This window comes from Trachypithecus francoisi, unplaced genomic scaffold (assembly GCF_009764315.1).
Source record: "Trachypithecus francoisi isolate TF-2019V2 unplaced genomic scaffold, Tfra_2.0 Contig01554, whole genome shotgun sequence".
In the NCBI taxonomy this organism is placed as follows: domain Eukaryota; kingdom Metazoa; phylum Chordata; class Mammalia; order Primates; family Cercopithecidae; genus Trachypithecus; species Trachypithecus francoisi.
Genome location: NW_022681439.1, coordinates 34,710 through 178,888, shown reverse-complemented (window position 1 = coordinate 178,888; position 144,179 = coordinate 34,710). Strand labels below are relative to the sequence as shown.

The 144,179-nt window shown below is 42.9% G+C and overlaps 1 protein-coding gene and 1 long non-coding RNA gene across 7 annotated transcripts; one reads left to right on the top strand and one right to left on the bottom strand.

Moving 5' to 3' along the window:
• Positions 1–24,730: 24,730 nt before the first annotated feature.
• On the top strand, positions 24,731–97,300 carry TRMT9B (tRNA methyltransferase 9B (putative)). 6 transcript variants are annotated; one of them, XM_033176723.1, is made up of 6 exons: positions 24,731–24,868; positions 25,243–25,537; positions 63,915–64,080; positions 81,248–81,402; positions 86,263–86,436; positions 94,294–97,300. In XM_033176723.1, the coding sequence occupies exons 3-6, from the start codon at positions 64,022–64,024 to the stop codon at positions 95,328–95,330; spliced, it is 1,425 nt and encodes a 474-aa protein (XP_033032614.1). In that variant the 5' UTR covers positions 24,731–24,868; positions 25,243–25,537; positions 63,915–64,021; the 3' UTR covers positions 95,331–97,300. The 6 variants fall into 6 exon arrangements, with proteins under 6 accessions (XP_033032614.1, XP_033032621.1, XP_033032618.1 ...); XM_033176730.1 differs by having other exon boundaries at positions 63,915–64,111; XM_033176727.1 differs by lacking the exon at positions 24,731–24,868 and having other exon boundaries at positions 25,013–25,537.
• Positions 74,462–75,485, bottom strand: LOC117062861. Its single transcript, XR_004428608.1, has 2 exons — positions 75,327–75,485; positions 74,462–74,548 (listed from the first exon to the last, which is right to left on the bottom strand). It is a non-coding gene; the product is annotated as an uncharacterized LOC117062861 (long non-coding RNA).
• Positions 97,301–144,179: the final 46,879 nt, after the last annotated feature.

The window sequence follows — 144,179 nt, the reverse complement described above, 5'->3', positions numbered from 1 at the left end:
GAATCCGCCAGGAATACTATGTCATTTGCTCATTAAAAAATTGCATCACAATAACAAGAAGGCTATGACCCGATGAATGCATACAAGTCCCAAGCACGGCATAGTAATACAGTTTTATTTGTTTCTTTTTACAGATTTAAAAAGGAAGGAAGGAAGGAAGGGAAGGAGGGAGGGAGGGAGGGAGGGAGGGAAGGAGGGAGGGAGGGAGGGAGGGAAGGGAAGGAGGGAGGGAGGGAGGGAGGGAAGGGAAGGAGGGAGGGAGGGAGGGAGGGAAGGGAAGGAGGGAAGGGAAGGAGGGAGGGAGGGAGGGAAGGAAGGAGGGAGGGAGGGAGGGAGGGAGGGAAGGGAAGGAGGGAGGGAGGGAGGGAGGGAAGGGAAGGAGGGAGGGAGGGAGGGAAGGGAAGGAGGGAGGGAGGGAGGGAGGGAAGGGAAGGAGGGAGGGAGGGAAGGGAAGGAGGGAGGGAGGGAGGAAGGAAGGAAGGAAGGAGGGAGGGAGGGAGGGAAGGAAGGAGGGAGGGAGGGAGGGAAGGAAAGGAAGGAAGGAGGGAGGAGGGAGGGAGGGAGGGAAGGGAAGGAGGGAGGAGGGAGGGAGGGAGGGAGGGAGGGAAGGAGGGAGGGAGGAGGGAGGGAGGGAAGGAAAGGAAGGAAGGAAGGAGGGAGGGAGGGAGGGAAGGGAAGGGAAGGAAGGAAAGGAAGGGAAGGAAAGGAAAGAAGGGAAGGAAGGGGAAAAGAAACCCAGCTCAATTAAGAGGACTTCTTAGCTATCATTACTATTGATCCAGATAATTAAAGTTATGCCTGGCCTAATCCGACTTTTTAATGACAGTGGATTGCAATGTAATATCCTAGATGTTTGTGTCTCTTCAGTATTCTGATTCTATGGCTCCTACATGGCTATATCCTGGGGGCCTGTTTATGAATGCGGAGTTTAGTTTACAGGCTGTAGAACATGTTGACTGGGTTGAGAATTTCCTTACTGAGAAAATACAATCAGACCATGGCCCTTGGTCCAAACCTCTGGACCCTGGACTCGGAGGAGCATGTTACACTTGGTATAAGGATGTTTAGGAGGTGGGACAGATAGCCCTAAACACAGGGCCATACTGATCATTTAGTGAGGCCACTTTGCTTTCCCATGAGAAGACAGAAAATTTTGGGGGAGGAGTAATTGGGGTATTCTTACACAAACAACTTCAATCTGCTTCCTGGGATGTTAAAACCTAAATGCAAGAATTGTATTCCAAAGTTACAAACAACTTCAGTGGACTCCAAATTTTGGGTCTCATTTTTAATTTCTCCTTTATGCTTAAATATTTGTTGAATTCTTTCTGCCACAGGTAAGGCACATGCATTATGGTGGCTAGGAAATTGAATAAGGCAGAAGGTCTATCTCGAAAGGGAGTGCAGAAGGCCTGGCACAGTGGTTCATGCCTGTAATCCCAGTACTTTGGGAGGCTGAGGTGGGTGGATGACCTGAGGTCAGAAGTTCAAGATCAGCCTGGCCAACATTGTGAAACCCCATCTCTACTAAAAATACAAAAATTAGCTGGGTATAGTGACATGTGCCTGTAATCCCAGCTACTTGGGGGGGCTGAGGCTGGAGAATTGCTTGAACCTGGGAGGCAGAGGTTGCAGTGAGCTGAGATTGTGCCACTGCATTCCAGCCTGGGTGACAGAGCAAGACTGTCCAAAAAAAAAAAAAAAAAAAAAAAAAACCAAGCAAGCAAGCGAGTGTGGAGGCAAATCTGAACTACAAGGAAGGGAGCAATATTTAGGGTAATTTGGTGGCTGGCAGAGATATGCAGAGTGATGGCTGAATATGATTTACCAAGGCAAAATTTCCAGATTGGAAATGTAATAGGTAGGTGCAGCTTTAAAATGAAAACTTAGCATGGGATTCTTAAGGGAGTGTTTTCCCAGATCTGGGTGCTGAATAGCAGATCCAGTAGTGAGGTTAATTTAAAAATCCATTCCAGTGTCTGAGTTACATGTACCTAGTCCTGCTAAGTACTGCCAATCATTTGAATCAATAGTTAACTTCCATCTCTGTCCTCAAATAAGTGTTTCAAATGTCATAAACTAAGAGCTGGATGATAAGGACTTCAAAAAAGGCTCTGACCGTCTGGCTGCACCCCTCCAATAAACAGCTTCCATTTCAATATCCTCACAGACAGATGAGATAAAGGCAATTTAATATGTCCTTGCTGGAAATCATTTGACACAAGAATCTCTCTGAAATTCCTGGAACCACAGACTAATAGACTTAAATATTTTACTGCTGTCAGGTTGGAAGGCTCTTGGAACATTGAGTTTAAGCAAGAAAATTAAGTTTAAGCTTTTTAATCTCTTAGCTATTCTGTGGAAACTAACTGATAAGGACAGTGATATAGGCATGAAAATATAACAAAGGAGACTTTTAGATCTTTTTGATTGTGCTTTGATACATCAGCACAGTCCCCTATGTTTGGCTCCCAAGGCAACCAATTGAAATAAATCACAACCCACTTGCTAGTCCTTGTCAACCAGCATGTACTGAACCCTAACACATGCCTGTCCATGTGCCCAGAGGGCAGGGAACACCAGCAGGAGTCAAACTTTGCTTCCTTGGGAATGATTTCCAATTGTGAATTAGCTGTTCTCCATGATCTTAAAACATAAAAAAGATAAAATCATAAATCGTAGTAAATGAGAACTGAAAGTCAGGAAGAGCAAGAACTGATTTCTGGCCAGGTGCAGTGGATCACACCTGTAATCCAAGCACTTTGGGAGGGTGAGGAGGATCGAGAATCACTTGAGGCCAGGAGTTCGAGCACAGCCTGGATAACATAGCGAGACCCCCATCTCTACAAAAAAAAAAAAAAAAAAAATAGCCAGGTGTAATGGCACTTGCCCGTAGTCCCAGCTACTGGGGAAGTTAAGGTGGGAGTTCAAAGTTGCAGTGAGCTAGGATCACACCACTGCACTCCAGCTTGAGTGACAGGGTAAGATCCTGTCTATATATTTTTTAAAGTACTGATTTTTATTAATCACATGCTAGGTGTCAGGCACTAAGCCAGGCAGATCACATTTGATATCTCACTGAATCCTCCAAATATCCATAAAGGTAAACAGTCGTACTAGCTTGTTGAATGATAAAAGAAAAATGTCTTTGTCTTTTAAAACCCCTCAAATGTTACCTAGAGAGCATAAATTCTGGTCCCCTGAGGGTCTGATGTTTGCAGATCTTGAGATGGGGTGGAAGCATATTATATATTAGAGATGCTAGAGCTGAACTGCCCTGCTTAAGAAAGGCTGAGAGAAACAGAAAGGATTGGAAGACTAGAGGAAAATCTTCAGGGGAAGAAGAGGCTGTGTGAGGAGTCACCCAGGGAGGAAGGAAGGAGGAAAACAGGGTGGCAACTGAGAAGAGACATTCGGAGGGGAAGTAAATATTTATGGAGTTTAAAAAATAATACCGGGCATGGTGGTCCATGCCTGTAATCCCAGAACTTTGGGAGGCCAAGGTGGGTAGATCACTTGAGGTCAGGTGTTCGAGACCAGCCTGGCCAACATGGCGAAACCCCGTCTTTACTGAAAATACAAAAATCAGCTGGGCCTGGTGGCCTGCACCTGTAGTCCCAGCTACTCAGAAAGCTGAGGTGGGAGAATTGCCCTTACTAAATCTCATGTGAGTGCTTCCGATTGGTGGAACCTACATTCGTCCCATCCAGAAGCCCAGCTACACAGGAATCCAAGGTATGTGGTTTTCGCTTTCTGGTCTCTGCAGGGCTGCGGAGCACTAGAGAAAGAGATTGGAATGGGTCCTGAGGGCCAGACCTCAGGACTCATTCATTGCACTCCCCTACTTAACCACACAACAGCCAGAGTCACCCTGTTACACACAGTCCTCGCTGGTCACCGCCCTGCTCACGGCCCTCCTCTAACAGCTTGCCATCTTGCTGAGAAAAAGATCCCAAGTACTTAGCAGACTTGATTGACAGCAGGATTCGCTTCTACTCTCTTTGCTCTTTTTTCAGTGGCCACCCTGGCCTTCTTTCATTTCCTGAAACCTGCTAGAACACACCTGCTTCTAGATCACTTGCTGTTCACTCTGCCCAGAAAGGTTTCTGCCCCAGTGCTCATGCTGCTTGCTGTCCTACGTCGCAGGTATGTCTGGCCAAAAGGCCTCCGCAGCCTTCACTGAACACCCTAACTAGCACCGCCTGCCCTCCTGCGCCCACACCTCTCCTTACTCACCCCACCACCTCCCTCACCTCTGACATTTGCTAGGTCCGCATTCTGCTTTATTTTTCCTTGTAGCTCTTGTACTACCTGGGATCATAGTTACAACGTTTACAACCCCTGCCACCTCATTAAAATGTAAGGGTTGCAACTTTGTTTAGTTATATCCAGGACCAAGAACAGGGCTCAGTCCATGGCAGGGGCTCGATATGTATTTTGCAGGAAAAAAAAAAATCAAATAAAGTAAAATAGTAAAATCAAAATTCAAGCTTTTCAGTGAAACTTAAAATTTTGGATAACTTGAATTTACCTTAGCGAGCTTGTCCACTTTCCACTGCTTGAAGACCTTTCCTGAATAAATGGATTATTCAGTCTGAGAGGTGACAACACGCTAGCACCCCTCACTCTGGGTGCCTCCTCAGCCTCTGCGTCCACTCTGGCGGCGCCTGAGGAGCCCTTCAGCCCGCCACAGCACTGTGGGAGCCCCCGTCTGGGCTAGCCGAGGCCGGAGCCTGCTCCCCCTGCTTGCGCGGAGATGTGGAAAGAGAAGCGCGGGCGGGAACCACGGCTGCGCGTGGCGCTCGCGGGCCAGCGCGAGTTCCGGGTGGGCGTGGGCTCGGCGGGCCCCGCCCTCGGAGCAGCCCGCCGGCGCCGCCGGCCCCAGTGAGGGCCTTAGCACCCAGGTCGGCAGCTGCAGAGGATGCCCCGGGTCCCCCAAGCAGTGCGGGCCGGCCGGCGCTGTGCTCGAATTCTCGCGGGGCCTCAGCTGCCTCCCCAAGGGACAGGGGCTCGGGACCTGCAGCCTGCCATGCCCGAGCCTCCCGCCCCCAACATGGGCTTCAGCGCAGTCCAAGCCTCCCTGAGGAGCGCCGCCCCTTGCTCCGCGGTCCCCGGTGCCATCGACCACCCAAGGGCTGAGGAGTGCGGGCGCACGGTGCGGAACTGGCAGGCAGCTCCGCCTGCAGCCCCCGTCTGGGATCCACTAGGTGAAGCCAGGTAGGCTCCTGGGTCTAATGGGGACTTGGAGAACTTTTATGTCTAGCTGGAGGATTGTAGATGCACCAATCAGCACTCTGTGTCTAGCTCAGGGTTTGTAAATGCACCAATTGGTGCTCTGTGTATCCAGCTAATCTAGTGGGGACTTGGAGAACTTTTCTGTCTAGCACTCTGCGTCTAGCTAAAGGATTGTAAACGCACCAATCAGCACTCTGTGCCTAGCTCAGGGATTGTAAACGCACCAATCAGCACCCTGTCAAAACAGACCAATCAGCTCTCTGTAAAATGGACCAATCAGCTCTCTGTAAAATGGACCAATTAGCAGGATGTGGGTGGGGCCAGATAAATGAATAAAAGCAGGCTGCCCAAGCCTGCCAGAGGCAACACACTCGGTCCAATTGGACACTGTGGAAGGTTTGTTCTTTTGCACTTTAGCTCTACCCCACCTTTGTGAGCGCTAACATGGTGAAGGTTTGCAGCTTCACTCCTGAAGTCAGCCAGACCACAAACCCACCAGGAAGGGTGAACAACTCCAGATGTGCTACCTTTAAGAGCTGTAACACTAACCATGAAAGTCTGCAGCTTCACTCCTGTCAGCGAGACCACGAACCCACTAGAAGGAAGAAGCTCCAGACACATCTGAAAATCTGAAGGAGCAAACTCTGGACATACCATCTTTAAGAGCTGAAACACTCACTGTGACAGTCCACGGCTTCATTCTTGAAGTCAGCGAGACCAAGAATCCACCAATTCCTGAGGGAAGTCCATCATGATGAGCCCCCGGGTATGAACTATGAAATGGAGAAATCAGTAATGAAGTAAATGTAATTTAGGCCCACTCTTCCTTATCCTCAATTCTGATCTCCAAAAAGCTCTATAAAGTTTAAACAAAAATTTTTTTCTGATAATTTACTCTCTTTTTTTCATGGAATCCTGTTTTTACTTGAAAGAACAAATAACAGAAAACTCTGGGTTATTGGGCTGACATTTTCCTTAAAAGGGAATGAAGTGGCTGGGTGCGATGGCTCATGCATGTAATCCCAGCACTTTGGGAGGCTGAGGCAGATGGATCATGAGGTCAGGAGATCGAAATCCTCGCTAACACGGTGAAACCCCACCTCTACTAAAAATATATTAAAAAAAAATTAGCGGGGAGTTGTGGCACTATCCTGTAGTCCCAGCTTCTCGGGAGGCTGAGGCAGGAGAATGTTGTGAACCTGGGAAGTGGAGCTTGCAGTGAGCAGAGATCAGGCCACTGTACTCCAGCCTGGGCGACAGAGCGAGACTCCTCTCAAAAAAAAAAATTAATAAATAAATGAAAATTAACCAAGGGAATGAGGTGAGCCTGTTGCTTCAAAGAAAACAACTGACTGTGTTTATTGCTAAGAAGAAAATTCAAGCTTTTAGCAGGGGGGGTAGCTCACATCTGTAATCCCAGCTGCTCTGTAAGCTGAGGCAGGAACATCACTTGAGGCGAGGAGTTCAAGACCACCCTGAGTGATGTAGTAAGATCCCATCTCTAATAATAAAAAATAATAACAAAAAGACAAAAATTTAGGCTTTTAGATGAAAATTAAAATTTTGGGTAATTTGGATTTATCATAATGAGCATGTCAGCTTTTCAGTGATTGAAGTCTTTTCTAATCAGATCAGTGGTAATATTAATGAGTGTGCTATCTTGATTTCATATGAGATGTGTTAATATTTGGAAGATGACCATAACTCAGTGAACCAATGTTTGCCAGATGATCAGTGAATCATGTTGCAAAATACATGAATAAAAGATCTAATTAAAAGTACAAGATAGATCAATGGCTTTTGAAGAATCCGTGTAAAAAAATTTCATTGACAAATTTTCAGATTGAACATTTTAGCTAACCTCTATGAAAATACTACTTATCAAGTTGCAGTGCAGTAGCAAAGGAAAATATCCACACTTATCTGAAATGGCTATTAAAACACTCTTTCCTTTTCCAATTCCATATCTGTGTAAGGCAGATTTTTTTCGTATACTTCAATCAAAACAACATATCACAGCAGATTGATTGCTGTACCAATATGGGGATCCACATCTCTTCTATCAAGCTGAACATTGAAGAGATTTGCAAAAATGTAAAATAATGCCATTCTTCTCCCTAATACTTTTGTTTTGGGAAATATAGTTATTTTCCTAATAAACATACAATACATTTTATCGTTATATTTAATTAGTTAATAAATATTTCTAAATTTTATCAGTTTTCATTTCTAACATAAGTATTAACTAATATATCCCACATAAACAAGAGCTCTGTAATGTCTTTATTAATTTTCAAGAATATAAAGGGGTCCTGACACCAAAAGGTTTGGAAACCACTGTTTTAAAGTATCTTACCAAATTAAACTCTACATTAATGTAAATGAAATCATAATGTTGATGGTACATTTTATGCAACTCAGCCAAATAATTCTGAAGTTTATTTGGGAAGGAATATGTTCATGACCAGCTGAAGAAATTCTGAAAAAGTAGATCAATGGAAAGAAACATCCCTACTCATAGTAAGCCATCATATAAAACTATAGCAGCGAAAACTGTGTGGAATCAGCTGCGTATGGTGGCTCACGCTTGTAATCCCAGCACTTTGGGAGGCTGAGGCGGGTGGATCACCTGAGGTCGGGAGTTCAGAGACCAACCTGACCAACATGGAGAAACCCCATCTCTACTAAAAATACAAAAAAAAAAAAAAAAAAAAAGATTATCTGGGCGTGGTGGTGCGTGCCTGTAATCCCAGCTACTCAGGAGACTGAGGGAGGAGAATCGCTCGGACCAGGGAGGTGGAGGTTGCAGTGAGCCGAGATCGTGCCATTGCCATCCAGCCTCGGCAACAAGAGCGCAAATTCGTCTCAAAATAAATAAATAAATAAATAACCTGTGTGGAATCAGTACAAAAGTAGGTAAACAGATCAATACAATAGATAAAAATGAAGAAATTGATCCTTCAAATATAATTATTAAGACTTATGAAAAGAGACATTTCAGGTAGGAAAAAGATTGTGCAATAAATGGCATTTAAACAGATTCGGGGCAAAAACAGAATGTCATATTTGTTTGGTCAAGGTTCTTAGTTTCAAACAACAAAATTCTTTCAAACTAGCTTAAGGTAAAAGGAACATATTAGAGGGTACGTGGAGTATGCAAACCTTGCAGCAAATTCATGAAGAAAAAGATTCCAGTCTTTATTTTAAGGAATGACCAGCAAAACCAAACCACAGAACTAAACAGCCCGAGGAACTGATGCATGTACTACAAAAGGGGAAGCTGCAGAAATCAGAAGTTTCTACCACAGCAGTGACTTCAGAACCACACCACTTCTCAGGAAGCTGCCAAAACAGGAATCCATCTGCCTGACGAGAAGCGGCCACCATAGTTGCTACTTCTGCCACGACCCAAGCCTGCACAGTGAATGCCGCGTGCCCTTTCTTTCTCTCAAAATAATTCAGTTCAAATCAAAGTCTCTTGTGAGAACCTCTGATTGGTAGAATGAGATTCGCATCCCCAAACCCTGGTTCTATGGAAGTCTGGAAGGTCAGAATGGTCATTGAGACGTACTGCTTTGATGACATGATCCTTATCTCTCACCATAGCAAAAATAAATAAAGAACAAAGCCATTACACAAAAATATAGGCAAGTGTTTTTATAATCAGGAAGAAGATTTCAAAAACAAAATACGAACCCCAGAAGCCACTGTATAGAAAAGATTAATAGGCTTGACTCCCTAAAAACTGAAAACTTTTGTATGACAAAAGATACGTAAACAAAATTTAAAAGTCTCATAGCTGGAAGAAAATTTTAGCAACATTTATAGCAAAAAAAGGAGGGCTTAGAATTAATAAAAAGACTCTTACAAATCAGTAAGAAAAAGATATCCAACTCTATGAAATCGGGGAGTGAAATGAGCAGGCAACGATATTAGGCTGTTCTTGCATTGCTAGAAATACCTGAGACTGGGTAATTAACAAAGAAAAGTCTTTAATTGGCTCACAGTTCTGCAGGCTTTACAGGAAGTATGGTGCTGACATCTGCTTGGCTTCTGGGGAGGCCTCAGGAAGCTTTTACTCATGGCGGAAGGAGAAGCAGGAGCAGGCATGTCACATGGCCAGAGCAGAAGTGAGAGAGAGAGAGTGGGATATGCCCGACACTTTAAACCAGATCTTGCATGAACTCAGTCATCACTAAGGTGATAAGCCATTCATGAGGGGCCCATCCCCATGATGCAGACATCTCCCACTAGTCCCCATCTCCAACACTGGGGATTACATGTCAACATGAGATTTGGAGGGGAACACATATCCAACATATTTCAGCAATATTTATATAAAAGCTACTTTTTATCCTATTTGTATAAGAATATGCTTGTTTTGCAATTGCACAGAAGTCTAGAGGAATAAAACACCCTTAACTGAGGCTACCTCTGGGAAGGAAAGGGCAAGTGAGGGGAGAAGGAGGTTGTCAAAAGGGCCCTTTCTTTTGTTCATCTTCCTTATTGTTTGAATTTTTACAAAAATATATTTGGATATTAACTGTATAGTTAAACTATAAAATCTTATTTTGCTGTCTTTATAATAGTTAGCAATAAACATAAAATTTTGCATTTCAGGATATGATTGGAGGCCATTTCAGTGCAATAACAACCACGGTGGGCTTTTTCAATGCTTAGATATATTTTCTGAAATCAGAAGATTGTGTTTATGCTTTGGATAATTACAAATTCTTGATAATTAATTCCATGCAACTTTTACCATTTTACTCATATGATACACATTTCTTGATTTTATAATTGGGAAATAAATATTTTATTTATTTCATTTTTGAGACCAGGTTTTACTCTGTCACCAGGCTGGAATGCAGTGGTGCAGTTATACCTCACAACAACCTCAAACTCCTGGGCTAAAGTGATCTTCCCACCTCAGCCTCCTGAGTAGTGGGACTACAAGTGCAGGCCACCACCCCAGCTAATTTTTAAATTTTTTTTGTAGAAGCAGGGTCTCCCTATGTTGCCCAGGCTGGATTCGAACTCTTGGCTCAAGTGAGCCTCTTTGCTCCCGCAGTGCTGGGATTACAGGCATGAGCCACCGTGCCTGGCCTAGTTTCTTTTCTATTTATAGTACTACTTACTGAGCCTTCAGCAACAGAGTAGGCGTCACCAATTGCCATCTCCCTCACTTCTCCCCAAATAATGATATTCAATTTTTCACCTTCATACAAGCATAAATTTGTGACTAATTATAGAAACCATAAGGGAAAAAGAATATATGGAGGGAGAAGTGTCTAAAAACCCTGTCTTTCCTGAAATAATTCAGCAGTATTGATTTAGAGCAGTTGAATCATTACCACCTCTTCTGTAAATATATCAGTCAAGACAGAAATAGCTTCTGAGAACTGAGCCTCTTCCTGCTCAAAAGTGCTGTGACTGTAGGGGAACCAAGAATCATTAAAGACTTGAAATTGCAACAAAAGGAATTTAGATTAAATTTAATGACAAATTTCCCCTCTGTGAAAGTTATTAAATACTTGAAGAATTATGAAACTCTGATGAACACTTATATTTTAAAAATGCACCTCTCTCAATCATCAGTAATAATACCTTAGCCATTCCACAAACATTTTTTGAGTATCTACTATGTTCCAAGTTCTGCGCTTGTCACTGGGAAGTAGAAAGATGAATGAGACATGATCCTATACACAGGGAATGTATCAAACCTGTGAGAGAAATGAAATGCACTAATTCATTCATTTGTTGGATAATTATTGTAAGTGCTAACCACTGGGCATTAGGGATACAATGGTGACCAGCACTCAACTATGGATGTGGAATATGGGAAGAAAATTCTGTGATGGGTTACAGTGGAGCAAGATTATTTTGTCTGTGATATGAAACAAAGCTTTATGTAAGGGGCATTTGAGCTCTGTCATATGTAGAGTTTTAATAGATAAAAATATGGAAAGAGGAAATGTCAGGCTGAGAGAACAGTATGAGGGAAAGGAAGAGAGATGTGATAGTAGAGGGTATGTTGGTATGTATCTGAGGCACATGTGAAACCCAATACCTGATAAACACAATAGGATGCTAGAGACTATCACAAACAACCCCCAAATCTCAATAGCTCACATCACAGTCAAATTTAGAATTCAGACTGTGATCTTCCACATGGAGATTCATGAATCTCTTGGATTTGTCTTCCTTACTAATTCTCCCTGTATTCAGCAGACAAAGAGAGACAGAGAATGAAAGAGCAAGAAAGAGAAATCATAACATAGAGGAGGCTGTACAGAGTAAGGACTAGAACTTGCCATGCATCATTTGCCCACATCCTATTGGCCAGAACTAAGTCACATGGATGTGGTCCCATTTAAACACGAAGGAGACTGGGCTATGTAGTCTCCTGAGTGCCCAAGAGGTAACTGATCCTAGTTTGTTGATCACTTAACATTATCTTTGCCACAGAGACAATATTATCTATAAAGACCAATTTATTTAAGAGGACTATTATTTAGTGTTTAAGTACTTTGTATTTAGTTACTGATACATGAAACATGAACACTATTATGTACATTGCAAACAAATTTTTTTAATTTTCTTTTTTTTAAGAGACAGGATCTTGATATGTTGCCCAGGCTGGAGTGCAATGGCTATTCACAGGCACAATCATAGCACAGTATAGCCTCAAACTCCTGACTTAAAGAGATCTTCCCACTTCAGCCGCCCAAGTAGCTGGATGGAAGCAAATATTGAATAACTATTTTACAAGATGCACTCAACTCTGAAAATGCAGTAAATGATATAATTACTGAAGGCGCTTACAATTTAAACAGGGATGAGGACACACAGAATGAGAGAATTACAGTACAATATGGCACATGGTAAATGACAATGTCCAAAACAACACTTTGTTTGGTTTTAATTTAGTATTCATATAACGCTATTCTGAAAAAAGAAGCAAAATATATTGTTATTTGGATTTCCTTACATAGTTTTCAGGTAGGGTTATAGTATTCTCCAAGCATAGACAAAATGTATTGGCCTTTAAAAAATCAGACAAGTGTAAATGAAAACTGAAGACCTTGATAAACAGACAGTATTATTTACTCTCTAAGGAAAGATGCAATTCACACAGCTGCGTGGCGATTTAGTCATTACACCTGAAAAAAGTTACTTGATCTTCTGACAAGTTAAAAAAAAGATTTTGACATTTCATTTGAATCATTTACATTTCTCACATAGAGAAAGTTTACCATAATCATTAAGAATATTGGCATTAGAGTTAGATGCAAATCATTGCAAGTCACAGCCCAGCTGTGTGTCGGCTTGGGGAAAGTTCCTTAACCTCCCTTAACCTCAGTTTCCCCCATTTGTGAAAAAATAGGGATAATAACAGTAATAATACTAATGCTTCCTCAGGATCTCCTAAGGATTACATGAGTTAAAGCACCATTGTACTTCGTCCACCACGGGGCATATGATAAATACTTTCTTAATGAAAGGTTATGAGGATGTTAAAAATCAATGTTTTTGTAGATTATTTAACAACACGATATGTTGCACAAAAAATGCAATTTAAAGTAAAAATGAATACAATGTAATCCCAACTTTAATTGATGGACACAGACAGAAAGGAAATGCACCAAAATATTAACAATGATGTTTTTAAGTGGTACAATTATGGATGTTTTTATATTCCTGCTCATACAGAAGTTTAGGGGTAAACATTTGTTTCTTTTATTTGCATCGTATTATTTCTAAAATCCTTTACATCTCTTAAACTGTGTATGCATACATAATTGCTTTATTAACATGATGTGATTCCATCTGTTATTTTCTCCTAAAGATAAGACCTCCCCGAGGAAACTCTTGACTTTGCTCTTGCCTTAGAATAATTGGCCAGCAACATTAAAAATTCATCTGCTGAGAAGCAAACAGGGTTTTTATGTGTTTGTTTGTTTCTAATTTTTTTTCTTTCTTAGTCAATAGTAAAAACTTAACATACCTTTTCAAATTCTCATTTTTTCCCCTTTTTTCTCTAACATTTCCTGGATCCTGAATGAATACATATTGGAGTAATTCCAAATAATTTCTAGCATAAAACTTTACTGACGTTTGAACGTGACAATTGGAGATACCAAACTCTAGAACCCCAAACCATTGCAGAGTTTCTTTAAAGCTGAAGCTAAGGTATAGAGAATACATACATTTATTTGGCTTTATACATTTAGGTATAAATTGCAATCTTGAGAAAAAGTGTTCATTTTTGTTTCCATGTAAGATAACTTTCTCTTTTGCATGAATATTTCTTTAAAAACTTTTTAATTGACAGATAAAATTGTCTGTATTTATCATGTACAACATGATGTTTTGAAGTATATATACATTGTAGAATGACCAAATCTAGCTAATTAACATATGTGTTATCTCACATAGTTATCATTTTTGTGGTGAGAGCACTTAACATTCACTTTCTTAGCAGTTTTCAAGAATACAAGATTTTCTTATTAACTATGGTCATCATATTTATAATAGATCTCTTGAAGGCATTCTTCCTATCTAACTGAAACTTTGTATCCTTTGACTTACATCCCCACCACCTATCTAACTGAAACTTTGTATCCTTTGACTTACATCCCCACCACTACACCATACCCTTGTAACTACCACACTACCCTCTAATTCTGAGATAGACTTTTAGATTTCCCTTGTAAGTGAGATCATTTGTTATTTGTCTTTCTATACCTGCTTTATTTCACTTAACACAATACCCTCCAGATTCATCCATGTTGTCACAAATGGCAGGATTTTCATCTTCTTTTTTTGAGACAAGGTCTCCATCTGTTTCCCAGGCTGGAGTGCAGCGGTATGATCACAGCTCACTGCAGCTTCGACCTCCTAGGCTCAAGCAATTCTCCTGCCTCAGCCTCCCAAGCAGCTGGAACTACAGAAACACACCACCCTGCCAGCCTAATGCTTGACATTTTTCTTAAATTGTGTGCTCCAGGTTATGCTGATCCAATTTATAACCAGATAGAATTGAGAGAAGTGAACTATGTTACTTTACAGTTGCCGTATGTGGCCTGAATAGTAAATGTAGAAAAGCTTTGCTGTGGGGAAAGAAAAGAGCCACTGTCCAAAATCGTGGAAGAATTCTCTCCTGCAATTAAAAAAAAAAAAGATGCACCATCAGAGAAATGCAAATCAAAACCACAATGAGATACCATCTCACACCAGTTACAATGGCGATCATTAAAAAGTCAGGAAACAGCAGGTGCTGGAGAGGATGTGGAGAAACAGGAAGATTTTAACACTCTTGGTGGAACTGTAAACTAGTTCAACCATTGTGGAAGACAGTGTGGCGATTCCTCAAGGATCTAGAACTAGAAATACCATTTGACCCAGACATCCCATTACTGGGTATATACCCAAAGGATTATAAATCATGCTGCTATAATGACACATGCACACGTATGTTTATTGCGGCACTATTTACAATAGCAAAGACTTGGAACCAACCCAGAAGTCCATCAGTGATAGACTGGATTAAGAAAATGTGGCACATATACACCATGGAATACTATGCAGCCACAAAAGGATGAGTTCGTGTCCTTTGTAGGGACATGGATGAAGCTGGAAACCATCATTCTGAGCAAACTATCGCGAGGACAGAAAACCAAACACCACATGTTCTCACTCATAGGTGGGAATTGAACACTGAGAACACTTGGACACAGAGTGGGGAACATCACACACTGGAGCCTCTCGTGGGATGGGGGGAGTGGGGAGGGATAGCATTAGGAAATATACCTAATGTAAATGACGAGTTAATGGATGCAGTACACCAACATGGCACATGTATACATGTGTAACAAACCTGCATGTTGGGCACATGTACCCTAGAACTTAAAGTATAATAAAATAATAAATAAATAAATAAATAAAAGATGGAGAAGCCAACGAAACTTCCCACCTGTCTGGCCCTGAGCAGTGACTTCAACCTCTGGGCTATTTCACTTGCAGTCTTCTCCTGCAAATGGCATTTTCTCCTGTTTTGTTGTTTTTTGTTTCATTATGGTAATTTATTTTTCTTTTAGACAAACTACAAGAAAAAAATACCTTCTCTGACCTTTAGTGGCTGTTTTGACTGCTCAGTTGGATTTTTAAAATGCTTCTAGTCATCTTCCTACTGATAATCGTTATTTGTGGCAACCTCATGGAAGAGGCTAAGGCACAAAATATAATTTTAAAGTGTTTACTTGACCCAAGATGAGGACAGCTGCCTGGAAGACTCAGACCCAAGTAACTTTGGATATGAGCTTCATTCAACCTTTCTTACAAGCAGGCTTTAAAAGGCAACAAGGCAGACAAGTTGTCAGAAATTCCCATTGGTTTATGTAAATGACAATGATTAGTAATTGGCTATATATTTTTAAACTATAGGATATTATGGTGTCCAGTGCACGGCATTGTTAGGTTAATTTACAGCTACTTGTGGTGACAGTCAGTCTAGAGCAAGCAGATTCTAGAGATGATGAGCTTAGTTCCAGGGGAGAAGTGGAGCATGACTGCTGCCTCATTCCTTTGCCTCTCTGGGCCTGATCATTTGCAGGAGGCTTGCATTCCTCATTAAGTTTCTTTTCTTTCTCATTTGCTTATTCTCTTTCCTTTTCTTCTTTCACACTAAATGGGAAGAAGAAAGTACAAATTCCAGTTCAACAGGTATGTGCAGTCTTATACCGAAACTAGGACCCCGTTTTCCTTGATTATCCATGCAAACATTCTTCATGGTCTCCAAGGCAGATTACCTGTTCTGGTCTCAGCTGGATCCCTCAGATAAATTGGATGAAACCAATCTTTGCATCTCTTTCTCACGTTACTTATACCTTGACTACTATTCCAAACATAATGAGCTTCATCACCAGTACAGAAGGTGATACCATCAGAGCAGGAAAGAGAAATTAGAGCTACAAAGGCTGTGTTGTGAAAATACTAGCCTCATTCTTTCTCCAAACACTGGAAAAGACTGTGTATTCTGTCATTTCCCAAAGTACATTGTCACATCGCATCAAAGAACCCCAGCCTAGGATAGGACATTGAGGTGTCTGGCACGACTTTCTGTCTGATGTATCGGCACCCTCTGCAAACATCACCAGTAAATGAGCTGGCCTATTCCTCTGCTCATTCAGAGACAAAGGGTTGTGCCTTTTGAAAAAGCTCTGCTTTTATGCAGTTGAAACTTTAGAAATCTCTTCCTCTAATTTAGTCTAAATGTTCCTCCTCATAACTTGCATTCACTGGTCCAAGTCTGCCCTCTGGAGCATCTCAGAATAAGTCTCCTTCCCCTTCCATCTCACAAGTTCTTCCTAAATTTTTCAGATGAATTAAACAGAAGCTTCTATCAACTATTAACTCCACATCCAGTCTTTTGAAATGTAGCTTGGAAAATGGGAGTTTTTCCTACTGAACGTTTAGATCATAAATGAATGCAATAAAGAAAGCACCAAATCTCTTCTTTATTTTACAACTGTACATTTTCACTCCAGAGCTAAACAAAAATGCTTTATCTTTTAAGAACTGTGGGAGATCTCAGTGATTATCTAACTCAACCCTCTCACTTTTTAGATAAGTGACTTAAGGCCCAGAGGTCTTGATTAAGATCAGAGTCACAGGACTCTGGTTATTTGAACCCTGAGAGCAATGCTGAAGTGGAGTAGTATTGTCTTGCTTGCTCTCAGAAGATAAGAGTTGTGGTTTGCCAATTGCAAATACTTTTTAAACAAAATTTTCTTATGGCACAGCTTTTTGAAACTATATTACAATGTGTTAATTTCTAGTGGCATACATTAGAATCTAATCTAAAGCAATAATTTATTTGAAAATATCTCAAAACTTGTATCCCCAAAAAGTTCAAAAAATATCTTCAGAGAAAAATAAAAACCAACCATCTCAAAATTCACCCTTTATTTTCCCCAGAAGCAAATCTCTAGGGATGATATGAGCACATGTGAGTGCACAAGTACACAAAATGCACAAGCACACGCGCACACACACACACACACACACAGAGACCCTATTTCTCCATTTTTCCTAGAGCTGACTTTCATACAAACCCAAGATTACCATTACTAATAGGTAGATCTAATCAAGACACTTAGCCAGGGAGCCAACATTTGCCTTCACCTAACAAACAGGATGTAAATACAATAGGCAAATTATTTTTGACATAGACATAAAATAGCTTTTTACAATGAGAATGATGAGGTCATTGTGACTCCTTCACTTGAAACAATTGGACTTTCTTGTACTGTTGCGCTTGAGATTGTAAAATAATAATAAAGAAAAAGAACAAGAGAGCACTATGTTGGTATTGCTCCTCACACACTTGATTGGTAAGAGCAGTGATGAAATAGCAATAAAATTTATGAGACAAGAGTTGTGGCTATAAATAGGAATCTGCTTTGCTCCCAAACTGCATAGAATCCCTTTCCCTTTAAAAAATATGTACTTTGGGAGGCCGAGGCAGGTGGATCACGAGGTCAGGAGATTGAGACCATCCTGGCTAACACAGTGAAACCCCGTCTCTACTAAAAATACAAAACATTAGCCGGGCGTGGTGGCAGGCGCCTGTAGTCCCAGTTACTTGGGAGGCTGAGGCAGGAGAATGGGCTGAACTCGGGAGGCGGAGCTTGCAGTGAGCAGAGATTGTGCCACTGCACTCCAGCCTGGGCGACAGAGCAAGACTCTGTCTCAAAAAATAAAAATACAAAATATATAGATGAAGCCAGGTGCAGTGGCTCACGCTTGTAATCCCAGCACTTTGCAGGGCTGAGGCAGGTGGATGACCTGAGGTCAGGAGTTTGAGACAGCCTGGCCAACATGGTGAAGCCCTGTATCTACTAAAAATACAAAAACATTAACCAGGCCTGGTGGCACTCGCCTGTAATTCCAGCTACTTGGGAGGCTGAGGCAGGAGAATTGCTTGAACCTGGGAGGTAGAGATTACAGTGAGCCGAGATTGTACCACTACACTCCAGCCTGGGGGACAGAGCGAGACTCTCAAAAAAAAAAAAGTATATATATATGAAAATAAAATTCCATCGCCCAGAGAAAATCATTAGTCACGTTTTTGTATAGTTGTCCAGTATTTTCCCCTACATATATGTAAATATACTATATAATGTTAAAATATTGGGGTGAAAATGCTTTTTATTTAACACTGCATTGTATCTCTGGGTCATTAAATTGTCTTCAGTATCATGGCTCTGCATTTCTTGACATGTAGTTGCTCCCTTATTTATATAACACACTCACTGTTGGTGAGATTTATTGTATTTTTTTGCAGTTTTTCTTTTCCTACCATGACAAATAAGCTCATCTTTTCCAGTCCTTGTTTGTTCAAAGCTGGAAACAACACACACACCCAAATCAGACCTGAGATTCTATGCACAAAAGTACTTCTTGAAACGAATTATGTAATAGTATTGTAAAAAAGAAACAAAATAGAGATAAAATAAGCCAAGTGATATGTGTCACTCAGTGTTCCAGCGAAAAGCTGACTCCAAAAATTACATGATCACAGTAGCAGAAAGATGAAAGAGTGACAGACAAAAGGTAAGAGCGGGAGGATGAAGAGGTAATACTCAAACAGCTTTGGAGATGGAGAGGAAGCTGGCAAATGACACAAAGGATAGCTGGAGGATGACCCAGTTTCCCATGAGGCAAAAGAAACAATGTTGTTTGACATCTTCAGCAAACATTCCAAACTGTAAGGAAGTGGGGTGATGGGTTTGTGTTAGTGATAACAGCAAAGTATTAAAGCGTGCATAAAAACTTTCACCATAAAGCAACAATTATTCTTGGTAATGCTACCAGGATGACAAGTTTCTACATGTTGTAATGCTGGCAAAGAAAATAGGGTGTGTTTAGAGATTAGATGCCCCATGGACTTGTGGTCATGGAAACAAAAGCAAAGAGCTAACATGGCTACGTGTTGAGGTTGGTATTTGAGGGCACATCCTGCGTGTGTTTTATTCAGTATTGTGTAGTACAGAAAAGGTCACACACTTATATGTCAGAAGTAGATGCATATGAGGCTTTTTTTTCTTTGTTTTATTCTTTTTTCATTTTTTGTGGGGTTTTTTGTTTGTTTTGATTTTTTTTCTTGATGCATATGTTCCTTCAACAGAAACTTATTCAGCACTTCCATGTGCAGGGCTCTGGACTAGACTTTGAGGATCTAAGGCTGAATCCTACACAGTCCTCCCTCTGGGAGAGTGATGAGACCTGCGAGCTCTCCTAGCAACTCTGTAGTCTTCCTTCAAGGTGTGTGTTGCAATTTGGGGTTGCACATTTTAGTTGTGATATTTATGATTATTTGATTAATGTTTATCATCCCACGAGACTATAAGTGCCATGAGGATAGATATCTTATCTGTTTTGCTCCCCCTTGCTTTTCTCACAGGCTGCTCAGTATAAAATAAATGTCCAGTGAATCTTTGTTGAATAAAATAATACTTTATACGAAGGTTAGAGATAAATGTTATAAGAGGGATCTAGATCAAGAACTGATAAATTTCTAGGACAGAAAGATTAATCTAGACAAAAGCTTTTTGTCTGGAATTATCTTTTATGGAAGAGATGGCCTCGAAAATCAGAAGAGCAGATTAAGCAATTATTGTAATCATCTAGGTGGGAAGTAATGGGACATAAACAACTGGAAGAGAAATAATAGGAAGGGAGCAGAGTTGATAAATAAAAGCAGTACAGATATAAAATTGTCAGACGGTGGTCACCAGTGGGCTATGAAGGACAAGAAGAGGCAGAGTCTAAGAATGTGCCAGGTGACTGGGAGGATGGAGATTGTAGAAGAAAGCAAAGGGCAGCTGCTTTAGGTGCACGGAGGGCAAAGGACCTCAGTTTTGTATGTGTTGATGTCACCCTGATGGAGATGTCAGGCAAGATGAGCATGGGAATCTGCAGGTTTATGAGAAGACCAATTCAGAGATACAGATTTTTGAGAAATCTACACAGAGTTTTCCTTGCAGTTAGAAAGGTGGATGAGGTTGTCCAGGGAGATCATATAGACAGAAAAGCAGAGGACCAAGGACAGGTACTTGAGAAATGATGAGACTTGGCAGGACTAGTTTTTAAAAAGTTCAGGAAGACAGAGAAGTGGCATTTCTCTTGTTGGTGCATAAAACCCTATGAGAGAAGAAACCATCCTATTCCCAATGCTGGGAAGTTCCCTATGTACCTTAAGAAGGTCTTCTGGGTTTCACAGATGTGAAGGATATCAGATAAAGGGTATCTTGGATAAAGGCAGCAGCTACACACTCTCTGGCAGCAAAATCGCTGGAGAACGGAAGGGTTTAGGTTTTAGGAGATGGCTACTGGGACTCCAGCCCGTGAACATCCCAAAATGACAAGGACAGCTCTTGGTTAGCACTCCTGTCTCTAAATTGTGCTGACTAATAAATAGCTGTGGGCTCTTTGATTCTCAGTCAAGTCTGACTGGGTCACTGCAGGGAATCCTTTAAAACCAATGAGGCCATAAAGCTTGAGCTTTGTCTATCCCTGTTGTTGGAATATTTTGTCTCCAGTGTCCTAAAGATCAGTCTGGGAGACAGGAACACGCCTCACAATTTCTTCCTGTAATCCGAAGCTAAGCCCGCCCGCTCTACCATTCAGCCTGGTGAGGGTTCCACTTCCTTATGCATCAAGATGTTATTCTGCTAAACTAGCTAACATCACTAAAAAAACGGGATGACTTGGAAAGGTGGAGAAAAGAGGGTAAAAATACAGTAATTTTTTGGTAAGTCTCCATCATGCCAATAATAGGTAAGCACCCCCAGTGGCTAAGAGCCTGTACCTTAGACCAGGTCCTTTAATAAAATAGACGGTCAAGGCTGAAATGAATGAAATGGTGACATGAGCACCATGCAGCACATTTTGAGGCTTATGGCAATACACGCATATTAATGCATATATGTGCATTGAGTTCTAAGTGTGAAGGACTGTGATAGCCATGAGGATAAGTAAAATAATGGTCAAAAGCTCTAGGAAAAGAACTTACGTGAATTCCTGACTTAGATGCCACACCTTAAGAGACTTCAGATGTGGAGTAGTTATTACATAAGCTGGAGAAATTTCCTGCTTTGCTAGGCAACGGCCTTGTAGTCCACAGGACATGCTAGACTGAACTGGTCACATTTGGAAAGTGTGCAGCCTCTGTGTACCTATGTGTAAGGAAGCACTGGGGCTGCCTTGCTCAGAAAGAGGCAGTGAGAAAGGCAGGCACTCAAAGAATCATGGTCAGCCATCTGCAGCCTCAAGAGGTGTGTGCCAGACCCAGGCAGTTGACATACAATGCAAGGAACATCTGTATATATAATATATATAAATATATTGCTATATATAAATATATGTGTGTATATGACATATAATACAATAATTTATATTATATAAATATATTAAAATATATAATACATATGAATATCTATTCATATTGCATATATATTTATATTGCATATGAATATATAATATATGAGTATATAAATTATATGCATGATATAATAATAAAATGTAATGATAAAGAAACTTAGTTAAGCAACATACAATGAAGTTCAGTGTAATGTCAGAAAAAAACAGAAGGCCTGGCACGGTGGCTCACTCCTGTAATCCCACCACTTTGGGAGGCCAAGGCAGGCGGATCACAAGGTCAGGAGATCAAGACCATCCTGGCTAACACGGTGAAACCCCGTCTCTACTAAAAATACAAAAAATTAGCCAGGTATGGTGGCGGGTGCCTGTAGTCCCAGCCATTTGGGAGGCTGAGGCAGGAGAATGGCGTGAATCCGGGAGGCAGAGCTTGCAGTGAGCCGAGATGGCACCACTGCACTCCAGCCTGGGCAACAAAGCAAGACTCCATTTCAAAAAACGAAACAAAACAAAACAAAAAACAAACAAAAAAAACCAGAAAACCATGTGTTCAGTGTTTCATAGTTGTCTAATTTATGTTGAGACTGTGGCCAACACACTTCATAATTCTTCCTCAGAGAAAACGTATTGTTTCTACAAAGACTCTACTTATTAATAACAATCTTATATGTGGCATCACTGGCCTATTTGTATTGTTTTCTTTTTCTTTTCTTTTTCTGTTTTTATATACAAAAATCTCCATTCTAAGAACCCAAGTTAGGAAATGCTATAGAATTGGATATGACTACCAAGAGTAAAAATCCACTGAAATTTTTTTTAAATGAAAAATGCTAAACCTCACAAATAATGAGAGAATAATACAATAAAGCCCCACGTGTGCACCCAGCATCAGCAACTGTCAATATTTTGACAGTCATTTTTTTATCTATTACTTCCCCCTTTTTGCTGAGATATGAAAGTGAAATTCTCAGGTACAAAAAGAACATAAATGGTTTAAAAGTCTAGCTATGTTTCTCGAGTGTACAAATTTTCTTTACAGTACATTTTTCTTTCCATTTCCACAACCGTTACCCAAATTCTACTGGTGGTCATTGAAATGCCTTTTATGATGGTCTCAACTAGAAAAAGCTCTTTGTTTTTCTACCTGCCTCCAAATAAGAAAGACATTGGTAACTCATGTCATAGTTCACGAGTCTCCAGGGATTCTACACATCTGCTTCAGCCAGTCTGTGAACTTTCAGAAAACATATGCAAGTATTTCACATTTGTTTATTATATAAGGGAGTTTCAAAGCTTCTATCAACATTTTCATAGGGTCCTATTACCCACAAAAGGTTAAGAATCTCTGCCTCTATTACATCTTGAAAGCATATCAAATATACTATCTCACTTCCACTCCGTAATTGTATTTATTTATTTATTTATTTTGAGATTGGGTCTCTGTCACCCAGGCTGAAATGCAGTGGTGCAAGCATAGCTCACTGCAACTTCAAACTTCTGGGCTCAAGCGATCCTCCTGCCTCAGCCTCCTGAATGGCTGGGATCGTGGGCATGCACCACCATGCCCAGTTAATGTTTTGTATTTCTTTCAGAAATGAAATTTCACTATGTTGCCCAGGCTGGTCTCAAACTCCTGGCCTCAAGCGATCCTCCCATCTCGGCCTCCCAAAGTGCTGGAATAACAGGCATGAGCCACCTCACCTAGTTCTTAGCCATTTTTTTATATTTAAATCAGGTACCGGCCACCACTTCCAGGATGCCTTCCCTGACGATGTCACCTACAACTGATTTCTCTCATGGTTTCTTGCAAAAGTTAAGCTGGGTTACTTTCCTGTTTATCACAGTCGCTCAATCACTGGACAAGTATTTATCAGGTCGCACTATTTGCCAGGCACTATCCTATACTTTAGGTATACTTTGTCTCCTGATGCACTGTTAGAAGAGGACAAGGAACATCACAGTATCCAACACATCTTCTGTGTCCAAGGACATATTGCAGTTGTAGCTCCAGTGAATGGAAGCAAAAGGATGAGCAGTTGCATTTCTGTAGCTGGCGTTCAGCTCAAGAATACCAGACTCGTGGTGATTTTTTTATTTTATTTTATTTTTTTCTTTCTTTCTTTTTGAATGTGAGGCCTTTACAGAAAAAGAAAATGTCAATCTGATTATCCAGGGCATGACGATAAAGAGAAGCCCAAACAAATGTTCCCCCACTGCACCCCACCCAATATACTGTGGCACTAGAAAACCATTCCAGAATCAGAAACTATATGCTGATCTCCACCAACCCTCTTAGTCACACCTGAAATAGACCAGTGTCTATGTGAGACCTGTTGTTGGGTACCCATAAATAACCTGGACTGGAAAAAACAGCTGGACATGAACTCTGCCCCCTAGGCAGGGGATCAGGAGCACGAACCTCTATACCAAGGGCGGCAGAGCGGTTACTAAACGTGCTCGTTTTTCGTCACTGGGAACGTGCATTTTTAAAGTGCATAGGTCCCTGATGATAAGGGAGTTGTTTAATAATAGGCGGTTGGAGATATTATCACGTTAGGGACTTGGAAGAAAGTAATTAACGCTATTGTAACAGAAGCAATTGGGGGAGGGAAGGTTTGTGTCCAGTTTTGGGCAAAAACTTGTAAGTTCCACCCGCCTTTTGATGGATGCTTTTTTGATGGGGCTCGTTTTGCAAAACTCAACAGATAAGGCACGCTGTGTACTGGAATGATTTGGAGCGCCTAAGCCGTGGCACCCTACTTAATCCCCCATCTCCAGTTATCCCAATGGACCGACCCCAAGGGGGCATTTCCGCTCAAGTCCGGGGCTGTAAAAATTAAGTGAGAAGAGCCTCGCTAAAGTCACACGTCGCCGTCGCCCCAGGTACTACGCTGATGCGCTTCGGGCCGACCAGGTGCGCCCGCCGGGGCGTCTTCTACGCAGGACGGGCCACGCCGAGAGACACCGGCAACAAGGGCAAGGCGGGAGGCCGGAAGGTCACCCCTGTCCCCGGCCGGGCGGGCGCGGCCCAGCCTCACTTCCCGGGCACGTTCGGGCGGGGCGATTGCAGGGAACGAGGCGGGGAGGCGACAGTCCCCGGCTCCGCCGCGCGCCAGCCCGCCTTCCCTGCCCGGAGGCGCCGCAGGCCTGGGTTCCCGGACAGCTGAGCCGGAGCACTGCCTCCGGAAAGGTGAAGGCAGCCCGGGGAGGCGGGGACGGCGACGGGAGCGGGGGCCGCGGGCGGTCTCCCCGCGGCTGTCGCGGGGCCAGCCCAAAGCCCCCGATCCCCGGGAGCTGCGCTTCCCGCGCGGGGCGCCGGAGTAGGGCGGGCCAAGCTGGCCTGCGGCTGCGGCTGCGGCGGGAGGAGGGACTAGCAAAGCACCCCCGAGCGGGCCCAGGTGCGGGAGGCCGGGGCTCGCTGCAACTTCTCTTTGGAAGCCCCTACACTAGCCCGGGCCTGCGCGCGCGCTCCCCCACGGCCACGCGCGCACCCTGCCGCCCGCTCCTCCGCGCGCCCTCCGTCTATTTTTTCCCTCTTCCTTTCATCCTCACACTCTAAAATAGGTCAAGGGGTGGAAGTTACACCTGGTGCAGCCCTCGGCTCTGATGCAAAAGCAGCTTTTGCCCCAGGCTGCGGGACAGCGCTGTGACTACTCCCATCGGGAGAGCTGCTGCCCGTCCCCACACCGTGCAGAAAGCGCCGGCGACTCGGGCGCTGACAATGGTCTGCAGAGGGGAGCGGAGAGAAGCCTCTGTTCCGCCCTAGATCCGCCGCCTCGGCGCCCGCCCGCAGGGAGGAGGGGGCGCGACAAGTCATCTAGCGCGTGCTCCGGAGCCCGCGCCTGGTCCGGCCGCCAGGGTGAGTTCCTGGTCGTCCCCTGCCTTTCGGTAGCCCAGGGTGGCCTGTTTACCTTGCAAACTTAGATATGATCAAAAGAGGCGAGACTGCCATGCCGTAAGGGATTGCGGGTTGTGCTTTGGGTGTGAGATCAGATAAATCAGAATTCAGAGAGAAAGAACATGTCTAGTGCCTTAAAGGTTAAAATGGATTCGTATTTTTTCATGGAGTGCACGTGTATCTTTCCCTGGGGAACTGATTTTTAATTAGTAAGAGGCAAAGAACTAAGATAACTTGAAGCCAGAAAGTTTTCAAAACTCACAATGAAAATACAGTTTAAGAAGGAATGCCAAAATAGAAAGGCAAGGATTTGTATGATATACTTGCTATGTGTGGGGTTTTTTTGTTTGTTTGTTTGACGAAGTCTCTCTCTGTCACCCAGGCTGGAGTGCAATGGCACGATCTCGGCTCACTGCAATCTCTGCCCCCCGGGTTCAAGCCATTCCCCTGCCTCAGCCTCCTAAGTAGCTGGGATTACAGGCACCCGCCACCACGCCTGGCTAATTTTTGTATTTTTAATAGAGACGGGGTTTCAACATGTTGGTCAGGCTGGTCTCGAACTCCTTACCTCGTGGTCCGCCCACATCGGCCTCCCAAAGTGCTGGGATGGGGCCCGGCTGGGTCTTTTTATATTACATGGGTTCTTTGTGATAAATGATGTGAGCCCACAATGCTCTATGTAGAAAGAAGATAAGGCTGTAAACGTCTACTTGGAGAGCTTTGTGTTAGGTGGAGGCATGAATTTAAATGTACATTGAAAATTTAGTGTGTAGAAAGAGCTAAAATATATCTACACTGTTTTAGGTTAAGATTTTGGTAATATTACAGCTAACCATTGGCATTTAACCCTGTTTCAGCAACTAAAAGTGCTATTATTCATGTGACATCAGCAAATGGAAGACTTTATCTTTCTATTTTTTATTATTTATTTGTTTGTTTGTTTGTTTGTGTTTGAGACGGAGCCTTACTCTGTCGCCCAGGCTGGGGTGCAGTGGTGCCATCTTGGCTCACTACAACCTCCATCTCCTGAGTTCAAGCGATTCTCCTGCCTCAGCCTCCCCAGTAGCTGGGATTACAGGTGCAAACCACCATGCCCAGCTAATTTTTTTGTTTGTTTGTTTGTATTTTTAGCACAGAGGGGGTTTCACCTTGTGAGCCAGGCTGGTCTCAAACTCCTGACCTCAAATGATCCACCCATCTCGGAAGCCTTTATCTTTTAGCTAATGAATGGTTAACTTGTTTGAAGTTTGGGGAAGGGAGAGTTGGAGCTTTCTCTGTCCTTGATGACTGCCTCAGAATACAGGGTAAAGAACTGTCCAGTATTATGAGTGGTGCCTTGGAGCTGCTCATAGCAAGATCACTTAGGAGAATGGAAGTGGCTCTCAGATGGTCATTGGTTATCTATAACTTATTTAAAGGAGACCTTGAGAAGTTGGGACATATCTTGTCACTGAGGAAATTATGCCAAAGAACTGCTGCTTTATTAACGCATTTGGTCAGATTTGAAAAGGGAGCTCTGTATACATTCTTTTTCTAACTCCAAAGAAATTTTTTTCTAGAAAGATTCAATTGCCGTAATGATGTCCTTTGGAAATGTGCCTTTTTGCGTGTATATCTTAATATGGATAAAGTTCCAAGGTAGTTCAAAGGTTTTAATAAAATTTTACCTACCAGAGGGATATGAAATTGGGAATACCCTGTGTGGATAGTTAACTCTGCCTTAAATTGGAAGGTCAATGGGAGAAGGGATCTTCCCAGTAAATCTTAAATCTCTGTGTATGTGTATCTTTGACAGCCATATCTTACTGGAGATTGCAAGGGTTGTAAAGAAGAGACCAGACCTTTTAGTATTTCTGACAGGTGGATATGTGGATGCTTAAATGCATTTCACTTGTAAAGAATTTATATGCTCTTTTAGAGAACTAGTCTCCACAATTTGAAACAGATTTATGAAGAAGACTCTATCATTGCTTTAAAGAAGACACAAGCAAGACATACTTGGCACTATACAGGCTCATAATGTTGAGAGCAAAATGCAATTAAATGCCTGTGTTTACTACATGTCAAAGTTCTCATTTGTATTTTTAAACAGGAATTGAGTGAAAGCCCTCACTGCAATTAAGCCCCTGGTATAATGCATTATTGAAATTAGGCTGTCAGCACTTGTCTGTGCAATCTTATGTTTTTACTTGTAGATAAATTAGGAATTCTTCTGAAAAGAATGGCGTGAAACCATTAAGATAACTGGGGAATTCATTTAAGGACAGACTGAAGAGTGATGCCAAAGGGCCAGTTAAATGTCCTTCAGCTTTTGCGATTCACTTCTCTTGATGCCATAAAGTACATTGCATAGACATCCTAGCTGAGACATCTTCAAAAGGAGTTAACATCATTGACTTTGGAGACTCACTTCTCATCCAGAGAAACTTCTAACCACTCAAAGAAAGCATTTTAAGAGTTTGAACTAGATCACCTGGATTGAAGCCCAGCTCCGAGCCATTTCCTTGTCTGTGAAATGGAGATAATGACACCTCCCCAGGTGGCTATGGAGCAAATGACTAGGTGTAAAGTGCTGAGTACACAGTTGGCACATTGTGAGCAGTCATAAAGAGGGGTTTATTACAAGAAGTAGGAATATGTTGACTAAATATCATCTCCTGGAGGCTGCAGAGAGGTTGCTGCCTGACTCTAGAACTGAATATATGGGTCACTGGGTCAGTCCCCCATCTGGGTATACTGAGTACACGCCTAGTATACTCGTATAGCATAGAGTATAGAATATGTTGTACTCTTAGTAACCAGTGTCCTTTGGGAGCCAGAGGCTGTCACACTTGCATCTCCTCCACCCTAGACAGGCCTTTGACTCAGCTAGGTTAAAGAAGTAACCTGTGGTTGTTTTTAGAGATGACATGAGGTGGTGGGGGGAGGAGGGCACTTGAGGGGTTTGGTGTATGGTCCTCTTCACACATATGCATGGTTTTCTTCTCTTTGCTTTTCCCTGTTCCCTTCTATCCTCCTTCTTTTCTCTCTAGGGGTCCCGACGATTATTTCCCAGCCTTTGTTAATATGTCTCGGCATCAAGCCTAGGCCCTAAAGGGTTGTTAGTCCGGATTTGGGTAGTCCTGGAAGGTGCAGCCTGTGAGCTTCTTGTTCTTAAAGGTGTAACTGCGAATGTCAAATAGGCACAACCTTTGCCACTTCCATGGTTCTTCTGGGGTGTGACGTCCCATCTTGCTGTATTGAATGTGCTCATTTCTACCTTCTCTTTCTTCTCCGTCAGGTTGCAGATAATGGAAACTGTCCTAACTATTTCAAGCAGGAAGGGGTTGAATATGAGAATTAGGTGCTCACAAGAAGGTTGGAATGAAGGTTGCAACTGAAAGTAGAGGAGGGGACCTGGCCTGAGCCTCATGTCTTGGCTCCTCATGTCTTGGCTCCCAGCAAGCTTGATTGGCCCCCAGGGTTGCTGCTGTCATTGCCACAGCCTGGGGGCTGGGAATCAGAACCACCACTAGAACTGCTAACATCAAGGGTGCACCTTTCGGGCTATGTTCCATTGATCAGAGAGGCTGCTGCAAAATGCCTCTCCACCCTAGGAAGCTAGTGACTGAACATTGCTACCAACAACAAAAACAAGAAAGCAAATGTTTTCCTTAGATGCTCTGTACCTTCCTTGTTACCCTGCTCATCTCCCTGGAAGAACACTGTGCCCAGAACCCTAGCTGCAAGGGACTCTGGGAAATGCAGCTTATAGTTTTCTAGCCTCAAAGATAGAGGGATGCACACTTGAAGGAGATAGGAGTGAATGTTGTGTGACAATCCATCATGCCTAACACATATCTAAAATATATTTCATCCGAGATTTGGCTAGAATATTTATTTTTAAAGCTGGTAGAGATTGACTTTGGAAAGGTAAGAGGATATGTTGTAAAAATTTTTTAAAGGAGCTAGTTGCTAACTAGTTACCTTTTCAAACAGATGGATGTTATCATTTTGCAGCTGAAATTGCTGGAAAAAGCATCAAGCAAATGAGTAACTAAAAATTACCAAGCGCCTGTCTCTGCATGTGGTACTAATTGAATGGAAATAATGTTCCTTAGGTTTGGTTTCATAATCAAGGTAAAATATTAGGAAAATTATTTTTTAAAAATTATTTTTCCTTCTCAAAGCCGCAGATAGTCTACTCATTTAATGAACAACAATACAAAGGAAGACAGTAATGTCCTAAGAGAGAAATAATAGCACCTGGCTTGCTAGTTCTTTCGTCAGATGAATTATCTGTGTTTTTCCCGAATCCTTCTCTCCCCTGTAACTTTCAGCATGCTCATTTTAAGGATTACAGAAATAGACATGACTTGTTTATTGGAGAATAACATAAGAGTATGCTTGAGTTCACTTTAATTACTTATTTCATACCCTGGTGCTTGTCAGATTCCTTTTTTTCCAAACTATTGAAGTAGATATGATTGGATCTCCTCTATTTTTAAGCAATAAATTACCAGTTCATTTGCACTCACAAATTACATTAGCACATCAAGGGATGGTCTTGATTATTGAACAAAATTGTGTTATATTTACCTCTGATATTTGGAGTTGGAAAATGAGAGAAGATATTCATCCAGGGGGTGGATAACAATAAGGTTATGATAGTATGGTACTTTTATTATAAGTGCAGAACAGTAGGTTACTCGAAGAGAAAGTGGTGTGTTCTCTCATGATGAGGTGGAAGATGGAAATAATTGAAACATGAACATATTTCTGACTTCAAGGAATATTTGTTGATATTTTTAACAACAACAAAGAGGTAGCCAAGAGAGACAAGAAATAGCAACTGTCTGGGACCATGTCTTTCTCTTCTCTGTTCCCTTTAACACAGAGCTAGTGAAGTAGGAGAGCTTGACCAATGTTAGAAGGTTTTAGTGTTTAGAGAAATAATGTGTCTATAAGAAATGAGGACTACTTTTGGTGCTCTAATCAGTGTTCAGAAAGTAGTCAGAAGCCTTTAAAATTTTATCAGAGCCTATAACATTCCATGGGACATCAAATTTATGATTAGAGTAATCCAAGAAAATACAGGTACGTTCTGAATGTTAAGACATTTGCATACAAAGATGGCAATTCAATGATTTATACAATTATTAAATAGATCTAGGGTGACCAGATGACTTAGTGTTCAAGCCAGGACACTTTTGAGAGTGAAGAGGGAATGATTAGTGATTACCCTGAATACAGAAGCATAAATGGAGACTGCCTCAGCAAACCTTGGGGTGACCAGGACTTAACAGTCACCCAAGATTAAGATGCTAGTATTATAGCTTGATTGCATTAACTGCAATACTGATTTTAAAAAATTGTAATAGAATATACATAGAATGAAATATACTATTTTAACTGTTTTTTGAGTGTACAGTTCAGTGACCATTATTTTTACATTGTTGTGCAACCATGGCCACCATCCATCTCCAGAATGTTTTTATCTTCTCAAAGTGAAACTCCATACCCATTAAACCATAATTCCCCATCCCTCCTCCCCACAGTACCTGGAAATCACTCTGTCTATGTATGTTTGATTATTCTAGGAACCTATATGACATGGCTTGGCTGGGCACCCACCCAAATCTCATCTTGAATTGTAGCTCCCACAATTCTCAACATGTCATGGGAGGGTCCTGGTGGAAGGTAACTGAATCATGGAGGCGGTGCTTTCCCTGCTGTTGTGATAGTAAGTCTCACGAGATCTGATGGTTTTATAAGGGGGAGTTTCCCTGCACCAGCTTGCAGCTCTCTTGCCTGCCGCCAATGTAAGACATGACTTTTACTTTCCGCCATGATAGTGAGGCCTCCCCAGCTATGTGGAACCGTGAGTCCATTAAACCTCTTTTTCTTTATAAATCACCCAGTCTCGGGTATGTCTTTATCAGCAGTGTGAAAACAGACTAATATACTATATAAGTGGAATCATATAGTATTTGTCCTTTTGTGATTAATTTATTCCACGTAGTACAATATTTTCAAGGTTCATCCATGTTATAGTATATATCAGAATCTCCTTCCTTTGTAAGGCTGAATAATATCTCATTGTCTGTTTATGCCACATTATGCTTATCCATTCAGCTGCAGTTCGGATACATGGCTTGCTTCCACCTTTTGCCTACTGCACATAATGCTGCTGTGAACATGAGTGTACAGATATCTCCTAGAGTCCCTGCTTTCAGTTCTTTTAGGTATATACCCAAGTATTGGTTTTTAAATGAAGAAATTAAAAATGGAAGGAAAAGAAAGCATTCTTTTCCTCTGTAAGATATTTCTGATTCTGTTCCTCCAGCATAGTACTGCATCACATTGGTGCCCAGCTATGCCTCTGTAGGATTCATCAGAAAAATCAGGTAATTCAAAGAAACTACCTGCTGAAAAAAGCACCCAAGATCTTAAATTTCATCTCCATACAAGAAAGGAAGCCAGTTTTTCTGTAACAGCTACCATGATGCATTAACCACAGGGGTATGTCTCTAAATGAACAGGGCTGGCATCTAGAATGTCAGAATCTGAACAAAGTGAGTGATGGCCTTCAGTAGCACAAAGAACCAGCATGAGATTGAACAAAAGAATTCTCCATGTTACCTATACACCATAGAATACTATGCAGCCATAAAAAGGATGAGTTCCTGTCCTTTGCAGGGACATGGATGAAGCTGGAAACCATCATTCTCAGCAAACTGTCACAAGGACAGAAAACTCAACAGCACATGTTCTCACTCATAGGTGGGAATTGAACAATGAGAACACTTGGACATAGGGTGGGGAACATCACACACTGGAGCTTGTCAGGGGTGGGAAGCTGGGAGAGGGATAGCATTAGGAGAAATATCTAATGTAAATGATGAGTTGATGGGTGCAGCAAACCAACATGGCACATGTATACCTGTGTAACAAACCTGCACGTTGGGCACATGTACCCTAGAACTTAAAGCATAATAATAATAAGAAGAATTCTCCATGTGATCAAGACCATCTTTGTAACACAGGGGACCATGAACTTCCTGGGTGAGAGGGTACAGACTAACAACTGCAGGTTGAGCATCCCTAACCTGAAAATCCAAAATCTGAAATGCGCCAATATCCACAAATGTTTGAGCACTAACATGATATGCCACAAGTGGAAAAATCCCACACCTGACTTTACTTGACAGATTGCTGTCAAAATGCAGTCCAAACTTTGTTTCATGCATATAATTATTTTAAAACATTATATAAAATTACCTTCAGCTATGTGTATATAAGTCACAAATGAATTTTGCTGGCTTATGTCTATGCAAATATGCCACAATTGGAAACATTTTTGGTCCCAAGGATTTTATCCTCTCCTCTCCTCTCCTGCCCCTTTTTCTCTTTTCCTTCGTTTTTGTTGTTGTTGTTTGTTTGTTTGACAGAGTCTTGCTCTGTAGCCCAGGCTGGAGTGCAGTGGCATCATTGTGGCTCACTGGAACTCAACCTCCTGGGCTCAAATGATCCTCCTGCCTCAGCCTCCCAAGTAGCCGGGACCACAGGTTCATGCCACTACACCTAAGCTAATTTTGTTTACTTTTTGTATACACTAGGTCTCACAAAAAGCCTACTTTACCCAGGCTGGTCTTGAACTCCTAGGCTCAAGTGATCCTCCCACCTCAGCTTCCCCAAGTGCTGGGATTACAAATGTGAGCCACCACGCCTGGCCTGGTCCCAAAGATTTCAGAAAAGGGATGCTTAATCTGTATCTGTTGATTTGGAAGCTGAGATGAAAGGAGACAGACTACAGCAGAATAGGGAGCTTCCAGGTACAGAGAAAAGTATTCCTCCTTTGGCTGTGGAACTAGATACCTAAATGCCAGTGTCAAGAACATTCGTGCAGCTGATCTCAATTTAGACAATCCCTTTATGGAAGTGAAGACATCAAAATGCAACCCTGCATTGGAAGTTTTAAGTAACACAATTTCCACTGGAGCTTTATAGTCCTGGAAAGTAATGTCCATGTGTCTGGGACAAATAAGGAGTTGCTGCATTTACTATATGGGAATTTCTCCCCCCGTTTAATTCTCTGAGCCAGTTTTGACGCTCTGAGGAGTCAACAGAGGAAATTTGCTCATTTAAAATGGCAGCCTTGAGGAAAACAGATACATTTCAGTCATTAGCAGTAACCAAGCTTAAGAAAATACATCTGCAGAAGTTACCTGACAGTCAGAAATGGTAGCTGAGAGCCAAACAGGTATTAAGGAGCTTTCAGAAAAATGGAGCCCACGGAGTATCTTACGGCAGCCCAGAATGGACAGTATTCCCAGGCCTGCTCTCCTTGGACAGTACCTGTATCGGTGAAGACTGAAAAATGAACAGGCAAGTCCATACAGAAACCTGCACACAAAGGTCTGTAACCACTTTGTTCCTAATTGCCAAAAACTGGAAGCAACCAAGATGTCCTTCAATAGGTGAATGGATAAACAAATTGTGATATATCCTTACAATGGAATATTATTTAGTGATTAAAAAGTAGTGATTTTTCAAGCCACAAAAAGACATGGTGGAACCCTAAATACATATTACTAAGTAAAAGAAGCCAGTCTGAACAAGGCTAAATGCTGTGTGATTCCAGCTAATTGACATATGGAAAGGCAAAACTCTAGAGACTGTAAAAAGATCAGTGGTTGCCCTGAGTCGAGTGGGAGGGGAAGAGAAGAATAGGTTAAACACAAGGGATTTGTAGGGCAGTAACACTAGGCCAGGCACAGTGGCTCACGCCTGTAATCCTAGTACTCTGGGAGGCTGAGGCGGGTGGATCATGAGGTCAAGAGATCGAGACCATCCTGGCCAACATATTGAAACCATGTCTCTACTAAAAATACAAACATTAGCTGGGCGTGGTAGTGTGTGCCTGTAGTCCCAGCTACTCGGGAGGCTGAGGGAGGAGAATTGCTTGAACCCAGGAAGCAGAGGTTGCAGTGAGCCGAGATTGCGCCACTACACTCCAGCCTGGTGAAAGAGTGAGACTCTGTCTCAAAACAAACAAACAAACAAAAAACTACTCTGTGTAATACGGTAATGGTGGATATGTGACGTTATGCATTTGGCAAAACCCAAAGAACTGTGTAATAGAGTGAATCCTAATATAGCCTATGAATGTTAGTTAATAATAAATATCAATAGTGGTTCATCAGTTGTAACCCAGGAACCACACCAATGCAAGATTTTAATTTAAAAAGATTCATAATTTTATTTTTTTAAAGTTAACAAATACATCACTTGATGCTAGCATAGGAGTTGTAGAAAACGTTAACTTTAGGGCTCCCAGTGATGGCAGGTCAAATAGTAGGCTACATAGCTCCAAGTCAAGAGAATTAACAAAACAGCAGCTCTGTTGCCCTAATCCCAGAGGAAACATCTAATCAGCTACACTGCACCTTCAGTGCAGACATTTCACCCAAGCTTTCAACAGGCAAGGAGAATATATTCAATCAGACTTCTCAGCAGACCACTTCCTTGCCTTCCAGTTTCATATTAGTTAAAGACTTGGGTCAGATACTACAGAATCCATTAACAGACACACCTGAAACCAGAGAGAATGCCAGCCCTGAAGCTGCAATGCCAACCATCCACAAGTTTCTCCAACCTTCTACCATTAATGTTTCGTCCTACAGACATGGACTGGATTCTCCATGCTAGCTTTCCTCTGCAAGAAGCTCTTGGGGCTATGCATTGAGTTGGCAGAAATGCAGACCTTGATATTCTTGCTTTGCTAGCAAACCATCATAACTATGGAAAAATGGGCTTGATAATATGTCATTCCCTTCAAAAAGCTATGTAGACACACCCATACATATACATTATGTGTAGAAACCTACATGTAGAATGTTGAGTTAGATAATTTTAACGATTTTTTTCCAGCCAAAATAGTTTATGATTTCTTGTCTGATAGTTTGTCTATTCTACTTGTTAAAATGTGGGCCTTTTAAAATGTGTTGGCAGTATGTGCATACAGAAGATTTTTGTTCTTAAGATGATGTGTTCTGGCATAAAATTAATAGCTTTTTTTTTTTTTTTTTTTGGTAGAGTCCCCCTGTATTACCCAGACTGGAGTGCAGTGGTATGATCTTGGCTCACTGCAACCTCTGTGCCCTGGGTTCAAGCGATCCTCCTACCTCAGCCTCCTAAGTATCTAGGACCACAGGTGTGTGCCGCTGCACCCAGCTAATTTTTATACTTTTTGTAGAGATGAGGCTTGCTGTGTTGTCCAGGCTGGTCTGGAACTCCTGAGCTCAAGGGATCTGCCCACCTTGGCCTCCCAAAGTACTGGGATTACAGGCATGAGCCACTGCACCTGGCCTGATGGATGGTTTTGTGTGTAGCATACCACTTTAGAATGAGAGTGGATCTTTGGAAGGCAGAACCTACTCTAAATCCTACCGCTTGTGCAGCGAGCAGCTGACTGACTTCATGCTGCGGCTGTGTGTGTCTGCTGTAGACGAGGTAGGCCTTGTGAACTCAACTGTCAAATTAAAAACTTGTAGCCACATGGTTTGGGGGTTTGGATTCTTCCCAGTCTGCTGAATATTATCATTTATCCATTAAAGCAGGAAGTTCAAGAATAATTGAATAACTAAAAGATGGAGGAAAAATTATATTATATTTTTACATGGAACTTTTTATTACAAGTAAATAGTAATCACTAAACCATGTATACTGGCGGCCAGGCGCAGTGGCTCACGCCTGTAAACCGTGAAACACCGTCTCTACTTTAAAAACTCAAAGATTAGCCTGGTGTGGTGGCATGTGTCTGTAGTCCCCGCTACTTGGGAGGCTGAGGCAGGAGAATCGCTTGAACCTGGGAAGTGGAGGTTGCAGTGAGCCGAGATTGTGCCAGTGCACTCCAGCCTGGGTGACAGAGTGAGACTTTGTCACAAAAGCAAAACAAAACAAAACAAACAAACAAAGCACATGTATACTGGCAGGACACAGTGGCTCATGCATGTAATCCTAGCGTTTTGTGAGACAGAGCCAGGCAGATCTTTTGAGTCCAGGAATTCAAGACCAGCTTGGGCAACATGGCAAAACCCCATCTCTACAAAAACAAAAATTAACCTGGGGGTGGTGGAGTATGCCTGTAGTTCTAGCTTCTCCGGAGGCTGAGCAGGGAAGATTGCTTGAGCCCGGGAGGTCAAGGCTGCAGTGAGCCATGATCGCACCACTGCACTCCAGCCTGGGCAACAGAAGAAGATTGTCTCAAACGAACAAAAATGTATGTAAGTTTTTTAAACCTTGTGCAATGGTTACCTTCATTAAAGCTATACCTGAGTAGCTCCTGTTTTCTGTTTATGTAAACTAGACTGCAGCGTGTCATGATAGATCTGTACACATGTGGATTCAGCCCATGTGGATTCTAGTCCTTGCTCCTCAAGAAACCAATGCTATTGTTTCCATACTGGTTGATTCCCAGATACTTATTATTATTATTTTTTTTTTGAGACGGAGTCTCACTCTGTCACCCAGTCTGGAGTGCAGTGGCCGGATCTCAGCTCACTGCAAGCTTCGCCTCCCAGGTTCACACCATTCTCCTGCCTCAGCCTCCCGAGTAGCTGGGACTACAGGCGCCGCCACCTCACCTGGCTAGTTTTTTGTATTTTTAGTAGAGATGGGGTTTCACCGTGTTAGCCAGGATGGTCTCGATCTCCTGACCTCGTGATCGGCCCGTCTCGGCCTCCCAAAGTGCTGGGATTACAGGCTTGAGCCACCGCGCCCGGCCGATTCCCAGATACTTATAAATGACACCAATCGCATCGGCTTTCGTTTTGTAATCCCTTCACCTGTTTTTGACTCTGGTCTTCTTGTACATGAACTATGTAACGTCTCATTTTCTAACAATTTAGGATGCCCTGAAACAGAGATTTGATGATCAAGGTAGAATACTGGCTTTTCTAAGGAAACTCGAAAAGACTCATGTCATTATTGTGATATTATTTTTGTTATTTTAAAGCTATTTTTCAAAAATATCGTATTCCGTCTTTTTGAAAAACATTACATTTCAACATCATTGACATGGGATACATCTTACAGTTGATGACACATCCTCATCTTTCTTGGCAATAAGTAGAACAGTTGTGCATTTTACAAAATAGGTGGCCTCCTAGCTTCTGTGAAATGTTTTATAGCCATTTACCAGAACATTTCCATCCTGCCCCAGGAACTTCAGGTCGAATGCTTTGTCTTATTTATTTTGTAATTTTAAATTTCGAGCCAGAGTTCTGTATTCCTGTTTAATTTGTTTTTTTATTTTTAAGGTAGTTTATGATAGAACTCCTTGAGGTTAAAAAATAGTATTTGTAGTTTTTAACTCTAAATAATAGACTGTGGTTTTTTGTTTGTTTTTGCTTATTTGTTTGTTTGTTTGTTTTTGAGACAAGGTCTCTGCCACTCAGGCTGGAGTGCAGTGGCACAATCACAGCTCACTGTAGCCTCAAACTCCTGGGCTCAAGCGATCTTCCTTCCTTATCCTCCTGAGTAACTGGGAGTATAAGCATGCACCACACGAGGCTAATGTTTTTGGGTTTTTTTTGTTTTTTTTCTTATTTTTTGTAAAGATAGGTCTCACTCTGATGCCTAGGCTGGTGTCAAACTCCTGGTCTCAAATGACCCTCACATCTTGGCCTCCCAAAGTGCTGGGATTACAGGTGTGAGCCATGTACTTGGTTCAGAGATAAGACTGTTTTCTTATACACAGGCTTATCTCTGGAAAAACAAACACAGTCATAAAACGGAATATGAAAACCGAAAAAATCAAACTTTCCAAAACAGTCTGGTTTATTCTGGTCACAGACTTAGTAACTCCTCCCACCAGGAGAAGTACAATTTGCTGCCACAGGAAAGCTTAAAATGTCAAACACATTCTTATGAAATAAGTGCAAGCTGCCTGCAAATGAGGCCATTCTTTCAACTGGTGTTATTTCCTACTTCAGTGCAGTTTTCATAATTGTGGCACTTACCCAGAACCAAAAGCCTCTCTGTGTGTGATGTAAGCATTCAAGCCATATGGCTGCATTGGTTTTTGTAGATACTAAGCAGATGTGGACTCGGAGACTCTGGAGGGAACTACAGAATCCGAGCTATTGAGGAGCTCAGTTTGAAAGAAACAGAGCTAGCACCACAGTGAACACAGAGCATAGAGATGGCGGCAGGGAGCTCTGACTAAAAAGCCAAAGGCTGGCCATCAGAAGGCCACTACCCAAGGGCTTAGCAGGAAGACACGGTGTGGCCAGCTTTCCCCAGCATCCAGATCCCTGTCCGGAACCAAGGTGGCCTGTGAGCTGTCAGTACAGGATGTCACCAAACTCGTTTATCCGAAGCTCACCTCTCTGATGACCTGAAAGTCTTTTTCTTCATATTTTTGATAGGATCCCAAAAGGCTTAGTTGTCTGATTTTTTTCTTTTTTTTTTTTTTAAGCCCAAGGTATACTACAAGCAGGAAATTAGAAAGTAGAGGAGCTTATGGAGACAGGCACATTGAGAGCGAGAAATGACAGCCGACCGCAAGATGGGGCAGGCTGGGGCACGGCGACTCATGCCTGTAATCCCAGCATGTTGGGAGACTGAGGCAGGCAGATTGCTTGAGCTCAGGAGTTCAAGACCAGCCTGGGCAACATGACAAAACTCCATCTCTACTAAAAATACAAAAATCAGCCGGGTATGGTGGAGAGCACCTGTAGTCCCAGCTACTCGGGAGGCTGAGGCAGGAGAACTGCTTGAACCCAGGAGGCAGAAGTTGTAGTGAGCCAAGGTAGTGCCACTGTACCCCAGCCTGGGTGACAGAGCAAGACTTTGTCTCAAAAAAGAAAAAGAAGAAGAAGAAGAAAAGAAGCACTCCACGGCTAGGCATGTGATGCATGCCTGTAATTCCAGCCCTTTGGGAGACCAAGGCAGAAGGATCGCTTGAGCCCAGGAGTTCAAGACCAGCCTGGGCAACACAGTAAGACCCTCCATCTCTACAAAAAGTAAAAAAAAAAAAACAGTAGCCTGGCATGGTGGCCCATTCCTGTGGTCCCAGCTATTCAGGAGGTTGAGGTAAGAGGTTCACCAGAGCCCAGGAATAGGAGGCTGCAGTGGACTATGATTGTGCTACTGCACTCCAGCCTGGGTGACAGAGTGAGACCCTGTCTCTGTGCTCAGGGTGGGGGCGGGGGGAAGAAACACTCCAAACAAATACAGCCATGTGCCATTTAGTGTGGATGCAGACACTTTGTGAACTCTGGAAAGCATTGCTACTATATAATACCTTGTCATCTTTATTGATAACCCTTATGTTATCAATAAAGACGTGTTATTTACAAGCTAGACATTGCTGTTCTGTAATACCTTGTCATAATTAGCTCATATGTTACAAATAAAAAATGTGTTATTTATAGACTATTGAGATAGACATAAAAGCACGTGTTGGAAAGATTTCCATGATAATACAGCTATTTCCATTGTCAAGCCATGTGACACAGCATTTATTTAAATTGTTCTAAAGTTTTAGTTCAGTGTCCATTTATTTAGCCTGGGACTTATTTGATTAATACAGGAGATGGCATGCATGAATACCATCCAAAGTATGAGAGTAAGAACTAGATGCTGTGGGAACTCTCAGGGAGCCCTCATTTCTAACGCATAGGGTTAGGGGAACCATCCTGTTCGAGATGGGGCCTGGGCCTCATAGGGTTTGTTGAGGAGCTGGGTACAGTGGGGAAGTCTGCAGGCCTGGTTTTCCTAAAGGAGCAAAAAAATAGACTTGACCACATTCTTACTACCTTGCTTTCATTTTACAGTGTTCCTTTCCATGTTTCCATTATGAGATTATAATCCAACAGCATTTTAGGGCTAGGTAGTACTCTAGTACTCACCTTCCTTACAGACACCAACGGTGAATACTCCCAAGGTGTGGGAAGGATAGGTCATGACATTCTAGGTACTTTTTAACAGTACACAAAATTCGAATTGAGAAGCAGAAATGTTTTACAAGTTTCATGTCCAAGCAAGACATATCTCTAGGATCCCGGGTAAGTCATCTCCTGAATTTGTTCTCTTTCTGAAATGATCATCCAAAGATACGCAGAATGTCCAGAAATCTTTGATCGGTTAAGTTAAATACCAGTGATAAAAGTCATCACAGGTTTTAGGAACAAATGTGTTTCATAGGACTAGACAGTGGCACAGCTGAGACTTGACCTCAGGACTGTAAGTCTAGAAAAATCCTTTTCTGAACTACTACTCCGCCCCATAGCTCCCCTACAAAGACTGAGCCTCATCAGACCATAACAGAATGGCAGCAGTGATGACAAGGATGATTTGTTTACCCCGGAGATTTTTCTTGGGTTGAAGTTGACCTTAAAAAGGATGACATTCTCCAGTTAACATTTGACCAACTCAGACCCTCTTCATTTAGATTGTTTTTTGCTTTTCCCCACCAATGAACTAATAATTAAATGCATCCTTTCTAATTAAAGCAGCTCCTAACAATGGCACAGCCTCCTGAGTTTTCAATTTTTCTTTTTAAGTGAGTAGTCACTTTCATAGTAGAATTACAATTACCACTTAGAATGTCAGAAGAGTATTAAGTACATCTTTATGCATAGAGTGATGGTCAGCATGAAAGTGGTCAGCAGGACAAAACTTAACAAGTGGATTTTGAAGCATTATTATTAAATTTTCCCATGTCACTGGACAGGCTGAAGGTCCTTATTATACAGCTGCTAAAAAAGACAACATTCTTCTACTGTATTTACTTATTTACTTTTTGAGACACGGTCTTGCTCTGTTGCCCGAACTGGAGTGCAGTGGCACGAGCTTGGCTCACTGCAACCTCCTCCTACTGGGCTCAAACAATCCTCTCACCTCAGCCTCCTGAGCAGCTGGGACTACCGGCACACATCACCACACCCAGCTAATTCTTGCATTTTTAGTAGAGATGGGATTTCACCATGTTGCCCAGGCTGGTCTCAAACTCCTGGGCTCAAGCAATCCACCCCTCGATCTCCCTAGGTGCTGGGATTACAGACATGAGCCACCACCTGGCAGAAGTGCTATTTTAAATGAAATATTGTTCAAGTCACAGGAAACATACATCCCAAGAGACTATAAAGTTCTACAGGAGTATGTGACTTTCCGGGCATGTGACCTGTGTGATGGGGATGAGGGCAAGAAGAGTGAGGAAGTGGGCCGATCTTCCTCGTTTTTGTCTCTTTAATTTTAGAAAACCTCAGGCTTGCTGTTTGGTGAGAATTGCTACAAAAGGAGACTTTTCCTTTCATAAACAGACATTATCCAGTGACAGACATTTTAGCAATTTCTGGTATATTTGTTGTAAATAGCTAAATAGTTTTAAATAAATTACCAAAATCCCTTAATGCTTTCTAACTAGAGGTCTGCATTTTAATGGAATGCAATCAGGTTAATTGGAATCTTAAGACAGTGACATTTGGAGGCATGAGCTGTGAGCCGATAGCCACATGGACTCCAGGTTCAGCTACCCACTCTGGGAGGAATCAGTCCTCAGTGTGGGAGGGGCAGCCTGAGCAGCTGGCAGCCCAGAAGGTCCCTCCCTGAGTCGCAAGAGTGCACCCCTACCTCTCGCAGGAGGTGTGGTCTTGTTTGACAAGGTCAGTTACTAGAAGAGGTGAAGTATGGTGGGTAGAGAGCCATGTTGTTCATTATCTACACAGGCCTGGCCTGACTCACCCCATGGAGAAGCAACACACTTGCAGGCCTTCAGCAGTGGTCACATAAGGCTGCTCTTACGTATTTATATAAAACCAAAAAGCGGGCTGGGTGCGGTGGCTCACACTTGTAATCCCAGCACTTCAGGAGGCCAAGGTGGGTGGATCATCTGAGGTCAGGAGTTCGAGGCTAGTCTGATCCACATGGTGAAACCCCATCACTACTAACAATACAAAATATTGTCCCGGTGTGGTAGCATGCACCTGTCATTCTGGCTACTCGGGAGGCTGAGGCAGGAGAATCACTTGGAAGGTGGAGGTTGCAGTGAGCTGAGATTGTGCCACTGCACTCCAGCCTAGGCAAGAGAGAGAGTGAAATTGTGTCTTAAAAAAACAAAACAAACCAAAACAAAAAGCAACAACAAAAAGAACTGAAAGGCCCGCCCTCTCTTGATTACACAGGTTTCCATCCATCCTAGGCTCTGGGACAGTGCTAGCTGCCTTTGGGCTCACAGAGGCCTGTAAATCTACCTGCCTATGTTTTTGTGTTGTTTATATATAAATACATATACGCACACACCCAGTCATTCCTTTGCATCCAAAGGGGATTGGTTCCAGGGCCCACCCCACCCCTACACCCCTGTACTAAAATTCATGGATGCTCAACTCTGAGATATAAAAGGGCATAGTATTTGCATGTAACCTGTGTACATTCTCCCATTATTTTAAATCATCTCTAGATTACTTGCAATAACCTAATACAATTTAAATGCTAAGTAGTTGTAATAATGTATCATTTATTTGTATTATTTTTTATTTTTCCTAATATTTTTTCTTTTTTAAAAATTCTCTTCTTATTATTTCTTGTTTCTTTTTCTGGAGGCTGAGTCTCGCTCTATACCCCAGGCTGGAGTGTGGAGTGTACTGGTACAATCATGGCTTACTGCAGCCTCGAGCGCCTGGGCTCCAGGAGTCCTCCCACCTAAGCCTCCCAAGTAGCTAGGGCTACAGGCCTATACCACCACACCCAGCTAATGTTTTAATTTTTTTTTTTTTTTTTTGTAGAGACACGGTCTTGCTATGGCCCAGGCTGGTCTCAAACTCCTGACCTCAAGCCATCCTCCCATCTCAGCTTCCCAAAATGCTGGAATTACGGGCATGATTCTGATTTTAACTGTTTTTGATACACAGTTGATCAAATTGGCCCACGTGGAACTCAGATACAGAGGGCCAACCATGCCTAATGAGGCAGAACTATTGCAGATCCTTGGTGACCTCACTGTTGCTGAATAACCCTTCCCTTTAGCCCTCTGCTGGTGATAACTCCAGTTCCACTTGGTTTTCTTCCAGGTATGTGCAAACTATTTTACTTCTGTGAACAAAAATATATGAAACAAAACAAAACAAATTGACTTCGTTAGCTTATAGACATCTGTTACTATTAAACAAGCCAGTGTCTTCCTTCACTGTCCTTGAACTTTTGGTCCTATTTTTTATGTAAGCCTATTTCTTCTCATTTATTCACTCTTATTTCCAAAGTAGTATTTGCCCAACTTTTAGGTTGTCATGTATTCAGTATTCTCCATCCCAACCTAACAGTGAAGAGAGCATGTTATGGCAGGTGCCTTCCTCTTCTCATTGCTTCCTGATTGCAGTCCACTTTCATGGCTTGGTGCAGGGCTTCTTGCTAAACGTGGACTCTGTTGTTCAGATCTAGAGAAGACGCCTTCTGGGCGGTCCTACAGATTTACATCCGTGAAAGAGATGAGCCCGCTGTGCTGATCTTTTTTGAGACTTGCAATGTATTCGAATGTGTGAGATGGTTAATGCTGGTGTCAATATTGATACTATTCCATGGATTAAAAATGGTCTTAAAAGTATCCAGGCCAGGCGCAGGGGCTCAAGCCTGTAATCCCAGCACTTTGGGAGGCCAACGCGGGAGGATCACGAGGTCAGGAGATCGAGACCATCCTGGCGAACATGGTGAAACCCCGTCTCTACTTACAAAAAAACTAGCCGGGCGAGGTGGCGGGCGACTGTAGTCCCAGCTACTCGGGAGGCTGAGGCAGGAGAATGGCGTAAGCCCGGGAGGCGGAGCTTGCAATGAGCTGAGATCCGGCCACTGCACGCCAGCCTGGGCGGCAGAGCGAGACTCCGTCTCAAAAAAAAAAAAAAAAAAAAAAAAAAAATCCAGCCAAGTTTAAAAAGTATTACTACAGAAAATCACAATGTTATTTGGAACTGGAAATAGAATTGGCACCAAGGCTTTTTACAACACTTTTGGCTTCCTGTCAGTCACTTCATGTCTTTCCAGCCTCTTAGTCTGTACAGGGTGATGCATTTGGGAACTGTGATAAGAAGAAATTCAAGTCTGTATATTGGCTGCCGATGCTCGAAAGTTCTGTTGTGATTTGGGGAATGTTAAAGCACATTTCTTTTTTTTCTTTTATTTATTTATTATTATTATACTTTAAGTTCTAGGGTACATGTGCACAACATGCAAGTTTGTTACATATGTATACATGTGCCATGTTGGTGTGCTGCACCCATTAACTTGTCATTTACATTAGGTATGTCTCCTAATGCTATCCCTCCCCACTCCCCACTCCCCACAATAGGCCCCTGTGTGTGATGTTCCCCTTCCTGTGTCCAAGTGTTCTCATTGTTCAGTTCCCACCTATGAGTGAGAACATGCAGTGTTTGGTTTTCTGTTCTTGCGATGGTTTGCTGAGAATGATGGTTTCCAGCTGCATCCATGTCCCTACAAAGGACACGAACTCATCCTTTTTTATGGCTGCATAGTATTCCATGGTGTATATGTGCCACATTTTCTTAATCCAGTCTGTCACTGATGGACATTTGGGTTGATTCCAAGTCTTTGCTATTGTGAATAGTGCTGCAATAAACATACGTGTAAAGCACATTTCTATATGAAGGCTCAGTCTTGAAAGAGGAGAGGCACTTCAGAAAGTATCTGTATTTCTTCATTTTTTGCATTTTTAATGATATGTCATGGTTGTACATATTTTGGGGATACATGTGATATTTTGACACATGTATACAATATATGATGATTAATCTGAGTAATTTGCATATCATCACCTCAAGCATATATCTTTTCTTTGCCTTGGGAACATTACAGTTCTTCTCTTGTAGCTATTTTGAAAAAGGTGATAAAGTTTTGTTAACTATCATTTCCCTACTGTAGTATCAAGTACTGGTATTTATTTTTCTTTCTTTCTTTTTGTTTCCCCTTTGTCCAAGTTTTTTACTTTTTTGTTTTGTTTTTCATTTTGGTATTTCTTCATTTCTAAGGGTATTAGCAGGTATGTAGAGAAGCTAAATACTTTGCTGAAGGTCACTTTGCCAGGGAATGACAGAGCTGGGCCTATGACTTCAGGGTTCTCCCACTACAGCATTTTTTCATAATAATGAAATCCTCTCAGTTCTACTTTGGAAGTTTTCTTTGTGAGGTTTAACATATGGTGTTGGTGTGCCAATTTCAAACTGTGTATCAGCTGGATTTAAAATGAACTTGTCATTACCGCATCGAGTGTGATATCCAGTGTACAGTTGACATTAAAAAGTATTTTACTGGCTGAATGACTATCTCATGGATAACATGCCGTAATCTACAAGAAAGAAAAAAAGGGAGAAACACCACTGACAAAAATTAGCAAACAAGAAAATGGGGGTGGGGGAAGCAGAAAATGGATATTACTAAAAATTTCAGAAAAAGAGAGTTCAGCTACTTACTTTCCTCCAAATATATTTAGATGTGGTTATCGCTTTTACACAAGCATATTTTCATGACCAAAATTACTTTTTTTATGTTTAAATATTTCCTATTTATTTGTCCAACAGATATAATTGGGTGCCTACTTTGGCCAGGCCGTGTTTAGAATGCAGAACATAGCAGCAGTGAACCAAATAAAAAAAAGACCAAAACCCAGATTTTATGGAATTTATAAACTCATTGGGAGAGACAAGCCATAAATAACTCTAGCCAAATATTGAAAAGGAACTCTTTATTGTTTTCATGTTTTGCACAATAGCGCAAAAATGCAGCAGTGTTAGGTAGAGTCTGGGAGGGAAAATCCCATCAGTTATGTTAACAGAAAATTTAACATAAGGAATTGGTTAGACAGGTATTAGAAGACGAGCAATGCAAAGAGGGAACAAATGAGGCAGGATAGCAAGAACAACAGCAGGAAGCAGCTGTCCGCCCCTGTGCTGAGGGGACAGATAAGAAAATGAGCTTCTCAGAACCTAGAAGCTTGGACAAGGGGTCTGCAGAGCTGGGACCCAGACTCCCGAGGAGGCGGGGCTGGCCAGCTGGTGCGGAGACTTTGAGAGCTCAGAGGAGAGTCCCTAAGGAGTTGGGAGGCAGGTCTCTGGGAAGGAGCCTTGCTTGTGGATGAGGTGTCTTTTGGGAGTGTGCAAAAGAGCTAGTACTGGGAAAGTGAGAGAAACTGGAAACTAACCGACTGCTAACGGAAACAAATGGCGCTGCCAGGGTGAAGGGCTGTTGCTGGCCAACTCTGGCAGAAACAGGAAGCAAAGAGAGGAGCCGGTCCCCTCTCCCTCCCTGTCCTTCCAGGCTCCCTGTGGTGTCCCCTGTCAGCAGAGACAGTAAAGAAGCAGTGCTGTTTACAGAGTCCCTGCCCTCTCCACACAAAGCGGTGTGTAGGAGGGAGTGTTTGGAGGGGAGAGACAATGGCTTGATAACAGGCACAGTCCCAAATACGCTAGGCGACAATGATCTCATGTTCTGAAGTGAGTTGCTAGACTACCTAAGCAGGACTTGCAGAAGAAATGACTGAAATGTTTTTTATTGTGGTAAAATATGCATAATATAAAAACAACCATTTAACCATTTTTAACTGTACAACTCAGGGACGTTAAATACATTAACAGTGTTGTACAACCATCACTATTATCCATCGCCAGAACTTTTTCATCTTTCCAAAGTGAACCTCCAGGCCGCTTAAACACTAAGCCCCTTTTACTCCGACTCCCCAGGCCCTGGCAGCCACCGTTCGACTTTCTGTCTCTATGTGTCTAACTGTTCCAGGAACCTCACATGAGTGGAATCATGCAGTGTCTGTCCTTTCATGTCTGGTTTATTTCACTGAGCATAATGTCTTCCAGGTTTATCCGTGTTTGTGGCATGTGTCAGAATTGCATTGCTTTGTAAGGCTGAATAATATGAAATCTGGTTTTGTGACCCTTAGTCCAACACCCAGTTGGACACTGGGGAGAAGATGTATTTAGGAAGATTTTTTTTGGCATGCTGTGGGTGCCCCTTCCCTTGCCAACACACGCACAGCATCGTGGGAGGAAAGAAGAACGTATTTCTCCCTATCCTCAAGTCAAGTGACAAGGGCTTCAGGAGGACCACACAGAAAGCTGGATATGTGCCACTGCAGATGAGATCTCAGACACAGTGGTCTGGACTGAGCTATGCCTGAAAAATCTAAAGACTGGTAGAAGCAATCTATGGCAGCAGAGAGTGGGTATTGCTTGGGAAGTAACTGCTACTCTTACTGAAGAGAGAAAAAAGGCGCTTGTTTTCCTTGGACTAGATGTGGGCCATGAAAGACAGATGGCATTGGCTAGGATCTCATCTGGAGAGGTGAAGATATTGCGGGTGAAACATGTTGGAAGTGTAGGGGTGGATGACATGGAACTGTCATAGGCAGCCAGCAGGACAGTGGATTATCTGTTTCAGAAAACTGCTGGCGAAAGGACTTCATCCATGAGCGTCTGCACAGAGCCAGTGAAAGATTCCATGAGGTCCACAAAATGCTTCATGAATGAGAACAGCCTTTAGTTCCCACCGTGCCCAGAGATCACTGAACTCAGTTCACACCAGTACCAGTCAAAAAGAGCATTTTGGACAGATGCAGCGGCTCATACCTGCAATCCTAGTACTTTGGGAGGCTGAGATGGGGGGATCGCTTGAGGCCAAGAGTTTGAGATCAGCGTGAGCTCTCTAAAAATATATTTAATTTTTTTTTTTAAGCCAGGCATAGTGGCAAGCACTTGTAATCCCAGCTACTCAGAAGGCTGAGGCAGGAGGGTGGCCTGAACCCAGGAATTCAAGGCTGCAGTGAGCCATGATCGTACCAGTGCACTCCAGCCTGGGTGACAGAGCAAGACCCTGTCTCTTAAAAAAAGAAAAGAAAAGGACTTTTCTGGCTCCCTAACCTCTACTTGCTGGCTCCTTTCACCACCACCGCGACCCTGTCCCACTAACTACTGAACTGGGAGTGAAGGATGCACCAAGAGAAGAAGCCACCTTTCCCACGCAAGCTTCCTGAGAGCAGCAGGTCCAAGCTAGAGATGAGAAGTTTCAAATGGTGATGAAATGTGGAGCCTGAATTTTACACTGGATGGGGAATCTTAATATCAGAAATGAGAACGTTTTGTGATTTGGAGAGCATTTACTTATTATTGAAATTTATGAAAAATCTGTGGCCCTGCCCGAGTTTCATTCAAGGGCAATGGAAGAATGAGCCCCTACAGAATAGGTTTCCAGGGATATGAAGTCACCTACAGGTCCTGCTTGTTCCAGACAACAGGTTGGCCGACAGATGTTTCAAGTGGCGATGAAAGCTGGGAGCAAAACGTGGCAGTCTGGAGTGCTGCCTGTGCTGCAGTGAAAGTAATGTTGTAGGGTTGATGAAAAGTAAACCACTGCCTTATGTGTAAAATAAAGGCATTTCACTTCTCTTGCATGAAAAGGGACATGAGGTGGGACAGCAGCAGGCAGGGTTTTGTTTTGTTTTGTTGTGTTTTTTTAAAGTAGCTCCCCTGGTTACACAGCTTACTGGGTGCAGCTCTTCACTGCTGAGGTTGACAGGTGTTTTATGATCCCCTAAAAGATCATAAAGCTAAAGTTTCCAGATCAAAGGAAAACCAACAAACAGAGGCAGCATTATTTGTGAAAACTGTTACCATAAAAGGAAGCAGGGAAGTTAGGGTTAAGACTGGATCATGGTCTATGGTCATACATAAGCAGATTGATTTTTTTAGTTGAGCTATTGAAGTGTATTTTTACACTAATGGGGAAAATTAATGATTGAGAAGAGAGAGAAGAAAATTACAGGAGAGGGGGCCGGGCGCGGTGGCTCAAGCCTGTAATCCCAGCACTTTGGGAGGCCGAGACGGGCGGATCACGAGGTCAGGAGATCGAGACCATCCTGGCTAATACGGTGAAACCCCGTCTCTACTAAAAAATACAAAAAACTAGCCGGGCGACGAGGCGGGCGCCTGTAGTCCCAGCTACTTGGGAGGCTGAGGCAGGAGAATGGCGTGAACCCGGGAGGCGGAGGTTGCAGTGAGCTGAGAGCCGGCCACTCACTCCAGCCTGGGTGGCAGAGCAAGACTCCGTCTCAAAAAAAAAAAAAAAGAAAATTACAGGAGAGAAGCTGTTAACTGTCCAGAACATAGGATTCCGTGTACAGCTAGTGGGGTTTGCATTCTAGAAGTACAGATAGTTCATCCTCATCTCTCTTCCAGGAATGTATGAGAAGAGATACAAATAGATTAGTAGATTTGCTGGTATAGGCCCATGGAAATCAAAGTGGGCCACTCCCCTGAACTTGATACTTGATACTATACTTGATATAGATATCAAATATTTTGTTGATCATATAATTGTTGAACATATATAGACTGACCCCAGAATAAAATTTAGAACTTCTTATTTGCTCCTTTCTTCTAAAAGTAGCAGGAAAGAAAAAAAATGCTCTTAAATTGATGCTTCTATGGGAGGCGCAGTGGCTCATGCCTGTGATCCGAGCAATTTGGGAGGGTGAGATGAGCAGATCACTTGAGGCCGGGAGTTCCAGACCAGCCTGGCCAACATGGGGAAACCCAATCTCTATTAATAATACAAAAAATTAGCTGGGTATGGTGGCACGTGTCTGTAATCCCAGCTACTTCGAAGGCTAAGGTCTGAGAATCCTTTGAACCCGGGAGGTGGAGGTAGCAGTGAGCCGAGATGGCACCACTGCACTCCAGCATGGGTGACAGAGCAAGACTCTGTCTCAAAAATAAAAATAAAAATAAATAAATTGATGCTTCTAGCTATTTGGGGGCATTCATTCCTTCAATTGATGATAATCCAACACCACCATATTTGCCAGATATGATGACAGACATTACAGATAAAGAGATGAGACAGGTATGGTCATTGTCCAGAAAGAGTAAAAGTTGGGGCCAATAAACAAGCACCAACAAATGAATACGGTAATGTTTTCTCCGTTTATGTGAGCCATGCTTGTTGATTATAAGCAACAGACAATGACTCGTGATCTTTGGACTAATCAGGAATTTATTGAACTATGGAGGACATAGAAAGCCAGAGAACTAGACTTGAAAAATAAATGTGCCCCAGAGAAGCTCCATCATGCCAGGAGTCTTAGGTACAACAGTCAGTCGGACAAGGACCCAGTGCCACTGGTGAGGTTCTGCTGCCACACTTGGCACCTGCACTAGTTCTGCTGTGGGAGGACGATATATACAATGCCACTTTCCCAGCTCTGAAGATTTTCCCACTTGCAGCTTAACTGAGCTTTTCCACCATCGTAAAAGGCCAGGGATTTTTAGGTGATGAGTACGTGGTAGGATCAGTAATAGGGCATTGTTTATGCTTTACTTTTTTTTTTAACTATAAAGTGAATTTCTTGGTCAGCAGCAATGTTGTGTGAGATACCATATATTAGTTTCATTAAGATAGCATATGGGCTGGGTGCAGTGGCTCACGCCTGTAATTAGCACTTTGGGAGGCCGAGGCGGGCGGATCACGAGGTCAGGAGATCAAGACCATCCTGGCTAACATGGTGAAACTCCGTCTCTACTAAAAATACAAAAAAATTAGCCAGGCGTGGTGGCGGCGCCTGTAGTCCCAGCTACTCGGGAGGCTGAGGCAGGAGAATGGCGTGAACCCGGGAGGCGGAGCTTGCAGTGAGCCGAGATTGCGCCACTGCACTCCAGCGTGGGCGACACAGAGAGACTCCGTCTCAAAAAAAAAAAAAAAAAAAAAAAAAAAGTGACATATCAGTACAGATTTCTGTAAAAAGTGGCATATTCAAAAGATGTTACTGAAGAGAATTTAGTAAAGGGTCCATTCACAAAGCGTCAGCAAGGTTAAGAAAACTAACTAGGGACCGCAAAGCATCCTGGGGTTAGCAGTGACAAGACTACCATCCTTAGCCTGAAAGGGAACAGAGAAAGACTGGATTCCAGAACTTAGCATAACTTTAACCCCAGGAAAGAGCTGCCCAGCAGGAGCTGTGACCTGCAGGCAAGAGACAAAGCCATTGTTCAACCGGTAATAAGTAACTTGACCTCTGCTTCTGCTGCCTCCTCCCAAATCCTGCCTGTGCCTGCTTATGCCCCAGATGGAGGTCTGAGGGCAAAGAAGCTTCCTTGGAGAGCCTCCCGGAGGTGTTGCTAGCAGATGGTGTTGCAAATAGAAGCATGGTGGGCAAAGAGAAAATTAAAATGCAGATTAAATGTCTATTCTATTGAATTCCTCTCCAGTTGCTGCCCCCTCCAGGATGGAAGGTGACCCCAGACAATCAGCCTGCTGTCAGACAGATGGCTGATTCACTTGAAGCTTTGTATAATACCATGGGCTCAGGGTTTATTACTTCTGCTGGTCGATGGAGCACTCAGCAGTGACAATGGCAAGATCAGCCTGGAGAGGAGAGGAATATGTTACTGTGCACACAGATAGCTGTCAACCTCTTCATGACCTCAATGGAGCAAGCCCTAGAGTGTCAAGCAAGGAGGTCACCATGACCATCTTATTTTCTGGACTTAAAAATATTCTTGGCTGGGCATGGTGGCTCACACCTGTAATCCCAGGACTTTGGGAGGCTGAGGGGGTAGATCACGAGGTCAAGAGATAGAGACTATCCTGGCCAACATGATGAAACCCCATCTCTACTAAAAATACAAAAATTAGCTGGGCATGGTGGCACGTGCCTGCAGTCCCAGCTACTTGGGAGGCTGAGGCAGGAGAATAGCTTGAACCCAGGAGTCAGAGGCTGCAGTGAGCTGAGATAGCACAACTGCACTCCAGCCTGGCGAGAGAGCAAGACTCCGTCTCAAAAACAAACAAACAAACAAACAAACCAAAGTATATGCTTGCAGCTGGGCGCAGTGGCTCATACCTGTAATCTCAGCACTTTGGGAGGCCAGGGTGGGAGGATGGCTTGAGACTAGGAGTTCAAGACCAGCCTGGGCAATATAACAAGACCCTCTCTCTACAAAAAAAGGAAAAAAAAATACAAAAACATTAGCCAGGTGCCAGGGCATGTGCCTGTAGTCCCAGCTACTGGGGAGGCTGAGGTGGGAGGACTGCTTGAGCCCAGGAGGTCAAGGCCTCAGTGAGCTGTGATTGCACCACTGCACTCTGGCCTGTGTGACTGAGCGAGACCCTGTCTCCAAAAAAAAAAAAAAAATGGGTAGTGTGGAGTCTTAATTAGGGAAAAGGAGTCAGGCTGGCAGGACCAGGGGGGAGCAAAGAGAGAAAGCGAATAAGCTATGGGTCTGCCTTTCTTCATGGCCCAGGACATATAGCCCTTCTGAGCAAATAACGTGCATAACTCACAAACTTCCTGCTCATCATCAAACACTTCGATTTACCATCAAGCTCCTTGGCTGACAGAAGAATGCAGGTGAGCTCCCTGCTACCTTGGCGTTATCGATCAACCCAAGAATCATTCTATAAAATCTCCAGCAAGCCTTTGTTTCCTGGCAGTCAGCTCCTCTTCCACTGATTCTGCCCATTGCACTCTGGCAGCCTGTTTTCCTACTTTCTCTAATAAATCTGCCTTTCTTTACCTAGAACTGTCTTGGTAAATTTGTTTACCCCGTACCACTGGCCCAGACAGTTGCTGCTCACCCGCAACAGAGAGATAGATGATAGATAGATACATAGATGGATAGATTCTTGCACTATGAGCAATTCTGAGAAGTTCATTTACATGACTCTTCCCAGACTATTTCTGTGTCACTAACCAGCCAATATAGTAGCCACTGCAGGGCATGAAACAGGCCCACTTGCCATGCCTTAGTTGATCTTTGATCAAGAAATATACAGCATCTCAGCTCTGGTTAGGCCACCACTGAGTCCAGGTTTTGATTTAACAGATGAGCAAGCTCCTAGAACTGCATTCCGTCGCCCAGGTTGGCACATGAAGCCCAGACTCTCTGGTAAGCTCACCCATGTTGATAAATTCAGTACAGTCTATAATTACACTCCTCTCTCTTTGGCAGTCACCTTCAGAATCCGTATGTGTGGATACTTACCCCAGATCTTTTCCTTCTAAATTCAATGAGCTGTAAATCTGGTGTGTAACCTTCTGGGTTTGATTTTGTAATATTTTTTCTCTGGAACCTGCAGGAAAGTGGCCAGTTACAGACTTGGGGACAGTGAGAAGGGGAGGGAACATGGTGCTGTGGAATGGGCTGAGCTCTCTCCCTCTTACAGGAAACTCCCTCTGGTGGGGCAATGGCAGGCCTATGAGGAAGTAAGGGTTGTCCTTTTCAGGGGAGTGAGGGAGGGCTGCATCCAAAAATTCTCATTCCTGTTCTCAGGGCCCCGTTTTGCCCCCTGCAGGCAATGCCCTGACTTTCATATAAAGTATTTGGGGAGGCTATGAATTCAAGTAATTTGGCAGCCTATAGATTCTCACCAACCTAGAACTTATATTTCATCTGCCTTAGCACTACTGCTTCAAGAGATAAGAGAATCAAGCCTGTGTCGCGTTAAGAATGAAATGGGAGGTTTCAGTGAAACAAGATCATGTCACTGCACTCCAGCCTGGGTGACAGAGTAAGACTCCATTTCAAAAATAAGAATAAAAAATAAAAATAAAATAAAAGATGATTTGAGTATTTGTTTTTCTTAAGCTCATTCAAATGCCTTCCTGCCTTCTTGAATTCCTCATGCCCTTGGTAGCATTCTCCAGTGAGAACGGTGTTAATTCCCAAAGCCTTGCCCTACTTGGATACCTAAATCCTGCAACTACAGGTGATTAGTTAAATGAGCTTTCTGCTACTGTATCCCACTGGTTGCCAGAGTCCCATTCTGGACTTAATGATGTTACTCAGAATCTTCGTATTTCTCTTGGAATGGCCGGAACAACGACCAACACGTTTTTAAAAATTTAGTTAAAATTGTGAATTGCAGGCAACAGAAAGGAATTCCGGATATCTTAAGCAGAGAAGAACATTGTCTGGAATACAGCAGGGACTGTACAGAATCAGGAGAACCTGGGCTGGAGAATGGGTTTGAATCCTGATTGTCTGAGAAGGACAAGGGCACCTATTAGTGGGAGTGATGTGGCCAGGACAGTGTCACCCCGCCTGTGCCTTTGAATGACTCACTTTGCATTCAGAGTCTGGGATAAGAGTTCATGGTTGATTGAATCTAGGTCACAGGACCAGGCATCTATATTTGTTTCCTGGGGCTACTGTAATAAATGACCACAAACTGGGGGCTGAAAACAACAGAAATGTATTCTCTTGCAGCTCTGGAGGCCAGACGTCCTAAATCAAGTTGTCAGCAGGGCCCTGCTCCCTTTGAAGACTCCACAGGAAAATTCCTCCTTGCCTCCTCCAGTTCCCGGTGGGCTCAGGCACTCTTTGGCTTGTGCCAGTGTAACTCCAGTATCTGCCTTCCGCCCTCTCTCCTGTCTATTATAAAGACATTTGTCACTGGCATGTAGGGCCCACCCAGATAACCCAGGATGATCTCCCCTTGAGTTCCTTAATTACATCTAAAATAAGGTCGCATTCCCAGATTCCAGAGGTTAGGATGTGGGCACATCACGGCGGGAGTACACCATGTCACCAGGGCACAGGGAGTGGGGAAAGCTCCCTGCTCCCGTGTCTGGTGAGAGGCAAGCCTCTGCATCCCACCAGCACTGCACACTACGGAGTTGAGTAGAAAATGCCCTGAGATATTAAAGCCAAAGTAAACCAGATTGCAACCACAGCACTAGTGCCAAAGCCTACCATATAATACAGGAGAGGTACAAGAGAGCATAGGAGAGGAATCCTACATGGGGGGCAAGAAAGGCTTCGTGACACAAGCTGAACCATCAGAGATACTTGGTCTGTTAGGTGGTGTAGAGGAGAAAGGAAATTCCAAGCAGAGAGGGAACAGATGAGCAAAAAGCACGAAGGTATCAAATGTCCAAAGCATTCAGGGAATTTCAAGTCCAGAGGAAGAGCAGTGGCACTAGATAAGGAGCTTGTGCTGGAATATATATCCACGAAGTCACTATGCAGATTCCTTTTGTGTTTGTTTCTTTGATCACTGCAAGAGTTTCTCTATGATAGAAGTAATGCATTGATTTACATTCTGGTGCAAAGTCCTCCTCTCATTGTCACGGAGAAGTCACTGGCTGGCTACTTCAAATGGCGCTGGCAGAGCACAGGGTGCGCGAATTGCGGGTGGGACATCATGAGCGAAGATGCAGATCAGATCCTGGGGGCTTTAGGTGACATGCTCAGGTATTTGGACTTTCTCTTTAGAGCTGGAGAGTGATACACTGGTGATGTAGAGGATGACTTTCAGGACTTGAGTGTGACGGCACGGAGCGTGTGAGATTGGAGACCATTATGTTATCTGCTTCCCCAACCTCAGTTCTTTATTCCAGTGTTGGTTTCTTTTTCCTTTCCTTTTGTTCTTTCTTTCTTTCTTTCTTTCTTTCTTTCTTTCTTTTTTAATAGAAACAGGGTCTCGCTCTATTGCCCAGGCTGGAGTGCAGTGGTGTGTTCATACCTCACTGCAGCCTTAACCTCCTGGGCTCAAATGATCATCCAGCCTCAGTCTCCTGAGTAGCTAGGACTATAGGCATGCACCACCACACCCAGCTATTTTTCAATCTTTTGTAGAGACAGGGGTCTCATTAAGTTGCCCAGGCTTATCTTAAACATTTGAACTCAAGTGATCCTCCTTCCTCAGCCTCCCAAAGCCAGTGTTGGGAGGTGACAACGTTTTCATCAATCTGTAGTGAAATGAGAAAATTAAACCTGATATAGTCAGTTCTTCATAAATTCTGTTCATTTTCAAAGGACTCTCCTTTGGTTTGAGATCATGACTTCCTAAATTTTATGAGGGTAAAATTGTCCATTTGTCTATGAAATTGTGGTAATAGTGAATAATAGGCTTTACAATCTCTGTATCTATCTATTGTATCTATCTATCTACATACCTATCCATGTGTTCGCCTTCAAGTAAAAAATCAGCTGGTCCCTCTAGTTCTCCAGTTGTCCCTTTGAGATTTTTCTGTACTGTGCAATCTGCAAGAGTGAGACCTCCTGGACCAGGTGAGGACTTAATCCCAGGTGGAGGTGATAGGGAAGGGGCAGGAGTACTCACAAGACGGATATGACAGAGCTGGAATCCACATCATGAGATCCATGACAGTCCAGATTCTACTATGTTTTGCATACACATAGACTCTGTGTGAAATTCAAATACATAATCAGGGTCGGACACGGTGGCTTATGCCTGTAATCCCAGCACTTTGGGAGGCCATGGTGGGCGAATCACTTGAGGTCAGGAGTTCAAGACAAGCCTGGACAACATGGTGAAACCACATCTCTACTAAAAATACAAAAATTAGCTGGGTGCGGTGGCGGGTGCCTGTAATCCCAGCTTCCCGGGAGGCTGAGGTGGGAACATCACTGGAACCCAAGAGGCGTAGGTTGCAGTGAGCCAAGATCATACTGCTGTACTCCAGCCTGGGTGACACAGCGAGACTCCGTCTACAAAAAAAAAAAAAAAAAAATCATAATCAGAGTTTATTTAGTTTATTTTTTTAGCACAGGTTGGATATTTCTAGTCTGAAATTCCAAATCCGAAATGCTCAAAAATTTGAAACATTTGAGTGCCCACGTGATGCCACAAGTGGAAGTCACGCCTGACTTCATGTGACTGGTTGCAGTCAAAATGCAGGCACGGGACACATGGTTTCTTTAGCATCTCCAAGGGACAAAAGGCCCTTCCATCCCTCTTTAGATACGATCTATGTTTTCCTCGCATGCCCAAATTTCCCCACGTGAGCATGCTCCCAAAGTGTAATAAAATGACATGTGTTCGGGCACCAACGACGGGTTCCCCACGATGCCCCACATGAGGCCAAGACCTGCGTGCGTTACCCAATGTGGTCTTTTGCTTATTTCCTGCTCTGTGGTGTAAAGATATTGTTGAAAATGTCAAAAAGACCTGCAGATACCCCTATGAGTAACGGTGATGAGAAAAAGGAAGCTTTTATGTAGTAGTGACGATGAAGATGACATTGTCAACACTGCAGAAAAAGCGCCTGTCAATGGCATGGTGAAAAGGTGCGATGGGCTTATTGAAGGACTAGAGCAGTGTGCAGCCATAACACAAGAAATCATGTCGGTTTATAAAATCAGAGAGTTCCAAGACAAAAAAAAAATTCTTAACGAGGCAGGTGACTCTGGAGGAAACATTTTCTTTTTTTTTTTTTTTTGAGACGGAGTCTCGCTCTGTTGCCCGGGCTGGAGTGCAGTGGCCGGATCTCAGCTCACTGCAAGCTCCGCCTCCTGGGTTCATGCCATTCTCCTGCCTCAGCCTCCCGAGTAGCTGGGACTACAGGCGCCGCCACCTTGCCCGGCTAGTTTTTTGTATTTTTTAGTAGAGACGGGGTTTCACCGTATTAGCCAGGATGGTCTTGATCTCCTGACCTCGTGATCCGCCCGTCTCAGCCTCCCAAAGTGCTGGGATTACAGGCTTGAGCCACCGCGCCCGGCCAGGAAACATTTTCTAAACGCCATCTAGCCGGCTAGGTGCAGGGGCTCACGCCTGTAATCCCAGCACTTTGGGAGACTGAGGAGGGCGGATTACCTGAGGTCAGGAGTTCAAGACCAGCCTGGCCAACACAGTGAAATGCCGTCTCTACTAAAATTACAGAAATTAGCTGAGTGTTGTGGCGGGTGCCTGTAGTCTCAGCTACTCAGGAGGCTTAGGCAGGAGAATCGCTTGAATCCAGGAGGCGGAGGCAGCAGTGAGCGGAGATGGTGCCACTGCACTCCAGCCTGGGCAACAGAGCAAGACTCTCAGAGAAAAAAAACCAATAATAAAACCTTTCTAGCAGAATGTCTCCTCATCCCTAGAGGCCCCTCTTCTTGGTCCCTCCACTGCTTCTGATGTTTCTTCTTGCCTTGAAAAATAAAATACAGTGTACAGTAGCCTTTTAATCAAAACACAGCATTGCAGATGGAGACTGAAAGCCTGCCCTTACTTGTTGCTGTTAACAGCTGACACAGGTATCTGATGTTGTGCTGCTCCGCTACCCTGCACACTTTTTAAACAAACTGTATTAATGGTGTGTCCTATTTTTGCTGTTAAGTATTGAAGCGTGAATAAGCATATGAACACGATTGCTTATCAGAAGCATATAAATTTAGAGTCGGGAATGATGGTGCCATCACACGACCAGATTGTCCATATGGGTGGTTGAGATAGTGACACCTTCTCTTTCTGATGGTTCAGTGCACACAAACTTGTTTCATGCACACAATTATTTAAAATGTGGCATAAAATTACCTTCAGGCAATGTATACAAGGTATTATGAAACATCCATGAATTTTGTGTTTAGATTGGGTCTCATCCCTAAGAAATGTCATTCTGTCTATGCAAGTCTTCCAATATCCAAAATCCGAAACACTTCTGGTCCCAAGCACTTCGGTTAAAGGATACTCAAACTGTAATAATCCCATGAGTGCCTCTTTGGGATCAATTGTGTTATAAATTTATTTTATGAAATACACTAATATATAATTTATTGTCACATTTCCCCTTAATTCCATCTTTAGAAAAATCATTAGATAACTTATAGCTTTATGGTTGAAAACCATGATCTTCATTTAAAAGCTCTTTCTTGAGCAACCTCTTTTCAGTAAAATGACTTTGGGATTCCTTGTCCTCTATCCTGCCTAAACCTTCTTTCCTGGGAGAAAAGAGGATGAGTAATACGTGTTCCACTTCCTCTCTGGAAGTGCCTTTCATATGTAATAGCGGAGCAGTCTTCTTCCAAGGTGCTATTTTGGGGGACCTATTACTTTGATCTCAACACAAACTGAGAGCTGTTTTTGTCAAATTGACACCAGCAGCCAATGGCTGGGGGAAGCCGGCCGCTACATTTTTATTTTTCTTCACTCTCGTGTTTGATTTTCTTGTTCATTTCTAACATTCTTTCATCTACAAAACCAAAATGAATTGTAATATAGTTGCAATGAACATGGCCTTATCATTGCCTGAGGAGGAATGGCCTTTGGTAACGGATCTCACCATCAATATTAAGCCGCCAGCTCTCTTTTCCTAATTTTTACATTATCCTCTTACATCCACTCCCTGAAACACACGCACACACACTCACACTCCCCACCCAGATGTTGTCATGTTCATTTCCCCTGTTTCGTTTTTGGGGCTAGTATCCTACTCTTAATGAAGGCCATTTAGACACGTACTCCTTGAAATTTTTCGAGGAAAACAACGTGCTCTCGGGGTATTTGATTTCTTCCCCTGAGGTAAACTCCCCTCACGTTGCTCACTTTTTTTCAACATGGTTATCAGGAGTAACTTTCTAGTCCCTGATGGGATTTCAGAGAGGATCATATTCTCCAGATGCAACATATTTTGTTGTTTTGAAGCTCTGAGTTTGTTCTGCTCATAGGATTTCGAGGAGAGATGCCAGCTGTTCCTGTCCTTAGCATTTCCATTGTAATCCCTCTGGTGTATCATTAAGGAGTTTTGTGTAGAGGAGAAAATATTTATGAGGTTGTTTTACTTGCTTCATTTTTAGAGGGAGTCAGAACCAGAGTCCAAGTGTCACCCCAATCTAGAAAAGCTAATATTGCTTGCTGTCTATACTTTTGTATCCACCCATCATATGCTTACCCCTGGCTATGGTTATTCAGCTGTTACTCTGTGTTACTCCTGAATTAGTCTGTAGCTTCTAGAGAGTAAGGACCACCCATCTTTGTTTGTCTTACAGTTACCAAAGCATCTGTTGCCTAGTAGGTGCTTAGTCAACATTTCTCAAATGAAATTTAATTATAATAGAGCTCTAGCGTACATGGTAGTCTCTCCTCTGATGCTAACATCTATGAGACTTAAGAGTTTGTGATTCTTCCTCTTCTAGCTCCATTTCTTTTCTTGCTGTATGTATTCTCTTTGGATTTAATATACTTAGTGTCTCTAATGGGCTATGTACTAGGATAATGATTGTCTTATTTATTTTATTATTTACTGATTTATTTAGTTTTTTTGGGATGGAGTCTCACTCTGTTGCTCAGACTGGAGTGCAGTGACATGGTCTTGGCTCATTGCAACCTCTGCCTCCCAGGTTCAAGCGAATTCTCCTGCCTCAGCCCCTGAATAGCTGGGATTATAGGCACGTGTTACTGCACCTGGCTATTTGTAATTTCAAAAAAAAATTACTGTATTTGTATTTTCAGTAGAGATGGGGTTTCACCATGTTGGCCAGGCTGGTCTTGAACTCCTGACCTCAGGTGATTTGCCTATCCCAGCCTCCCAAAGTGCTGGGATTACAGGTGTGAGCCACCATGCCCAGCCAGTGATGATGTTTAAATGAGGTTCTCCTGAGCTTCATGTCCATCTAACTTTGTGAGAGACCACAATTATTACTGAATGTATAACACTTTCATACCATCATAAAGTCAAACCTTCATAAGTCTGTGACCATCTGTATATATTTGTGTGCGTGTGTTGCTGTTATTGTTGTTGTTATTCATTTATTGGCTTTGTGTCTTTCTTTTTGCATATGCTATTTCATATGCCTGGAATCACCCACTTCTCCTTGTCACCTGGCTGACCCTACTCATCTTTTGAACTTCAGTTTAGGTGTCAGCCCCTTGAAGGAGCCTTCACTCCCCCTTCCCACTGGAGGCTGGATTAGTTGCATCGCCTATGTGCTCCTGTAGCACTGGTGCACACCCACATCATAACATTCATCACACCAGATAAGGGGTATTGATGTTGTGATTTTGAACACTACAAGTGACCTAAAGGTCCATGATGTTTAATAATTTGCAATGACACAAAATAATTATTTTATAATGATTGTATAAATATATGATTATTGTATTAGTCCATTCTCAGGCTACTAATCAACACATACCTGAGACTGTAATTTATAAAGGAAAGAGGTTTAATTGACTCACAGTTCAGCATGGCTGGGGAGGCCTCAGGAAACTTACAATCATGAGTGGAAAGGGAAGCAAACATATCCTTCTTCACATGGCGGCAGCAAGGAGAAGTGCCAAGCAAATGGGAGAAAAGCCCCTTATAAAACCATCAGATCTTGTGAGAACTCACTCACTGTCATGAGAACAGCATGAGGGTAACCACCCCTATGATTCAATTACCTCCCACCAGGTCCCTCCCACAATACATGGGGATTATGGGAACTACAATTCAAGATGAGATTTGGGTGGGGACACAGCCGAACCATATCAATTCTATTATTTTGTAGATGATTATATCAAATAATCTTGATTCTTGGTATTAAATAAGGCAAGGCATGAGTTTGGGGAATCACATTAGATTAGGATGTATCCATCCCAGAAGTAAATGTTCTCCTACACTTTAATTTTCTATTTATTTGTATGCTTCCAATATTAAATTCTGGGGTCCTGAAGGTGGTGAGAGCTATTTTATCTCTATCCTTAGTGCCTTACATCCACCAGAGATTCAGTTAATATTTGTTGAAAAGATGAATGTGTATTTTTAATTTAATACAGATAATTCTTTTTTTTTTTTTTCAAAAATCTGGCTTTGCCCCTGAGCCGTGGTTTGAGGTGCTGACCCTCTTCCCAGGAAAATACATGCATGGCTCATTTCAGAAGGTTTAAGGTAGAGACCTTGCCCTAGAAGATGGCCTCCTGTTTAGTCAAAGAGAAGAAGGGAAGAAATGTGTTTCTTTCAATACTAAATAGGACTGATTTGATGAAAAGACTCAATTGGAATTCAACTCCTTTGAGATAGATACGACCCCATTCTATCTTTGCCCAACAACTTCTTGGAGAAGGTGATATGATTCATGCACTTTAGACAAAGGCAAATTTGGATCCTAATTTAGGAAAATGAAGCAAAATCAGTCATATCTGTAGGTGTTTTGGGTGCCTGATTTGGGCATATAGACAAACCTCCTGCCCAGGTAGCTTACATATGCCTCCTACTTCTATACTAGCTACAATTTCTCTTCTCGTTGGTACTCTTACTGATGGGGGCATTCAAGACTTTGCCTTCAGTGGCTTATCTGAGAGGTCTAACACATTTAGGCACAAATGCCTGAAGGAAAGGCACAAATGCCTGAAGGAAAAGCGTGTAGACAACCACATTGTCTGATGACAGTTGACTGCCCAGGTCAGAGCCTGGCAGGGTAAGTCCGAACAGAGAGCTTTTAGCTTCTCCCTGTCATAGGGACTCAGTTAGCAAACATCATCTCTCTTATAATTAAGGCAGGCTCTAAAATTGCATGAGCAAAGATGAGGTGCTTTGGTAGCTCTTTCAAAATGTTTCTTAAATGCACTTCTAAAAAGTTAGCTTCTGTGGCTCTCAACGGCACAGATCATGTGCCTACATATGAGTGAGACGTAGCTGGGCTTAAAATCTATAGGCAAGTTCTGAAGACTAGAGAGAAGCTCTCCAAAGCACATCCAGATCAATGATTTTTTAAATAGGGGCCAGGACTGGGGTGGGGCTGGTGTAGGGGAATGTTGGGGGAAGCCACATGCATCTCTGAGTAGGAAAGCCACATGCACCCTGCCATCGTGAGAATCACTGAGAGTAATGAGAAGTACAGTTTGTGGCAGTGTGGTGAACACACAAGCGAAAAGGAAACTAGGAAAAATGGTTGCAGGCTGGGACTTAGATTATAGTCCATTCACCCCACTTGCAGACAAGTAATTAGAGTCCAAGGTGTTACAGGATGGGCTTTTCCTATCACATCAGGCATCTCTTGGGATCTCATTGTATACCACAAGACCTCTATGTTACAAAGTGGTTTCTGGTGCATTGTTTTTTTTAATTACTAAAAGTTTTTTGATGGGTTTCATGACAAACTCTTATGAACAAGAAGAAAAATGTGAACTATGATGAATAACAACAAGTACTTGTCAAAGTGACATGAAAGTAGCTGGTAATATGGAAAATATTGAGCAGTCCAATTGTACTGGAATGATTTAGTACAATTTAGTAATATTGTCTTAGATAGTATACATTTAATTGAGCCCCTGGAATCAGAGATGACTCTCAATGTTAGCAATTTTCCCAGGAACAAGATGAAATCATTCAATTTAATTTTAGGAGAAAGTATTGTATGTTTTACAGAAAGCTGAGGAATTGATTTATTGGCCCTCAATAAATTGATTCATTGATTTGAACTACTTTTATAATTCTGGCACACTCCACATATTAACAATTCTTTCTAATCCCTACTTGGCTGGGTAATTTATGCATAGGTCAGGAAGTCAACCTGGGCTGTAGCTGGTTCCATATACTTATCATGTGAAATGACATTTACTATTTGTTTTCCTCTGATAGGGCCTGTGCTCCCATCAAGACTCACACAAGTGGTTTATCATGAGAAGGACTGCACTATTTGACTTCACTCCTACAAGTTTTCATTGACGTTACACATTGAGAAAGTTATGAGAAGCAACTGTCACTCTCTGGAGGTGGGGGCTGCCGTGGTTCACAAAGACAAGAGGTAATTTTCCTGTAATCACAGGATGACTCAGGTTAGTAGCTTTCAGCCCTTCAGCAACTCACATACCATGAGGCGTTTTTAGCAATGTGCATCTTTAGCGAATCGAATTCTTCCCAATCCCTATAATTTTAAATTTATGACAATGTGATATAAAGTAAGTTGGAATTTGTTTTTGCATAAGGTGGAAAACAGTGTTTGAAAGTAGTTGTACGGGGTAAGTAAAAATTATAAGAACATATTTAGCATTTTTAGAAAGCAAAATGCTCTTGTAGGACTTAAACATATTTTTAAATGAGATTTTTATCACACAAAAGTTTACAGTATCGTTTGTACTTGGAAATGATATATAGATGTTAAGTGTGAAGTCGCATGTATTAAAAAGTAAAATTAAAAAGCTATGCATCTTGTAATTAGGTCTTTTTTATAATATAAAAGACCTGTCTTTTAACTGTCTGGGCCAACTTGCATTTTCAGTTTAGAATTGTAGTTTAAGTACGTCTTTGAATTTTAAAGCAGAATTTTATGCTCTCTTTTTTTTAATTCTGTGTCCTCTGTGGCATTTATAATAGGAGAGCCATTTCCAGTATTTATATTTCTTCTTAGTTATGAAAAAGTGACCGTTGTATGCCTAGATTGTACCTACAATATAGACCTGACTGGATGCATTGGTTCATGCCTATAATCCCAGCACTTTGGGAGGCCGAGGCAGGTGGATCACCTGAGGTCAGGAGTTCAAGACCAGCCTGGCCAACATGGTGACCCTGTCTGTACTAAAAATGCACAACTTAGCCAGGCATGGTGGCGGGCCCCTGTAATCCCAACTACTCAGGAGGCTGGGGCAGGAGAACTGCTTGAATCCAGGAGGTGGAGGTTGCAGTGAGCCAAGATCACGCCACTGCACTCCAGGCTAGGCGACAAGAGCAAGACTCTGTCTCAAAACAACAACAGCAGCAACAACAACAAACCTCTGGGGCAGCAAATCAGAAAACACAAAATAAAACTGAAAAAGCTCAGTCTTAGTTCTGCTTTCCTCCAAGTGCCCACTGACTCACAGCTGGCTCTTCAGGATTTATGACCAAAGAGTCAAGGACCAGCTTGTACAGAGTAAAGTACTGCTGTTTTGCAGAGGGAGCTAAGAAACAGCTCCTTGATTCATTGGCTCTACAATTAATTATTGAGTGATGCTCTGTGTTCTGCACTATCCTAGGCTCTATGATGTACAGATGAGACATAGGTATAGATATATAAAAACATCACATTTCCATCTCTGCCCTCCAAAAACTTATAATCTAGTTGGGCACATATATATAGTTGAGAGTTCATGACAGTATCCAGAAAAATGCCCTAAGAGTGATACAGATAATAAGTTTGCAGCGTATAGAAGTCCTGGGGCCGGGCACAGTGCCTCACACCTGTAATTCTAGCACTTTGAGAGGCCGAGGCGGGTGGATTGCCTGAGCTTAGGAGTTTGAGACCAGCCTGGGTAACGTGGTGAAACCCCATCGCTACTAAAATACACACACACACACACACACACACACACACACACAAGCCATGTGTGCGGCGTGCGCCTATGATCCCAGCTACTCAGGAGACTGAGGCAGGAGAATTGCTTGAACCCGGGAGGTGGAGGTTGCAGCAAGCAGAGATCGTGCCACTGCACTCCAGCCTGGTGACAGAGCAAGACTCCATCTCCCCCCGCCAAAAAAAGAAAAAAAAAGTACTGAGACGGATGATTTTTATCTGTAGTTATCCATGAATCCTTTATGTAGGAGGAAGAAACTGTGCTAGACTTTGCAGACCAGAAGATTTTGGCAGGAGGAAGTGATAGGAGAGCATTGCAGGTGAGAGAGAATACACTGCTGGCTTCAGCAAAGACCTGAATAAGGTCCCGAGCAAGTCCCACTTGGGAAAAAGTGAGTAGATTTGTGTGGGTAGAGCTGAGAGTTTGAGGTACTATAGTTGCAGGATATAAGACTGGAAAAGTGGACTGGACCAGGTCAGGGAGGCTTTTCATGACAGACTGAGGAGTGCAGGTGCTATCCAGTAGGCAGTAGAGTTCCCCTGAAGGGCTTTCAAGAAGGAGTGAATATTATCCAATGGGTTATATAGAAAAATTAACCCTGCACTGGCATGAAATACAGATTCTAACCAACTTTTCTTGAATTCATAGAAGAAAAATCATGAATTGTAGCCAGCAAATCAGGAATGGCACGTGTGCTACATGGTCTACGCTGTTACCTTTTACTATAGGAATGTGTTGTGTCTCCAGCCAAGTGGACATTAACAGAGAAGGTTGTGTTGCCAACTCCCATCATTATGAATATATTAGAAGGGAGAGATGTAGGGGGTGCAGAGACAGCAAAAGGAACAGACAGACCAGCTAGACTAGCTGAGATACTAGGGGATAGCAGTACAAACAGAAAGACAGAAAGGGGGCAAAGGTGCCAGCACTGCGACAACTTTGATCTTCTAGGCTGGCATTCCAATAGCACATTGCCATCTCAGTAGATTCTTTTGCTCCAACAAGAGTCCCTTCATCCATTTGTGATGAATCCTGTTGGCATCCCTAGTGGCCATGGTACCTCTCTTTCACTGTGGACCCCACTGGGGTAGATGCTGTTGTTGTGAAGGAGCATTCAAGTTTGTAATACTTTAGTCCTTTTGCTATACACGTCAAAATGAACTAAAGCAAGGAGGAGGATGTGTTGGGAATGCCTAAGTAGCTGGCACAATAAAAGGAACCGCTGCAAACCAAACCTCAGGAAAGTTACAACTTGGGATGAGACATGAGGATCTTTGCTTCCGGGCTGAGCCATCAGCAGTTCTGCTCCAACCTCTTGTCAATTTCCTGGGCCAGGGAGAATGACTGTCCGAGACTGGATCATGTACCCACCGCACTGCCACTGTCAGTGTGCCTGGCAGGCCCCAGTGACACTTGGAGTCTGAGAGAGGTGCAGTTCCCCAAAGGAACAGAGGATAAATAGAGGCTTTTAAAAGTATTTTAGAGGCCGGGCGCGGTGGCTCAAGCCTGTAATCCCAGCACTTTGGGAGGCCAAGACGGGCGGATCACGAGGTTAGGAGATCGAAACCATCCTGGCTAACACAGTGAAACCCCGTCTCAACTAAAAAATACAAAAAACTAGCCGGGCGAGGTGGCAGGCGGCTGTAGTCCCAGCTACTCCGGAGGCTGAGGCAGGAGAATGGCGTGAACCTGGGAGGCGGAGCTTGCAGTGAGCTGAGATCCGGCCACTGCACTCCAGCCTGGGCAACAGAGCGAGACTCTGTCTCAAAAATAAATAAATAAATAAATAAAAGTATTTTAATCTCTAAAGAGTCTGCAATTGCAAATAGTGGTCATATGTGCGTGGCTTCAGGCTTGGCAAGGGATCAGCTATTCCCCAGAATCTTAGATCTCCAAAATTATTTTTCACTACTACCTCTGATGGACCCTCTGCTCTTTCAAACTAATGTCTTTTTTGTTTTTTAAAAAGATACTGATATTGACTAGAAGCTTTTTCATTTTTTAAGAAGACACTGATATTGACTAGAAGGTATGAACTAGGCAATACCTTCATGCCTGCATGCCTCTAGCTCCGTGGATTAAGCGTCTTTTCTCTTTCTCCCTTTCCTTTCCTTCCTTCTGTAGTGGTCAGCTCTTCAAACACATCAAGTGTCCCAAAGTGACATGATTTATACGCCTTACTTATGTTAGAATTCTCAAGTTTGCTACTTTCCCTGAAAAGCAGGCTAAGAGGACCTGAAAAGCAGTGACTTGTCCGCCTTTGGGGAACCCTGGAATTGATTCTTCTTGCAAGTGCAATTTAAATGACAAGAAACGAACATTTTCCTTTTTTTTTTTTTATTTGAGATGGAGTTTCACTCTTGTTGCCCAGGTTGGAGTGCAATAGAGCAATCTCGGCTCACTGCAACCTCCACTTTTCAGGTTCAAGCAATTCTCCTGCCTCAGCCTCCTGAGTAGCTAGGATTACAGGCATGCACCACCATGCCTGGCTAATTTTTGTATTTTTAGTAGAGACGGGTTTTCTCCATGTTGGTCAGGCCGATCTCGAACTACCAACCTCACGTGATCTGCCCACCTCGGCCTCCCAAAGTGCTGGGATTACAGGCGTGAGCCACCGTGCCTGGCTGAAACAAAGATTTTCAAATCTTGCCTTACACTTCTAGGCTGAGTTCCAAGGCGCAGTTCCCGGCCTCTCAAGCATTCATTTGAAGATGGGTCAGCTTACACACACATAGGGCTCACTGAAAATTTCCCTTTTTAATACTTTCCTATTATTCTGGAAATGAATATAATATATTAAACTTCAAAACAATACAACTCTAGACTTTCTAGAGCAAGAATTTTTAACCTTTGGCATTATTTTGTTTTAGTTTCTTTCTTTTTTTTTTTTTTGAGACGGAGTCTCGCTCTGTCGCCCAGGCTGGAGTGCAGTGGCCGGATCTCTGCTCACTGCAAGCTCCACCTCCCGGGTTCATGCCATTCTCCTGCCTCAGCCTCCTGAGTAGCTGGGACTACAGGCGCCCGCCACCTCGCCCGGCCAGTTTTTTTTTGTATTTTTTAGTAGAGACGGGGTTTCACCGTGTTAGCCAGGATGGTCTCGATCTCCTGACCTTGTGATCCGCCCATCTCGGCCTCCCTAAGTGCTGGGATTACAGGCTTGAGCCACCGCGCCCGGCCTGTTTTAGTTTCTTAACACAAAGGTTCAAGCAAGTTTCAGTTGCAGTTAGAAGTCGTCAAAATCTAATTTCCATTAGTGATAAATGTGTAAAAAGTTATATGCGCAATTGATATTTGATTGCATAAATCTAGTGTGAGTGCTAATTGGAGTAGATATAAACAAATATATACAAAATTATATATTTTTACCTTTTCTTTTCTTCTCTTTATTCTTTTTTTTTTTTTTTTTTGAGACGGAGTCTCGCTCTGTCGCCCAGGCTGGAGTGCAGTGGCCGGATCTCAGCTCACTGCAAGCTCCGCCTCCCGGGTTCCCGCCATTCTCCTGCCTCAGCCTCCCGAGTAGCTGGGACTACAAGCAACCGCCACCTCGCCCGGCTAGTTTTTTTGTATTTTTTTTTAGTAGAGACGGGGTTTCAGTAGACGGGGGTTTAGTAGAGACCATGTTAGCCAGGATGGTCTCGATCTCCTGACCTCGTGATCCGCCTGTCTCAGCCTCCCAAAGTGCTGGGATTACAGGCTTGAGCCACCGCGCCCGGCCTATTCTTTATACATATTAAGTCATAGCTCTTAGCTCTTTGTCTGCTTTTCTTACTCCCTGTTTCTGGCTTTCTTTGCACTAACATATATGAACCACATGATAATCATTCAATACATATATTCATTACCCCGTTTCTTCTCCTTTTACTTCCCCTGGTTTCTTTCTTCTTTTCCTTGTCATTCTGTCTTGATCCTTTTCTTGATTTTTATTTAAAAAACTTCATTGATACATATTTTTGTCTTCTTTGTGTCGTTTTTGTTCTGGGTTTGGTTTTTTTGGAGGGAACACTGATTCTTCTGTTAGTTGTGTGTGTTTCGGGAGATTCACCATCCAGATATCAATTAGGCCCCACGTCATTGTTGTCTTAGGTTCTAAGGCTTATAAATACTATAATTTTTTCAGAAAGATTTTATTCTCTGCAGAATAAAAAGCTCAGCAGATTTTTCCAATAACTGCACATAAAAAGAGCCACTTAAACAGTAGACTAAATATTACAGATGATCCACATGAGAGTAATAAATGGGGACACTCAAGTTTGTCCATACATTCTTCCTAAGGTACTGAAGTAACTGAGAATTGTCTTAATGAGTAACAGTAACAATGAAACAGCAAGGTAATTAGAGAATGAAAGTAAGTAGCAATAGCAACCACCTGCTGCTACAAGCGGAGGATCTTGTAGCCTCCTTCCTGGACCTTTACACAATTTTATGTTCCCATCTATTTATTGAGATCAGTAATCCTCATATATTATTATAGTTGTGCTACTTGGAAGCTGTGGCTGGCACAATTCATCCTTAATTTCACTTTGAGTTATTGAGTAAAGCTATTCAATGTGTAAGAAGATCACAAATATAAGGTAGGTAAAATGAATTTCCTTCCTCTCATCATACTGATGAGTCACTTACCTGCTGCCCTAACTGAAACAACTTCTTTATTGAGAGCAAATGGACTCTATTCTTCACTGGTTACTGGATAATCTGGCATTGGACATTATCTCATTTAAGTCACTTATTTCTTCAGTTAGATTTCTTCTGAGCTAAAACTCTCTCAGCAGTTTCTGTATATACTATGACATAATCTTATTGAATGGGGATACTGCTTTGACCTTTCACCTGATCTTTGAACCCAGTGATCTCCAGTTTCTAGCTGCCCAGAAGGCACTGACTGGATGGCATTCATCCCTCAGGGGAATGGCAGAACACGGATGAGAGAGAATACTCTGCTCAGTTTCAAGTTCTAACATGGTTTAAAATACATAACAAGGCAATTGCCTGAAAGCAAAAGGCAGTTTTAATTGAAATATACATGGACCAAAGTACATATATCAGAAATGTACAAATAGATGAATGAATTTTTCATAACCTAAGCACCCTCATGTAACCAGAACCCACATCAAGAAACAATATTACCAGCACCCCAGGACCACCTCCCGACCCCCAGTGCTCCCTGCCAGGTGCTACCCCAGGCAGCCTCTATCCCACTTCTAATGGCCCACACTTGTTTTATCTGTTTTTGCACTTTTTTTTTTTTGTCTTTTTGAGACGGAGTCTCCAGTCTGCCCAGCCTGGAGTGCAGTGGCGTGATCTTGGCTCGCTGCAAGCTACGCCTCCCGGGTTCACACCATTCTCCTGCCTCAGCCTCCTGAGTAGCTGGGATTACAGGCGCCTTCCGCCATGCCCGGCTAATTTTTTGTATTTTTAGTAGACATGGGGTTTCACTGTGTTAGCCAAGATCGTCTCAATCTCCTGATCTCATGATCTGCCCGCCTCGACCTCCCAAAATGCTGGAATTACATGTTTTTGTACTTTATTTTATTTTATTTTCTCTGATCTATTAGCTCATGTTTTTGTACTTTCTATAAATGGAATCCTACAGTGTGTATTCTTTTGTGGACTTCCCTTTTAATATGATATTTATGGAATTTTTATCGTTTTGATATTTGTCCCCTCCAAATCTCATGTTAAAATGTGACCCCCAATGTTGGAGGTGGGGACCATTGGGAGGTGTTTGGGTTATGGGGGTGGATCCCTCACGAATGGCTTGGTGTCCTCCTGTGGTAATGAGTGAGTTAATGCTCTATCGGTTCACATGAGAGCTGGTTGTTTAAAGGAGCCTGGCACCTCCTCCCCTCTCTCTTGCTCCCTCTCTGACCTTGTGACACACGTGCTCCTCAGTCACCTTCCACGATCAGTAACAGCTTCCTGAGGCCTCACCAGGATCCAAACACATGCTGGTGCCATGCTTGTACAGCCCGCAGAACCGTGAACCAAATAAACTACTTGCCCTTATAAATTACCGAGCCTCAGGTATTCCTTTACGGCAATACAAAATGGACTACTATAGGCATTGATCCATATTGTTGCATATGGTTGAAAACTTTCATTCTTTTAACTCTGGTAGCATTTCATTCTATGAATATACCACAGTTTATTTGATCATTTCACTGATGATGGGCACATACGCAGTTTCCAGATTTGTGCTACTTTGAAGAGTGCTTCTTTGGATGTTCTAGCGCATGTCTTGAGGTGAATATAGGTGTCTGTATCTTTTGGATATATGTATATACCTTTAAGAGTGGGGTTGCTGGGCCATAGGATATGCATATATTTAGCTTTAGTTATAACTGCCAGGCAGTATTCCAAACAGATTGAAACAACTCACATTTCTTCCAGCAGTGTATTAGAACTCACCAATTCCATATTTCACCAGTGCTTGATATTCCTTGTGTTTTTCATTTCAGCCATTCTTTTGTATAGGTGGTGAGATCCCATCGTGGGTTAAATTTGCGGTTCCCTGATACTAGTGAAGTTAAGCCCCTTTGTGTTTCCTGCCCATCTCCTGCCCATTGTGAAGTGTCTGTTAAAGTCTCTTGCCCATTTATCGGTTGTGTTGTCTGTCTATTGCTTTTTTATTTGTAAGGAGTTGTGTATATTCTGGCTACTACTCAACTGTCAGCGGTGTGTACTGTGAATACCTCTTCACACTCTGGGGGTTGAATTTTCCCTCTCTTCATGGTGTGTTCATTTTAATATAGTCTACTTTATTTTTCCTTTTATGGTTAGCACTTTGTATGACCCTTTGTAAGAAATTTTAACTTACTCCAAGGTCGTGAAGACGTTCTGCATTTTCCTCTAAAAGCATTATTGTTCTATATGATAACAAGAGGTTTTAATTCATAAATGTATGTCAGTATTTGGAGACAGAACTGTTTTAAAGCCACGTGTGTTTTCCATTGAGCTAAAACATAGAGGACTCACTGCAGGGAAGAGTGTGGTACAGAAAGAAACTCAAGATAGAGGTAATGGAAGTTCCCGTCACAAACGAATGAGAAATCCTTTCTGATGACAGGGCTAAGTGCTGATAGCCTATCACCTTGGTCTCTGTGCTAATGTCTTAGGAGGAGCGGGTATAATAAGCACCATCTTGAGGACGTTCAGTTATAGCACCTCCTCCCTGGGGACAAGGAGCCACTCTTGGGGACAAAGCCTTCTCAGAGTTCACTAGATTTCTGTGGCTCAAGTACAGAGTCTCATCTCCTTGATGAGACAATAGAAAAACCTTTTCCCTGGAAGCCTTTTCAGTTCCTCGGAATATTTTTACTACTTGCACCTGGGTGTGAATATGTTTGTAGCTTTCCAGTGATCATTAAGAAACTGGAAAAACCTGGGAAAGCTTTTTATTTTTATTTGTCGACATATCAAATACTCAAAGTTGCCTTTGAAATTGTGGCTGTTGGATATATATGTCAGTGTCCACCTCTCTATCCCTGTTTCTTTGCCCAGAAACATGACATTAAGAAAGATTGTTCAGAGGCTGAGTGCAGTGGCTCACGCCTGTAATCCTGGCACTTTGGGAGGCTAAGGTGGGTGGATCACAAGTTCAGGTATTCAAGACCAGCCTGACCAACATGGTAAAACCCCATCTATACAAAAATACAAAAATTAGCTGGACGTGGTGGTGTGTGCCTGTAATCCCAGCTACTCAGGAGGCTGAGGCAGAAGAAGCTCTTGAACCTGGGAGGTGGAGGTTGCAGTGAGCCGAGATTGCACCACTGCACTCCAGCCTGGGCGACAGAGCAAGACTCTGTCTCAAAAAAAAAAAAAATTGGGAAAGAAAAAGAAAGATTGTTCAGGGTAGGGGAAGATAGGAGGGTTAATTTACTGTGGGAAGGATATGTTCATTATCTTGAGTATCTTGATGGTTTCACAGATACATACACACATACACACACATATGTGTAAAAACATCAAATTATATTCTTTAAATATATGCAGTTTGTTATATGTCAATTATACCTAAATAAAACTGTTAATATGATTTAAAAATGTAAAAGAAATACTGTTTAATTGGCTAGAGTTCCATCATTCATGTATTCACTAAACGTATTTAGAGCTGTTATATTTAGGCCCAGTGCTAGATACGATGGGCTAACCAAAGATGTGTGTGAAATCCTATTTCTTCTTTAGCAGTTCAGAATCTAGTAGAAATATTTAAGCCATTATAATACTTTACAGCACACAATATATTTCAAGTGCTATGGAATTATGATTGTGGAGATTATGTTTCTTTGAGAAGGTAGAGAAGACTGTAGGTAGAAGTTGCCACTTGGTTCACAATATTAAGTTCAAAAAAGTAGGATGCAAAACTGTATCCAGTTTTCTCTCGATTTTTTAATAATACATATCTATGAGAAAGAAAACTTTTAATCTTTATGAAGAAAAAAGGGGGAACTTGTATGGTAACAAGTTGTCATCTAATAAAAATTGATGTATACTTTTTACTTTTTCATGATCTAGATATTTTGCCGTTCATATGATGAACTGAGCTGTTTATTCCTTTTGGTGGATGGGGTTAGAATACCCATGATGTCTCTCCATCAAGAGTTCTGAGGGACCCAGGCTGATGCCTCCAGGACAAGGAACCTTTCCTTGCAGAGACAAGGGATAGGGAACTTGGCAAGCAACACACTGGGATCACATTTATGCCATAGCAAGTCACATAGGGTTTACCTGAATTCAAGTAGGTAGAAAAATGTTAGCCTAATCACATGCCCAGGGCAGGAAAAATAAACATTCGTGACTTCTCAATAGAACCCTGTTGCTAGAAGCAGGAATTGCCAATGTCCTTCTCTTTGTTTTTCAAGTCTTGGGAAACATGCCAGGCCACTCACTCTCCTGTTAGTTTTCTGTCACTTTCTCTCCTCTCTTCCATCCTCCAAGGAATAAATGCTAGAAATAGGCAGAGTTTGTGGGGCAAGGGAAGGAACAAAGATGATTCAACGTCTGAGGTCTGCTCTTCTGTGCCTACAGCAGCTTCCCCCGGCAAAGTTAGTTGTATCTTTGTCTACTCAGTTTGATTTGTGTTTTTGTTATCATATTTATGATTTCTTTTGATCATTAGCATTCAATTTTGGGGGTTTGATTTAAGGTTACATTGTAAGCTTTACAGGTTGCTTGAAAAGTAGCAATAAAGGTAAGATATTACAACATTGTGTGTCAGCATCACTGCACACTACTTATTTAAAGTATAAAATAATCATTTCAAAATGTTAATAAAAAAAGCAGTTTGCCTGCCTTTGGAAAGGTGTGGTTGTAGAAACAGAAATGAGTTCAAGTGAAGAATATTTGATTCAAAGTTAGGAAATGTGGTACCTCAGGGCGCAAGGGTGGTACTCTAAAATGAACAGGTTTCTTGCGAGTTGAGTGACCCTGAGACCCTGTCCAGAGCCTACACAGGGACTAGAACTAGAATATCGTCTACTAGACTTCCGCAGTCCTTCTGCCTTTCCCCCCGCCATGTTATGAAGCATCCCAAACTCTCATCTTGTTTTTTTGTTTCCTACAGCTACATTCATTTTGCAGAAAAATATTCTTTTGGTTCATCCATATGTGCATGGCTAAAAATGGACTCCCTAACACAGACTCCAAGTGATCACAACCAACCACTTGCGGTCATTTGACTATTCAGGCCTTTTAGTTCAAATTCTCAAGATTGGGTCAGTCTCACCCATGGACTAGTTCCCGGTAGGTCTGGTTTTCAACCTGGGTCCACTCAGTGAGGCGGGGATCCCTGGAAAGAGGAGGCACAGGCTCAGAAGCAGGTTCTCTTGGATCGACAGCAATGAGCAACTCTGATGTGCATCCTTCTGACTTTCTAGTTAAAATGTTTACCGTCTCATACTTTTAGTCATTTTATAAACCATCTTAGAAGTTATGATTTGTAGATAACATACTTCACTAAAACTACATGAATGAAAAAGGATGCTCAGGAAAAATGCTTCCTTTGTTTGGGGGACGTTCTTAAATTGCAAAACATTAAATTAGCATTTCCAAAGTGTCTTCCGCATAATATTATTTCCTAAAAAGACAGGAGGTGTTTAAAGACAGAAAGAGTATATTAGACCCAGTAATTCTGAGAAAAGATTTTTCAAAACTTGTAGTATGCTGGGGTGCATTTTGAATCTCAAAGGAGGGACACAATGTGAGGCTTTAAATACTGACATTTTATGTGGATTATTTTATGGGTCTGCAGTTTGACAGCACACAGATTAGGAATTCTGGCTAATCCAAACCCTTTATCCCTCGCTTCATCTGGAATCCTGTGCTCCTGTTTTAGTACTAGTCTTATTAGCTTAGTCACACTTTCAAACTCAAGGAATTTGTTTATATACATAAAATTCATGTGGAAAATATTGTAGGAAATTTAAATCCACAGCGTTTAAAATTTAAATCTGCAGTGTTTATAAAGTTAACTGGAAAACATAGATTCATATCGCTTATACACTTAAAAATAACTCTCTTTTAGGTTACCTGAAAACTCAGGGCAAGATCTCAGGGGGTGCTGTTCAGATACTACAAATTCTGAGCTTGAAATTGGAGTCATTTTTTAAACTGCATAGTGCAAGGAATCCAGTTTATGTTGGTTACCACTTAACATTTGCAAGTGCAGTAAAGAAAAACTTACTTGTTCTGTAAATTGTATTGCTTGATTGATTCCTTGAGGAAGGGGAAATGTAAATAGACTAAAATCTACTGAGATTTTGATTTAAATGAAAAGCACATAGTGTTTCTGTTTTTCTCTTGTGTGGGCAGTTCTAGCCAGTCATATGTTTACTTTGTACATTTCAGTTGAAGGTGCAACATAAGCTGTTTCAATTTGGGTGGAAGTTTTGTCAGACCTCACAAATTGGATTTACACTCAGGAGTTTGCTAGAATTTTTTGCAGGGGCTGTGGGTTGGTTCATACTGATTAAAGACAACCTATTACATTTTAAGAGTAAATCCTGAATAGCTCTTCCTTGAAACGGAAGAAATGATGGAATTATATTATCATCATTTGGTGATACTTGTAGTAATAATTGGGGCAAGAGTCATTGGTAGATGCTAAAACTGGCGGGTGAGCAAATAAGAAACAGTATTTGCATAGTCTGAAAGTCTCTCTCCATACAGGGAAGTAGCTTGGCAGATACCATCTTACCCAAGAACTTCCCACTTCCCAGGACGGGGTAGAGGTGTGGGGACAGAGGCTGTCCAGGGAGAGTCCCTTCTCTCTAGTTACACTCCCATCTGCCAGTTTGCAGGTGTCGGGTCCCCTCCCTTCCCCAGCTCCTCAGAGTGATCACTCCGTCTGCTAACAAAGCCAGTACTACCCTCTGTACTCAGAGCTAGATTCCATTCTCGTTAGGTGTTTATTTGATCATTTGCTGCGGGTCTGCTGTGTCCTAAGTGCTGGGAACTCAGTATTAAATAGGACAAGTCCTTGTTCTCCAGAGTCTTCCTGCGGACTCTGCCAGAGAAAAATATCTTATCTGAATTCAACGATTACAGGACTCTGTGATCCCTATAGAGGTATGCGTGGGATGCAATAGCTGATAGCCATCAGTAGGGCCAAATGGGTTATTAAATGATTGAAAATACTTTCCTACTGGTTGGTAAAAGCCACAACCTGAGCCCCTGGCCACTTCCCTGGGATAGCCCTCACTCACTCACATGCCAAGATAGAATAGAATCATGACAGAGTAAAGCCCAAAACGGGACCTGCACTCATGCTTTTCTTACTCTTTCCCTGTTGCCCTTATCCTGCCTGGAAGGTCAGGAAAGCCTTCCTGGAGGAGGTGATGCCTTTTCCAAGAATGACTAGAATTTAGCCAGGTGAAGCATAGCATCTGTTCAGGCCCCTGGATGAGAAGGAATGTGTCACCGCTGAGAAACAACGGGCCATTGGGTATTATGGCTAATGCTGAGGAAAGATGGTGAGAAATGACCCTTAAGAAGTCTGATGAGGCTAGATCAGAAAGAGCCTTATGTGCTCACCTAGGCCAGCTGAATCCAATGGGACAAGCTATAAAATGCCTCTGAAGAAGTTGCAGGTAAGAATTGAGGGGAGTGGCATGGAGTAAGACGGCCAAATGGAAGGCTCCACAGATAGTGTGTCCTCTCTCCACCACCCTCCCGAAAAGCACCTACATGAGAACCAAAAATCAGGAGAGCACTCACAGTGCCTGGTTTTGACTTCATATCACTAAAGGAAGCACTGAAGAGGGTGAGAAAGATGGTCTTGAATTGCCCATGCCATCCCTCCTCCAACCCCCTGGCAGCAGCCATGTGGCATGGAGAGAGAATCTGTGCTTAGCGGAGGGAGAGCACTGCATTTGTCCAACACTGTATCCAACTCAGTGCTGCCCTGTCACAGTACAAGGCAAAACCGTGGGGCTGAACTCAGCTGACACCTGCTCACAGAGGGAGCATTGAAACCAGCCCTAGCCAGAGGGGAATTGCAGATCCCAGCAGTCTGAACTTGAGTTCCTGCAGGCCTCACCACTGTAGGCTAAAGGGCTCTGGGGTACTAAATAAACTTGAAAGGCAGTCTAGGCCACAGCTCGTAGGTGAGTCCTCCTGCTGAACTGGCCTCAGAGCCAGTGGACTAGGTGGGGAGGAGGGAACACCACCTATGGAAACACCAGCAAGGACTACTAAGAGAGTGCTTGCACCAACCCCTCCCCTACCCAGGCTGCACAGCTCCTGGCTCCAAAAGAGAGCCCTTCCTTCTGCTTGAGGAGAGGAGAGGGAAGAGTAAAGAGGAGTTTGCCTGGCATCTTGGATACCAGCTCCGCTATGGTAGGAAAGGGCCCAGCCAGAGTCCTGAGGCCCTCTTTCCAGGCTCTACCTCCCAGATGACATTTCTAGACACTCCCTGGGCCAGAAGGCAACCTGCTGCCTTGAAGGGAAGGAGCTAGTCCTGGCAGAACCCATCACCTTCTGACTAAAGAGCCCTTGGGCCCTGCGTAACTAGCAATGATACCCAAGTAGTACTCTGTGGACCTGGGTGAGACTGAGTCTTGCTGGCTCCAGATGAGACTCAGCACATTTCCAGCTGTGGTGGCTGTGGGGCAAGACTCCTGCTTAAGAAAAGTGGAGGGACAAGGAAAGGGGACTTTGCCTTGCACCTTAGGTACCAGCTTGGCCACAGTGGGGAAGGGGTCTTTGGAAAGGGGAGGGAAGAGTGGGAAAGGCTGCATCTCGTGGCTTGAGTGCCAGCTCAGCCACAGTACAATAGAACACCAAGTAGACTTCTAAGGTTTTTGACTCCAGTCCCTGGCTCCCAGACAGCACCTCTAGACCTGCTCATGGCTTAGGGAACTGGCTACAGAGGTTACAGTGAGCTGAGATTGCGCCACTGCACTCCAGCCTGGGTGATAGAGCGAGACTCCATCTCAATAAAATAAAATAGAATAAAATAAAAAACAAAAAGGACAAAATATCTGAATAGACAATTTCGCAAAAGAAGACATAAAAAATGGCAAACAGGTATATGAAAGAGTGCTGAACGTCATTGATCATCAGAGAAATGCCAGTCAAAACTACAATGAGACATCATCTCACCCCAATTAAAATGGGCTTTCTCTGAAAGTCAGGCAATAAAAAATGCTGGTGAGGATGTGGAGAAAAGGGAACCCTTATTCACTATTAGTGGGAATGTAAATTAGTACAACCACTATGGAGAACAGTTTTGAGATTCTACAAAAAAAATGGAAATAGAGCTACTTACGATCCAGCAATCCTACTCCTAGGTATATAACCAAAAGAAAGGGAACCAATATATCCAAGAGATACCCACGCTCCCATGTTTTATTGCATCACTATTCACAACAGCCAAGATTTGGAAGCAACCTAACTGTCCATCAACAGATGAGTGGATAAAGAAAATGTGGTGCTTATACACAATGGAGTTCTCAGCTTTAAAAAAAAAAAAAAAAATGAAATCCGGGCGAGGCGCGGTGGCTCACGCCTGTAATCCCAGCACTTTGGGAGGCCAAGGCGGGTGGATCACGACGTCAGGAGATCGAGACCAACCTGGCTAACACGGTGAAATACCTTCTCTACTAAAAATACACAAAATTAGCCATGCATGGTGACATGTGACTGTAGTCCCAGCTACTCAGGAGGCTGAGGCAGGAGAATGGTGTGAACCCGGGAGGTGGAGGTTGCAGTGAGCCGAGATCATGCCCCTGCACTCCAGCCTGGGTGACAGAGCGAGACTCCATTAAGAAAAAAAAAAAAAAAAAAAATCCTGTCATTTGCAATAATATGGATGGAACTGGAGGTCATTATGTTAGCTGAAATCAGTCAGGCACAGAAAGACAGACTTTGTAAGTTCTCACTTATTTATGAGAGCTAGAAATTAAAATAATTGAACTCATGGATATAGACAGTAGACGGATGGTTAGGAGAGGCTGCAAAGGGTAGTGGGGAGTGGGAGAGAAGTGGAGACGGTTAATGGGTGCAAAAAATAGAGTAAGACCTAGTATTTGCTAGCACAACAGGGTGACTATAGTAAAAAAAATAATTTATTTGTACATTTTGGATTGTTTGTAACACAAAGGATAAATGCTCGAGGTGATGGACACCCCATTCTCCCTGATGTGATTATTGAGCCTTGCATCCCTATATCAAAACATCTCATGTACTCCATAAATATATACACCTACTATGTACCCACAAAAATTAAAAATAAATAAATGAGAAGCAACAAAATCAGTCCTATATTTTACAAAAATAATTATGACGTAATTGAAATTGGGAAAAGCAATTGAAGGGTAATAGAACTGTTTGCCAGCTGTTGAAGTAATTCAGTAAAGAAATGGGCACCTATACTAAAATAAAAGCAGTAGTGATGTAGAGACATGACTGGAACCCAAACACTAAAAAGGTAGAATTAATAGGGCTTCGTTATTGGGCTGAAATGATGAACTACCTGTTATGAAATTTTGAAGTCTATTTATTATCAGATACAATGGTCTTATCCAAAGTAAACTGTTTAGTAAGAATTTTGGTTATGCTTCTAAAATTAGGAATTCATCTTGGCCGGGCACAGTGGCTCACACCTGTAATCCCAGCACTTTGGGAGGCCGAGGCGGGCAGATCACGAGGTCAGGATCAAGACCATCCTGGCTAACACGGTGAAACCCCATCTCTACTAAAAATACAAAAAATTAGCCAGGTGTGTTGGCGGGCACCTGTAGTCCCAGCTACTCAGGAGGCTGAGGCAGGAGAATGACTTGAACCAGGGAGGCAGAACTTTCAGTGAGCAGAGATCGAGCCACTGCACTCCAACCTGGGCGACAGAGCAAGACTCCACCTCAAAAAAAAAAAAAAAATCATCTTGTTCAGGAACTTATTATATAATAATTAACTCATTTTCAAACCATTGTTTTCCTTAATATAGCAGGTAAAAACCGTGCATTTGCTAGTCTTTTGGCAACGATGGTTACAGTGAAGGTATTGTACTTTGCAGCTTATAATAAAGTGTGTGAACAGCAAGACTTTTGCAGTTGTAGGTTCCCAAGTTTGGGAAATATGCATCCTCCTTCAGTCACCTATGGTGCATAGCCTGACCTGCATGCCTTGGGTTGGTCCTGTTTTCCCCAGGATGGATCATGAAGCCGCCCAGCTGGAGAAGCGGCACGTGCACAACGTGTACGAGAGCACAGCCCCTTACTTCAGCGACCTGCAGAGCAAAGCCTGGCCTCGAGTCCGCCAGTTCCTCCAAGAACAGAAGGCAGGAAGCATCGTCGCAGACATAGGTAACCCACCGTCGGGCCATGCAGCATGAAACATCTTCCATTGAGCCTTTGCTTTTCAGATTCATTTTTTATTTTTGTTCTAATAAGAATCCTGAAATTGTACCCTTGGCATGCCAGTACCTAGAATATTCATTTTACAGCAGAAACTCAGACAGTCAAGTCAGCAGCAAGTAAAAAACTTTCTCAAACTTTTTTTTTTTTTTTTTTGAGATGGAGTTTCCCTCTTGTCAGCCAGATTGGAGTGCAGTGGTGCAGTCTCAGCTTGCTGCAAACTGCACCTCCTGGGTTCAACTGATTCTCCTGCCTCAGCCTCCCAAATAGCTGTGATTACAGGTACCCACCACCATGCCCAGCTATTTTTTGTATTTTTAGTAGAAACGGGGTTTTGCCATGTTGGCCACGCTGATCTTGAACTCCTGACCTCAGGTGATCTATCTGTCTTGGCCTCCCAAAGTGCTGGGATTACAGGCATGAGTCACCATGTCTGGCCTCAAACTTTACATTTAGACAGTGACTTCTCAGGGCCTTTGTGTACATCCTCCACCAAAACGGACCTAACATTGATTGAATAAATTAGGATGGAAATGATGGCTTGTGAAACTGACCATTGTAAATTTAAAGACATTCACATTTGCCAAATGTGTTCTCCGCTGGTGGCTCACTTTGAGTGGTTCACATGCCTTCTGTAGAACTGTGGGATTATGCAAGAGGTCCAGTAATATCTTATGAATCTCACAGGTCCTTTCTCTTACTTATTCTGTAGGTGTTTCATTACAGAAGCATATCTTTAATTAGACAGTATTTTCATAATAGCTTATTTGTCTGGAGGACATTGGTTCAGCATCCTCCTAAATCAAGAACTGGTAAACCACAGCTTAGTAGATCTAGGACTAAGACTTAAGTTGTGGTTGGAATCTCATGCAAGGCCTGCCCATCTAAAACTGCATTCTAGCAATTGCATGCTGACTACACCCATGAGTCGTAAGTCTGTAGTTGCAAAGTCTGTCTAGTTTGATATTCACTCTTAAACACTGGTAAGAGAAACAGACATACCGGAACTTGTGACTTGCTGAAGACGGTATGAGTAATGTGGAATCTGGGGAAGGGGTGCATGTCACATGGAAATTGGGAGTCTTTGAAAAATATCTCTACCATGTAATTTAAAAAAATAATAAATCTAGTTTCAGAACATGCAGTGAGTTTGGATCTATTGCCACCTATTAATGTAAGTAAGCCACGTACCAGGATCTTAAAATCAGTGGGGACAAGGAATTATTAGGTAAATGGCTTTGGGATAACGACATATACAATCAGAGAGTTACTTTCTCACACCTTACATCAAAATAAATTCCAAATGAAGCAAAGATTTAAGTATAAGGAAATGAGCTCATTAAAGGACTAGATGACAACTAGATTGTAATTTAAAATATTCTCAGAGGCAAAATGCCTATGTATGATACACATACAAAAAGAAATCATAAAAGAATATACAGTTCATTGCCATTATTCACAGTACTTACATTTCATATACGTATCATAAACATTGAATTGGCAAATACTGAATCATTACTCATAGGGGAAATATTGGATTAGACTTCTGTAAACTTCTGGTCACAACATATTTGTCAATTTACCAACGTATAAGCTTGTTGCATTTGTGCTTCTGTTTAAAGACACCTTGATTACTATGTATTATTATTTCATAAACATTGGGCTCATGGCCAACACACTATAACTCTGTCCTGAACAAAGCTTATCTAACACATACATTTTGTCCATCAGAGACATCCCAGCCTTCTTATGTTCAGGATGGTATTTCAGCCCCAGGCTTAGGCTCTTTGAAACAGCAAAATCACCAGTAAAAACTGTACAAATGGAGAAATCATGGCCCTAAATAGATTATGGAAAGGACACACAACTACAGTATGGGAGCTGAAAAAAGGAGGCTGGGTATGTGGGTCTCAGGTGACTCAAATATTTTGCTGCACTGTGAGTATATAAGTCTGATAATGACCATGCAGTGCTGTAGTATTGACATTGGGGTAACAAATAAATGTCAGCAGGTAGATTAACTGCAAATATGGAAACTGTGATTGATGAGGATTAACTGTATTGACGGATAACTTTGACCCTATAAAAATGGAAAAGTTCCACAAGACAAAAATCTAGACAGACATACAATTCTAGTCACAAGACCAAAATCAAACTAAGTAAAAACATCTGCAACATATGTCATAGAAATCTAGATGATTTTTTTTTTTTTCTTTTTTGAGACGGAATCTCGCTTGGTCGCCCAGGCTGGAGTGCAGTGGCCGATCTCGGCTCATTGCAAGCTCCGCGTCCCGGGTTCGCGGCGTTTCCTGCCTCAGGCTCCGGAGTAGCTGGGACTACAGGCGCCCGACATCGCGCCCGGCTAATTTTTTGTATTTTTGGTAGAGACGGGATTTCACCGTGTTAGCCTGGATGGTCTCGATCTCCTGACCTCGTGATCCGCCCGCCTCCGCCTCCCAGAGTGCTGGGATGACAGGCGTGAGCCACTGCGCCCGGCTGACAATTTTTTTAATCTACTAAGCATTCTTCAATGTCACTGTAAAGAAAAGATCAGCATCCTGTCATTTGCAACAACACGGAGGAACCTGGAAGATACTATGCTATGTGAAATAAGCCAGGCACAGAAAGACAAATACGCAGTGATCTCACTTATATGTGGGATCTAAAACAGTGGGACTCATAGAAGGAGAGATTAAAATGGTGGTTACCTGGGGCTGGGGTGTCAAAGCAGGTGTGGTAGGTGTAGGAAATGGCAAGATGTTGGTTAAAATGTTCAGAGTATCAAACAGAAGGAATAAGTTCAAAAGAAAAAAAAGGAAAAATACCCACAAGTCACAAGAAAAATAGTTAAAGGATGTGAACAAGTGGTTCAAAATGTGTAAAAGTATTTTAATAGGTAACCCACCGACGTGGTTCAGCAACAAAGCACAAAAGAATGCGTAGTGTCAAATCTTCTCCCATCCCAGTCACCGGCACCAAGCGACCCACACCAGAGGCCTCTGATGCTATTAGCTTCTTGTCTGATCTTTTTGCGATGTTTTATGTAAATATAAGCGTATTTGTGCCTGTGACTGTGTGATGGGTCGTTTCCCTTTTTTTGGTTACATTAATGGTAGTATACTATTAATTATACTCCTAGCTTTTGTTATACTTTTAATATATTGAGGAAATCATTCCATATTTTTTTATAGAGCTACCCAGTATTAAAAGCTGCCTACCATTCTGTGCTAATCGTGCCATATTAACATTTAATATATGTTGTTTGCTGTATTTTGCCACTACAAATTACACTACAAATAGGCCGGGCGCGGTATCTCACACCTGTAATCCTAGCACTTTGGGAGGCGAGGCGAACAGATCACTCAGCTCAGGACTTCGAGACCAACCTGGACAACATAGTGAAACTCCATCTCTACAAAAAATACAACAACAGTAAAAAAAAAAAAATTGGCTGGGCGTGGTGGCACATGCCTGTAGTCTCAGCTACTTGGGAGGCTGAGGTAGGAGGACCGCTTGAGTCTGGGAGGCAGAGGTTGCAGTGTCCTGATGTATTTCAGAAGCAGCAAGCTAATCACCTTTGAATAGTGATAGATATTTTTTCAGGTAGAAAAATTGTATAGGTATATCAATAGGTACAAATATAGGCTCTAATGGTTTCTTTTAGTATTTCTGGAAAGGAATTCGATCATATATCTGTGATAGAATATAATATAAAGTATTAGACTGTAGGCTTTGTTTCAAGGTGGTTGTTCATTCATGTTACTACCTTCTTCAACCGTAACATCAGTAAGACCTCAGTGATCTAAACCTTTGGGCTTTGTACATCCTGAATTATTTAGGTCTCTGTCACTGGAAAGTGAATATCAAAAATTGTCTATTTAAGAAAAAAAAAGTAGTTTTTATAATCTGAATTGTATACTGGGCCCATAGAGATCATTTTAAATGTAGCAATGAATAGAGATTGGAGAAAAACAATGTTAAAAATGCTTTTCTAATTCAAGTTCAAATTTTTAAAAGCTGAAAGGCATGTTTTAGTGTATAAATAATTGAAAAGTTGTTGACAGTTTGTTTTGCAGTCAGCAAGTGGTAAGAATCTTTGGAGAGACAACAGGAGAATAAAGGCCGTCACATGCGTGTATATACAATAAAATATGGATGTGAGCTTAGAGGCTTCACACAGTCTCTGGGATACTAGAACTACCTTTCTTGCCATGGACCAGCTAACGTGCCTTGGTTGCACTAGTGTTCTGAGCCCTGTGGACATTACCTCATTAAATATTCAATAAATGTTATTTTTTTCCTATGGCCTTTCTCTCTTCTATATGAGAATATGTAAGTATTCACTGAAGAATTTTCTTTTACTTTTGTGAATACCTTCACACCATGTTGTGTTCTGTCTTGGTTAGTTAAAAAAAAAAAAAAGTTGGCCGGGCACGGTGGCTCATGCCTGTAATCCCAGCACTTTGGGAGGCCGAGGCAGGCGGATCTCCTGATGTCAGGAGTTCAAGACCAACCTAACCAACATGGAGAAACTTGTCTCTACGAAAAATACAAAATTAGCAAGGCATAGTGGCACACGCCTAAGATCCCACCTACTCGGGAGGCTGAGGCAAGAGAATTGCTTGAACCCGGGAGGCAAAGGTTGCAGTGAGCCGAGATCGCGCCACTGTACTCCAGCCTGGGTGACTGAGCGAGACTTTGTCTGAAAAAAAAAAAAAAAAAGTTAATTATATTTCTTGTTATGAGACAAATGAACTATTTCACACTTTCCATTGAGGACAGCATGTAATGCAGGTTTTTCTCTTCTAGGTTGTGGGACTGGGAAGTATCTTAAAGTGAGCAGCCAGGTACATACCGTGGGCTGTGACTACTGTGGGCCACTGGTAGAGATTGCCCGGGAGAGAGGATGTGAGGCCATGGTATGTGACAACCTTAATCTCCCCTTTAGGGATGAGGGTTTCGATGCCATCATCTCCATAGGAGGTAAGGCAGCCAGATCACACATTCACCCTTTGCCATGAGAATAATTGACATGGTTTAGTCTGTTCTCATGACTCACCATCTGTTCTGTGTAGAAATGTCAATGTAATCTATTTTCTCTAATTTAAAATAATTGTTTCAACTACTTGAGTGATTTGACTCAACTCCAATATGTATTTATGGCATATATGATTGTTTTAACTATTTAAACCTTCAAATTGTCATTGCAGTTTTTTAATGATTCATTCCAATTTCTTTTATTTATGAGTAAGAAAAGGATAAAAGGACTCTTACTCATTGAAAACAGCACTTCATTATATTTCAATGAAGCCAGATTCATGCAAAGCAAAGTAGATTTTTAGAAGTTATATTTACCATTTTTTAGGCCAAAATAGTGGCCTTTGTTAGCAGAGACTCCTAGGGCTCACACACCACGTGTCGCCTGGACCAATCTGCCAGTCGCAGGCACTCAGGTTCAGGGAGAAGGTGAGTCCCATCTGGTCTTGGATGGCATTGTTTTTATAATGCCACTCTGCTCATATACTGCCAGAGATTGTTCGTGAGTCTAGGGAATGTGTTTCTCATATCTTCCCAAAAAGTATGACCAGGAAACACACATGCCAAAAAATGGGGGAAAAAAAATCCATGCCTGAAATACATGCAGGTAAGGAATACATGACACCTGCCATATTTAAATACGCAGGGAAACTTGATATTTAAAGGAATCCTATGACAAGGTTTTTTTGTTTGTTTTGCAATGGAAAAATCTTTTGCAAAGCAAATTACTTGTCCCAATACACTCTTAAAAATCAACCTATTTGGCTGGGTGCGGTGGCTCACTCCTGTAAACCCAGCCCTTTGGGAGGCCAAGGTGGGTGGATCATGAGGTCAGGAGATTCAGACCAGCCTGGCCAACATGGTGAAACCCCATCTCTACTAAAAATACGAAAATTAGCTGGGCATGGTGCAAGCGCCTGTAGTCCCAGCTACTCAGGAGGCTGAGGCAGGAGAATCGCTTGAACTGGGAAAGCGGAGGTTGCAGTGAGCTGAGATCGTGCCACTGTACTCCAGCCTGGGTGACAGAGTGAAACTCCATCTCAAAAAAAAAAAAAAGAAAAAGAAAAAAAAATCAACCTATTTGAATAACACGTTTTAACCAAGAAAGATGATCTTTTATAAAATGGAGTTTTTCATGACAAAAATGCAGAATAAGATGATTTGCTCTTTTCCTAAAATGCATGAAAGATTGATTTATCCAACATTAGGTGGGGACTGTTTCTTCGTATGGTGAGGGGAGGCTGCCTAGAAGCCATAACCTTGGAACTAGTAAGGACTGGCAAGAGATGGTTGCCATGGAAACTTGCTCTCTGACAGTCTCGTTTGCAGTTGAAACTGTTAGATCCATTTTGGTTGTAAGCATGAAGAAGATTGTCTTAGCCTTTGCAGCCTGCTGTAACAAAATACCATAGACTTGGCTTAAACAACAGACATTTATTTCTCACAGTTCTGGAGGCTGCACATCTGAGATCAGGGTGCCAGCAGGGTAAGGTTCTGGTAGGGACCCTCCTACCAGCTTGCAGATGGCTTAATTATTGCTGTATCATCACATGGAATGTAGCGGGAGACTGGAAGGAGAAGAAGAGAAAGAGAGAGAGAGAGAGAGCAAGCTCTCTGGTCTCTTCTTATAAGACCATTAATCCCATCATGGAGGCCCACCTCATGACTTTGTCTAAACTTCCTAAAGTTCTGATCTCCTAATACGTTCACTCTCGGGGTTAGGACTTCGACATATGAGTCTTGGGGGCCACAAACCTTCAGTCTATAACCAGGAGAAAACCTTGTTGAATTAAGCAACACTATACAATGCTTTGAATCTTTAGTGGAAAAAGGTTTTGGTTTGATCATTCCACTTAACTAGAAATTGGAGAAAGGTCAAAGAAATGGGCCGGGCACGGTGACTCACGCCTGTAATCCCAGCACTTTGGGAGGCTGAGGCGGGTGGATCACGAGGTCAGGAGTTCAAGACCAGCCTGGTTAAGATGGTGAAACCGCGTCTTTACTAAAAATACAAAAATTAGCCGGGCGTGGTGGCAGGCGCTTGTAATCCAACTACTTGTGAGGCTGAGGCAGGGAATTGCTTGAACCCGGAACGCAGAGGTTGCAGTGAGCCGAGATCTCGCCACTGCACTCTAGCCTAAGCAACAGAGTGAGACTCCATCTCCAAAAAATAAATAAAATAAAATAAAATAAAGTAAAATAAAATGTCAGATAAATGTGTGGACTCTGCTTTTCTTTTGTCTACACTCATTTTACTTTTTTTTCCTTTTAACTATTTAAACCTGCAAATTGTTATCGGATTTTTTAATGATTCAAGAGTTTTTTATTTTTTTTGAAACAGGGTCTTACTCTATCACCCAGGCTGGAGTGCTGTGGCAGCCTTGACCTCCTGGGCTCAGGTTATCCTCCTGCCTCAGCCTCCCAAGTAGCTGGTACTACAGGCACACACCACCATGCCTGGCTAATTGTTTTGAATTTTTTTGTAGAGATGGGGTTGCCATATTGTCCAGGCTGGTCTTGAACTCCCGGGCTCAACCAATCCACCTGGCTTGGCCTCCCAAAGTATTGTGATTACAGGCATGAGCACCATGCCCAGGCTAAATTTGTTTTAGTCTGCAAAGCCACCTACATCCAGGCCATGCCACTGAGCCACTGGTGAAGGAAGGGGATTAGACCAGCTTTCTTATGCTTAGGAAATGCTCCATGAGTATCTGGCTACGTCCTTCTCTATTTTCAGTTTACATCTCATGCCTTGCCCTTAGAGAAAATGGAGTACACCTAGTTGCCATCTTCGAATTTAAAATGCTTCCTTGAGTAGAGAAACAGCACACGTTTGTATGATCTATAACTATGAATTAATGTGATGTGGTTATTTTCAGTTAAATTTCAAATTTAGAACTATATTACAGCAGCCAGGCATGGTGATAGGCACCTGTAGTCCCAGCTACTTTGAGAGGCTGGGGTGAGAGGATCGTTTGAGCCCAGGAGTTTATGTCCAGCCTGGGCAACATAGTGAGACCCTGTCCCTAAAAAACATATATATACACACACACATACACACACACACACAACATATATAAATATAAAAGGTAAAATATATATGTGTGAGTGTGCATATATGACTGTATGAGACATAAGAGAGACAGTCTACTGAAATTTCTCCTATTACATATATAGGGACCTATATTATAAGAAATATATATATGTAAATATGAATAATATATAAAAGAAAGTATAGTATGAGAAATTTCAATAGACTGTCTCTGTTATGTCCCTATATATTTACTTCTCTATTTAAAATTCTATGTGTGGCACTTCCTGCTTAACAGGAAGAAATATATATGTATATATATGTTTGCTTTTCCATATCTTTGAATAATAGGAATGTGAGCTAAGCATCACACCTAGTTATGCCTTCGTTTACTGGTGGATTAGAAAAAGAAGCATCATTTTACTTACCTTTGGAATCGTCTGATAAACATCCTCGGGGAATGTGGTGGCATATTGACATAGCAGCAATCAACGATGCCCTTCAGGCTAGTGCTTCTCAACTGGGGGTTATGTTGCTCCTTCCCACTTTCCCCAGGAGACATGGGCAATGTCTGGAGACATTTTTAATTGTCACAACTGGATGTGTGTATGTGTAATGTCATCTAGTAAGTGGGCTCCCACAATAAAGAAGTATCCACTTTGGGAGGCTGAGGCGGGCGGATCACGAGGTCGGGAGTTCAAGACCAGCCTGGCCAATATGGTGAAACCCCATCTCTACTAAAAGTACAAAATTAGCTGGGCATGGTGGCGCGTGCCTGTAATCTCAGCTACTTGAGAGGTTGAGGCAGGAGAATTGCTTGAACCCGGGAGGCGGAGGTTGCAGTGAGCCAAGTCATACCACTGCCCTTCAGCCTGGGTGGCAGAGCAAGACTCTGTCTCAAAAAACAGAAACAAAAACAAAAAAATGAATCATTTAGCCCAAAATGTCAACAGTACTGATGTTTAAAAAAAGGCTGCTTTACGCTAAACCTGCAGATTCTGAATGCTGAAGGTTAGAGAAGCGAGGCATGTACACTTGAAAAGTTAAATGTAAACAAATGATAAAATATCAAAATGTAACAAGACATTAAAGGAGATCGTGTGTAAACTTCTCATCTGAATCTGGAATCCAGTAATTGAATTCAACCTACCTACTGTCTGGGCTCTCAGCAGGAAAATACTGCTTTAGGATACATATCTTGAGTACTACTTTTGCCTTTAAGTTGTGATTATGATTTTTTTAAAGGGACTTTAAAAAAATTCAACATCGTTTCCAGATATTGATATTTCAGGTAAGTATATTCTCACTTCCCACTTTAGATACATTTACAATGTTTCCTAATAGAACATGCATGTGTATGCATGTCTAATGCATTTAACATGTAAAGAAGTAATCATTTGTAGGTTTTTTTTTCTTTTTTTTGAGACAGGGTCGTATTCTGTCACCCAGGTTGGAGTACAGTGGCGTGATCTTGGCTCACTTCAACCTCTGCCTCCTGGGCTCTAGTGATCCTCTCACATCAGCTTCCTGAGTAGCTTGGACCACAGACACACACCATCACACCCAGCTAATCTTTTTTTATTTTTTATTTTTTTGGTAGAGATGGAGTTTCACTATGTTGCCCAGGATGGTCTTGAACGCCTGAGCTCAAGTGATCCGCCCACCTCAGCCCCTCAAAGTGCTGGAATTACAGGTGTGAGCCACCATCCCAGCCAGCTATTTTTTTCTTAGAACATTTGGTTTAAAGGCTGTTACTTATTACACTTTAAATATAAAACATAATATAAAACACTGATATTCCTGGGTGAAATTACAGTATTACATCTGATTGGAAAGGAATTGTCACTTAGGCATTAATAAACGAATAAATAAGGACTTTCTGTTTAAAAAAACAACTTGGCCAGGCATGGTGGCTCATGCCTGTAATCCCAGCACTTTGGGAGGCTGAGGTGGGAGGATGGCTTGAGCTCAGGAGTTCGATACCAGCCTGGGCAACACGGCGAAACCCCATCTCTACAAAAATTACAAAAATTAGCTGGGCGTGGTGGTATACACCTGTGGTCCCAGCTACTCAGGACTCTGAGAGAGGAAAATCAACTGAACTCAGCAGGCAGAGGCTGCAGCCAGCTGAGATGGAGCCACTACATCCTGGGTGACAGAGCAAGACCCTGTCTCAAAACAAAAATGAAAACAAAGAAAAAAACCTACTTTGAAGCCCAATAAAATTCTGAATGTTGATGTACGAGTCTACTGAAGAGACCATTTTATTACAATAGTTCCATTTTAATGGTTTTTTTCTTGGGGTCTTATACCACCCCCCCAAAAATACAGTCAATTATCATTATCTACAGTAGTAATGTTCTATAAAGTCTCTGTGAACACTGAATTAATAAATTCAGTGGAATATAGAATCCCAAGAGGCATACAGGATTGGGTTTCTGTGAGCCTCTGGTCACAACATTTTTGTCAGCTGAACAATATATTGCCTTGTTTTATGTGTGTTTCTGTTTAAAGACAGTTTATTGGATCTTAGGCTCATGCCAACAGCACTGCAACTCAGGCCTGGATGAAGTTATCTAACTCATATATTTTCTCCGTAAGGCACATCACAGTCTTCCAGGGCTTGGGAGCACTAGGTAATACCTCATCACTATGTTTGGAGGCGATTTCAAATAGCAAAATCACCAACAAGAAGCACAAACATGCAGAAAATGTGACACAAAATAGATCACAAAAATAACCCTTGTTTACAGTATTAGAGTTGAAATCAGAAGGAAGAACATTGCTTTGTTTCATCTCAGCTGGGAATACGTGCATTGAGAGGCTCAAGTTGCCCCTCTGCATTCGTCAGTGAATGACCATGAAAGTCTGGGAGTATTGATTTGAGGGATTACAATTTGGGGAGTATTGATTTGGGGGCGATTGATTATCAAGTGGGCAAATTTGCAAACACAGAATCCATGAATAATGAAGATGGATTGTATTTAGAAAATATACCCATAGAAGAAGCTCTAAAGTGAATTAGGCGCAAGTTATGGGAGATACATACATACATATGGGAGATACTTGAGACAGTGTCTCACTCTGTTGGCCAGACTGCACTGCGGTGGCTTGATCATGGCCCACTGCAACCTTGACCTCCCCGGCTCAAAAGATCCTCCCACTTCAGCCTCCTGAGTAGCTGGAACTACAGGCACACACCACTGCACCCAGTTAATTTTTTTGTATTTTTTGTAGAGATGGGGTTTTGCCATGTTGCCCAGGCTGGTCTCAAACTCCTGGCCTCAAGTGATCCACCGACCTCAGTCTCCCAAAGTGCTGGGATTACTGGCATGAGCCACTGCACGCGGCACGGGAGATATTAATGGCCCTTAGTAACCACGGGTAAATGTGAGCATTAGCAGTGGATTGAGTCTTTCTCAGTCCTGACTCCTATACCTCCTTAGCTTAGTAATCAGGACTCTACTTCTAGAAAAGTGTGCTTTCAAATGAGCCATAGTAAAGGACTCTTCTTTTGGGGGGTGGGTGGCGGCAGTCTGAGGCCAGGTGGATAGAGTGATTGGTCAAAGATCACAAAACTAGTTACCAAAAAAAAAAATCTAGCAGAATAAAATACACTGGTGTCTTGTTCTTCAAACCCATTTTACCCTCATACCTCTGGCTTTCTTACATTGCTGCGTGGTAGAAATACCAAAGTTTGTGTGCTGTCGTAGGAATGAAAACTTGATTGCTAACAATACAAAATGTATCTGTTGAGTGATATTTCTTTACTAGTTTGATCTGTACACAAACCCCGTTTTTGATATTTAATATATCTCTGTGGCAGGTAAACTACAAAAATTAGTTTGCCTAAAATCACCACTAACAGTTGGATTATTTTGACCCTTAGAGCAACCCTTTCAACCTCTATCTCTGCCCTCACAACTCATATCAAAACAAGAAACTTTGCTTGAGATTAATTTCCTCCCTGATATATTGGTAGGTCTGTGTAGGAAAAAATAATTTGAAGTTTTCTCTTAACACAGTACCGTGATTACACTCCCTCAAGAACAAACAGACTAGCACTTTCTGTCTATTGGTGGATAAAATTATGCCTAATAACACACTTACGACTTGATAAAGGCTGTCTTACTTGAAGCTCATTTTGACTTTGCAGAAATTGGAAGTAAAATGATGACCTATATACACTGATTTTTTTAATAGACACAACTATTTTATATCTTGTTATAAGCAGTCAATAGGACTTGTGGTGAGCTGGCTGATCTTTGCATTATCCAGACAGAGAAAAAATCTTCAGTATATTTCTGTACTTCTCAGCTATTACTTTAGAAGTACAAAGCATTCATTAAAACATTGAATTACATCATAGAATTCAACCAGGGAACACTTAATATCCCTTTCAAATTTTAGTAATTCACATTGGCCATCCTTCTGGTTAAGAAAATCCATAGTATTTTGGAACTGGAAGAGACTTTATGGATTTATGGACTCTAGACTTCTTATTTTCGAGGAAGCATGTTAAAATCTGTAGAACTTAAATATCTTGCCCAAGATCAGCTATCTAATATTAAAGTACAGCAGCCAAAGCTAAAATTTATATCTCTCCTAAAATCAGGCCTGTGCTATTTCTGTCATCATCATTGCCATGGAGGAAATAAGAAGGTTTTACTAGATGTCAAAATTTCATCATTGTTATGTGGTAAACACCAGTATATACATGTGTGGGTTTATGTGTGTGCATACACAGTAAGATCTAGTTTTGTCTTTTTCAGTCATACATCATTTTTCTACAAAACAAAGAAGAATCAGAGCAATAAAAGAAATGGCCAGGGTCTTAGTTCCTGGAGGCCAGCTGATGATTTACGTTTGGGCAATGGAACAAAAGAACCGTCGCTTTGAGAAGCAAGACGTGCTTGTTCCATGGAACAGGGCCCTGTGTTCCCAGCTCTTCTCAGAGTCCAGCCAGTCTGGGAGGAAGAGGCAGTGTGGACACTCAGAAAGAAGCCATCCCTACCATCCTCCTTGCTCTGAGTGTAGCTGTTCTGTTTGTTTTAAAGAGCAGTGTGGTTCAAAACGGTCCCACAGTGTGGACTATGAACCTGCTATGGCAAGAACTTGTTTTGCAAATATTTCTAAGGAAGGAGAGGAAGAATATGGATTCTACAACACATTAGGAAAATCATTTCGTTCCTGGTTTTTCTCCAGATCTTTGGATGAGTCGACTCTGAGGAAGCAAATTGAAAGAGTAAGACCCTTGAAAAACACAGAAGTTTGGGCCAATAGCCCTGTAACAATCCAGCCTTCCAGACACTCTAGTTTAGACTTTGATCACCAAGAGCCATTTTCAACCAAAGAGCAAAACTTAGATGAGGAAGTGTTTGTGGAATCTTCTTCTCGAAAACACTTAGAGTGGCTGAGAGCACCAGGCACTCTGAAGCATTTAAATGAAGACCATCAAGGAGAAATGAGGAGAAATGGAGGGGGGAGTTTTCTGGATAGCACTAATACCAGTGCGAATTGTGTGGATGCAGGTAACTTAGAAGATGATAATCCTTCTGCTAGTAAAATATTGAGAAGGATTTCTGCAGTTGGTTCCACAGATTCCAACGCAGATGATACAATGTCTGTCGAAGATCCACAGCCTGATCTTTTGGACTCCAGAGCCTTTATGCGCTACTACCACGTGTTTCGAGAAGGGGAGCTCTGCAGTCTGCTCAAGGAGAATGTATCAGAGCTTCGTATCCTGAGTTCTGGAAATGATCATGGTAACTGGTGTATCATTGCAGAGAAAAAGGGAAGTTGTGATTGATTGGATCCTTTTAGACAACTCCTCCAAAAGACGAACCACATTTTTTTCATTAGGTTTGATATGGTTACCCGAATTTGCATTCAGTGTTATTTGTTAATACATTTATGATTTGGTCTGCAGAGACTGTGAATTGTATGGTTGTTTTTGTTTTTATCTTTGAATAAGCACAGATCCTGGCACTGAAAGGACTTGACAAAGGGTATTTGCACTTAAATGTTAATATAAAAGATCTGAAGAAGCAACAGAAAATGCCCTTCAGTACAGCTCAGATTTTTTTTTAACCCCGAGAGATAAAATACATTTATAGTGTTTTTCAGTGCTACACATGGATTTAAAAAGATGATGCTGTTAAATAATCTTTTAAAACAGTATTTTTATAAAGTGAGGGGATAATTTCTGGTTCTCAGGTTATAATTGAGAGCAGTGTGCAAGATAATAGGTAAACTTGATCCATTGCACAAATATACATTGAACTATGTGATGACTTATCTTGCTGCCAAGGTCTTGCTTCTACTTAAAGTTTTCAGAAAACTGAGTGACAGTGGAGAGAACCAAGAAGTGTTACAAGGACTTTTCTAAATTGTAAGCTAACTTGCTTCAAAATAAGTTGACATGTGATAGTAAGGTTTTCAATGTAACCCAGGAGGTTTTTAAAGGCACTGTTAGGCTGAGCATGGTGGCTCATGCCTATAATCCCAGCACTTTGGGAGGCCAAGGCGGAAGGATCACTTGAACCCAAGAGTTCAAGAGTAGCCTGGGCAACATAGCAAGACCCCATCTCTATAAAAAATTAGCCAGGTGTGGTGGTGCAAGCCTGTCATCCACGCTACTCAAGAGACTGAGGCAGGAGGATCACGTGAGTCCAAGAGTTCAAGGCTGCAGTGAGTTATGATTGCACCACTGCACTGCAGCCTGGGCAGTCTAACAAGACTGTCTCAAAATAATAATAATAATAAAGGCATTGTTAGCTTGTAAGTAGTGGAGGATGTAGGTACTAGGAGTTATATGCAAATACCCAAGTGGTATTCTTCCAATCTTATTAGAAGCATGAATATTCAAGATTGATATTACTATTGCTTATTAGCAAGATTGTTATCAATCATGCTTATTAGAAGCATGAATATCCAAGACCAGGATTGACTAATGATGAGTCTGCATCAAGAACTAGGCATTTCTTTTGAGTTGACAGACTCTTTAGGAAAGGAGAATCTAGGTGAAACACTGATTTTGGCTCTGAGAACAAACAGATTAAGGTACAGCATAGTTAGCCTTGGTAGAGGTATGACTGGGATTTGCTGTATCCTTTAAAATAGTATCTGGGCATTTATTTTATTGAAGGCAACTACATTTTATTAGTTATGTTGGGAATTTAGGTAGAATCAACTTCTACTTATTAAAGGTTGACTTTCTGTCACTTTGTAGAGAAATGAATAGACTGAACACTGTGTGGTCAGTGTTTAGATTTGCCCGTGGGTCTGTTTAAATTTATGTCGTAGATCCTGAGACACACATATAATTAATACAGGTCTAGAGACAGGAGAAGCAGAAATAAGCTGACCCAGGAGTACAGTCTCAAGTAGTTCATTAATGAGAAAATGGACATCTGACAGGAGTCTTTACTTTATCCTGGCTGAAAATCCAAATCTTGTTTTATTTTTTCCACTAAAAGTAACTAAAATAATAACGAATTTCATTTGCTCTTGGGTTCTTTTTTCCTTTAATGATTGTGCTATAACTTCAAATAATGATGTTACTTTTGAACATTTTTAAAGCATATCTGAAAACGATTGATGTTTATAACTCTCTTTTGGCTTCAAAATAAGATTGTGTTATCACCATTTTGGTAGATGAGGTTGTCTGATGAAAATGATGTATATGACTTCTACTGTTCAGTGTACATCCTGCAGTAGTGGACGATTGAAAACATATATAAGCGGAGTACAAATTAAAAATTAATTTGGTTTCTTCTATTCCTTAATTTAGGATGTTAAACCATGACTGTAAGGGATTTTCTTGGTAAAAAGAGAAGATTCTCAGAGTCAAAAATGTTCTTACAACTCGGGCTTGATGGCCTTTGAATTAGGAATGGATTGTTCCTCTCTCTGAAGCCTGTTGTCACATGGGTTTTTAATCCTGGCCTTGCTGCCAGAAATCTGTGCTTGAAGTCGTCTCTTTCTGGTGGTAACCTACCACTTAAAAGTCATGACGTGGTGGAACTGTTTACTAGACTCTTTAGCCTTTGAGCTAAACTGAGCAACCTCTTAGATGTACACACACCACTTTGTATGAAAGGGTCCTCTAGAATGGTTCTTTGGAGAGAAATATTTTCATGTAATTTTGACAGGGGTGTAAATAAAGCATGGTGACTAATAAGTCTTTCACTCTTCATCTGATGAATGTAAGAATCTATGCATCCAGATATTATTTTGTATACAGATATTTAACTTGGTGATTGATAATCTCTCTTTGGGGTAGTCACATGGAAAACTCTTTTAAATTTAACTTCTACCTTTGGATTTTTTTTTTTAAGAAAAGCCATTGAAGAGCAAAACTAATGTAAACGTCTTGATCATTTAAAAAGCTTAGTTGTCCTCGAAAGGAAACATGAGTCATCAGTGAGTATAAACGTAGACAGTTGATTTGTGAATGCTGTCGGCCTCCACGTGCTTGATAATAGATTCTACCGATCTAGCTGTAGTAATTTGATCACTTACTTCCTTATTATACTTAATCACACAACGTCTTTCTTATTCCTTCTTCTTTACTTACTGGCATGAGCACAGAGTCCCACTATCTGAAATAGAAGGGAGAGTTTGGGGGATTATTGGAGGATTCTTAAAAACTTTGGTTGGCAGCTGGGCACGATGGCTCATGCCTGTAATCTCAGCACTTCAGGAGGCCGAGGTGGGTGGATCAACTGAGGTCAGGAGTTTGAGACCAGCCTGACCAACATGGTGAAACCCCATCTTTATTAAATACAAAAAATTAGCCGAGTTGGTGGTGCATGCCTGTAATCTCAGCTACTTGGGAGGCTGAGGCAGGAGAATCGCTTGAACCTGGGAGGTGGAGGTTGCAGTGAGCCGAGATTGTGCCGTTGCACTCCAGCCTGGGCAATAAGAGTGAAACTCCATCTCAAACAAAACAAAACAAAACAAAACTTTGTTGGCTTCCTGATGCTTCACTGTCTATTTGAGGAATTCCATGGAATCTTCAAAGGATTTGGGGGGAAGTGCGTTAACGTGGACAAAGGATGGAATCAAAATAATGTTATAGTGGGAATAATTCAAGCAACTATTTAAATTGTTTCCAATTGCCAGCATAGTGATGATATGACACCAGCATATCAAAATAACTAACAAACTAGCTACATAAACATCTTGGAGTTTGGTTTGGTTCTCTTTTCTCATCAAAGATCTCCGTGCAGAATAGTGCTAATCCTTATTTCTTGTTTGCCTTTCTATTTCCTTCCAAATTCTACATGCCAAGAATTCCTCTGTCTTTTAAGTGGCCATCAATTCAATAGGCAAAAATTTGTAATAATCCAGAGAAAAAACAATCCAAATATAAACCAGGTAGGAACATGAATGCCCCTGAATATTAATGACCAAAAAAATAAAAAAAAAAAAGCACTGGTGAATTTTTAAATTAAATTAATACATATATATGTACATATATAGGGGTTTGGAGGAGAACAGAAGGTCTAACTCAGGAGTTGGACTTGGTGGGGGAGAGCACAGGTTAAATGTGAGCTGTGAGCACCCAGTTTGGGAGGAAGAAGGAAATGGGAACCAACTGCCAGTCAAGCAGCTGCAGTCTAAGAAGAACAAATTAGGGCAGGCCTCAGCATCTCTTTCCAATTACATAGAAAATCTGAAATAAGAATAGCTGTGAACTTTTCTTAATATACAACATTCATTAGTTTATATACAGTCCTCACCACAGCCCTCCGAGATAAGTATACTCTTTGTTCCCATTTTGCAGATGAGGAAAACTGAGGCAGAAAGAAATTAAGTTGCTTAAGGTTACACACATAGTAGGTATCACACATTTAGTTAGAGGCAGAGCTGGGATTCAAACTCAGGTCTGGCTCCTAGCCTCTGCTCTTAACCACAACACCATATACTCCTACCCCTGGGCCTAGTTCATGTGCTTGGCAGAGTATTAGAGCCTTTCAAGGTAAGTGTGATTATCCCCTTTACAAATGAACTTTGGAAAAGTTAAGCAAAGATTACACAGCTAGACAATAATTCAATAGTAGTCTCTTACCTGTTTTTCCTTTTTTCATTTGTAAATCTGTTTTAATTTGATTTGAATTAAAAAATAGTACTTGATTGCAAAATATTCTGGGACCACGTTTCTCCAACTCTTCAACCTTTCAACAATTATATTATTGTTTTCCCATTTTATAAGTAAGGCAACTGAGGACTATTCAGATATTTCATTCACTCCATTTGTTTACTAAGCCCTGCCGTGTGCTGGATACACAATCTGCTGTGTGCTGGATACATATGACACAAAGTAATGACTATCTGGCATCTTGAAGGTACCCAGAATATTGGACTTAACTGACCTGAAGGTGCCAAGCTGGAACATTCTTCATATTCCCTGTGTGCCTATTACCAAGTTATATTGTTTAGTTTGAGGGAAAAAAAAACAACGCTCCCTTAGAGAATCACGATGCATATTAGCATATTTAAGGACTACCCTAAAACTTAGACTTAACCTAGCCTGCCCTAGACATATTAACATCCGGTGGCGCAAGTGTTCTGTGGGATATATTTCAGAAAAATACAGAATAAACGCAGACTCCTTTGGATGGTATTCAGGCCCTTCATAAATTAACTCTGAATTATTTTTCAGTCTCATTTCCTGCAATTGCACCCGATTTTTTCTGTCCTGCAATCTGCTATTTTAGACAAAGCTTTCATAAGAAATTACATAATGACAAGTAATTCCCACATTCCCTAGATACATACTTGGATTTCAAATGCCATAATTGTAATCTTTCTCCAAAGAAAAATGCACGATACAGGCTTCATTCCATCAAGAGGCATATGAGGTGTTATTATACACGCGTCCAGCAGATGGGAAAACCACGGAAGTGGAAGGGAATCAGAGAAGCATTAACAGACCCTCAAACAACCATAATGCTTAACTTCTCTTGTTCCAATCTTAACTCAAAATTATGATTATTTTGATTATTTGATGATTGTTTTGATAGTATAAACTCCATATCTGCAACCTCAGTTGTCTACAAAACTGAAGTGCAAACATTTAAAAAGAATTCTCACCAACCAAGGATTGAAATTGTAATGCGAATAGAAAGGGCTCAGCATGAAAGCACAATCAGAAACCGAAGAGAGTTGATCAAAGAGAAAATTCTAGCTGAATTGTCCTATTTTTAGTTCCCCAGGGATCCCACTGTCTATGACACATTAACAGCGGTGTGAATCGTTTCTGTTACATCACATACTCTGTCCTCTCGTGATACAGGTCTTCCCCAATTGAGTATATACAGATAATCAATGACTTTATCTGGGAGGGATTGGAGCTATAGAATAATCTATCTGACCAATCTGATGGACCATTTGTAAGAGCTGATTGCCAGATTGGATCTTCATTTGACAAATAAATACTAGAGCTGCAGAAGTAAAGTTTACTCCAACCCAATTAATCATTAATTCATCCACAGGAAAAATACATTTTCTCCACCTGGAATATTGATTTTTCTATGAATATTACCTCCACATTGAAAAACGAGTGAGTCACTGCATTAAGCCAGTGTACCTTGACGTTAATTCCCTGAAGAAGGTATAGTTATGTTTACATTCCCTTAGCAAGAATTTGGTTAAGTGATAAGCACTTTTCTCTTTTCTTTTTTTTTTTTTTGAGACTGTGTCTCTGTCACCCAGGCTGGAGTACAGTAGTACAATCTCAGCTCACTGCAACCTCTGCCTCCCAGGTTCAAGCAATTCTCGTGCCTCAGCCTCCCAAATAGCTGGGATTACAGGAACGTGCCACCACTCCTGGCTAATTTTTGTATTTTTTGTTAAGACGAGCTTTCAACATATTGGCCAGGCTGGTCTTGAACTCCTGACCTCTTATGAGCTAATCATACCACTTCTAACTAGATTTTCTATTAATGTACAAGGAGAGACTCCACTACTAAAGTTTGTTTTACTTCTCTGGTTATTTACACGGAATGCTGGCAATACATTAAGGCTCACTAATGTGGACCTAAGTGGAATTTCTGAGAGGCTTTGAATATGTATGTGCAAACTGTCCTATTTTCTTCATATGCTCTCTTAAATATGTATGTATGTAAATATATATATGACACATATATATATATTCCTAGACATCTAGGGTTTGCTGTCGTTAGTGACCAAGAAAAAGTAGTTCTTTTGTGCACGTGTGAAAACATCAAATTAGCAATTACCATAGAAATGTATTTCATTGAATAACTAGGTTTCGTTTGTTTGTCTGTTTCAGGGAAATTTAAAACAATTATTAGATGTTATTGTGCCTCGTGTTGATATGTGTATTTGGGTCAAAAGTGCAAAAACTTTTTTCTACAATATACAGTTATTTTGGCTTTTCCCAGGGGAAGCTAGCAATAGTTTTAAAAGCACAAATTGATGTAAAATATTTTGACTCATATAATAATGTGAAGAAATTTTATTTGCATTAACCAATAGTATTCAGGAATCTTTTGGTAGTAAGTATATTTTAAATGGTGTAATTTGTATGTTTATGATATGTATTCAATTATTTAAGTTAGGTATCAATGTATTTTTAAAAAACTGTTCCCAGGTGAACAAAACTTTGCTTTTCTTCTCCATTCTGTACAGGACAAGCATTATTCAGTTCACACAGTCAGCTCTCACTACACTTCAACCGAATGGGGCAAGTTCGTATTTGAATTCTGTCATCTTTATCTAAGGGAAGCAAAATTAACCATTTAATACTAGATTATCTTTAATGGTTATTAAAAGAATGTTATTGACCAAAAAGACATATTTAGAGATTAATAAAGATATATTAGACTATCCAAAAGTGGATGCGTGCAAATGTGGTCCTAATCTAGAAAGGATGTCATTTTTGTATGTTGCTTGGGAGGTAGGCAAGTTTGTTCTCTCTCCTGACCTGCTCCATCTGTAATTTGTCAGCTCCTTACCAGCATGGGGGTGTGAAACGAGGGAGGATTTGTGCCGACCCTGCTGTGGCTCTCATGCCACTCAGAGGGATGCAGTCTTGCAGCAGATGGTACCCTGGCATGGTGCAGCTTGACGGCTCCTCACCTGTGATGGAAGAAGCTACTCCATCTCCCTGAGCATCAGTTTGGCCCTCAGGTGGCTGCTTGAAAGACAAAAATCATGACAAATAAAATACACTCTGTGCTGACCTTTTGCAAGAATCAGTGAGACCTCAGTCCTGTGCTTTGTACTCTGCCAGAAACCTCCCAGTTTAAAAACATTGCTAGTTATTGTCTTTAGAAGCCATCCCTTCTTCCATCTTTGTGCTCCTTTGCTATTTTTGAAATATCTAAGCATAAATTCAGCTTTAAAATTATATATTTGACAGATGTATAGTGGGTTTTACAGTTTTCTCAATGGGCAAAATCAGAAGGAAACTGTCAACATCAGTACACTTCACTCCCCACCCCATCCCAGATGCAGGCACAGAAGATAATCCCCATGCAAGTGCACGTGTGTGCAAGGAAAAGCAGCAGATGCTTGGGATACCAGAAGCCTTCGGAGCCACTGACTCTGAGAAGGAGTGACTTCCAAAGGCGAGAACCAGATCCATATGCTTCTTTCTGCATTCCTCCACACACACCTGAGTTTGCACTCCTCCAGGGAGCTGTCCTATGCATCCATCCAGATTTTTGTCACACTGCAGCCCACTCAGGTCCCATCTGCAAAGAAATGCCCCTGATCCCACAGCTCCACGTTGATCTTCTCCTCCTTCACCATCTACAGCCCTTTGCATTTAGGGTATTTTACAGCACTACTCGTTTTACACCTTTACAATTTAGCAGTTAAAAAACCATTCTGCATCAGCCACAAGTTTTCCCTTATGTGTCTCCACCAATTTTTTGTTAAGGGGGATAGTTGACCAAGGCCATTCCAGCTCCAGTCACTTTTCTACCTAGCACAGTCATCCCTCCAGATCCCTGGGTTCCATCTCTGTAGATTCAAGCAATATTTGAAAAAAGGAGATTGTGTCTGTGCTAACATGTACAGACATTTTTTCTTGTTATTATTCCTTAAACAATAGAGTATACCAACTATTTACACTGTGTGATGTATTATAAGGAACCTGAAGATGATTTAATGTCTAAGGGAGGATGTGTGTCAGTAATATGCAAATGCTATGCATCATTTCTATGTCAGGGACTTGAGCATCCATGGATTTGGTATCTGAGGGCGTCCTGGAACCAACTCCCCACGGATATCAAGGGACTACAGTATTTTTATCCTCCATGTCACCCCCTGCCCTGACCTCCAGAAACAAACAATCATTTGCCATTTTAAAGGACCTACTCTAAATGAGCAACAGAGGAGCTCTCCTGCCCACCACCGACTCCCCGCCTGCCTTCAGCCTTGTGCGGAGGAAGAGCCCCGGCCCTGGCTGATGGAACTCAGCTCCTGGGATCAGCTGGCAATAGAGGGTCATGTCCCAGCTTCATTGACTTCCTGCATCGTAAATCTCTTCTTAGGAGATAACCTCTCCTCTCAGGCCCTTAGGACCAACTGCCCTCTCTCCACCTTCTCTGAGACCTCAGGTGTGAAGAATACATTTTTATTTATTTGCTAGATGTTTGTTTGAATACTGGTGAAAACTAATCATGTGGACTTGGTCCTCGGGGGGGGGTTAATCGTCCAAGTGTAAAAACGAAAACCACCAGTGAATGATGTTTGACTATCAGTTACAAGTTTTTCTTTCTCTTGCAATGAAACAGCTCACAATAACTGAAAATGAAGGGAGTGGTAAGGTGAGATAGAGATATCCCTTCCTTCCCAACACCCCATCCCTGAAAAATCAGGGTAGGCAGGCCTCTATTAGAGCTCTCTTGCTCCAGAAGAGAACTCACAGCCACTTTGAAGTGAACCCCACCCCTGAGAGGCCAGGGCCCTCAAAGGGTTTACCCAGGGAGACTCTGCATTGAGGGGAGGGTGGGAACAGCCCCACTCGCCAGCAGCTGTTCACAGCAGTGAACTTGAGACCCCAAGATGCTGCCCAGGAGTGGAAGAAACCTGACTTGGAATAGCCCCGGATGTAGCGCTGAGCCTGAGCCCTGGCCTGCCTGCCTGGGAAGCTTGGCGACGATTCCTGTGTCCATGCCTGGCATAGAGTGAGTGGAGCTGCCACCTTCAAATTGCATAGGGGGGCCACTTCCAGAGGCCTGGTTCTTCCTCCATGGGAGAGCACTGTCCCCACCCCAGAGGCATCTAAAAGCTTCTCATTAAAAGAAACGTAGTTGAGCCCCAAAGTTCCAGGAAATAAGATGACTCCAGGAGACGTTGATTGTTAGGGTGTCTAACTCAACCCTATACTCCTTTCTTTGGCTAAGGAAGGAACTTCGGTGTGATGGATAAAGTGACCTGCACACCCCACACAGGTAGAACTCTCCTGCTTCGGGGGTAAGAAGCTGTCCTGAAGCAACCCTCACCCATGCCATCTTGTGAGCTCTCGGCCCTCAAAAGAGGTGGTCTGTGAAGAACTAGAGTTTTTCACTACCGTATCATCTTGGGACTCAAAATATGTAACCACCCCGAGAAAGGGACAGAAAACACAGGAACAGAAAGAGCTTGTTTCCCTATCATTTTGAAGACTTCAATTTTAAAAACTGCCATTTCTTTGCATTTTTTTGTTCATCAATTTCTGAAGAATTCCTATAGGCAAGGGCCTTTCCAGGCTCTGCTGGAGATTTTATGGGAAAAAAGTTCAGTGTCTAATCTTGGAGAATTTAAAATTGGCAGGACAGAGAAGGGGGCACAGTTCTCTCTTTCTAGAATGTCGTTCCACTCCTCAGTTGGCCTGACTTAATCACGCTTCCATCTCAGCTTCGACGTGCCTTTCCGAGGTAAGCCTTTGAGGCCCCTGCCCCTGATACAGAAGAGACACTAAGTTATTTTCCTGCTCTGTGGTCCCGGAGTTATGTGAATTTCCTTTTGAAATTCATCACACATATTTATTTATGTATTTATTTAAGCACATTTCTCTGCGAGAGTATACCTGTCACCATGGCAGGGATTTGTCTGCCTCTTTCACTGTGGTACCTGCATAGTGCTGGTGCTGTTGGGGGTGCCCGGTAAACTTGGGTGAACGAATTTTCACCTGACTCTGAATGAGGGTGCTCAGAAGTAGCAGTGAACGCTGGGACGCTGGGGGAGGAAGAGGGTTATCATAAAGGAGGTGACACAAGGCTGGACCTCACAAGATGAAATCTCAGTAGGGCAGGAAAGCAGAGAATTTGGACAATGGCAGAGAAGTGAAGCTCAGAGTAAATTAAGTAAATTGATGATGATGACAATGACAGTACCATTTATCATGTGGTCACTTTATGCCAGGAACTCTTACACTCGTAGCAATGTTTATTTGTTACACCAACCATGAGGGGCAGGTACCACTGAGCCCCATGTAGTGATATGAAAACCAGGGTTCATAGAGGTTAAGTTCCTTGCCACGGTCATATGGATGGAAAGTAAAGACATTGAGCTTTGCATTTGGACTCGGACTTAGAGTTGTTCAAACCCTAGTTCTGCTCACTCCGTGGAAACATGGGTTTTTTGAGGGGAGTACAAGTAGAGGAAAGTGGAGAAGTGGATTGCAGTTTGATTCTTAGGGGCCAAGAATGCCACCGGGGGATTTAGACTTTGACCTAATCACATGTATTTATTTCTTTAAATGCTAGAGAGCCTTGGAACGTTCTTGAGCACGTGCTTTGGAAAAATCCTCTGGAAAAGAGAGAAGGTGAGGGAGGGGAGAGGAGGGTCTGAGATTTGAGGGGTCTGTAGCAGGAGGTTGGGAGACACAGTGGGGAGCTGGGACAGCAGGTTTAGAAATGAAACTAGGACACGTCCAGACCTCAGGTGGAATTAACTAGAATCTGGTTAGAGAGCCAGAAAGAACAAAGAGAAAAAAATACCTCCCAAGTTCCCACCTGGCTGCCCAGGAGGCTGTAATGGGCTTAACAAATAAAGCCTGCCCTTTAACAAATAGAGGAGGGAGGAGGTGTCTGCAGGGAGGCCTACAGACAAAACGTGGAACGAGGCTGCCCTCTTCTGGAGAATGAAAGCTGGATGCTGAATCAAAGTCCTCATCTGCCCAGGACAATTTATTATTATTATTATTACTATTATTATTATTATTATTATATTATTATTATTATTTTCACAGACAGGGTCTTGCTGTGTTGCCCAGGCTGGAGTGCAATGATGCAATCATAGCTCACTGTAACCTCGATCTCCCGGGCTCAAGCGATCCTCCTGCCTCAGCCTCCTGAGTAGCTGGGACTACATGTGTGTGCCACTACACCAAGCTATTTTGTTTGTTTGTAGAGAGGAGGTCTCACTATGTCATCCAGGCTGGTTTCAAACTCCTGGCTTCAAGCGATCCTCCCAACTTGGCCTCCCAATGTGCTGGGATTACAGGTGCGAGCTATCATACCCAGCCATCAGCACGCTTAAATACACATCCTTATATATATTTAAATATATATCTTATATATATACGTATACATCCATACAGAACCGACCAATGCTGAGTTGGTACTAACTAGTCAACCAACAAACAACTGGTAACTAACGACTTAGTAACCAGGTGGGAATTCGGACAAATCTGGTTGTTCAGGGAGAACAAGGGTCTGTCAAACAAGTTGTTACATCTTCTAATGCATCCTATTTCAGACTCAGGAGCAGTTTATATTTTACACGGTCTCTCTCTCTAATTCCTTCAGACTTATCAAGCACAGGAGAAAACCTAGGTAAAAAATAAATAATAAAACACTCAAGAATATCTCAAATGAAAAAAAGAGTTATAATATCAAATGTTGTTGCAGAGGTGGAACAAGATGTGGAAAAACTTGAAACTCCACTAATAGGAGATACTGAAAAGCCAGACAGCAAGGACACAGACAGGGAGACAGAGCTGAGCTAAAAGTCCAATCTAAGACAGTACACTACGACCCAGCAATTCCACTGCCGGTGTAGACCAGATACAAAGAGTTCTGTTACCAAAAGATACGTACGTGTATGTTCTTAGCAGTACTTTTCATTATAGCCCAAACCTGGAAATCATCAAGTTATCCATCAACAGTGGAATGGACAAGTGTATTTATACAAGTGTATTCATATAATTGAATGTAATAGAGCTATGGGAATTTACTGCTACCCTGAACAGCAAAAGTAAATCTCACAAGCGTAACTTAAGTGAAGGAATCCAAACCAAAAATCATATATATCATTCTATTCACAAATTTCAAAAACTGGCAAAATTTTTGTATGGCGACGGAAGGCAAAATAACAGCTCCTTAAGATATGGGCTGGGTAATGTTGTGCTCCCAAATCTAATTGTGGATACAGGGGTGGGTCACTGTGTGGATACATGGGTGTGTCACTGTGTGAATTCAGGAGTACACACTTTGATATGTGAGTTTTTAACTTTGTATTATATATAAATATATATAAATATGTAAGTATATATAAATATAAAAAAATATAAATACATATATATTTAAGAGATGGGGTCTTGCTCTGTCTCCCAGGCTGTAATGCAGTCCAGATCTCCTAGGTTCAAAGGATTCTCCTGCCACAGCCTTCTGAATAGCTGCAGTAGCTGGGACCACCCCTGGTGGTATACTCAGCTTTAAATAAATGAATTGGCTGGGTGCGGTGACTCACACCTGTAATCCCAGGACTTTGAAAGGCTGAGGCTGGAGGATTGCTTGAGGCAAAGAGTTCAAGACCAGTCTGGGTGACATAGTGAGACTCCATCTCTAAAAGATTTTTTAAAATAAAATGTACTTAAAATTTAGGAAAGACTTCAGTTGCAAGGGCTAAGTTGAAAAGACAGGAGTAAAAGGGTAATAGACAATTTAGAATATACGGATATATGTCATTTGGTACTTTAATATATATTATTGTTTTTTAATTATTTAATAGTCCATGAATAGATTAAATTCCATGAAGACAAGAACTGCATCTCATTCATCTTTATAGCCTCTGGATGCCCAGTGTACATCATAAAGTAGCTATTCAGAAAATATATATTTTAAAAAATTTTAAATGTTCTGTTTACAGCAAAGTTCTCTAAACTAAATATAGTGATTGAATACATTTCTACAATAAAAAAATTAGACAATAAAGACAAACGGCATTTCTGGGCTTATACTGGACAAAATAGGAGCAAGAATAGAGGCAATTTACTCTGTTTCTGTTACCTTAGGATGAAAAGAGTTTGCTTGGATTTATCCAAAATCTTTTTTCTCATCCAAATATGAAAATATTATAAAGTTAAATTCTCAGCAATAACATTGTATTAGTCCATTTTCATGCTGCTGATAAAAGCATATCCAAGACATGACCATTTGCCAAAAAAAAAAAAAAAAAAAGAGGTTTAATGGATTCACAGTTCTACATGGCTGGGGAGGCCTCACAATCATGGTGGAAGGTGAAAGGCACGTCTCACATGGCAGCAAACAAGAGAAGAGAATGAGAACCAAGCAAAAAGGGGTTTCCCCTGATAAAACCATCAGATCTTGTGAGACTGATTCACTACCATGAGAACAGTACGGGGGAAACCACCCTATGATTCAATTATCTCCCACCGGGTCCCTCCCACAACATGAAGGAATTATGGGAGCTACCATTCAAGGTGAGATTTGGGTGGGGACACAGCTAAACCATATCAGACATATTATCTATTGCTACATAACAAATTATGCCCCAAACTTAGGGCTTAAAACCACATCCATTTTTTTTTCTTCACAGTTTCTGAGACTTAGGGATCTGGAAGTGACTTAGCAGGGGTTCTGACTCAGGGTCTCCCAAGATGTTGGCTGGGGCTGCAGTCACCTGAAGGCTTGACTGGGCCTGGAAGATCCACTCTTCAAAAGGCTCACTCACATGGCTGTGGGCTGCAGGCCTACTCACAACTATCCCCAGAGCAGATCATCCAAGAGTAAGAGCAAGCCGGAAGACACCATCACTTTTATGACCTAGTCTCTGACATCACACACAATCACTTCTACATTCTATTCACTACAAACGAGTCACTAACTCCAGCCCACATTCAGGTGGAGGGGAATTATGTTCCATCTTTTGAAAGGAATATTAAATAATCTGTGGATATATTTTAAATCATCACAGTCCACCATCTGGCCACAAATTATTTCTATTTCTCCCACATGTAAAATACTCTCATTCCTCTCAACTCCTCCCAAAAGTCTCAAACTTGTACAGGATGTCCAGGTTTGAGGTCCAGGATGTAATTATTTAAATCAGATCCCAATACAGAGAAGTCTTCTCAGGTGTAGTTCTTTTTTTTTTTTTTTAAATTGAGACAGAGTCTCACTCTGTTGCCCAGTCTGCAGTGCAGTGGTGCAATCTCAGCTCACTTTTAACCTTGATCCCTGGACTCAAGCAATCCTCCTGCTTCAGCCTCCCAAGTAGCTGGGATGACAGGCACACACCATAATGGCTGGCTAATTTTTTAAAAGTTTTTTGTGGTGATGGAGTTTCACCATGTTTCCCAGGCTGTTCTCAAACTTTTGGGCTCAAGCAATCATCCTGCCTTGGCCTATCAAAATGTTGGGATTACAGGCATAAGCCACTGTGCCTGACCAGTGTAGTTCTTTAATAATAGATCTTCAAGTAGACTTCCTCTCTGTCTAAAGTCTTGTGGACTAAAGAGACAAGTTATCTGCAATGTCTATCAATTGTCTATCACTGTGTAACTAATTACCCCCAAAACTCTGTGGTTTAAAATAACATTTATCTCAGTGTCTGTGGGTCCGGAGTTCGGTGGTTTTGCTGGATGAGTCTGACTCAGTGTCATTTCACAATGTTGTAGTCAATGTGGGATGCAGTAATCTGAAGGCCTGATTGGGGCTGGAGGGTCTGCCTCTAAAAATCCCTCACCGGCATGGTTGTCGGCTGGTGGCCTCCGTTCATTACCATGTAGATCTCGCCCTGGATGGCTTAAATCTCACAACACACAGTTGGTTTCCTCCAGTGGAAGTGATCCAAGAGGAAGCCAGCAACATGGAAGCCATGATGCCCTTTATGACCTAACTTTGTGACATGCCATCACCTCTGCTGTATTCTATTGGTTACTCAGAACAGCCCTGATATGACACAATAGAGGACTAGGCAAGAGCATCAATCCAGGAATTTAGGGCTCATGGGTGCCATCTTGGAGACAAGCTAGCACACCTGTAATGCTAGAAGCTGAACCCAGGAGCACCATCAGAGGCTGTAGATTCTGGTGATGTCTCAAACACTCTTCCTGTGATCTTGATACAGTAACAAAATTTCTGAGTACCCTGAAAATGGAAATAATAAGTTTCTACCAGGTGAATGATTAGGTGATGATGATCACTTTGAAGTAACATGAGCCTGGGCATGTAAATTCAGCAATGTGTTCTTGAAAAAAAAAAAATCACTGCCCTTCTCTAGGCCTTGCTTTCCTCAGCTTCAAAAATTGTATAATAATAGCTGCTTTGGGCCGGGCGCAATGGCTCATGCCTGTAATCCCAGCACTTCGGGAGGCTGAGGAGGGCAGAGCACAAGGTCAGGAGTTCCAGACCAGCCTGGCCAATATGGTGAAACCTGTCTCTACTAAAAATACAAAAATTAGCCAGATGTGATGGTTTGCACCTGTAGTCCCAGCTACTCAGGAGGCTGAGGCAAAAGAATCACTTGAACCCAGGAGGCAGAAGTTGCCATGAACCAAGATCGTGCCATTGCACTCCAGCCTAGGTGACAGAGTGAGACTCCATCTCAAAAATAATAACAATAATAATAATGATAGCTGCTTTGGTCAGTTCTTACAGGGGTTCAAGATTACATATGTAAGATACAATTATTAAGCAATTGATAAATGGTAACTATTTTAAAGAATATTGCATATTGGCAAGGCACGGTGGCTCATGCCTGTAATCCCAGCACTTTGGGAGGCTGAGATGGGCAGATCACAAGGTCAGGAGATTGAGATCATCCTGGCCAAGACAGTGAAACCCCATCTCTACTAAAAATACAAAAAATTAGCCAGGTGTGGTGGCACGCACCTGTAGTCCCAGCTACTCGGGAGGCTGAGGCAGGAGAATGGCGTGAACCCGGGAGGTGGAGCTTGCAGTGAGTGGAGATTGCACCACTGCACTCCAGCCTGGGCAACAGATCAAGATTCCATCTCAAAAAAAAAAAAAAATGCAAATTTTGTGATATTGCCTGGTAACCATCTGAGTTGATAGATGTATTTCAGTTTTTGGAAAGAAATATTTAAATTAGTAAGAAGGTAAACCTTTCTCATTTAATAACCGATATACCATATTTCATAAAACTAAGAAAATAGAAAAAACTATCCATTGTCCTACAACTCTAATGCAATGTCATCACCTTCTTTCCTTCCAGCCTTCTTTTCCATGCATTTCCCATAACTGAAGTCAGAGTGTACATAAAAGTTTGCTTTTTGCTTCTTTCTCTTTATATCTTAATATAGAAACTTAGAGTTTGACACAGATACTTGCCCCAGTGTGTCATGCTCAGAGGAATGACCCATGGGTCCTAATGAGAGGTAAGCACTGGAAAAGGAGGGGAAATTCCATAGGTCAGCAAGGCTGCATCAGGATCAGCTGAAGTTCTGAGAGCAGATCTCATGGAGAGAATCAAAGGCTAACTAGGGAAAACAGTAGGAGTCACTAAGAGATTCTGGAAGTTGTGTAGGGATGAAAGTTGCTTAACTACTCTCTGACTCAGTTCATCTTCTATACATCAAAGATGTTACATGCCCCTACCTTTATAGGGCTGCTGGGAGGATTCATCAAGTTCCTGCATGTAAAGTTCCAGGCACAAAGTAAAGATGTTGCTATTAAAATGGTAAGATGTGGCTGGGCGCAGTGGCTCATGCCTGCAATCCCAGCACTTTGGGAGGCCGAGGCGGGTGGATCACAAGGTCAGGAGTTCAAGATAAGCCTGGCCAAGATGGTGAAACCCCATCTCTACTAAAAATTAGCCGGCGTGATGGCGGGCGCTGCTCGGGAGGCTGGGACAGGAGGATTGTTTGAACCCAGGAGGCAGAGGTTGCAGTGAGCCGAGATCACGCCACTGCACTCCAGCCTGGGCGACAGAGTGAGACTCCGTCTCAAAAAACAAAAAACAAAACAAAGCAAATGGTAAGATGCAATGCATCAGGGTCTGGGATTTTCCCAAGTGTTTAGCAGCCTAGGAATTCTCAATAGACTTCTGAAACATAATTTATGCCCTAAAATGTTGATGACTAATACCTATGACATAGGAAAATCTGTCTGGATATCAAGTCAGTGTGGGTTTGATCATTCATTTCAGCCATTGGAAACAAACCCTGATGTCTCGAGGAGCCAGGTGGGTGACCTAAGGGTGCAACGGCAGGAGGGTGTACCACCTAGAGAGCACAAGCCCTCCTCAAAAGAGAAGCTGTTACTGGGTTCCTTGTTGTCCTATGTAAGTGTAGACCAGGGTTACTGTTTGACATCTACAGAGCATTATTTCAACATTAATCAGATTTAATGCACTATGCCACATAAGCGAGGTGATGCTACTAGGATAGTTTTTGGAAATTTACACACACACAAGTCTGCTAAGGTAGTTAGGTTGAAGGATTCCTAGCTCTGGGAGAAAGGTTACATTTTCTGCCTTATCCCCAGCTCCCCAGCTATTGGGGTTATTTGAACTATTTAACCTTGACCTGTTGGATTAATCTATTCTCACACTACTAATAAAGACATGCCTGAGACTGGGTAATTTATAAAGGAAAGAGGTTTCATTGACTCACAGTTCTGTATGGCTGGGGAGGCCTCAGGAAACTTACAATTATGGTGGAAGGGGAAGCAAACATGTCCTTCTTCACATGGCAGCAGCAAGGAGAAGAATGTAAGCTGAGAGAAGGGGAAAGCCCCTTATAAAACCATCAGATCTCGTGAGAACTCACTATCATGAGAATAGCACGGGGTTAACCACCCCCATGATTCAATTACCTCCCACCAGGTCCCTCCCGACTCACATGGGGATTATGAGAACTACAATTCAAGATGAGATTTGGGTGGGGACACAGCCAAACCCTATCACCTGTATTTAATTTATATAATAAAATACATTTAATTTATAAATTATGTTAAAAGTACACATTGACACATGAAAGGTTTCAAGAAATCCTATACTAGAGCAAAGAAACCCATTTAACTGTATTCAGCCACTTGTTTCTCATAATATTTCATTCAAAAGCTTTATTTTCCATATAAAATGTATGACCGCCTTACAGAGCACTCTTTGGGAAAGGATGACCGACTTTTAAAAGGAAGACCCAAACAAACCGGTCAACGGAAACGGAGTGCTGCTCTGGTCCCATGCCCGAGACACCTGCCAATAGTCCTCTGCCACTCACCATCCTTGCATCAGCATCTGGGACATGGTAATTACACTTGATGGCTTGTCACTCCACCTCTCCTCACTCCTCAGCTCACAGAAAAGAGATTTGTGAAATACCAGATCTGGTCTTGGCAAATATTTGTTTCCCCCGGAACCCTGGAAAATGCATTTTTAAAACTCTTCCTACAATTGCAGTATGGCAGCAGCTTTATCAGTATGTGAAGATAGAGCGATGACGTGGCTTGGATATTTGACATTTTGTATTGTTGAAAAGTGGCAAACTGCACTGAGCTGTAAATGCACTGTAAATGGTGTTGTGCTGAATTATAAAGACAATTAGCATATTTCTTCCTTGTTTCTCATATATCTTTTAGTTTGTAAACATGGAAAGCAGAGTGCGGTAAGCTTCACACGCCTTATCTGTAAAATGAGCACAATGATACTTATGTTACAGACTTTTGTAAGCCAGAATTTTTAAAATGCTAAACTACCTAAGAGAATACAAAAAACATAGCAGCATCCAATAAATGACAATTCTTAGTATTACTTCCACGCCTCCTGTTAACATTAAACTCTTGGAGGATGGAAGAAAGCATGGCTGTGAGGCACATAAAATCACCAGAGGAAATCAGAATACTGCAATGTTTGGGGTTCCTTGAAAATTTTTAAAGCGTGTAAGGGTCCTTAGATATGATCTTTTGCAGATGAGAACAAGATGAAATGAGATTGATAAAAATTAATCAATTTGCCCACGTTTTGCACAGGAGCATAAATTACCAGCAGATAACATCTGGATTCCATACTAAGATCAAGTATCTCACTACAAAGTTACAAACTGAACATGCCTCATGCCTAAAGTGCACACACCTATCAATCTTCACTTTGCATGGTCCCAAAGATTCTGTAACTTGCACAAATTTGAATGTTTAATAACAAATTTGAACCTTTGGGCTACTGAGTCATGTGCTGCAAATGTCACCGGTCCTTTGTTTAAGTCTCTGCGTGTATTTCAGTCAACAAGTTTTCTTCATTACGCACTGTGTTTTCTGTCCATCAGGCAGCAAAGCATCAGCGCATCCCACAACCAGATGGCGCCAGACCCACTTGTGGAGGCTCTGGGGGCGCCATCAGCTTGGGACTAGAAGCTGATGAAAAATGAGAAGTTTCATTTCCGGGTTCCATTTAAACGTTCATCCTGGGCCATAAAAGCAGATGAATTAGATATGCCATTATCCTGCATATATATATTTATATTTTATTATATATATACACATAGAGAGAGAGAGAGAAAGAGAGAGAGAGACGGAGTCTCACTCTGTCACCCAGGCTGGAGAGCACTTGTGGGATCTCAACTCACTGCAACCTCCGCCTCCAGGTCCAATCGATTCTCCTGCCTCAGCCTCCTGAGCGGCTGGGATTACAGGCACGCGCCACCACATCCGGCTAAATTTTGTATTTTTAGTAGAGACTGGATTTTACCATGTTGGTCAGGCTAGGCCTAATCTCCACCTTGGCCTCCCAAAGTGCTGGGATTACAGGCGTGAGCCACCAGGCCTGGCCATCCTGCATATTTAAAGTTAATTGAGTTTAATAAAAACAGAGCAGAGAGAGAGAAATAGCTGCCCGCCCAGCAGCTCTGAGCTATCTCATATAAGGTTTAGTGGGGAATCCTGACCCAAGTCCAATCTCCAAGCTCTAGACATCTCACCAACAAAACAGGAAGCCAACACATTCTGCATCTTCTTTCCAAGATAAAGTCGACCATTTGTAATATTTTTTTCAGAGACAATGGAAGCTGAAAAATAACTGCTGAGAAAGGAGGAACTTTTCTAGAAGAACTTAAATCCAAAAGGCTATGGGATAGTAATGAGAAGTGGAGGAGAACAAAAAAGGCATGGAAAGTAAAATCAGGAGGCAAAACAAACGTTTTAGAACAGCCAAGTATGGGGAGTTGGAAAGTGAAGCTTTGAGTAGAAACCAGAGTTACAAAATTTCAGAGCTGGAAGGGGCCTTATAAGGAAGCAGAATTGGGCCCCAGGACTAAATGTTTGCCAAAACCACACAGGCAATTAGTGGCAGATGAGAGACGACCTTCATTTTTGCTAACCAGGGCTCTTTCCATTAAAACATGTGGCCCTTTCAATATCTAACTAAAAACCTTTCACAAAATACAAGTAAACACAGAGAAACATCCTCTCTTCTGTCTTCACTGCTTTCTCTGCCCACACGTGCACATGTGCACACACAGCCACAATTATAACAATACAGGAAATTAAAGGAAGCCATCTGATACTTCAACGTCAGGCACAGCCACCACAGATAACATATCAAATCAAATGCAAGGCTAGAAATCAGTACTGTTCACATTCACACAGGAAGCCCGACTCAAGCTGTTTGACCCTATTTAGTAATCAGTTCCATACTCACAAAAGAATGCCAGAACAAAAACAGAAGGAAAAGAAAAAAATAACTCCAACCATCCTTTTCCTTTGGAAGAGGATTTATACCAAGAAGTTGAAAGAGAGGCCCAGCTGGTTTATAGAATTTTGCAGGAAATTTGGGGACCTCTGTGATGCCATTGTCTTCCTTGGCCCAGGAAAGTAGCCATACCAAGGCAGTTATGGGGATAATTCAAACAAATCAAAGCCATATTTCACCTCAATTGTGCTTATACTTTAAGCGAAAGTATTTTGGACCTAAATATTTCCGATAATCATCAGATGCATCCTGGTCTCATGGGAAATGCTGAGAAAACCTATGGGGCTATTATCCACTTACTAGCTCTGTAACCTTGGGCACCTTACTTAACTGTTCTGAGCCTCTTCCTTCCTCTGTCAAAATGAGATTGATCAACTAGTGACTTCCAGAATAGTTCTGAGGTGAAAATGAGAGTCAATGTTCTATGGCACGAAGACACACCAGGAAATATTAGCCGTTTCTTCAGACATATATGTATATTTAATAAATATTAAATAGATATTTAATATATATTTATATATATTAAATTATATACAGTATTATATATAATTATATAAAAATTGTATATAGTAAATATTACATATATATTTAGGTTTTACATATATATATATATACACACACACTTTTTTTTTTCCCCTGAGATAGGGTCCCCTTCTGTCACCCTGGCTGGAATGCAGTGGCAGAATCATGGCTCACAGGAGCCTCAATCTCCCTGGGCTCAGGTGGTCCTCCCACCTCAGCCTCCCAAGTAGCTGGGACTACAGGTGTGCCACCACACACAGCTAATTTTTGTATTTTTTGTAGAGATGAGGTTTCACCATGTTGCCCAAGCTGATCTTGAACTCCTGGAGTCGAACGATCCACCTGTCTTGGTCTCCCAAAGTGTTGGGATTACAGGCATGAGCCACCATGCCTGGCCCCATTTAATTTTTCTATTTTGTTTAATTTGTGTGGACTTGGGCCTCAAAAGAGAAAAGTGGGAAGAAAATGCCTTTTATACAGTGGAGCCACTGGCGAGTTCTCTTAGGCCTAATCTACATCTGAAGTTCTCAAATATTTTGGTCTCAGAACCCACCTACTTTCTTAAAAATTGAGGATTCCAAATGACTTTTTTAGTGTGGGTTATTGATGTTTACTATATTCACAAATAATATTCAGGGTTGGGAGCGGTAGCTCATACCTGTAACCCCAGCACTATGGGAAGCCGAGGTGGGCAGATCACTTGATGTCAGGAGTTCGAGACTAGCCTGGCCAACATGGAGAAACTCCATCTCTACTGAAAATAAAAAAAATTAGCTGGACATAGTGGTGCACGCTTGTAATCCCATCTAGTTGGGAGGCTGAGGCAGGAGAATTGCTTGAACATGGGAGGTGAGGTTGCAGTGAGCTGAGATCATGCCACCGCACGTTAGCCTGGGTGACAGAGTGAGACTCGATCTCAAAATAAAATAAATAAAATAATAATACTGAGGAAGTCTTAAATTATTTATTCATATAAAAGTAAAAGTAATATATTACATGTTAATATAAATAACACAGTTTATGAAAAATGCATTTTCCAAAACAAAACAAAAATGTAGTGAGGATAGTGATGTCATTTACAGTTTACAGATCTCTTTAATGTCCAGCTTAATAGAAAACAGCTGGAGTCTCATATCCAGTCCGCTTCTACACTCAGCCTGTTGTAATAACTTGTTTTAGTGGAAGTTTGTGAAGAAAAATCAGCCTCTGTGTATGGGAGAAATATTTTAATAGCTTTTTCAGGTATTGGTGCTTACGGTATGGTACTATACCTAAGTTCAGTAAGTACTAGTTTCTCAGAGGTTAATTTCAGTGTGGAATCTGCAGCCTTAACAATGGAGCTTTGTGCAACTTTAACAATGGAGTTTTTCCTCTGTTACAGGGATTCCATTGATTTATTTTGCACTTTGAATACATTTTATCTATGCATGATTTTGTAACATTTGGAAGATACTGGTTCACTGAGTTATATAGATCTCGTCAACAGATTTTATTATACAACATCAAAAATCATTTTTTAACGATATTACCACCAATCTCATCAGAATGGTCTCTATAAGGAAACTGTCAACCTCACTGTGATAGACATAAGTTTTCTATAGTTTTTATTTTCTCTTGAGTTCAGATTTTATCTTTGGCAACAGATACTCTTTATTATTTTACTTGAGGTGACAACCTCACTTTATTCATTTTTGAGAAAGCATTTCTGAAGTTCTCAAAACATGACTCCCAACATAGCAATGAATGGACAGCCACCTGGTGATATTGCTCCTAATATCCACAGAAGAAGCACATGATATTACTCCCAATATCACAGGGAGGGTACAGCTCTTCTGTGACATTGTTTGTAGTATCCGGAGGGGGAAAGGATGATAATAATTCCAGTATCGCAGGCTGTGTTCACCCGCCCTGTGATATTGTTATGAGTATCCTAGAAGGGAGAGGATGATATGACTCCCCGTAGAGCAGGAGACGTACACCCAGTCTGGGATATTGTTCCTAATATCCATGGAGAGGAGAGGCTGATATTACTCCCAATATGCCAGGGAGTGAACATCCACCCTGTGATATTCTTCTTCTTTTTTTTTTTTGAGACAGAGTCTCTCTCTGTCGCCCAGGCTGGAGTGCGGTGGCGCGATCTCAGCTCACTGCAAGCTCCGCCTCCCGGGTTTACGCCATTCTCCTGCCTCAGCCTCCCGAGTAGCTGGGACTACAGGCGCCCACCATGTCGCCCGGCTAGTTTTTTTGTATTTTTTTAGTAGAGACGGGGTTTCACCGTGTTAGCCAGGATGGTCTCGATCTCCTGACCTCGTGATCCGCTTGTCTCGGCCTCCCAAAGTGCTGGGATTACAGGCTTGAGCCACCGCGCCTGGCGTTATTCTTCTTAATATTCCAAGGCTGAGAGGCTGATATTACTCCCAGTATCGCAGACACTGTGCACCCCCGTGTGATACTCTTCCTGATATCCAGAAGGGGAGAAGATGGTATTAATCCCCATATCACAGGAGGTGAACACCCACTCTGTGATATCTTTCCTAGTATGCAGGGGGAGAGGGGATAATATTATTCCCAATATTGCAGAAGATGTACACGCCCCCCCGTGATATTGTCCTGAATATTCCAAGGCACAGAAGATGATGTTACTCCCAATATCACAAAAAGTGTACACCCCCCAGTGATGTTGTTCTCATGATCCAGGAGGGCAGAGGCTGATATTACTTTCAATATCGCAGGCGGTGTACATGCCCCCGGTGATACTGTTCCTAATTTCCACCTGGGAGAGGATGATATTACTCCCAATATCGCAGAGGTTATAAACACTCCTTTGATATTGTTCCTAATATCCAGGTGGCAAGAGGATGACATTCCTCCCTATATTGCAGAGGGTGTACACCCGTCTTTGATACTGTTCATAATGTCTGGGCGGGGGGGGGGATGATATTACTCACAAAATCGTAAACATGCTGTGTGTCCACCATGGATCCTACGTTGTATTGTCCATTAATTTTAATGTCCTAAAATTTTAATAACCCGAAAGGGTCACCATTTTAGATGGAACTATACCAGGAGATTCCTCTAAGGCCAAGAGCATCCAGCTGCTCCCCTGAGAGACTCTATCCTCTACCTCAGGCTGTCCTTGGGGATGAGATGACCCCGGGGCTGATACTCACTAGACCCTCCAATAGACATGGCCACAGCGGGTATCCTGGGTCATCCCCACAGTTCTAAAATGCCAGGACTAGGAAAAGACAGGAGGGTGGCTGGGGACACAACACCCTGTAAAGTTTTCACAGGGGACCTCAACCTAAAGACATTTTGGTAATATGTACACTTAGGAAAGATGAAAAGAAGAGAGGCACAAAGTTTTTTTTACAGTAGAGTGTCAGATGATTTATTTTCCGCTTTCCTCTCACGTAAAATGTTTGGAAACAGAAAAATATTTTGGCCAAGGTGGCTCATGCCTGTATTCCCAGCGCTTTAGGAGGCTGAGACGGGCGATCAGTTAAGGTCAGGAGTTCGAAACCAACGTAGCCAACATGGCAAAACCCTGTCTCTACTAATAACACAAAACTTAGCTGGACGTGGTGGTGGGCGCCTATAAGCCCAGCTACTTGGGAGGCTGAGGCAGGAGAATCGCTTGAACCCGGGAGTCAGAGGTTGCAGTGAGCTGAGACTGCGCCATTGCACTCCAGCCTGGTGACAAGGTGAGACTCCTTTAAAAAAAAAAAAAATATATATATATATAATATACATTTAAAATTATTACATGTAGATAGCATTTGAAGTCATGGGACTGACTGTAGGTAGAAACAAGAGAAGGCAAGGAAAGTTTTTATATTTATATATAATTATATAAAATTATATACATAATCATAATATGTAAATATATCATATAGGCCGAGCACAGTGGCTTACACCTAATCCCAGCAATTTGGGAGGCCGAGGTGGGCAGATGACCTGAGGTCAGGAGTTTGAGACTAGCCTGACCAACATGGAAAAACCAAATCTCCACTAAAGATACAAAAAATTAGCCAGGCGTGGTGGTACGTGCCTGTAATCCCAGCTACTCAGGAGACTGAGGCAGGAAAATCACTTGAACCCGGAGGTGGAGGTTGCAGTGAGCCCAGATTGTGTCATTGCACTCCAGCCTGGGTGACAAGGGTTAAACTCCATCTCAAAATAAATAAATAAATAAAACAAAAATATATATTTATGCCTAAATATATAATTATAATACATAAATGTGTATATATATACATTTATTATAAATTTATTAATACATGAAATATATTTATTTCTGAGACAGGGTCTGGCTCTGTCACCCAGGCTGGAGTGCAGTGGCACTATCATAGCTCATTGGAGCCTTGAACAGATGGCTCAAGGGATCCTCCCATCTCAGCCTCCTGAGTGGCTAGGATTGCATGCACACACCACCATGCCTAGCTAATTTTAAAATTTTTTGTGGAGACAGGATCTTCCTTTTTTGCCTAAGCTGGTCTTGAACTCCTGGGCTCAAGTGATCTTCCTGCCTCAGGCTTCCAATGTGTTAGACGTGGGCCACTGCATCTGGTCTAATGCATTTTTTAATTTGCGCTTTTATATCATTTAGTATTTTTAAGCACTGAATGTGTTGAACAACCAACTTGCAGAATTCCGGAACAATGGACCGTCAGCTGTCATGTCCTGGTTCAAATCGTCCCAGCACACCACGGCTAGAAACCTTTCAGCCAACTTCCACTTATGTCTCCCGGGGCAGGACAATGTCACTTGGCCAATCCCCACTAAGAGGGACTCTGGAAAGGCAAGAAACTATTCTGTTCTCTATAATGGAACGTGACCAGGGAGAAGGCAGCTGGGAGGGCCAGCTGGGCCCTCCAACCAGCAGCGTCCACCATTGACCAACTGCCCTAGAGCTACACCGTGCTGGGCATTTGGGGCACTGTTATGAGCAAGAGTTTCCATTTTTCTTCTCATGGGACCTTCACACTAGTGGCAAGAGACTTTTTTTTTTTTGAGACAGAGTTTTGTTCTTGTCACTCAGGCTGGAGTGCAATGGTGTAATCTCGGCTCACTGCAACCTCTGCCTCCTGAATTCAAGCAATTCTCCTGCCTCAGCCTTCCGAGTAGCTGGGATTACAGGTATGCACCACCACGTCTAGCTAATTTCTGTATTTTTAGTAGAGATGGGGTTTCACCATGTTGGCCAGGCTGGTCTGGAACTCCTGAGCCACTGCACCCAGTCAAGAGGGAGATTTTAAATCAATAAGTATAATTGTGATGAATGCCAGAAAGAAGAATGTGTGTGATGGGGAGGGGACCTAAGTTATTGCCCCATATTTTAACACTTTCATAGGCAATAACTAAAAACTTAGAAGCTTAAAACAACACACACCTTTACGCCAATTTTGGCAAGCTAGGAGTTGAGCACATTTTAGCGGGTCCTGTGCTTGGGATCTCATGCTAAGCAGCTGGGCTGCATCTTCATCTGAGGCTCCACCAGGGCAGAATCCATTTTCAGGTCCGCTGAGGTTATTGGCAGAATTCATTTCCTCGGACCCACTTGGCAAGGGCCCAGCTTTTTGCTTCCTTGCCTAAGGGGCCCCTCCAAAGGTCCTTTCTCAACACAGCATCTCCCTCTGGCAGTGCCTACAGGCAGAATCTTTCTCTCTAGTGTGTGAAGGTGATGCACCGTGACAGTGACTTCCCATTGCTTTTGCTAGGCTCTGTGGTTTAGAAGCCAGTCACCAGTTTTGCTCATACCCAAGATCGGGAAGACTATGCAAGGGCATAGCTCATTTGGGGGGTCAGTCACTTTAGGGTGTGGCTGCCACCACTGAACTTGGTGAAACTTTAAGGGTTGGTAGGAGCTGGCCAGGTACAGGGTGAGGGTGTGTCAGGCAGGGGTGAGGGCATGGAGGAGGATGCAGAGGCCTGCACCCTGGAATGTCCTTTCACTCCCTGAGGTTTTGTTCTCCTGATCCCTGAGTACATCCCAGAACACGGTGGGGCCCTAGCAGGGGAGAGGTAGGGAAGCATGTGTTGTTCATCGGGGACCTTGTTAGGCAAATCAGATTAGCGGCCAGGCTTTCAGTGGTGGGTGTGAGCGTGGGAGTGATGAGTGTGCAGGTGTGTGTGGGAAGAGCAATGGGGATGGGGTCAGCCCTAGCCACCATGAAGACCTTAACTGTGCATCCACCCATCCCAGCAGCCTCCATGAGTGAGTGCCTTCAGGGTGCAGGTCCTGTTTTACACATGGAAGTGAATCACAGTGGGACACTGCCTTGCCTTAGAGAGGTCACACTTCTGCTCCTTCTTGTTCTTTTTTTTTTTTTTAATTTGCGACAGAGTCTCACTCTGTTGCCCAGGCTGGAGTGCAATGGTGTGACCTTGGCTCACTGCAACCTCTGCCTCCCACGTTCAAGCAATTTTCCTGCCTCAGCCTCCTGGGTAGGGTAGCTGGGATGACAGGCACGCATTACCATGCCTGGCTAATTTTTGTATTTTAGTTTCACCATACTGGCCAGGCTGGTCCCAGTCTCCTGGCCTCAAGTGATCTGCCCGCCTCAGCCTCCCAAAGTGCTGTGACTACAGGCGTAAGCCACCACACCGGGCGAGAGGTCACACTTCATGCCAAGTGGGAGGCAGCCACTCAGACAGCACCCCAGCTGGCGCTGGGAGTGAGGGGTGCTCAGCGTCCTAGGAAGGCAGAGGGCTGCATGAGAGGTTCGGGGAGGAAGGACTGGAGGAGGATTTGAGATTTTCACCTGAGCAGCTGGGTGGATGGAGGGGCTGTTTACAGAGAATCACAACAATGTGGATGAGCAGGTTAGAGCACTAATAAAGCACTCTGTTTTGGCCCACGGAAAATTTGAGATGCTCCCCTGTGTCCAGCTGGGGCTTTGGGAAAGGTGAGGGCTGGGCATCTGACTGGGATGGATGTCTCTGGCAGGCAGCAGGGCATGTGGATAGTTTGTGAAGCCCGGAAGGGCATGAGATTTCCTGTGGCAGTGCCCACTGCAAATGGAAGGGCATTTGGCCTCAGCCCAGACATATACAAGTTGGGCAGAGAATGGGGTGGGTCCCCGGGACCCACCGAGGAGCAGCTATGGAGGTACAGGGAAACCAAGGGTGTGGGGGCACATGAAGCAGGAAGCTCAAATAAGATGAGGAAAGACGTTTTAAAGACGCTCAGGGCTGGGGACAGTGGTTCATGCCTGTAATCCCAACACTTTGGGAGGCTGAGACGAGAGAATAGCTTGAGGCCAGGAGTTTGAGACCAGCCTGGGCAACATAGGGAGACCCCATTTCTATAAATAAATAAATACCATTGGTACTTGGCATTTCAGGCAGGGAACAGCAAACACATGAAAGCTCTGCGGCAGGAAAGGGAAGTGATTAGTGCTCGTTCCTGGTTCCTTGATCAGACCTTAAAGAGATGCAGAGACATTTCAGGTACTCCTTGGCCGAGCTCCTTCAGGGAAGGCCTAAGTTTGCTTCTACTTCCCATCTATTAATTTTTTTTTTGGAGACAGTCTCACTCTGTCGCCCAGGCTGGAGCGCATGCAGTGGCACCATCTCAGCTCACTGCAACCTCCACCTCCCGGGTTCAAACGATTCTCCTGCCTCAGCCTTCCCAGTAGCTGGGACCACAGGGACGCGCCACCACGATCGGCTAAGTTTTTGTATTTTTAGCAGAGATGAGGGTTCATCTTGTTGGCCAGGCTGGTTTCGAACTCCTGGCCTCAAGTGATCCACCTGCCTCGGCCCCACAAAGTGCTGGGATTACAGGAGCGAGCCACCGCGCTGGGCCCTATTTCACTCCTAACGCCCACCATACGTGCTTCCAAATGTTTGCTGAATGACAGGGTGAACGAGTGAATGGGACTAGGTGACTTTAGGCAGCAGGCAATCCTATTCCTTGGACCTCAGTTTCACTTTTTGTAAAGCAAGCCTGTCTCTCGCTCTCTGCCCTAAAAGCCTGAGTTCTGGGGTTGTGATGAGCTTGTCCTGTAGAGCAGACTCCAGGTGGACGTTGAGCTGGGTCTTCTAGGAGGCCAGGATCCGGCCAGCTCTTGGGTCCGGTCCTCCCCCGGGACCCCGCACGCCCAGTCGCAGCGCCGCCCCGCCCAACCTCCCTATGTTCCCCAGGCCCCGCCCTCTCCGCGCAGCTCGCTCCCCATTGGCCGGGGGGCGGGCCCTGGGCGCCCGGCTCCGCTGGGGGCGGGGCGGCGGGCGGGGCCGCGTGCACCTGCACGGTGTGTTTCCCGGCCACAGCCCCGCGCCAGCTGCTGCTACTTGATCCGAGCCGGATCCTGAGCGGGGAACACGGGCTGAAGCGGCGGCGGCGGCCCCGCCCCGGGGCTCCATTGATGAGGCTGCCGCGGCTCTGTGGGCTGCTCAGCTGCGCTCCAGTTGGCCCAGGCGCCGCGGCGAGGAGCTAGCGCTGCGAGGCGGCGGCCTGAGGTGAGACGGCGCGACGGCGACGGGGTTTCCGGACCGGACGGGGGTCTCTGCCCCGGGCGTGGCGGCTCCGAGCTGCGCTCCGCAGGGTCCGAGGTCGAGATCCGGGGTCCTTGCGCCTGGGCTTTGTCTCGGCCTCGGGTGGCACCGGGGGCTTCGCGCCTGCCGCGATACCGCGTAGGCCTGCGCGGGGGTCCCAGTCGCCCTGCGGGTGGGGGTCGGTCCCCACTGCTCCCCAGCTCCCCGCTTCTGCTGCGGAGGGGACTGCATGGACCGGGGCGCTGGCTTCTGCCCGTCCCCCGCGGCGTGGCTGGTCCCCGCGTGCGGCAGAGGGGGCCCTGCGAGGACCCACTCGTGGGGCGGGGTCCGGGTCACCGCGAGTGGGAGACTCCGCCGCCCTCCCTCGCAGCGAGACTGCTTCGCCAGACTCACGGAGGGGACTGCGCGGACCCTCGGACGAAGAAGTCCGTGATTCTGGGTGGGGGCTCTTTCCCGGCCCCTCATGACGGCTTCCTGAGTGTTTTGTAACTTATATAGGTGGCTGCGTGGACCCACGCGCGTGGGTCCTGGCCGCCCTGCTAGTGGGGCTGTGCGCGGCCCCGTGGCTCGTCTGGGTCGACCCCGCCTGGGACGCGCGTGTAGTGGGGGTTCGTGCGTGGGGGGCGCGGTTGGTGGGGGCGCACTGCCCCCGCCCCATGATTTATCCTCTCACTTGCCCGGCGGGAGGAAGCGAGAGGCTTGGGCCCTGAGCTGTCGCGCAGCCGCCGCACAGACCTCTGCCCTGGCCGGCGGGTCCCGGGGGGCGAGGGGCTGTCACGCGCGCGTCCCACCGCGGCGCTTCCTGGTCTGGCCCCGGGCTGGGCTCTCATTGGAGGGAGCAGGGCCCTTCTGCCCGGCGCTTCTTGATTTCTTCCCTTAGTAATGGGAAGAAAAAATAATCTGGAAAGCCAGATTGAACTTTGTAGCTCTCAGCGCTTGGCGAGTGGAAGAAACTCTCCCAAGAATTTGGCGGGCTGGAAAATGCGTTTCAAGCAGGAGCATCCACACCCACGGAATGAGGCCAAGGTAGTTACAGTTAGAGGTCAGATTTATGAGGGGGGAGCCAGGGTGAGGTCCATAGGTGGGGAGACTCTGACCTCAACTTGATGGGAAGACCTGATGCTGCCCCTCAGACGTGTATTTCTCAGCCATCAACGAAAGTGGAATCACTCCTTAGTGAATGCTTTTATCAAACTTTTGAAAAACCTGTAATGTCCCAGGAAGCAAAATCGAACTGGACAGTTTTCCCCTTTTAAGAGTGTTAAACGTCCTGGAGACAAACAGCAGAAGGCTCAACGAGTCCAAATACTCAACCTGAAGTTCTTTCTGAACAAGAGATGGTGTATGAGTAACAGGCATAGGAGACAAAACTGAACTAATCACGGCAGCTGTGGCTCCCAGCCCTGTAGCGTGTCATGCAGGCCCTTTTGCCTTCTCTGCCCTCCGCTGTCCCAGACCCCAAGGCTACAGCGCACCTCCAGTCATCAGCTCCTGCCGACCCATTGCTGTGAACTCTGTTTCGGTGGCTCCCCTCTCTCTGAAGTTTTGCTTGTTCTCCTGAAGTCCTGGTCTTTAAGAGCTTATGATGTGCAGGGACAGATTGGCTTTGGGCAGTACATAGTTAACTGTAGCACAGCTTGAAAAATGCTCTGATAGAAGTGGGCAGGCAGTTTGTACATGCGGGTAAGTGCGAGGTCCTTTCTCAATACCATGATTCCAAGTATTCATGCTATTTTAAATCTGCAATTCTTTGACTCTCCAGAGGGTTTTTAGATTAATTTTTTTCTATTACTTACTAGTGTTTGTTGCACAGTTCAGAGTACTTGATTAAAACTTACCAGGTCGGCGGGGCGCGGTGGCTCACGCCTGTAATCCGAGGAATTTGGGAGGTCTAGGCAGGCGGATCACTTGAGGTCAGGAGTTCGAGACCAACCTGGCCAACATGGTGAAACCCTGTCTCTACTAAAAATACAAAAATCAATTGGGCGTGGTGGTGGGCGCCTGTAATCGCAGCTACTCAGGAGGCTGAGGCAGGAGAATAGCTTGAACCCAGGAGGCGGAGGTTGCAGTGAGTGAAATGGCTCCACTGCACTCCAGCCTGGGTCATAGAGTGAGACTTCCTCTCAAAACAAAAACAGAAACAATGTACTGGGTCTACCTCCGGCTCTGGAATTTTCCTGGAATGCCTTCTCTTCTGGGCTTCATTTTTCTCACTTTTGAGGATGGTAAACTACATAATTTCCAAGAATTTTTGCCCTACACCTTTAATTCTTTCAAGCAAATATAGCAGAGAAAAATTCTCTTCCCCACAATGGTGTAAATAATGGAGGCCTTTGAAAATGTGGATTCTAAAGTGGAAGTTATTTTTCTTTTTCCCATTTGTTTCCTTTTAAACGAGTTTAGTTACATGAGTATATACTTGATCTCAGAGTTAAGGACAAGTATCTATGATGAAACCTTAAGCAGCTTTTTGGGAATATCTTGCATATTCTTCACAATTGTTTTATGTGCAGCATCTTCCCTATATCTAGTTGGTTTGTTTTTTTCTCATTAATGGAGTTGTTGAGCTCAGAACTTTTCAGGAGCATTTTGTTGATCTTTTAAGTGTCATGTGAAATAAGTTCCAATTTAACATTTTATTTTGTTGAGTAAAATGGGAGTAAATGGAAATTTGACAGTGCCTTGAGTAGATGTACTTGGCTTTGTGTAATGGTTTGAAGCATAGTTTAAAATTACCACTTGTGGCCGGGTGTGATGTCTCACATCTGTAATCCCAACACTTTGGGTGGGCAAGGCAGGCAGATCACGAGGTTAGAAGATGGAGACCATCCTGGATAACACGGTGAAACCCTGTCTCCACTAAAAATACAAAAAATTAGCTGAGTGTGTTGGCACACGCCTGTAGTCCCAGCTACTCGGGAGGCTGAGGCAGGAGAATCACTTGAACCCGGGAGGTGGAGGTTGCAGTGAGCAGAGATTGCACCACTGCACTCCAGCCTGGGCAACAGAGGGAGACTCCATCTCAAAAAAAAAAAAAAAAAAAACCACTTGTAAAAAATTGCATCACATGTTGAATGACCTATAAAGCCGCTACAATTCTAAGGAATATGGTAATTAATTCTTTAGAATAGTCAGGCCGGGTGCTGTGGTTTACACCTGTAATGCCAGCACTTTGGGAGGCTGAGGTGCGAGGATCACTTGAGCCCAAGATTAGAAGCTACAGTGATCTATAATCATGCCACTGCACTCCAGTGTGTGTGACGGAATGAAACCGTTTCTCTAAATAATAAAAAGGTAAATACATAATTTAAAAATAAAATACTAAGCTCCTTTCCAATTTATCTGTTTGGTAAGGTGGGAATTTGATGTGCTTTTCTTAAAGCCACGTGACTCTTAGAAAGGAGACAATTTTCTCTGCTATTCCTAGTTATTTAGATGATTATAGGGATTAAAAGTAACTGGTCAAGTCTTGAGCTACTGAATTACAATTTTTGCTTCACTCAGTAGGATTTTGCCTTTATTTTGATTTGCATTCTTATCTTAGTTTAGGAAAAGATCTTTGTTTTATGCCCCATGCACTTTGTTCTTTTGGGGAATCTGATCTTAGGAGAGGGCTTCAAAACGCGACCAGATTTTCTTTATGGTTTTCTAGATTTTGTTAATGTCTTAATCAAACTTAACTAGTTAATGCTGCTTCTGTGTCGAGGTATTTTTCATTTAGAGTAGGCTTGATTTTCATATGGATTAAATGAAAGGAAGTCTCTCATGGAAGGGGACACATGGGTATGGAGAAGACAGAGGGTGTATATATATGTTTTTTTTTTTTTTTTTGAAGACGGAGTTTTGCTCCGTTGCCCAGGCTGGAGCGCAGTGGCAGGATCTTGGCTCACTGCAAGCTCCGCCTCCTGGGTTCACTCCGTTCTCCTACCGCAGCCTCCCAAGCAGCTGGGACTATAGGCACCTGAAACCACACCCGGCTAATTGTTTGTATTTTTAGTAGAAACAGGATTTCACTGTGCTAGCCAGGATGGTCTCCATCTCCTGACTTCGTGATCTGCCCGCCTCAGCCTTCCAGAGTGCTGGGGATTACAGGTGTGAGCCACTGCACCTGGCCGACAGAGGATATATTTTTGAGCTCTACATTTCAGAGTTCTTTTCTCTAGCCCTGGCCTGGGTCCCAAACAGGGAACTTAATTCGCTCTATCACTGAAGTATACTCTTGCTTTGATGCCATTGCTATGTTGTCCTAGAGATTTGCTGTGGCTGCCAGGAGTGTTTCATAGTTAAGAACTGATGCAACCTCTCTTTTGTCAGTGTATGAGTCTATAACCCATCTTGTTTCCTTTAGTATTATCTCCCTGGAACTGGAAGGTCAGAGATGAAGTTTTCTTAGATTCTAAGTCTCAGTCTTTGGTATCTACCTTCGTCTGTCTCCCATGTCACCGCTGTTTTTTTCCCCCCGTTTTTCATTTTAACATTTTTATTGGATAGGTGTCTATTATTGCCGACTACCTCAGAAGGTTTTTGGATATTGACAGGATATAAGTATGAATAATATGTAAAAGATAACTTATTCTAGTTCTTTTGAGCAGAGGATTTGGTTTCGATATGTGGCCCTATTAAAGCTTTTGTTAAGTCCAAGTACTTTGTGAACTTCAGTTCCCTTACCTGTAAAATGGAGTTAGTTGTTAGTAATACCTGATCTGCCTAACTCAGGAGATTGTTTTGAGGATCAAACGAAATCATGAATGTAATGGAATTTTGTAAATTTTAAATGAAATATTGTATTACCTAAGTTTTTTTTTTTAATGCCGTATTAAGAATGGAATGAATCTGGGTTTTCCTTTGAAATCCCAAATGTTTAATGTACAGAGAAGTTTTAATGTGTCTGTTGGGGAGCTTCATTAGGATTGTTTTCTATCTTTAATTGGCCAGTATTGTTTTATATTTTGCATTTTTGGGGACCATCAAAATTTGTGTTTCAGTTATCATTAATATTTTAAAAAGTTATTGAATGTGCGTGATTTAGTCTTTAACAATTTCTTCAATTATTTACATTCCCATGTAAAAAATGAAGTAATGAACGTCCATGTGAATAACATTCCCATGCTTTAATGAAGCATAATTTCTTGACATTGCAGTTTCTAAGTGCCCTGTCTTGAGGTTGGAAGCTACAGGGCAGTCAGAGGTCAAGGTCAGCAAAGCATCACCTTTGACATTTGAAATCCAGCAGCAGGTATCACAGTGAACCCCATTCCAGCATCCAGGAAGTTTCTCTGCCCTGCCTGTCCTCCAGCCACCTCAGAATCTGTGTCTGCAGTGTTGGTCCTGCTTTCCTGTCTCTCCTCTGCCTTTTCTTTCTCTTCACCAACTTCTACCAAGGGCCTCTGATGTCCCAGACAGTGGCAGTGGGAGTACAAAGGCTAATAAACCCGGCCCTGGTCCTCAAAGAATTTATGTTTTCTGTGTAGATATTAAGTTACACTGTCATACATAGTGTTGACAAACATTGATACAGATTTTCTGTGAAGTGCAGAAGCACCATCCTAGAAGCAGAGATGCAGAGGCAGCACTGGTGACTGACACATGGAGAGCTGGAGTTCTTGGTCTAACGGGATAAACTGACCTGGACATCATTTCAGTGCAGTGGAGTGAGTGCTGGGATGGGCTCCCTTGGGGCATCTGGGGCTGGGTTTGTCTGGTGTTTAGTCTCCTGCCTGGTACTTAGAGTTTATCAGTAAGATGAGCATTGGGAGGTTTCTAAGTGAAAGGAAAGGCAATCACTTATCTGAAACCTAAAATATGTAGGTGTTCTAGGCCATTTGTAATTCACTGAATCTGTTTTATCAGAACAAGACTATCATCTATTGTTTTGGATGGAGTGTGGCCAGCGCTGCCTTGCAATGTAAGGAAATCAGGAAACGCTTGTCGGGTTTCAACACCGTGCCAGACACTCTTCTAGGGTTTCCACTTAAATCACTGTATTCATTTCTGTTGCTGCTTTACCACATTTCCCCAAATTTCATGGCTTAAAACAATTGAAATTGTATCATCTCACAGTTCTGTGGGGCAGAAGTCTGACATGGGTGTCACTGGGCAAAAATCACCATGTGGGCTGGGCTGCATTCCTCCCTGGAGAATTGTTTCCAAGCGCTTTTGGCCAAATATAATTCCTTGTGGTTGCAGGACTGAGGTGTCTGTTCCCTTGCTGGCCATCTGTTGGGGGCTGCCCTCAGCTCCTGAGGCCTCTATCTGATTGTTGCACGTGGTCCCATCAGCTCAGGACTAGCTAAGCCAGGGACCTGGTCAGGCTCTCCAGTTTCCCTGTGTGCATTTCTCTTCTTCCACTCGGAGAAAGTTCTATGCCCTATTTTAAAATATTTTTTTGAGATGGAGTCTCGCACTGTTGCCCAGGCTGGAGTGCAGTGGTGTGATCTCAGCTCACTGCAACCTCTACCTCCCGGGTTCAAGTGATTCTCCTGCTTCAGCCTCCTGAGTAGCTGGGACTACAGGTGCCTGCCATGATGCCCGACTAATTTTTGTACTTTTAGTAGAGATGGGGTTTCACCATTTTAGCCAGGATGGTCTCCATCTCTTGATCTCGTGATCCGCCTGCCTTAGCCTCCCAAAGTGCAGAGATTACAGGTGTGAGCCACTTCGCCTGGCCGGTTCTATGCTCTTAGATGCTCATGGGATTAGATTGGACCTCCCTGGATAGCCCAGGATACTCTTCCTAAGGTCTGTGACAAAGCCCTTTTGCTGCGTGACATAGTCACAGGTCTCGCGGGTTGGAATCTCCCACCACAGTTACCGATCCACTTACTACAGCAGGCTGGGAGGTGCTTTTCATTGCCTCTGGTTAACAGATACCAATTTTTTTTTTGCAAATTGGCAGGAACAGGAACATCCTTTTTATTTATTTATTTATTTTTTTTTTTGAGACGGAGTCTCGTTCTCTTGCCTGGGCTGGAGTGCAGTGGTGTGACCTTGTCTCACCACAACTTCCACCTCCCGGGTTCAAGCACTTCTCCTGCTTCAGCCTCCTGAGTAGCTGGGACTACAGGCATGTGCCACCAAGCCTGGCTAATTTTTGTATTTTTAGTACAGACGAGGTTTCAGTATGTTGACCAGGCTGGTCACAAACTCCTGACCTCGTGATCTGCCCACATTGGCCTCCCAAAATGCTGAGATTACAGGCGTGAACCACCGCGCCCGGCCATGAAGATCCTTCTTAAATGAAAAAACCATTCCTCTGACTTGATGTGAGGCTGTTGGTGAGATTGATAGCAGTGGAGACAGGTCCATCAGAAACGGAGCTAACCTTTGTGTTTTGGAGTATTTTGATGGCCTGCCCTGATGATGTAAGTTTTGCTAAGAAGTCATTAGAGTCATTCCTCTACTGGAAGAAACACCCATATGGGGAATTTGGGACCTTGCCTTTTCAAGTTTTACACAAAGGACTCTCCATGTGTGAAAAGGACATGATTCCAGGTCCATTTCTAGAATGGAAACAGCTGCATGAACCCAACAGCGATTCACATTCCTGAGCTTGAGAGAATCCGATTGTTTCAAGGCTGAAGCCAAAAGCCCAATAAACAATGTTTGTACCTTTATTCATAGTTAGGAATTAGGTGCATCCCATGGTCAAGGAAACAACTGATGGTGGTCACCAAGTAGTTTAAAACCAAGCAGGACCTCATTTTATCATGTGGGTGTTTTTGATTTTTTAAATGAAATTTTTATTTTCCTGTGCAATAAATGACAAGGTCTGACTTGAAATACATTTCCTTTAATAAACCAGAATCTCGGGCCAGGCGCGGTGTCTCACACCTGTAATCCCAGACTTTGGGAAGCCGAGGAGGACAGATCACGAGGTCAGGAGATTGAGAACATCCTGGCTATGGTGAAACCCTGCCTCTACTAAAAATACAAAAATTAGCCGGGCATGGTGGCGGGCGCCTGTAGTCCCAGCTACTCAGGAGGCTGAGGCAGGAGAATGGCGTGAACCTGGGAAGCAGAGCTTGCAGTGAGCCGAGATCACGCCACTGCACTCCAGCCTGGGTGACAAAGTGAGACTGTCTCAAAAAAAAAAAAAAAAAAAGAAAAAAAAAAAAGGAAAGAACCAGAATCTATAATCCTAAGGTTTTTAACCTGGCTTTCAGAACTTTATGAAGTCCCCAAAATCTTGTGCAACTATTTTGTGTATATGCATCCATGTGTGTTTATGGGGAGATGATTTATAGCTCTCCATACATTTTCAAAGTGGTTGGATTCCAAAAAATTTTAGAATACACCACTTGGGCCTGGTGTGGTGACTCACACCTGTAATCCCAGCACTTAGAGAGGCTGAGGCAGTAGGATCCACTGAGGTCAGGAGTTTAAGACCAGCAACATAGTGAGACTCCAACTGTACCAAAAAAAAAAAATGCTGGACATGGTGGTGCACACCTGTGGCTCTAGCTGCTCGGGAGGTTGATCACCTGATCCCAATAATTTGAGGCTGTAGTAAGTTAGAATTGCACCACGGCATTCCAGCTTGGGCAACAGAGCAAGACCCTCTCTCAAACAAAAACAAAAAACCGTATCACTAAATATACTATTGTTGTTGGTCAAGTATCAGATTTTGTTTAAAAACTAAATGCTCTTTTTTTTTTTTTTTTTTTTGAGACGGAGTCTCACTCTGTTGCCCAGGCTGGAGTGTAGTGGCCGGATCTCAGCTCACTGCAAGCTCCACCTCCCGGGTTCACACCATTCTCCTGCCTCAACCTCCCGAGCAGCTGGGACTACAGGCAAACACCACCACGCCCAGCTAATATTTTGTATTTTTAGTAGAGACGGGGTTTCACCGTGTTAGCCAGGATGCTCTCAATCTTCTGACCTCGTGATCCGCGCACCTTGGCTTCCCAAAGTGCTGGGATTACAGGTAAATACTCATTTTTAGCAAAATTGTACAGGCATACAGCTCTAAGAGTCAGAAATTAACAAGGCTTACAGCAAAACCCAGCAATCCCCTACCTTACCCTTCTCCACTCTGATCCCTACTCCTTGGAGGTTACTGTGTTTATGTTTTAGCTTGTTCTTCTAGATTGTGTGAAAGACAGGGAGATGTCCTACTGTGGAAGACAAGGATTCAGGTTGCTTACCCTGCCCGCTCCTCCTGTTGCCCACGTTTGTCTCCCCCATCTTCTCAGTATAATTATTGTGATAATGAGGCCAGGCATGGTGGCTCGTGACTTATCCCAGATTTTTGGGAGGCTGAGGTGGGCAGATCACTTGAGGCCAGGAGTTGAAGGCCAGCCTGGCCAACACAGTGAAACCCCATCTCTACTAAAAATTACAAAAATTAGTCAGTTGTAGTGTCGCACACCTGTAGTCCCAGCTACTCAGGAGGGTGAGGCACAAGAATTGCTTGAACCTGGGAGGTGGAGGTTGCAGTGAGCTGAGATCACACCATAAGTTGAGATCGCACCACTGCACTCCAACCTGGGCAACAGAGGTAGACTCTGTCTCAAAAAAAATTTATCGTGATAGTGGGATACATAGTACAATATTGTGTCTATTTAGTATTCTTCCTGGTTTTTGGCCCAGAGCTTCTAAAACCCTTGTAATTTCCTGAGTGATAGGAACATCATTGGTTATAATATTTGGTCTTAGGTTTCAATACCTGACACAAGAGTTTCTAAGACTTTTGGAATCTCTGGGGTGATAGGAGTGTCTTTTGTATGATAATGAGATGACAGGTGGCTTCGGCCCCTGGACAGGTTCAGGATTAGGGCTGGTTGCCAGAAAGATGAGTCATGAGTAAAGAGTTGGACGTATCAGCCCCACCCCTACCTCTGGGAGGGGAGATGAGACAGGCTGGAGATTGAGCTAGTCACGGGTGGCCAATGACTTAATCATGTCTATGTTATGAAAGCTCCATAAAACCCTCTAAATACTGGGTTTGGAGAGCTTCTGGTTTGGTGAACTCATTTGGTGCTGGGGAGGTAGCACTTCCAGGGATGGCATGGGAGCCCCGACCTCTCTGTCCCGTGGTGTGCCCTGTGCGTCTCTTGCATTTGGCTGTTCCTGTGTTCTCTTCTTTGTAATAAACCAGTAAGAGTAAGTAAGTGCCAAGCACTTTGCATCTGTCACCTCTCTTACTTTTTCAGCAACACTGTGTGGCAGATAATGTCCTCATTTTGCTGGTGACAAAATGAGACTGATGCATTGAGTAACTTGCTCAAGGTCACATAATAAGTGGAATTCAAGCTCTGACTCCGAAGCCTGTGCTTTAATCCAGCATGCGCATATGCAGCCTCTTTATTTGTTAGGAGTTTTGGTGTCTCTAGGGCCTGACACCAAGTTGACCATTGTGGCCTAGAGCTGTTATAATGGAGCTTTTAGTGGCCCTGCTGAGAACAGAGCCAGCACCTCTGGATTGGCAGGGCTAAGGGCTGTTCCTGCTGGGAGCTGCAGGCCACTCCCTGTGGCCCTTGGCTGATCTTGCTCATCCACTCCCTCCTTCATTCATTAGTTCCTGAGTGCTGCCTCTGTGCGGAGGAGAAGGAGGCAGCCTTCCAGCCCAGGTGGGGCCTGCAGGTACACACAGGGAGAGGCAGCTGTGCACTGAACTGGCTGCAGGCTGGGACAGTGTGGCTCCAGAGGTGGCGATAGAATGCTCTGGGACTGCAGAGGGAACACATGCTTGTGAAAGGGAGGAAGGGGTGGGCGCCACAGAGGAGGTGTACTTGAGTTGGTCTTTGAGGGAGGAGTTGGATTTCCACAGTGGAACCGAGCAGCTGACGCTTTCTCAGCAGCTGAAGATGACAGCCAGCCAGCCTCAAATGTTCAGCTTTTCCTGAATTCTCTTTTTTAGGACAGTGCAGTAAGTTTTCAACAGAGATAAAGCAGTCACCTCCATGTGATTAATGTTGTACAAATCCTGTGTGTAGTTTTCGATGCTTAGCAGATGGGGGCAGCCTGGGCCATAAAGAAGATCCTGTGTGTCCACCTGTTGGGACATCAGTCAGGTGTGGCACAGGGCAGTGATCCCTGCCTGCCCCTGAGGAACTCAGTTGTACTCTTATGTGGAGAGGACAAAGAAAGCTGTTGTGCAGGGGGCAGGAGACATTTCACCTGCAAAACAAGGCACAAAATACATAGTCCGTGCCCTGCATGAGAAACCTAGCAGAACTGTGCTGATTCCCACCCCTGCCTCCCCTCCTGAGAGCGAACCGTCCATTGTACCATGGTGGAAGGCATTTCTGAAGCCTCTGCAATCGGAGTGATCTGTTAGTTGCCCATTGAGTCTTAGGGGCAGCAACCAGGTGGTGTGGCTGAAACACAGGCCTTGGCCAGACCTGGTGGGCATGTTGGTTCTGCCACTGATTGTGAATTACAAAACCTTGGAGAAGTCATTGTCTTTCTCTGTGCCTCTCATGTAAGATGGGGAACACTGCGGCCATTGCAGAAAAGCAGATAGGTGGAGCGAGTATGAAGTGCTTTGTGTGTGTGTCATACGGTGAATGAAATGGCACTGATTGACATTACTGATAGTAATAACAGGTTTAATTCAGGAATAAAACTGGTAAAGTGGGCCAGGTGAGGTGACTCATGCCTATAATCCCAGCACTTTTGGAGGCCAAGGCGGGTGGATCATGAGGTCAGGAGTTGGAGACCAGCCTGGCCAATATGGTGAAACCCCATCTTTACTAAAAATACAAAAATTAGCTGGGTGTGGTGGTAGTCCTGGGTGTGCCTGTAGTCCCAGTTACCTGGGAGGCTGAAGCAGGAGAATCGTTTGAACCCGGGAGGTGGAGGTTGCAGTGAGCCGAGATGGTATCACTGCACTCCAGCCTGGGCTACAGAGTGAAACTCTGTCTCAGAACAAACAAACAAACAAAAAACCTGGTAAAGTATTTTACCCAGCCTAGATACACGTGGTAGAGCTGAATGAAAGCTTAGTAAAAGATGACTTGAGAGTTAGCCCAGCAAGAGGAATTAGGTGGGATGTGTTGTTACTGAGTAAGTGAAATTTGCACCTGCTTTCTCCCAGGCCTGGCTGAGTTGTGTACAACAGAGAGCTCAGGTGTTGCGGACAGTTGACCGGTTGAAGAATGCATTGCTATTATGTGAGGAACATTGGCCTTTGAAAAAGCAGAACTGGACCCACGTTCTTGCCTGGTAACTCTAACTATCATCTAGTTTGTAAAGGGGAATGCAGTTCACTGAAAAATTCTTATGACAGTGGGGAAAGGATTGGGGTGTCTGCATTGGTTTGTGTAATATAGGTCATATGAAAGAGCATTTAGGCTGGAGGGAGACTTTTCATCTCTCTAACTTTACTTTCACAGGACAATTCCATCATGATTTGAAGGTTTTTGAGTCAAAACTACATTGTTCTGCTATGTGTTTTGGGGCAAATTTATACATAAAATTTGCTTAAATATTTCAGATGATACAAGAATATATGTGTGGGGTAAAAAGCTGAAATTTGCATTCCCCCTTCTCTAGAAGTAACCATTGTGAATAGTTAAGTCTGTATTCCAGCTACTTTGTATATTATAAATACACTGTGAATATATGAGTGTATATATACATGTATGTTACACAGTTTTAGAGATGGAATATTGCTGTGTTGCCCATGCTAGTCTCAAACTCCTGGGCTCAAGTGACCCTCTCACCTCAGCCTCCCAAAGTTTTGGAATTACAGGTGTGAGCCACTGTGCCTGGCCTGCATGCGTATATTTACTAATTGCTAAGTTACTCTGTTCAATACGTGTCTATTGAACTCCCCCATGTGCCAAGCATTGTTCTGAATACCTTATATGCACGAATTCACTTAATTTTTAGAACAGCTCTATTATTGTGGCCCTTTTACAGTGAGGAAACTGAACCACAGAGAGGCTGGGGACGTTGTCTAACATCACACAGCCAGTGCTGTTGGAATTGAGGTTTGAACCTAGACAGCTGGCTTCAGATCTCTTAGCTGTTATCACAGATGGCACACCCAAACCTTAGGGCCGCCTCCCAAGCCTTGCCTGAGCTCTGCCTGAGCTCTGTGAGAGCCATGTATGTGAGGTTCTTTCCTCTTTAAGAACACAAGTCTTGGAATTGTCCCAGACCCTGGTGGGACCTCTTGAGGACCAAAAACAGGGATTCTTCAAGCCTACCCCAAGGCCAGATCTCTGATTTAGCTACTTGGAAGGTAGACATGGAAGAGAGTAATTTTGCCAGAACAAAAAGTCAGGATGGCTGGGCTGACTCGGCCAGACACAGTGGCTCATGCCTGTAATCCCAGCACTTTGGGAGGCCGAGGCAGGTGGATCTCCTGAAGTCGGGAGTTCGAGAGCAGCCTGACCAACAAGTTGAAACTCCATCTCTACTAAAAATATAAAAATTAACTGGGCGTGGTGGTGGGTGCCTGTAATCCCAGGTACTTGGGAGGCTGAGGCAGGAGAATTGCTTGAACTCGGTTGGCAGAGGTGGCAGTGAGATAAGATTATGCCACTGCACTCTAGCTTGGGTGACAGAGCGAGACTCCGTCTCAAAAAAAAAAAAAAAAAAGGAAGGGGAATGGCTGGGCTGACTCATAGGGAAGAGGCCCTACAGTAGCCATAGGACCTTGGCCACTTGGGTGGAAAAGAAGGAAGGAAGAGCTTCACCCATGGCGGTGACCTGGACTGCAGAAACCACACTAAACAGTCCACATCCTGGAGTCTGGCCACCCCATTTGCTTCTCTTCTCCTTGGGTAGAGGGTGTGGGGAGCTTTCTACCCTGGAGGCTGAGCAGCGCAGCTTCTAACCAGGGTAGGCATTTGTCTGTCCCTGGGAATACAGACAGCATTCTCATAAGTAGCACAAATACTCCTGAACAGCTTTTTGTAGGGTGGGGCGGGGCGGGGCAGAGGGTCATTTTGACTCATAGGTACCTTTTCCACTTTCACTGCTGATAACTGTGTTACAGGTTAAAGTTTTGATTTTGATACTGAAGAGGGCTTAAGAGAGTGAGCTATTATGGCACATCTAAGTCTGCTAAAATAGAACCGTGGGGTAGTGTAGGAAAATCTCTTCTAAATTATGGATCATATATGGTGAACGTTAGAAGCCATGTGTACCTAAGTGGAAAAATCAAAACATGTTTTGTATTTGGGTGACCCCGGTAAGTCTGGATCCCACTGCACCTTGTGTGAACACAGGATGCTGAGGTGTAGGGATCAACAGGCTTTTTCTGGATGTCTTTGCTTCTCCCTTGGGGTAAAGTGGGGCGGCAGTAGGAGCGCAGAGCTGTTGGGCCCCTAATATTTGTCAGCTGGTTTACATGTGGGATTCCATTTAATGCAATTTTGTAGGTAAAATTATTTTATTGAAGATGAAGATAGAGGCTTAGAGAAGTTAAGAAAATTGTTCAAGATCACGTCATTTGTTTTTTTGTTTTGTTTTGTTTGTTTTTGTTTTTGTTTTGAGACAGAGTTTTGCTCTTCTTGCCCAGGCTGGAGTGCAATGGCGCGATCTCGCCTCACCACAACTTCTACTTCGCAGGTTCAAGTGATTCGTGCCTCAGCCTCCCGAGTAGCTGGGATGACAGGCATGTGCCACCATGCCAGGCTGATTTTGTATTTTTAGTAGGGACGGTGTTTTTCCATGTTGGTTAGGCTGGTCTTGAACTCCCAACCTCGGGTGATCCACCCGATTTGGCCTCCCAAAGTGCTGGGATTACAGGTGTGAGCCACCACACCTGGCCAAGGCCATGTAGTTTCTTAAGTGGAAAGATGAAGTACTTGATGAACTCAGAAGTTTGACTTCAAGGCCCTTGATCTTTCCATAACACGTGGTTCCTTCCCAGGTTGGTCGGAGTGACTGAAGAACTCAAGGAAGCTGTGTTTTGTGGAAAGAAGACCTGAGGGGTGTATGGTCTTTCCAGGCTTGGAATCTGCCATGCTGGGCTTCTGAATTGTATAGCTTGGCCATATAGAGAGAAGACCCTCATTTAAGACTTATTCTTTGGGGGAAACAAAGGAAGGCCTCCCACATGAGATAGGCAGAGACGACTTTCTCAGAGCTGCTGTGGCAAGGGAGTTGGCACCGTCACTTGCATGTGGCAGAGACTGACATGCAAGTGAGTGGCGGATGAGGAGTGGGGAAACTTCAGGATGGAAAAGAATGGCTCCCAGTGGAGGCTGTTGTGGGGGCTGGAGGCGGCTGTGCAGAAGCGGGGTGTCCTATGTGATTGGCTAGGGGCGTATTTGGCTTTCTGTGAATGATCCTAACTGGAAACGGGCCAAAATTAAGGTGGCTGTCAGTTTTTAGTCAAGTCCTGGCCACATGGGGCAGAGTTGTGGTTTAGTTTCTGTATTGTTGAGAGAGAGCAGTCTGGCTTCCTGTCTGATGTGCTAGCCTGGCTGGGCTCCTGGCTGTTTACTGTAGATAGGAGATTGGTTTCCTGGGTGGGCAGCTACAGGTTGTGGTCTGAGTTCTGTCTTTATACATATGATCAGGCATGGTCTGTGTGTATATTCAGTCCCTCATTTTTCTTGTCAGTAAAAATATCAAATGACAAATTGGATACATTGGGAACTTTTTAGACGTCTGTGTCCCCTGGAGGAAGTTTTCAGGTTCACATTTAATCAGAATGAATATAAATAATTGGGCCATTTATCTTGAAGATTTAAAATAGGAAATCTTCAACAATACTACCTCGGCGCCATTGCCCCTGTGTCCATCGTTAGGGAATGTGTTTTTATCCACCGCTGGCTCATTGTCCGCCAGTTTGTGGTTGATCCACTTCTCTACACATCTTGTCTTGTGTGCATCTCATTGTTTGCTAGTGTTCGCTTTCCCCTTCGTCAGTGTAGTTTATTTGTGTAGCCTCTGTTGGTAGGAAGTTATTTGTGGAATTTGTGAATGGAAGGGACCTTGGAGGTCTGCTAGGTCAGCCCAGTGATTTTCAAGATAAACGGAAATACAGGGAAATGTTCCAGCTTCTTTGGTGGCAAAACCAGGAATAGAAAGCAGTGTTCTTTGTGCCACAATGTCATTGGAAGACAACTCAATGTGGGCCTAAAATGCAGTGTAACTGACTTTCATTTATCTCTGCTTCTGACACTTGTTATCAGACATTTTAAATTGACCTTAATGTGTTAGCAGAAATATGAAAAGTCCTGACTTGTTTACATATAAGGTACTTTCTCGCCTACTCATTTGGTTGTTTTTTTTCAACAGGATTGAACAGACATTGTTATAAACTGAATGTTTGTGTCTCCACCAGATTCTTGTACTGGAGCCCTAACTGCCAGTGTGATGGTATTAGGGGGTAGGACCTTTGGGAGGTGATTAGGGTTAGATGAGGTCATGAGCATGGGTCCTGGTCTGACAGGATTAGTGCCCTTAGAAGAAGAGAAACCAGGCCGGGTGTGGTGGCTCACACCTGCAATCCCAGCACTTTGGGAGGCTGAGGTGGGCAGATCACGAGGTCAGGAGATTGAGACCATCCTGAAACCCTGTTTCTACTAAAAATATGAAAATTAGTTGGGTGTGGTGGCACGTGCCTGTCATCCCAGCTACTCGGGAGGCTGAGGCAGGAGAGTTGCTTGAACCAGGGATTCGAAGGTTGTAGTGAGCTGAGATTGTGCCACTGCACTCCAGCCTGGTGACAGAATGAGACTCTGTCTCAAAAAATAAAAATAAAAAAAGAGAAAGCAGAGAGCTCGCACCGCCCTGGTGTGAGGAAACAAGAAGAAAGGTGGCTGTCTGCAAGCCAGGAAAAGGTCCCTGTTCCAGAACTGAGTTGACTGACACCTTGATCTTGGACTTCCAGCCTCCAGAGCTGTGAGAAATAAACTAATGTTTAAATGACACAGCCTATGGTGTTTTTTTATGGTATTTGCCTATGGTATTATGGCCATCTGATTTGATTGATACAGAGATGGTTCCAGAATACTGTAGCCTGTATTTAAGTTGGTGATGCCGTGAAAATAAATGTGGTAGTTCATTCCTTTATATAAAGATAGTGCTTTGAGCCCAGGGCCTTTGTTCATGTCTTAGTTGAGTCTTGTCTTCTTATAATAGCTTCTTAATTTCTCTTTTTCCTCTCTAATTTATATTATATATCTGGATTAAATCATATATGGTATGATTTTATACTTTATGTTTATACAAACTTTTAGTGATTTTATTTCATTTGATTTTGTTTTTGAGACATACCTTGCTCTGTTGCTCAGGCTGGAATGCAGGCGTGCCATCACAGCTCACTGTAACCCTAAGTTCCTGGGCTCAAGTGTTCCTCCCGCCTCAGCCTCCTGAGTAGCTGGGACTACAGGTGTGCTATCCTGCCTAGCTAATTTTTAAAATTTTGTGTAAGGACAGAGTCTTGCTGTGTTGTCCAGAGTGGTTTCAAACTCCTGGCCTCAAGCAGTCCTCTCACCTCAGCCTCTCAAAGCACTGTATTACAGGCATGAGCTGCCACACCCAGCCCAGTGATTTTTCATTGTTAAGATCAAGGACGGGTTCCCTGGCTTGGCATTCAAGGCTCATGATCAGGGCGTGATATGCAAGTTTGGGTTTCAGTGTTTCCATTCCCGCCATCAGCCTTGCACTCCAGCTTGTTGCCTAAGCCCTGTTCTGCAGCCCAGCCTGAGAGCTGCACTTAGAATTTATACCTTCTCATCTCTTCATCATCTTCGCCTATGTTCTTATCTCCATCTGGGACATCATCTTCACACTTCTGCCTCTTTAAATCTTCTCCATCCTTCAAGACTTGAAATATTCACTTCCTTTACATGATCCCCGCTCTGACATCCAAACTAGAAATAATCTTTCTTACTTTGAACTCTGATAGTGATTAATGTTTTTCATCCTTTAATTATGCAGCAGTCCTGTGTGTTAGATATTATTTCCCCAGTTTTTCATAGTTACTTTGAAAATATTTATTGTAGTCATATATTTTGAATATGTAATATGAGCGACATTCAAAAGGTCCTGGAGAGTGAAAGACAGTCCTACTCCCATCACTGCTGTGTGACCACTGTTGCCAGTTTTGTTTGTTTGCTTGTTTTTCCAAGATTGAGTCTTGCTCTGTCACCAGGCTGGCGTGATCCCAGCTCACTGCAACCTCCACCTCCTGGGTTCAAGCGATTCTCCTGCCTCAACCTCCTGAGTAGCTGGGACTACAGGTGTGCGCCACCACGCCCAGATTATTTTTGCATTTTTAGTAGAGATGGGGTTTCGCCATGTTGGCCAGGATGCTCTGGATATCTTGGCCTCGTGATCCACCTGCCTCAGCCTCTCAAAGTGCTGGGATTACACGTGTGAGCGACTGCACCCAGCCTATGTATCTTCTTTTTAAAAACACAGATGTTGGCATAAGATAAACACTGTTCTCCACCAGTTCCCCACTGGTAAATATTTAGGTTGTTCCCAACTGTTTGGATCAATCAATGCTGAGTTGTACGTAATTCTTGCATATTTGCATGAATATGTTCATAGGATGCATTGCTAGAAATGGAATTGCGGGATCCAGGGTTCTGCACATTTTAAATGTTGATGGGTGTTGCTCGATTCCCTTCCGTTAGGGCCATACCGTTATCTCACTGTCAATGTGTAAGGGCGCCTATTTCTATTTCCTTGCCAACAGTTTCTTCTGAGCTGTTTTGTTTGACATCACACACACACACAAATAGCCCACTTGTTCCAAAAACATGGACATTTTACATTTCTACTTAAAGTGTGTGCACACTGACTG

Bases quoted from the DNA above. Each gene is read 5' to 3' on its own strand.
- TRMT9B (XM_033176723.1), top strand. From the start codon at position 64,022: ATGAGAAGCAACTGTCACTCTCTGGAGGTGGGGGCTGCCGTGGTTCAC. The intron at 64,081-81,247 runs GTAATTTTCCTG...TGTTTTCCCCAG, and splicing joins GTGGTTCACAAAGACAAGAG to GATGGATCATGAAGCCGCCC. The intron at 81,403-86,262 runs GTAACCCACCGT...TTTCTCTTCTAG, and splicing joins AAGCATCGTCGCAGACATAG to GTTGTGGGACTGGGAAGTAT.